This window comes from Podarcis muralis, chromosome 9 (assembly GCF_964188315.1).
Source record: "Podarcis muralis chromosome 9, rPodMur119.hap1.1, whole genome shotgun sequence".
Classification (NCBI taxonomy): domain Eukaryota; kingdom Metazoa; phylum Chordata; class Lepidosauria; order Squamata; family Lacertidae; genus Podarcis; species Podarcis muralis.
This window is the reverse complement of record NC_135663.1, coordinates 54,552,996-54,696,565: the sequence shown is the minus strand read 5'-3', so window position 1 is coordinate 54,696,565 and position 143,570 is coordinate 54,552,996. Positions and strand designations below refer to the sequence as shown.

General features: G+C 41.5%; 5 protein-coding genes and 1 long non-coding RNA gene across 16 annotated transcripts; 3 read left to right on the top strand and 3 right to left on the bottom strand.

The window, feature by feature from the left end:
* Positions 1-24,211: 24,211 nt before the first annotated feature.
* On the top strand, positions 24,212-40,178 carry NMU (neuromedin U). 2 transcript variants are annotated; one of them, XM_028745147.2, is made up of 10 exons: positions 24,221-24,616; positions 28,552-28,610; positions 29,383-29,430; positions 29,603-29,662; positions 31,040-31,069; positions 31,185-31,235; positions 34,153-34,227; positions 37,715-37,768; positions 38,287-38,326; positions 39,725-40,178. In XM_028745147.2, the coding sequence occupies exons 1-9, from the start codon at positions 24,403-24,405 to the stop codon at positions 38,320-38,322; spliced, it is 627 nt and encodes a 208-aa protein (XP_028600980.2). In that variant the 5' UTR covers positions 24,221-24,402; the 3' UTR covers positions 38,323-38,326; positions 39,725-40,178. The 2 variants fall into 2 exon arrangements, with proteins under 2 accessions (XP_028600981.2, XP_028600980.2); XM_028745148.2 differs by lacking the exon at positions 31,185-31,235 and having other exon boundaries at positions 24,212-24,616.
* LOC114604719 (uncharacterized) lies at positions 32,106-59,661 on the bottom strand. Of its 3 annotated transcripts, none has more exons than XR_013394265.1 (2): positions 59,554-59,661; positions 32,106-34,206 (listed from the first exon to the last, which is right to left on the bottom strand). It is a non-coding gene; the product is annotated as an uncharacterized LOC114604719 (long non-coding RNA). The 3 variants fall into 3 exon arrangements; XR_013394264.1 differs by lacking the exon at positions 59,554-59,661 and adding an exon at positions 58,290-59,183; XR_013394263.1 differs by lacking the exon at positions 59,554-59,661 and adding an exon at positions 41,590-41,759.
* On the top strand, positions 41,769-50,975 carry PDCL2 (phosducin like 2). Its single transcript, XM_028745146.2, has 6 exons — positions 41,769-41,801; positions 46,620-46,740; positions 47,427-47,517; positions 48,143-48,277; positions 49,358-49,566; positions 50,611-50,975. Exons 1-6 carry the CDS (start codon positions 41,796-41,798, stop codon positions 50,730-50,732), a joined length of 684 nt encoding a protein of 227 aa, XP_028600979.2. The 5' UTR covers positions 41,769-41,795; the 3' UTR covers positions 50,733-50,975.
* Positions 59,327-100,876, top strand: CLOCK (clock circadian regulator). 6 transcript variants are annotated; one of them, XM_028745140.2, is made up of 23 exons: positions 59,328-59,482; positions 69,426-69,571; positions 76,066-76,187; positions 76,545-76,636; positions 77,531-77,590; positions 79,270-79,418; positions 80,041-80,132; positions 81,034-81,123; positions 82,402-82,522; positions 83,327-83,440; positions 84,673-84,791; positions 85,599-85,681; positions 85,895-86,001; positions 86,841-86,988; positions 87,244-87,319; positions 87,791-87,932; positions 88,244-88,344; positions 89,435-89,524; positions 89,937-90,095; positions 91,255-91,461; positions 93,288-93,493; positions 93,803-94,154; positions 95,387-100,876. In XM_028745140.2, exons 4-23 carry the CDS (start codon positions 76,590-76,592, stop codon positions 95,585-95,587), a joined length of 2,664 nt encoding a protein of 887 aa, XP_028600973.2. In that variant the 5' UTR covers positions 59,328-59,482; positions 69,426-69,571; positions 76,066-76,187; positions 76,545-76,589; the 3' UTR covers positions 95,588-100,876. The 6 variants fall into 6 exon arrangements, with proteins under 6 accessions (XP_028600977.2, XP_028600973.2, XP_028600978.2 ...); XM_028745142.2 differs by lacking the exon at positions 59,328-59,482 and adding an exon at positions 59,524-59,645; XM_028745138.2 differs by lacking the exon at positions 59,328-59,482 and adding an exon at positions 59,602-59,723.
* Positions 100,877-102,550: 1,674 nt separating this feature from the next.
* TMEM165 (transmembrane protein 165) lies at positions 102,551-119,138 on the bottom strand. The gene is made up of 6 exons (XM_028743154.2): positions 118,875-119,138; positions 109,208-109,433; positions 108,117-108,292; positions 106,906-107,088; positions 105,080-105,185; positions 102,551-103,938 (listed from the first exon to the last, which is right to left on the bottom strand). Exons 1-6 carry the CDS (start codon positions 119,049-119,051, stop codon positions 103,862-103,864), a joined length of 945 nt encoding a protein of 314 aa, XP_028598987.2. The 5' UTR covers positions 119,052-119,138; the 3' UTR covers positions 102,551-103,861.
* Positions 119,139-123,993: 4,855 nt separating this feature from the next.
* SRD5A3 (steroid 5 alpha-reductase 3) lies at positions 123,994-131,915 on the bottom strand. Of its 3 annotated transcripts, none has more exons than XM_077934289.1 (5): positions 131,679-131,915; positions 130,085-130,236; positions 127,764-127,958; positions 126,307-126,429; positions 123,994-124,526 (listed from the first exon to the last, which is right to left on the bottom strand). In XM_077934289.1, the coding sequence occupies exons 1-5, from the start codon at positions 131,876-131,878 to the stop codon at positions 124,345-124,347; spliced, it is 852 nt and encodes a 283-aa protein (XP_077790415.1). In that variant the 5' UTR covers positions 131,879-131,915; the 3' UTR covers positions 123,994-124,344. The 3 variants fall into 3 exon arrangements, with proteins under 3 accessions (XP_077790415.1, XP_028598989.2, XP_028598990.2); XM_028743156.2 differs by having other exon boundaries at positions 124,412-126,092; XM_028743157.2 differs by lacking the exon at positions 127,764-127,958 and having other exon boundaries at positions 124,412-126,092.
* Between the last annotated feature and the right edge of the window lie 11,655 nt (positions 131,916-143,570).

Genomic DNA, 143,570 nt, shown 5'->3' with positions numbered 1-143,570 from the left:
GTTGCAACTTGTTAAACAACACCTGGAAAGGTGTGCTAGGCTACCTTCAACAAATAATAGTGGCTAATTGGCATATTTAGTGGGCAGCCCTAAGTTTTCTGGATTGCTAAGAAAATTTGTTATTATATTTCAGCTCTGCTTAAATTAATGATCAAAGCATTTCACACAGCGTCTGAATCTAAATCATGAAATCTAATAAAAATCAGCATTTAGACAAAATGTCACAGCTATAACTAACAGATTTGCCAATACTCTATTCCCAGTACAATGGCCTGGCTATGGCACAGATCTGCTGATCATGAAAGACAACAGAGCCTAGCATGGGAATTCTTGCTTCTCTTGCCATAGCTTTACCAGTTTAGAGACAACAATTGGTGGATGCAGGATCACAAGTGTATATTTACAGTACAAATGTTGGTTTTATATTGATTTAACTGCCATGGCACCCCTGAAAGTATCCTGTAACTAAACCTTGGTCAGGGTTTTGAGAATAATTTTTGGGGATAATTTCTTCATTATGCATAATGTCATGCATGGGTACTAGCTAATAGGGAAGCGGGTGGCACTATGGTCTAAACCACCAAGCCTCTTGGGCTTGCCAGTCGGAAGGTGGTGCACTCCCATTGCTCTGCCCCAGCTATTGCCAACCTAGGAGTTCGAAAGCATACCAGCGTGAGTAGATAAATAGGTGCTGCAGCAGCAGGAAGGTAAACAGTGTTTCTGTGCTCTCTGGCTTCTGTCACGGTGTCCTATTGCACCAGAAGCGGTTTGGTCATGCTGGCCACATGACCTGGAAAGCTGTCTGTGGCCTAAAAACAGAGATGAGCATGGCACCCCATAGTCAAATTTGACTGGACTTAACCATCCAGGGGTCTTTTACCTTTACCTTTTACTAGCCAATCAGATTCACATGAACACCACTGAACAGCAAAAGAGATTTCTACTGGAAAATCTACTGAAACTCGGGTTCAAATCCATATATAGTAGACTGGGGAAGCACATGGGAAAATAGATAAAATATTGAATTTGCAAAGACATTTTATTGTTCGCATATTGCTGATGTTTTTATTACTGTAAAGAGCGGCTGGTGTGTTATTTTTGTTTTCTCAATATGGCCTATTGAATATTATTGTATTATATGACCTCCCCCTTTTCTATAGTATAATATAGGTAAAGGTAAAGGGACCCCTGACCGTTAGGTCCAGTCATGGACAACTCTGGGTTTGCGGTGCTTATCTCGCTTTACTGGCTGAGGAAGCCAGCGTACAGCTTCCAGGTCATGTGGCCAGCATGACTAAGCCGCTTCTGGCGAACCAGAGCAGTGCAAGGAAACGCCATTTACTTTCCCGCTGGAAAGTAAAATGCTTTCGAACTGCTAGGTTGGCAGGAGCAGGGACCATGCAATGGGAGCTCACCCCGTCGCGGGGATTCAAACCGCTGACCTTCTGATCGGCAAGCCCTAGGCTGTGTGGTTTAACCCACAGCGCCACCCGCGTCCCCTATAGTATAATATACCGTACTTGTGCATAAATACAGTGCAAGTCACTTTGAGATCCTTCGGTGACAAGCAACTAACAAGTTTAATTAATAATGAAACTGTAATGTATACTGTAGCCTTTCTTTTGCAGAAACTCTTTAATTTGTTGATTACTTGAGTGACATTTTGCTGGCCTTTCCCATGTAATGTGAAGGTTTTAGTGCCTGTTTCCCTTGTGCAGGGTTATTGAATTTCCTCCAGAAAGAAAGCCCAGAAGTCCTGGGTCTGGGATTATTATTATTATTCCAAGGCTCCCCAACTCAGACCTGGAGTTTGTTGTTCTTTGACTCATAGTGTTGTGGCCCATACTAAATGGTTGTGAATCTGTTTCCGTAATGTATAATGCTTCCGGGAGGCATCCTCCAGTGCCCAATTATCTCCCATCTGGAGAGGCAGTATTCATGATTTCCCTTCCATTTCTATGTCTCCTAAAATAGCAATTGGATAAAAAATATAAATATAATAATTTTAAAGGCCCCTAATAATCCCCTTTAGATATTGTCACTTCAGCTAATAGATAATCTGTCGTATGTTAAAAACAGATGCTTCATTTCCGCTGAGGTTATCAAGTATGCTTCATAATTTCTGACAAAATGAGGAAGGGATCAGTTGCCAAATGTGGCACAAATGACTTTAGGGGGGAAACTACTGCAATCAATTAAAACTTTTGTGTGCAGTTATTGCTTAAAAATTGGAGAAAATCAGGATCTGCTCTAGAAATGTATCTGCTTAAACTACATGCAAAGTAACAGAAGGGAAGAGCAAGCTTGTATACTGTAGTGCTGGAATTTTATCTTTTATCAAGTATGTTGCTGAACTGGAATGGATCTAGAGAAAAGATGCTAGTCAGGAGACAGAAATGCTGAAGAACTTGGGTTGTGTTTCCACTCACCTTGAATTTACTTTGGTTCTTCTTTTATCAGCATGATTTGGGTGGGTGGAGGATGGTCCTCTCTAGACTCCTCCAATGATTTCAGAACTGAAGGGAAGGGGTGACTTACACCCAGAGCTCTTCACCTCAACCTCTTCACCTTGAAGGGGCATCAGGTAAACCTCCTCAATGGCTAGTTCCTCTCACCTTTTAAAGAGTGCGTCAAGGCATGCAAAAGCTGTCCAGTCTTTTGCAGGACGTATTGGACTGCAGGAACTTTGAACGGCAGTCCCACCACCAAGGCAGCATTGCCAACATCACCAGCTTCTCCCACTCCACTGACCTCCGCTGACTCTATTAGAAACAGCTTCCTTGGGTTTTGGTACAGGATACTGAGGGCATCCTTTATTCCATGGGTAGGCAAACTAAGGCCCAGGGGCTGGATCTGGCCCAATCGCCTTCTAAATCTGGCCTGCCGACAGTCTGGGAATCAGCGTGTTTTTACATGAGTAGAATGTGTCCTTTTATTTAAAATGCATCTCTGGGGTATTTGTGGGGAATAGGAATTCGTTCATTATTCCCCCCTCCAAAAATACAGTCTGGCCCCCACAAGGTCTGAGGGACAGTGGACCGGCCCCCTACTGAAAAAGTTTACTGACCTCTGCTTTATTCCCTCCTGTTCATTTACAGTTGTTGTGCAATTAAACTGTGTGTTTGAACCGTTCAGGAAAGATGTGGGCTGTACCCAGCTTGTAAGAACATAGTGAGAGTCCTGCTGGGTTGGCTCAAAAATCCATCATTTTGTTTCCAACAGTGGCCAGTCAGATGCCTCTGGGAAGGAAAAAAACCCCAATGTTTCCTATCAATTATCCCCCACCATCTGCTATTAAGAGATTCCATTTGGTAATTGTGACTAATAGTGACTGATAAATCTGCCCCTGTGAAGTTTCTTAGACTTTTTAAAACAAGAATTTGACTAAGAGAAACTAATACTGGGCTCCACAAAGTTCCTCTAAACATCATAAAGTAATTCAAGTATAGAACTAATCTGAATTTTGAAATAAGAAAAAACTCACAATGAGGAGAAAATCTACCTAAAATGTACCTTTACAATAGACAAAACGGGAATCAATAGAAAGTGAGGATGCTACTAAACTGCAGGCTATCTTGTCTTTAAAAAATAAGAAAATTAAAAGCCCAGTGGGAGAATAGTTCTTGAAATGACCTGGAGATGAATCTGAAATTCATATTACTGTTTTGACTGGAGGGCTGTTTTCCTTCATCTGTCCCCCACAGAGAGTAACTCCAACTAAATAACAAAATGAAGAATTGATTTGCTTGGTCCAAAATGCAGACATGGCGGAGTATTTAGACAGAAATCGATTTTAATCCCAGGACTTAAAGCTGATCAATATAGGAGGGTAGCTTATTAATATAGGAGAACACAGGAGGCTCTCCTGTTTGCTAACAGTTCTTTAGATCCTGTCAAGCTGCCATCTTGGCTGTGAGTTCTGGAGGACCTGCTCCCTGCCTTGCAGGCCTTTTCCCACCTGGCCAGGGAGGGTGGGGCCCTGACTGACTCCAGCTACAAAAGCCGAGGCTTCTGAAGAAGCCAGATGCCATTTTGGGCTGTCTCTTAGTGCAAACCCAGGTTAATGAGCCTGAACTTCCACAGTCACCACCCACCATGAACCACCATTGGCAGGAGTGGCAACAACTGCAGCAGATATGTTCTGGGCTTCGTGATTTATTTATTTTTTGTCTTATTAAATATGCTGTTTTAAATGTGAATTTTATAGTTGACTGCAAGGTTTTCTCCTGAAATATTTGAGATATTTTTTGACAACTTTGCTGCATTAAATGTGCATTTTTGTTAACTTTGCTGCATTAGATGTGCATTCTGTAACTGACCTCTTTTGTCATGTTTTGTTTTGAAATAACTGAGATAATATTTTAGTTTCCTGTTAGTTATGTTGCTTTGAATGTATGCTTTATATTTGACTTTCTTCAGTAATGTTTCATTCTGGATTGTTTTATTTGATATTTTAATGTGTTGTAAACTGCTCTGAGATCTTTTTTCTTAAAACTATAAACCAGTATAAAAATAAAATGAATAATAATAATAATATACCTAATTTGTAACCCACCAGGCCAAATGCAATCTTCAAGCCATGTGTACTAGTCCTCTAAAGTCTTGACAATTTCCTTCCCTGAGCCTCTGCTTTCCATCTCAGACAGGTACCAGACAGGTACCAAAAGCAGGAAGTTTACCTAAGTCCCTTGTAAATGTGGGGCTATGAGCTATGGAGCATCACAAGTTGTGCAGATCTAGATCCTACCAATACTTCATCCAAGGTTCCTGTCTGGAAAGGTTATTACCCCCTAATCTCTCTGCATTTAATTCTCACTTGAAAAACAACAATTCAATGTGCAACATTTCCCTAGCAGGAAAAGAAAGGTAGCCTGGACCCAGAAGATGTCAGCATAGTAAAGGTTTTTTGTTGGTTGTATTGTACTTTATCCTTACAACAACCCTGTGAGATATGGTTGGCTAAGACAGTGATGAGCCCAAGGTAACCCAGTGAACCTTATAGCTGAGGTAGGTTTTAAATTCTGGTTTCCCTATTCGAAGTCTAATGCTGTACTAAACTACATCAGGCTGGCAGAGAATGGGAGAAAAAGTTGCATCAGTATGTGCAAGGATGGGAAAACAAAAACCAAGAAAGGCATGAAATCAGATAAGGAACATCCAAGATCCACAAAATGCACAGGAATGTTGCTTTCCAGTTGAATCAGGACTCTGCTTTCACTGCAGAAATGATGGCAATGTTCATGCCTAATTTCAGTACCTTATTTTTTGTAAACAAACAAAGAAACAAACAAAATCACCACCAGACACAAATCATGTAGATTTCTCTAGCTCATAGCTCATCCCCACACACCTGGGATTCTGAATGTCTACCTAGCAGGTTAAAGCCCTGCACATATGCTTAAAAATTAAGCATGGAGCTCCTCAATAAAGGAGATTTCACCAGCCTTAGCAATTCTCTTAGCCTTCCCCCAGGAAGCTTGGATCTTTGAGACCTGCGGTCCCCAAGTAAGTGAACAATAAGCGTGAAATTACTCTGTGAAGTCCACATTCTCTCTTCTGATTAATTATGATTAGGTCAACTTGCAAAAAAAGGCAAGTAGTAGCCAAAAGTAATAAGCAAAGGCACTAACAATTTGAATGTGCCACCTTACTGTCATGTAGTCCGCAAAACGCTCCATAATTGGTAACGATAAGAAAAACAGCATACCAAACACCAAGCTTCTGACACACAGAGAATGTACTTTCCTACAGACTCATTACAAGAATTTGACAGGAACTTCACAGCTTTTTGGAACAAAGTGCAGTTGAGCATTTTTGGTTAACCCACAAAGTGCCCATCAAGAGGTAGTGATTGTATATAACACACCTCAGTGGGAGCTGTGTTGAGGAAAGATAGTAATGTAGATGTAGCAGGCAAATTTTACTGTCACCACAAGCTGTAATGACCGCTCCCCGCTTAAAACGGGGGGCGCCCTTTGCGTGGACGCATGCAGCCCCTAGATCTGGAGCGGCTCCAACAGCATAGGCTTGGCCTTGCCTTCCCTCAGGTGGGATACCTGGAGGTCTCCGCCTACCTCAGTCATTTGCCCAATCCCACCTGGGGGAAGCGTTGCCAAGGAGACCAGGCCAGGTAGGGGAGGGACTACCTGCCCACACAATAGAGGGAGGATCTTACCTGGGAATCCTCACTTGTCACCACAAGCTGTAAACACAGCCAAGCTTTCTCCCATCCCTTATTTTAAAACTACAGTGGTCTGTGATCGATTGGGTGGAGAGAAATTGGGAGCTGGAGGGTTGTTCTTCATCCATCCTCTCCCATTATCAAGGGCAGAATTAGAAGTGGAGTCTATTTATTTATTTATTAATTACATTTATATACCATCATTAACTTCCAAGGAGCTCAAGGTGGTTTGTATGGTTCTCCTCTTCCTCATTTCATGCTCACAACCCTCTGAGGTAGGTTAGGCTAGGAGATGGTGGTTGGTCCAAGGTCACCCAGCGAGCTTCATTGCTGAGTGGGGATTCAAACCCTGGTCTCCCAGATCATAGGCCAACACTCTAACCATTGCACCACGCTGGCTCTAGAACCTGAGAGGGCTGGTCCAAGACATTTGGTTGCCTGAAGCAGAACAGCAAAAGCACAGCCCTGATCTAGTCAAGATGTTTAGCACCAATAGCTACCCAGGTTATTCTGGTACCTGAGGGGCAAAATAAGTGTGCCCCTCTCCCTCACAGTACAAATAAACAAATAAAATAAAAATGAAGTAGCTAACAGTTTGCTGCCCACAACCAGTGGCCAGTCATCACATGGTGATAGGACAAGTCATGAGTCTGAGAAGAAAGGAAGGAACTTGCTTCCACCTGCAAGCTTATAATGCTTTCGGAAGCTACCTTCTGGTGAGTGGGAATTACGTGAGCTTTTCAAAGTGTGTAGCCCCCTTTCCCTATAATTCTGGAGCTACTTCTAAGAAGAAGGTGAAAAGACACTCCTCCACCTCTCATCTCCCAAGTTATCTTTGTCTGTGGTGGCAGTTTTAGGCGTAGGGGGCAAGCTTTGCCTCCACAACAACTTTTTCTCTAGGTTCTATGCTTTTCACTATAGTAATGAATGGCAAGTCACTCTATTCTATGTAAAAGAAACATATTCACATTGAAGCCAACCTTACCCCCTGTCCCTGGTGATCTCAGTCATCTAAAAAATCTAAGCTTGCTCCTATTTTTGTAGCTCCATCCTGGGATTGATTTCTTGGTCATGCTATAAAGTGGGATCAGTTGTCAGCAAGTGTATATAAACCAAAGCAGCTCTATGGCTAAAGCAAGCGTAAGCCAATGTGTTGCCCTCCAGATGTTGGATTCAAAAGCCTCAGCAGCTGCAGCCAACATGGCCAGTCACAGATGATGAGAGTTGTATCCATTAAAGTCTGGAATGTACCAATATGGACTAAAGCATAATGTTGTTAAATTCTACTTTCTATTTTGTACTGTCCCTTGTCTTCTTCATAAAGAGTCAGCAAATGGAAATGGTCAGCAAAACCATCACACATGGCAGCTTTGTGCAGAGTCATCTACAAGTTTTACCATACAGGGCAAAGCTTTACAGACTGTAGACGTGGTCTGTAAAACCACCTCATACAACAGTTCTGTAAAGACTGATTTCTTAAGCATCTGGTGATTGAGCATTTCCACCCCCAACAGGGTAAGTAGGGAAATAAATCTCTTGCAACTACTGTGGCTGTTTTCTTGTACACTTAGCCCTCTTTAACCATGCCTAAATTAGCAACTCCCCTTCCACATTTGGGGGAAAGACATGCTGCTAAGGTAAGCAAAGTCATTTCCCCCTAGTTTTCCCTGCATGAACAACATTCTTTAGCAACCATGCAATCCCTAACTGGCCTAGAATCTGTCAACAGGACAACACTAACAAACACGTTACACAGCGAAGCCATGCTTCATTTTTTATTTCATGGAACCATTGTTTTGAATGCAACAGTCTCTGGGACACGAATGACTGCAGAATTGTAGTAACTTGGGTCACTGTATAGCTGGAGTCTGTATTTATGGATGAGCAGAGAAAACTTTGCACATAGCTGTATCCTCAGTGAGTTGGTTGTATTTAGAACTAGTTGAAAACAAAGTGAAAAGTTAGTTATGGGTCACTTTAATCCCATTGATATCTTCGGGACTAAGTGAGACCAAGTTAGTCTGAATCCAACTCACCATTATTAATTCCTGCTTTTATTTTCGTCTCTTTTTATTTTACCTTAGTAATGGCCCTTAAAGGCAGAAGTTTGCTTTCCCCGAGTGACACAGCTACATGGTAATGCAGCAGAAATAACAAGCTGACATTTCCTAAGTTTTCATATAGTGGATCTCCTAGAAAGTTACAAGTCCCACTTAACTGGACTGGCTCGAGGGCACAGTAGTGCTTACATTCACTTACACAGGAGAGCTTTTTAGTGGATTGTGCCCAGAGAAAATAAAGAGCCAAGGTATAGACCACAAAAGTTGCTCAAGTTCAAATTTTCTTTGCAATGAATCAGTAATGTGTCCTTACTCATGGATAATTTTGTCTTTTAAAAAAGCAAAAAAGTTACTACCAAAAGCTATTTCTGCAGCCACATTTTAACATAATGAAAAATGCATGATGACTAGAGTGGGCAAAATCAGACACACACACACCCCGTATTCTCTAGATCTGAAAAAGAGATTCAGTTTTTATTCATAGCTCTTGAGAACTAGGACAGTAAGAAAAGTCACACTGAAACTACAGTAATGTTACTCTCAAGATAAAAAAATGCCATGGAAGATTTTATAATAACGTAGAACAAAATTATTATTTTTCCACTGAGCCTTACAAACAGCTTCTTGCAGAGCAAACTTAATTCCTTTTTTTACTGTGTTTCTCCAAATGGTAAAAAAACAACTCTCGAGATTTGCAATAATTTTAAAATCAGTAAATAGATACATGGTCCAGAAGAAAAACTATTGAAGGAGGAACATTCATCCTTCGACTATGTGATAACAAGATTATCTCACTGGTGGTGTTGGATTTGTCTATCTATCTATCTATCTATCTATCGATCGATCGATCGATCGTCTATCTATCTATCATCTATCTATCATCTATCTATCTATCATCTATCTATCTATCTATCTATCTATCTATCTATCTATCTATCTATCTATCATCTATCTATCTATCATCTATCATCTATCATCTATCTATCTATCTATCTATCTATCTATCTATCTATCTATCTATCTATCTATATCTATCTATCTATCATCTATCTATCATCTATCTATCTATCTATCTATCTATCTATCTATCTATCTATCTATCTATCATCTATGCCTTGGGCTGAAAGCTCCAGCTGATGCAGAATGTGGCAGCTATATTGCTGATGGGAGAACAAGGCTGACAACATGTGACACCTTTCTGAAAAAATCTGCACTGTTGACCATCTGTTACCAAGCCAGGTTTAAAGTCCTTGTAGCAATTTACAGAGCTCTGAACAATTTAGGACCAGGGTACCACAGAGGCTACCTAAACCCTTATATCCCAGCTCGATCACTGACATCATAAGCGGCATTGTTAGTTGCACCCCAGTTGGTGAGACTCGTTTGACAGCAGTAAGAAACCAACCCTTTATTTAGTGTTATTGGCATAGTCCCAGGCCAGGCATCCCACACAAAGTGAGAAAGGCTCAGTTCAGTAGACCTCTAAAGGATCTCTGCATTTGCTCAAACTTGACAACCTGTAATGCTGCTGAGGTTCCATTGTGCACATGCTGTTTTTTTGTCTGTCTGTCTTTCTGTCTGTCTGTCTGTCTGTCAATCTATCTATCGATCTATCATTGAGACGTAACGGAGGCATTTCCTGAAAATTCAGGTGAAGAAATACTGGTAATAAACTTTGATCTAATGTTGTTGCTTGTTTTGGTATCTTTTGCCTACATAAAGTGGAGAGGGAGGTAGGTGGCAAAGAGTGTACATGAATGAGAATAATTTAGTTTCAATATGCCTTTTTTTTTTGCCGAACAAGTCAAGTATCAAAAAGCAGAGGCTGCTTATCTCTGGAGGCTGGACTAGAGTTCCAAGTTATCTTTTTACCATCGTATTGTGATTGCAATAACAGCATAATGTCTAAAATTGGAAGTACATTAGCAGAAGGAAAGTTACCAAAACCATTCTGAAATATAAAACAAAATTATTATTGTTTCTTTTAACATTCCAGAACTCATTCTTAAAGCTTATAAAGGGTCATGGTGTGACAATTATCCATGCTTTCAAAAATCGTTTTCTGCAAGCAAAATTGCAGTGTAAATCTATATGGAATTGTGTATAATTTGTAAATGAGTGTTGTGGGCATAGTTTGTGGGCTTTACGATGAGAGATAATAACATCTTCCCACTTTTTCTTTTACAAAACTCGCATTGGCATCCACATTTCTTCTCATTGTTTCAAGTAACATAATTCCTTTTATTTCAAATGTACCAGCCAGAAAGCTCAGTTGCCAAACTCTTTTCAGTGGTCTGATCACAATGAAACACAGCACATTTTAATCCCATGAGTGTCAGTTTTTAATGCACTTTTTTTTTTGACACAGCTAAGTTAGAATATTGAAGATGTGTGTGATACATACTGCAATACATAAAAATTCACTACTCTAAGGTAAACAACTGAGGTTTTATAACATGCCATTCAATAGCCTGAAAGCATGAGAAAGCATATGGCAACTTAACCTTTGACTTTTGAGATCAGGAAAATCATTTTTTTATAATATCATTTTTGTAACATAGGCGATAAATGAATAATTAGGTCATTCTTTGTGCCCAGATAAACAGAACACGAAAGCTTTAGAATGTGCATCTATTCAGCAGGCACAGAGCCCAAACCTCCATATGACCGAAGCAGGGGACTTTACATCTCCTGTAGCCTTTAGCTCAGTACTATGAAAATTGCAGACATTGGCAGCCCATAAACTACCCCCTTTTCAGAAGTGATATGTTCAACATTTTTAAAATGACAAATCTGGGAAAGCCACTTCCGCGATAAACAAGGAGGTGGCGTTGCGGGCGGCAGGCGGTTAGGCATTGGTAGGGTTACTGTCCTATTGTTATGCAAATGAAGGGGGAAGGAGCACCATCACCTTCCCCCAAGCAAGGGTAGTCCGATAAAGGATTCTGGGGGGCGTGGCCTTGTCCTAAGCCTAAGGAGGTGTGGGCCCACGGCACACCCCCACGCGGTGACGCCCGGGGGAGGTCCTAGTTGACGTGCCTCAGCAGGACTCCTCCCTCTGGTGATTAACCCTTCCGGCCTGTAGCCGGTTAGTAGTTAGGACCAATGCCTAAGCCAATACTGCTCAATTCCTGTAATCGATAAAGTTGTGGCCAAATTTGACCCATTAACCTGAATTCTTGTGTCCTGTGTCTTTATTTCATCGGGGGGGAGGCGGGAACTCGCCACGCAATTAACACTGATAGCTTTGCAGAATACAAATATTAAGGTGAAGTCTTCAGTTCCTTTGTTATCACAACAGGGCTCTAATCTTTCCAAGCCATTACATGTGTCTGAAATGCATTACATGTGTCTGTAAAGTGTAGAAACATTTTGGGATTGGTTCATGACGGTGAGATGGCGTGATATAGAAGTCAGCATGCTAGATCTGGACTGAAGTTCAAATCCTCATTCTGCCATAATGATCTATGCTGCGCATTGGTAAAATCACTCTGTCTTTCTAACCTACTTCACAGAGTTGCTTCAAGGGCAATGAATGATATTCTAACTTCAGCCCTTTGGGTTTCTTCTGATTCTGTGTCTTGCCCCAAATAGAATTTTAGCGACTTCTTCATATTGGGAGATATGCTGGGTGGGGTCAAAGTGAATGGCAGATGAAGAGGAGTTGCGGTATAGAGAATGAAGACAAATGAAATGAGAGAGAGAGAGAAAGAGAATGATGGCATAGATAAAGAAGATAGCTGTGAAAAAAAGCTTGTCAGATATGTCTAGTTATGGTCATAAAACTTATTCTTTATTTTGTTCTAGTATCCTTTTCTATAAATAAATCTGTTTAATGCTCCTAAATTAAAGTGGTCTGGGAGGATTCAGAAAAAGCAGGTCTCATCTCAAGTATCTTGTACTGTTATACAAAATTAAACATATTCAGGGAGAGTCCTATTGCTCTCAGCAAATGTTGGTAGCTAGTTGTTGAAAGGACTGTTAAGGGGAGTCTTAACTCAATGGACCAAGTGACCTAGCAATATTCAGCAGTAAGGGCCTTGTTAGGGTGCTCCTAGGATGTTGCAATACCATTTGATACATTTTGCATCTCCCTGCACCCTGCATTTTGAAAATCAGAAAATCCATTTTATTTTTTCCAATATCACTAAGGGGATTAAGTTAAATTATTCTGGTTTGGGGTTTTTTTCGTATTTAATGCACTGGTTCTAAATACATTTTAATTGGGAAATCAGTTCAGGACTCGTTTTTGGGTAAATATGAGAAATGAGAGGTTAAACCTTTCCTGTCAATTCCAATAAGTGCCCCTCCCCTGTCTTCTGATTATGGGTAAAGGGTAAACAATTTTTGCTTCTAGTAATACTAGGGTACATTCCGCTATACTTTCTTAATGGGCTGCACAACAGCAATTTATGAAACTACATTGCTGTCAGTGAAGAATGCACACGCACACTATGGTACATCAAGCTTACAAATAATGAACTAGGTCTGGGCAGATTCTGATATAACCAGACAGAGCATAATTGTTTGTTTTTCCTCTTCAGAGCACAGTTCACTGCTCCTCTGGATGCATCATGCATAAGGAAGGAAACAATGGCCTTAGAAGAAGGCCCATTAGCTATATTTGTTTTATTTGTCTTACACTCCAGTCCTAAACACACAGACATTTATACCTTCACAATTTTGTTTCTGTCTGGCGGACCTGATGCACGCATTGAGGGTACACATTCCTAGCCTGTGGGCAGTCTCCATTGATTTTCTAATGGTCCACACAGAGATGCTACGAATGGAACAGAAAACGGCAAGTTCAACACAAGTGGTATATTCTACCACCTGAACTTTTCTGCAGCTCCAGCGATTCCACTGGTGTTTTCACAGAACTTCCTAGTGAAATCCGATGCCCTTAATCTGCTTTCAGCTTGGATTTAGAGGCAAAGACCACTTATAGAAAATTTCTAAGATTCTATCATCAAGAGGATAATATCCTCTTCCTACTTAACAGAGATGACTCATTACTTTATGTTGCAATTTCGATCTTTTGAAAGGGTACTTTTATTCTAGTCCTTCTTTTTTAGGCCTAGCTCTGGGTTGAAGTGCACTTTTCAAAAACCTTCTAAATTAGCCCTCTGCACCAAGGACTGTCCGCCCCACTTATGAATCTTGCACAAGAAAAACTGACAACACTCTTGAAAATTTGAACTGATTTACTGTGCGTGCACAGGCTTGTTAATATTTCTGCTAGAAGTACACAGAATACCTCTGCTAAAAATCTGCTGAAATGATTGAGGGGACGGTGAGTAAGGAGTGATATACTAGAAGTTAATAAAATTATGTGTGACATATAGAAAGTATATGAAGCTTTTCTCCCTCTCTCTTTCACAGACATGTGATGGGGGTGAATGTTGGAAGATTCAGAACAGTGCATAGTTAACTATGGAGGCAACAATGGCCACCAGCTTGTTGTTGTTGTTGTTTAGTCGTTTAGTCATGTCCGACTCTTCATGACCCCATGGACCAGAGCACGCCAGGCACTCCTGTCTTCCACTGCCTCCCGCAGTTTGGTCCAACTCATGCTGGTAGCTTCGAGAACACTGTCCAACCATCTCATCCTCTGTCATCCCCTTCTCTTTGTGCCCTCCATCTATCCCAACACCACGGTCTTTTCCAGGGAGTCTTCTCTTCTCATGAGGTGGCCAAAGTATTGGAGCCTCAGCTTCAGGATCTGTTCTTTCAGTGAGCACTCAGGGCTGATTTCCTTCAGAATGGAGAGGTTTGATCTTCTTGCAGTCCCTGGGACTCTCAAGAGTCTCCTCCAGCACCATAATTCAAAAGCATCAATTCTTCGGCGATCAGCCTTCTTTATGGTCCAGCTCTCACTACTGGGAAAACCATGGCTTTATCTTTATGGACCACCAACTTAGATGGCTTTAAAAAGAAATTAGACAAATTCAAGGAAGAAAAGGCTCTGTTGGAGGTGGCATTGCTTCTGAATAACAGTTGCCAGAAACCACAGGAGGTGATAATGCATTTATGCACAGGTCCTACTTACAGGCATCTGTGAAAAGGGTGCTGGACTAAATGGGTCATTGGGCTGGTCCAACAGGTTCTTCTTATATTCTTATGAGTTTTGATAAACAGAAACCACCCATATCTTTCCAGCTGAAAGGCAGTATAGTAACTACTTTGATTTCTATGCTGATGTTCCTAAAAATCTTATTAGCATGGTGGCATTAATAGGTTGGCCTTCTAGTTCCTCCACTCAGACCCTATGTGGCTTACTGGACATTTTGTTGTTTGCCAGTGCCAATGTTTGCAATCTAATATATATAGACACAAACACACACACACATATATATACACATATATACATACACACACACTTCCTCGCCAGTGTTAATTTGTGGGTGAACATATCAAACGACACAGTGATTCTTCAAACAGCTCTTGTTTATTCACAGGCCAGAACTGAACTGAAGGGTTCAGCCAGCCTGCTTATATGTTCCACTACAGCGCAACAGTAACCACTTTCTGTAACTATCCAATCACTGAACGTCACTTTCAACCCCCTATTTGCATATGTGGACCTGAGTGAAAACTATCTACAGTATCCCCCTGCTGGCCCAGGGTGAGAACTTCAGTATATAACTCACTCTCTCTCTCTCTCTCTCTCTCTCTCTCTCTCTCTCTCTCTCTAGTTATGGACTGAAGTTACTGGGTTGTAGCGGACAAAACTGCCCCATTTGCGCAAGAATTTCTGTTTATGCAGTGGAACTTCCTCTCCCCACAAATTTGCTCCAGAGCTTTTTGGGAAAACCCCAGAAGATATCCCTGCCCTCTCTCTGGTGTGTAAAACAATGTAACAATGCAACTAGAAAAGTGGCAGGGGGAACGATCTCACTGCATTGCAATCCGCTAATGTGTGCATAGCCTTTTTTTCTAAAGGTCTCACCGCAGTCCAGACCACACAAAAACTGCAGTTGAAACATAAAGCAACGAACATCTTTATTCCTTACAACAATGCATGATGCCATTCCAACGCATTTTGAGCGTGACAAGCTCCCTGTCTGTAAAAACAATTTAATGTGCTCACTGGTGTTCTGACAACTCAAAGGTCACTTGATACATTGCCACAAGGAATAGACTTTGCACCTTTTGTGAACTTCTACTATTTTTTGTTTTCTGTTTGTACAAGGTCAGATCATACAGAATAACCCCAGCTACTTCAGATATGGAAGTGTAAACATTTCCTTCCTGGGGGAGACCAAGCTTCAGCTATTCTACTATAGTATAGTGAATGTACTAACAGCAGCCAGCCAGATCCTTCTGGAAGACCTGGAAGATGGTGAGCTCCCCAAGTTTGTTATAGTGCTTATGATTATGGGCATTCATTATTATTATTTTTTACTGATAACATTTATAAGCCACTTTTCACCACAACGTGGCTTTTGTGGCTAATAGTTCAGCTAGGCCCACTGGCAGAATCCTGGCTCTTAACAACAGCAGCAGATAGCCAAGAGATGGGGAGCAGGCTGTGGGGAGACCACAGGAAAGAAGGGTCTCTCATCTGATACAATTATCCTTCAGGCTAGCAGTTCTTAAGCTTTCTTTTCCATGCACTGCTTGACAATTACTGGGAATGGACAACTTATTAAGCTTCTGTTTGTTCTTCAGGCCAGAGCATAGATATATATCTCAAGTTGCAATAACCATAGACTTGCCTTTCTAATGTAATGAATGTGCCTTTCTTCAAAAGCAAAGGTTTTGTAAAGTCAAGTGCAATGTTTGTCAGTTTTAGGCTCAGGTCATGTTCAGCAAAGTTACCTTTTATTTGGTAATTTTTTAAAAGGGAAAAAGTGACATACTACACCAATGCTGTATGATGAAAACAATAGGCTCTAGAACAGAGACTTGTTAGCCTATTTGACAATCTGGCCCTGGTCAAAAACAGCCTCAGTCTCAATAGTAAGAAAAAGTAAATCAAGTGCAAGGCCCAGTTCACAGGTCTTCTATTCTTCCACAGTGTTTAGTGGGCCACCTGGATGGAGCTCACGGATCGCAGGGTGAGCATCTCTGCCATAGTCTTTGAGAAGCACACAACTAGCTCAGAGCCCATTTAAAGCCGTATATCTGAGAGCAGTTAATGTAAGCACACTATTCGCCCCCCCCAAGGCACACCCCAAATTGCTCTAAGGACAACAAGTATCAAAAACAGGGTTGATCCTGGTAAACAGGGACCACGGTAGCATCTGCTGACATCTACACAGAGAAGCTGCTTAGGCAGTTTACATCTATGTCACTACTTTCATTGTTGCATCAGATGACCCGGTATATTTCACTGCAGCCCTCATGATAATCAGATACTGTCTCTGTATTTTCCATCTGTTTGCAGTTCTTTCAAGGCTACTAGAAAGGGCCTAGCCTCTTCAGCAGTGAAAAAAAAGATTTTTATTAAATTATAAAACAAGCAAAAAAAGGCACAGCAAATACAATTAGGGGATACACATTAAAGAACAATTGTTTTCACTGTCACATTACAGAGCCACGCATCTAATATTAACAGTTACACAAGATCAGAAGAGGAGCACAAATTTTATAAATCACAGTTATGAGGTCCACATTTCATGCATTGGAACAGGCAGATTACTTTGCAGATCTTTTGCAGTAGCCTAAGTGATAAATCCCCAGCAACAGGCATAGAAATATCCCAGGTCTTCAGATCCTTTTAAGACTTTTATATTGTGTCAGGGAACTGCCATTGGCTCAGGGGCGAGAGGGGAAAAGCCGGATGGATTACAGAGAGCCCCCAAAGATCATGGGAAGCAGCACCTCCTCAGTGGATGAAAGTAACCACGCCTCCAGCGGAGAGCAGCTGCAGGGCTCGGGGGAGGCGAGGCGGTGCCAGGGCACCTTGCCTAAGCAAACCGGGGAGGAGAGAGGTCCTCCGTTACCCACGCCCTCCTTGTGCAGTAGGCTTCCGCACAGAGAGGGGAAGCGCAGACTGGGTGTCAAGAAACTACTCTGCTGGGGAAGGTTTAAGGACCACCCACTCTCAGATTCTGCCAGTGAATGAGCGAGCCATGGAAGAGTGGCGCTCTGCATGGTGAAGGTTTTTTTGGCACCAATAACAAGGCTTTACAGCCGACCAGGGAGGCATTTGCCTGATTGCTCTCGAGCAACCCCCTGATACCATTACATATTGTGTGTTATTTTCTCAGATATTGCCAAATTCCAGACCTTTTTATACCACAAAGACAACTGTAGATCATGCCATGTTTTCCATTTTTCAGCAATGGAAATTCGAGCAGCTGTCAATACCAACATTACTATTTCCTTTGAATGAATATTTGCTGCCTGATCATTCGGAATGTTTACCAGTGGTAACTGCAAGGTCATTTGAACAGTGGTCCTAGTACTTTTAGGAATATATGTCACTGAATTCTTTTGACAGTTTTGGCTCTATAGAATTACCACTCTAAGATGATGGGATTTATATTATTGCCACATGTGGTCCCACATTCAGCTGGAAGACAAAACTGCTGTGATAAACCAATAGCTTATTTACATCTCTTGCAAATGAAAGCCCAGACACCTGTCCGTAACTTCACTCATTTCCCTAGAAGTAAAATGTTTTTCTTAAACTCTCTGCCAGTTCTCTGAACATTAAGATGTTACTAAGCAGTGTGGATCTGCCTATGCAATGAAGATTGTATGTATACCAAAGAATATATTTTTTAAAATCAAATTATTGCAACAATTCTATTTAGCCAACGCAACAGCAGAAGCAGTATTAATAGCAACAGCTTAATGCTAAAATAAACTAACTACTAGGGAAGACAGAAATGTGCAATGGTAACATATCCTTTATGAAGCATCGAGTGGGCAATCATTACTACCAGTTGATGGAAGTCCTTTGATGTGAGTGATGAAGAGAAATGTGCAGAGATAAAGCTAGAGGGGAAAACACAAGAGGGAAATTTTCTGATTTCAACTATTTGATTAGGGAGGACAAAAAAGTGCCTGACTTACATGCGTTGTCTGATGAGGAGATCTTACAGCCCTGCTTTTTACATTGAGCTTGGTTTCTAGGATAAAGAAATGTACGTCAAACTTTGTCTTCTTTTATAAGAGTGTTAGTTCTATTATAAATTCCCCTCAATTTATGATGCAATTCATATGCCAGAACAGTCACATTAACTGCAGTAGAATTATTCTGGGTAAACTCACAGACTTCATTTTTTGGGGCTTGCACAACAATACTCTGAAATAAGTGGCTTGAAGTTCATGACATATCACTTTATTAATATTCCATAAATGTCTTCAGGTGAAATCCTGACCCCCCATTATAGTCAATCAGATTTTTTATGACTGCAGACAGACTCCCCCCCCATCTTTTTAACATGCTGCAGTGAATACTATCCAAATTCTTAGCAACATTTTGTTAAAAATGAAGTGCTAAGTGGTTTTCCCCTGGCCCAACAATTTGTAGAGCATTTTTTCCTTGACATATTCAGTGGCACCCACATAAAAGCATAATGATGTGCTGAAAATATGCAATCTTTCAAAAACTTTTTGAGTACTCTCTCCTGTTCTCATTCCCTCCTTGTGCCCCCATCATTGTGCCCCCCTTTTAGTGCCATTTCCCCCCTCTGCTAGAAAAGGTCATGACATTTCAAGGTGTGCACTTCCTCAAGAACTATGCCGAAGCCTGAACCCTTGAAGTAATGAGTTGTGTCTGCTCTGTCAATGAAATTCTGCCACAGGCAGAAACAAATACAGCAGAACTAAGACCAGGACGCATCTGCCCACTGCCTATGACAGTTTGTGGTTACTAGAATTCTGAAAATTATTGCAAAGCATTTTGCAAAGGGCAGAAAAACATGATTAGCCACCTGCTCTTGTCATTCTTGAAACCTCTGTGTGGTTTTCAACCTCCACATACGTGAAACAAAATAATTCAGGCTTTATAAAGCTTTATTCTTTATTTGTCTATCTAGAAAACATCACATGCATTGTTCTTTGTCATAATAACAGCATGTGTTGGTTCTTTATACCTTTTAGGACATCTTTAACAACACAGCTTTTTCTGCAAGGAAGGCTAGGGTTTATTTATGTACATAATTTGGTGTAGGGCATGTGTCTGGCAGAACAATCCAAAACCTCTTTGCACTGGGCTGGGGCAGAGGTGGGCTGTGCAGAGGTGTCCCCTTCCAGCCCCCTGCTGAAGAACTCCTGGCTGGTGGCAGGCAGTGAAAAGCCACAAAGAAGAAGAAGAAGAGTTTCGATTTAATATCCCACTTTATCACTACCCGAAGGAGTCTCAAAGTGGCTAACATTCTCCTTTCCCTTCCTCCCCCACAACAAACACTCTGTGAAGTGAGTGGAGCTGAGAGACTTCAAAGAAGTGTGACTGGCCCAAGGTCACCCAGCAGCTGCATGTGGAGGAGCGGGGAAGCGAACCCGGTTCACCAAATTATGAGTCCACTGCTCTTAACCACTACACCACACTAACCAACATGGGTGCGTGTGGACAGGTGCACTAATTAAGGTATTTCTAGGGTAGTAACTTTGGGGGACAGTTGTTAGCTTGAGACAGGCACATAAAAAGGTCATGCTATAGAGTACTAACAGGCTTGGGAAAGTATCAGTGGCTACATTGTGCTTTTATTAGAGGACAGTGTAAAAGGTTTGTATCTGCCCCTTGTATGGTTTTTCAAAAAGTTACCTAATGTGGTTAATTGTGAAACTGAGAGTACATTCTCATAGTTCTAATAACTGCATGCCAAAACATGGTAGACCTCTACAGATTTAGCGTTCTGACGATGTGGGACCTTGTGGATTAAATTCTCAGTGACAGGAACGTAGCTGATGCTTGTGTTTGTGGGCTGTGCAATGGAATGAGACCAAACCTAAAGTCATTGCATTGAGTTTAGGATGGCAAAATTCAAAGGATACCCAGGTTTGGCTGGGCAATAGTTGGACAGGTATAATGAAGTGACTTGGCTCCCCCATCAGTGCCTTTCAGAAGAATAAAATGAGAATTTGTTATGAGTTCCCCTCTTTCCAATACTGTGACCCCAGAGGAACTGCAGAGCTGAGTGTAGGTTTATCCTTGTTGAGAATCCCAATTTATTATTGTATCTCCCACTAAATTTAAATATGCAACATCATTTGCTATTATTGTCACTTTTCAAAGCAAATAAATCATTTTGTTCCACAATCTGCCTGTAAATTGAATTAATAAAGAGCATTGCAGGAATAGGAAATGCAGCATTCCATGATATAAATAGGGTGGAAAAGGCTGATTGTTCAGGCTGCCCATTTTTGAATGCTTCAGTATTTCCATTTAAAATAAAAATAATTTTTTAAAAAAATATTTTCATGAATTACAAGAGAATGTGCAATGTCTCTTTTTGTTGTTGTTTAGATTATATTTTTGTTACGTTCACTGTAAGAAAATATGGTATTCAGAGGTAGGGGGAGAGAGTAGGGGGGAGAAGGTATTTCTGTTTTTAAAAAGCAAAATGGAGGCATATGGAAGTGCGGGTGGGGGACATGGGGTCAGCTTGGGTAGAGACAAGCAGTAGAGCAGGAAACCCCTTTTTCGTTTTTAAAATAAAAACCATTAAGACTTCCTCTATTAAGTCCTGGTACAGCACAGCACTTAGAACCAAGAACTATGATCTGCAAATTACTGGGAGGCAAGACAGCTCAGCAGAAAAGCACATGTAGAAGCTCCCTACCAAGTTCAATCCCTGGCATATCTTGTTAAAAGTATCAGGTAGCAAACGATGTGAAGGAACTTTGGTGGTGCTCCCAAAGAGCTGCTGCCAGTCAGGCTATATAGGACAAAGTGAGATGGGCAGGAGTCTGATCTGGAAGAAGAAGAAGAAAGAAGAAGAAGAAGAAGAAGAAGAAGAAGAAGAAGAAGAAGAAGAAGGGTAGTTTGGACTTGATATCCCGCCTTTCACTCCCCTTAAGGAGTCTCAAAGCGGCTAACATTCTCCTTTCCCTTCCTCCCCCACAACAAACGCTCTGTGAGGTGAGTGAGGCTGAGAGACTTCAGAGAAGTGTGACTAGCCCAAGGTTACCCAGTAGTTGCATGTGGAGGAGCAGGGAAGTGAACCTGGTTCACCAGATGACGAGTCCACCGTTCTTAACCACTACGCCACGCTGGCATCCAAAGGTGGATGTCCTTTGTTCCTGCTAGAGCTGCAGGTGACCACAGCACACTGAGTTCTTAAGGGTATGAGTCTGGCAGTTCCTGATTGAAACTGGATCTGAGAATTGACCAGAGATATTCTGAGTTGGCTAAAAAGAAAAGGAAGAAGCTAAACTGCAACAAGAAAGACAACTGCAGAGAAGACCTTTAGAAACATTTACTGGGAAGAAGTATTAGATGTGTGCCGAGAAGAAAGGTGCAAATGCTGGTGTGATTCCAATGCTGGTTTCAGTAGGATGAACACATGGGGCAATTTGTTCAGCAAGTGTCAGGCCAGAGCATGATATTTACATTGACTCCTGCCCATGCTATGACTTTCACACATAGGTAAGTGTAGCAAAATAAACTTTACACATGGTTTTACTTTTACCTTTGTTGGTAAATTGCCTCGAGAGTTGAGTAAACAAGTAATGATGAATTGTGATACATATGCCTGAACAAAACAGCCCTAGTGAATTATGTGTTTGCTGCATAGCATTTTAATAAGTCTCTAATTTTCTCGTGATCCACTTTTTCTTCCTGTGGGTTATTAAAGTGCTTTTCGTTTCAGTTATTCTATAATGATTCCTAATGTATTAAGACATTTCACTGTTATATGGAAAGTGATCAAGGTCAAGAAAAAAAAGGACTATTAAATCTGTTCTTACTCAGTTTTGTATAAAAATATGTAAATGTATGAAAAGGGTATTAATTAACATACTGGTGGATGTAAAAGAAAATGTGTATATCCTCATCATATTCACAGGGGACTTCAGCTGAGAAACTAGTTAACTTTTCACCAAACATTAGACTAGCAGGTAAACATTAATATTGTTGAAAGCTTTATGATGTTGCTGTGATGTTGCAAAATCTTTGTCAAGGTGGCATTATGTTGACAGCTGATCTTCGTCTATTATAGCAGTATTTGGCACATATCCTGTTATGGTAAACCAGAGACCGTGGAGAGTGCAAGTCGGGCAAGTGGTGTGAGGCAGGAGAGGGCAGCCAGGAAACAGGCAGGGTTTGTTCAATATTAGATCTTCTGAAAACAAGGAAATAGGTCTTCAGGACCCTGGACAGAGCCCAGGAAACAAATAATTTGTTCCAACCAGGTCAGCCTCAACTGAGTCTTTTTGTGCTCTCTGAACTTGACATCACCTCTTAGGTTTTGTCTCCCTGATGAGGAATACAAAGACTTAAGAAGGCAGCCCTCCGACCTGGAGCTTAGCACTCAAGCACTCTGCAAGCTCATGCTGCCGGCACTCATGCCCTAAATCAGTGGTTTGCAGGGCTGTTGGAGACAAGTTTTCTGGCCCTGCAAAGGAACCAGGTTGTGGAGCTGCAGCCTTGGGAGATCCAGGTGCAAGGAACTTTGGCATTTTAGTCTTGGTGCTGCCGGTGTGGGAGATGGTCTTCAGCATTTCAGGCTTGGGGAGTCTCTGGTTCAGCAGTCAAAGAAAACCACGTTTTAAAAGTACATAGATGACCCTTGGGGTCCCTTTCCAACTCTACTATTCTATGACCTGAAGGCAGCCCTATATAGGGAATTTTTTAAATGTTGGATGTCTTACTGTGATGTTTCCATTTGCTGGAAGCTGCCTAGATTGGCTGGGGCAACCCAGCCAGACGGGCTGCATATGAATAAACTAATACAGTGGTACCTCGGGTTAAGTACTTAATTCGTTGTGGAGGTCTGTTCTTAACCTGAAACTGTTCTTAACCTGAAGCACCACTTTAGCTAATGGGGCCTCCTGCTGCCGCCGCGCCGACGGAGCACGATTTCTGTTCTCATCCTGAAGCAAAGTTCTTAACTTGAGGTACTATTTCTGGGTTAGTGGAGTCTGTAACCTGAAGCGTATGTAACCCAGGGTACCACTGTACTATTTTTATATGCCTGTTGTCTTATTTGCCTGGTCCCATCACCTCCTGGCAAATAGAAGGGGAAGAAATGGAGGCAGTGAGAGATTTTACTTTCTTGGGCTCCATGATCACTGCAGATGGTGACAGCAGTCACGAAATTAACGCCTGCTCCTTGGGAGAAAGGTGATGGCAAACCTAGACAGCATCTTAAAAAACAGGGACATCACCTTGCCAACAAAGGTCCGTCTAGTTAAAGCTATGGTTTTGTCAGTAGTGATGTATGGAAGTGAGAGCTGGACCATAAAGAAGGCTAATCGCCGAAGAATTGATGCTTTTGAATTATGGTGCTGGAGGAGACTCTTGAGAGTCCCACGGACTGCAAGAAGATCAAACCTCTCCATTCTTAAGGAAATCAGCCCTGAGTGCTCACTGGAAGGACAGATCCTGAAGCTGAGGCTCCAATACTTTGGCCCCCTCATGAGAAGAGAAGACTCCCTGGAAAAGACCCTGATGTTGGGAAAGATGGAGGGCACAAGGAGAAGGGGACGACAGAGGACGAGATGGTTGGACAGTGTTCTCAAAGCTACCAGCATGAGTTTGACCAAACTGCGGGAGGCAGTGGAAGACAGGGGTGCCTGGCGTGCTCTGGTCCATGGGGTCACGAAGAGTCGGACACGACTAAACAACGAACAAATTATTACTATTCCTTGTAATAGTCGTGGACTCCCCTCTGCTCCCTGAGGCGTCTGAGGTCGAAGTGGCTCCCACGCCCTGGGGGTGAGAACCTCCGCCCTCCCCCGGGGTTTCCAACGCCCCTCACGAGCCACCTCTTGCCACGGGCTGGAAGTCACTTACTCCCCGCCGTCGCCTCCCGCGCGCGGCAGATTATCCCAACTGCTCGGAGTCTCGCGCGGAAAGGGCGGGAAGGAGAGGCTGAGGAGGGCGGGGTCACGTGGTCGCCGTGAGTCAGGCTCCTGCCTGCCTGGCTTCCTCATGTCCGGGAGATTTAAAAGCCCAGGCTCCTCTGACTGGGAGCAGAGCGGCGGGGAAAGCGCGCGCGCGCCAACTCGAGGGGAAGAACGCCGCGCGCGCCAAAAGCGGGGATGGAAGCCATGCAAAGGGGAAGCTTCGCCTGCTGGCGGCGGCAAGAGCAGCCTGCGCCGCCTGCGGCCGACGGCGGTAGCAGCAGCAGCAGCAGCAGCAGCAGCAGCAGCAGCACCTGCCGCCGCTCCAACCCCAGGAAGCTGCGGTCTGGCCCGGGAACCGCCTGGGCTTTGCTCCTCTTCCTCCTCGCCTTTGGGGCGAGCGCGTGCCAAGGTAAGGGCTCCGTTTCAGAGCAACGTCTCTGCATTCATCAGCACAGTATTTCTTTCTGTTGGTTGAACTTCCCTGTAGAATGACAGATTCAGCTCTTACTGGGTTTAATGTTGATATTAAATGCCTTTACCTTTATTACTAAAGTCGTCAATTAATGCAATTTCAGCCAGTTATTTCCTTTTAATTACACGGTGAACATATTTCGAGCTAGTTACAGATAGGTAGCCGTGTTGGTCTCCCATAGTCAAAACAAAAAAAATTCCTTCCAGTAGCACCTTAAAGACCAACTAAGTTAGTTCTTGGTATGAGCTTTCGTGTGCATGCACACTTCTTCAGTTACCTCCAAAACAAAGATCCATAAAAAGAGAGACGAACCTCTGTTTTAAAAGGGCCACCATGCACGCACACGACGGTTTGCAGCTTTAGAAATCCCGCGCTGTTAAAGAAGGCAAAGCTTTTCAGCCCTTTGCAAAGAAGCAAAGCGACCCGGGCTTCTTTATGGATTCTGCATTTCGTTGGTGCAGCCTAGGCAGGCGGACACCAACAGGTGGCAACTCTTCCCTGGTCCACTGAGATGCTGGCAGACAGCTGCAGATCTTTGGTCAGGGAGAAGGATGGAGGGTTATGGTCCAGTTTGCTCTATGTATGCTGTGCCCGAAAATGTCTTGCCTTTGTGCCTGATGAGGAATTATGTGAAACTCAAAAGCTGATGTCGTCTCACGGCAGCCTAATACCATCCTATCCACCACAACAGTTTTATCAGTTTTGTCATTTCTTGGCATGGTATATAGGTCTGTTTGTAATTTATTGCATTTGGGCTTATACGAGACTCCAAGGCACGTTGTATGGAATTGTCCCATAAGGTGGTAGGTCAGATTTCCGCTGTCAATTTATTATAAAAATGATGTAGAGCAGATTTTAAAATCCTGTCCTGTAGTAGAAGTAAACCAGCAATAGCATTTTAGTACAGGTCGTTGTTCCCACTTTCAGAGTAAATTATGCGGCACATAACAGAAAGTCACCTACGTCTACTGTAGATTAGTTAAGATCACAGTAAATGATATGTCTAGCATTTTTCTGTTCAGCGCCTGCCTGAGCATCAGCACTTTACTGGATTTTAAACTAATGTGGGAGATAAATTTTGTAGGGAAAGTAGGATAAAAAACAAGTGTCCTTCTTTTCTATTCACAATCCGTTCTGTGGTTTAGACTCTCCCCTCCCTTGTTAAGCATGGATGGAAAATGTCTACTCTTTAATCATCCTGATTGCATGTAGGATGGGCATGTTAAAGGGTGATATAAACGACAGTGAATGAACATCTTAATAATAAAGTAGCTGTCAGTTTAATTTCAACTTGAAAGTTCAGAGGAATTTGTGCAGAGTATAGTTAGCAATCGTTTCTTCTATTCTAGTCCATTAGATTTACCAAAAGAAAAAGAAAAGGTATGGGGAAATGAACAAGAAGTTAATCCTGAACAAAGCTATTTATTTTATTCCCTTGACTTGAATGTAATACACAGATGTAGTTTGCATCTGTAAAATGAAAGCGTGAAATGCAGAACAGAATAACCTTCATTACTTGCTGTGTATTTCCATAGTCACCTTACTTATAATTTTGAAATCTTCATAAATATGGCAAAGAAGAAAAACATAGTAATCTAATAGTAATTTACACACTGCTATGCATAGTATAATTGTGGGCAAATAAAAATGTAAAGGAATGTTTTATTTCTGTCCTTTGTTTTCACATTACACACTGCAAAGACCGAAAGCAGCTAAAAAGTCAGAATAGACAATCTCTTTCCAAATATTAAATATGATTCTGCCCCCTCCAGTTCTTATTATCTGCCAGTGAAGATCGCTTGCCACATGAATTGGTAGTAGATATATTTCTGTAATAGCAATAAAAGTGCAGGCCACTGAAGGCAACAATTACAATTTTCATATGCTCTGAAATTTTCACTAAAAAGCTTTCCTTGTGGACAAACATTTAATTGTGGGGGTGCTCACCTGTTTTTACATCGTCTCAGAAAATGGAGGTATGGAACATGCCTTTGTAGGGACAATGTCTTGTTCTAACAGGAGTTTTGTATAGGAGCTTATTCATTTCTAACCAATTTGCGTAAGGAAGTATTTTTTTTTCTGACCAAGCTTAACGTTCCATTTTTTTTTAACTGAACAAAAAGAAAAACCCCTTGTTCAATAAAAAGTCTCCCTGTCATTTTATGTGGAATTTAACAGGGTGCTAAATAGTAAATAGAATTAGTGACAACTTTAAATAATACTTTTACAGTTTCAGAAAACTTGCTTGCTTTTTAAAAAAACAACAACTCTTTTCTGTGTGAAGCCCTCCTTGTATCTGAGATACATCATTAATATCTTTCATTTTTGTTCTTTCCGTAGCTTGAAATATTTAATTCTGAAAATGTACATGTTTAACTTACTTGCAAATTGTCTTGGTTTTGTGAGTTACATTGAAATGGCCATTGGCTACAAATAAACAAAAACCAGACCAATTGATACACTACAGAACTTTATATTCAGTGCCTAAATTGTTTGTGGTGCTATTAAGTGTTGAATCATAACATCATTCTCTTGTTTGTGACATTCATTAGTTTTCACTCAAATGCTCACACATAAAAGCTAGAGAACCCCATATTGATGTTGGCAATAGAGTGTGCCTCCAGGGGTGAAGTCAAACCACATTGCTTTTGCTCTGTTAGCAGCTCTGAAGCGACCTCTCCAGGGCACAAGCCTGGGCAGTGTGCATGGAGGTCCTGGGCTGCCCACACAACAAGACCCCCTTCTCAGCCTCACTGATGTGGTCCAAAGGAAAGCAAAACAATATGTTTGGCACCAGGAGTTGCTGGAAGGAGGTGTTACAAGTCACCATCCTTAGGGACTCCATTCTGGATTTGTTTAGGGTTTAGTCCTTAGCCTCTTCTTCTACTGAAGACATCCAGCAAGGCAGCAGAGGTTTAGGATCAGAGTTTTCCTTCTCCTAAATGGGCTACCTTCCCAGGTTGACAAGCCCCACCTGCCCCTTTACAGCATGTGCAGAAACCATCTTCTGGAATGTTGGACCCACCATTGGTCTCTCTCTTGTTTTTTTTTTTGGGGGGGGGGTTATTTACAACATAACACAAACCCCCCACCCCCCCAACACAGAAATCCACCCCCATCAGACACAAACATAACAAACAACAAACATAATTTACAGCAATACAAACAACCAAATAAAAGACTTCCTTTATCCTGTTTCTGGCATCCTTATTTACTTCATATAAGCTGTTTCCTTTATGAATAATTATTAAGATTTTTCTAATTATAACTTAAATATCCACAAAGTCTCCTGCAGACATTAATCGAAACAAGTCCAGGTATGAATTTTAGGGCACTGTTTTGTGAAGTATTCTTTGCATTTTCCCCATGCTTTTTGAAATTCTTGTCTAGTATGATCTCTAATTGCCTCTGTTAATCTAGCTAGTTCAATATACTCTAACAGTTTGTCTTGCCATTCCACTTCTGTTGGCAAAATTTCTTTTAACCAGTTTTTAGCAATTAGAATCCTTGCCGCTCCTGTAGCATAGAGGAATAATATTCCACCATTGGTCTCATTCACTCAATCCACTGGAACTTGTCTTCACATGCAGGGGAAATCCCTAACTCACCAAGGGTTTGAGAGCCATTGGCTTGCCCTCACCTGGTTTAGATGGCCACTCAAAGTTGTTCCTGGGGTGTGGCCGTTGTTGCATGCTGACAGCTTCAAGGAGCCACAGGTGAGAGCTGAATGCAGGTTGGGGACCAAAGGTGGACAAACTACCCCAGAAGGAGCATGGTGTGTCCCCCACCAGAGGTACTACCCCTCCCCTAACACCCCAGAGAACCCGTATTATAAATAATATTATGAACAGGCAATTAATTCTAATTTCCAGGTGCACCGATGGCACCCCATGTTCTACAAGGAGAACCAGATTTGCAGTTATCAAATGAGGTACAGTGAAATATCTTCTGTACTGTTTGTTTATTTTATTTTAGAAAAGGCATTTATCGTTATCATTATTATTATTAGCACACCTGCTATAGTTCCTTAAGAACAATATATGTTATCTTTATTTGAAAGGAGCAATCTGCTTTCCAATACAAGAATGGCATGGTAAGGGGCTGTCGGCAATGTGAGATAGTGTGTGCAACACACTTCCACGGTGCAGATTGAAGGAGCACAAGTGACGCTTTAGAACAGCTGTGGCTGAATATTGCCAGTAAAAGAGCTTGTATCCTGACAAGGTTTAACAAGACTAATGTCCATGCTTTCAGGAATTAGGCTCTTAGCTCTTTTCAGGCTTAAACCTTTACTCTGGTTAGATTTTGTTGTTGTTAAGATGGGTCTTAATATTAGCGTTAAAAGTTCTGTTCTCTGATCCGTCAGATAAGATCTGGCTAGTGTCTCTCATGGACAGACTTCTCATGTGTATTACACAGGACTTGGTGTTGCCAAATGCTCCTAATCTTATGCTAAAATGCTTGAGTGAGCTCTGAGTTGCTGTTTCGTGAAGCCTTGTCACAACGTTGGGTGCAAACTCCTCTTTAGGAAGGGGTGTCCAGTTGTCCGGCTTTCTGAGGGGTGGTGGTGGTGGTAAGCCTTCGTTCTCTGTCAACTTAATATTAAAAATGATGGGACCTCACATAAAACTCAACCTCTTATTTTACTATTTTGCTTCTTTTTCAATCCTATGCTATGTTTGCTCTCTTGTCTATATTTACAGATAGATGATGTGTGCTCTACTTACCTGGTCAGGGATACTCCATCTCAGGTCAGTCCAGTATAATAATAATAATAATAATAATAATAATAATAATAATAATAATAATAAATATAAATAAATAAATAAATAAATACAAATATGCTAAATTTGTCAAAGTAGGTGCTATTGCTTCATTTATCACGTCCCTCAGATTCTTCTTCTCTCTCCCCCCCCCCTTTAGTCCTCTAATACATTGGAAGAACTTTGCTATATGATTCTGGAACTTCTACACAAAGCTCAGGTAAATTCACTTAACGTTTTATTTCCGAAACATGGCTGCCAGCATATTTTGTACAGTGTAGGGCATTGCAATTGTGCAGTTCAGTGTATAATAAATACTGATACAATTCTCAGCTTTGTGGCTCTCTGGCAGCAAGTGCTTCAGGGCTCTTTGCAGAAAACTAGGTTTACTTACACGGTAGCAAAACTGCTCTTTGATGTCTGAGAAGTAGTACAGATGCAAAGCTATGTGTTGCTGTTTCTCTAGAAAGTCTAATAGAACAGAATGTGTGCCAGCTGGCGGTTTGGAGTCCGCTATTACTAATCAATACTGTTAACATTTTGCAGTTGGGAATTTGTGTGTACTTTCAGCTCAATAATTCCTTGGTTGCTTAAAAACAGAACAAACCCTTAGTGGAAAGATGGGCCACTTAACCTTCATATGACTCATAGACTAATCTTGTGTCTCCCCTCTCTTTCAATGTTTTTTTGAGATGCTGGTGCCCTTGGTGTGCAATTTAGAATCTTATCTCAGTTACCACGTTCAATAAACAAGGTTTCTGGTGCTAGTGGGCTCTATAGGGCAGCCACAAAGATAAGCTAGTGTGTGTGGACGTATCAAGAGAGAGATATCAGAATCCAGAGGGTGTTAGCTGGATAAGATAAGATTTCTAGGGACAAGTCTTTAGTGCCCTGTATAGCTTGTTCTCCCCAGGACAAAATATTACCCTGAGGTAAGATGTATTCTACAATTATCCTTGGAATACTTTCATGATATAATTCTACTTCACATTGTAGTTTTTGTTATTATAATGGTAGAACTTTCTGAGAAAGTGTGCCATTCCCCGCAACTATTGCATTCTGTAAGAAACTGAAACCAAAACCAATAAGGAGAGTATGACATGCACAGAAATATTGGCAATGTATTAGGTGGAGTATTGTGTTTCAGTAATTATTCATTCTTGATTGTGGTTTCACGGCCCAAATTATCTTGCAGAATTATCTAATGCCATTGCCTGTCTCTGTAAAGCAGTTGTCGCATTCCATGTAGACTCAGACTTCTGAACCAATTGCAGTGAACAGCCAGATGACAGTTCTGGAGAAAAATATTGATTCCGTATGGTTTCTGTGGACTATAGCTACTGTGGAGAAGAAATGAATATAAAATACTTAAAATCTTAAACAGTTAATGGTGCAATCCTATGCATGTTAACTCAGAGGCAAATCCCAGAAGTAAATTTAATGGAGCTGAGTAATCTCAAATAAAAGTGCCTAGGATTGCAGACCCAATCAACAATTCCAAAGATACCAAAAACGATAAGTACTGTACCATGCTATTTTGTTTTCCCCAAAAGTCCACTCCTTGGTTGTTGAAAGTCTTTGCCAATTATTTCCACAGGAGTCAGATGAAAAGGACAACACCAAAAGAGTAAGCTCCTTGTTTTTTTTTTTTTAAAAAATTTTTATTGTGTGTTAACTGTCTCAAAAATCATTACATAGTAATCTGTTTCAAAGTAAAATCCACTTTTAATTTCTTTGAACAGTTCTTATTCCATTATTCTAAGACCCATGACACAGGCAACTCAGACATTCTGGTAAGTTGAACTGCCCATTCCCCTGTGAGTAAAGACAACATGATATTATCATTATCACTGGGGCTTCAGTTGATTCCACCTGATATTGATATCCTAATCTGTAAAAAGTTTTTAAAACCAAGAACCAATCTTGCTTATAGCCTAGTTACAACATATGAAAGCTAAATGTGAATGCCAGAGGTTCTAAATTTAGTAAAACTTGTATAATTAAAAAAAGGAAAGAAATGGATGCCGAGTGACAGACATATATGGAACTGACTAAAGACATATCTGAGGTAATCATAATCCAAACATTTTAAAGTTAAAGCCGAGTTAAAGCTAAATAGTCTTCTAATACAAATTAATGTTTTTATTCTAAAACGCAATAAAGCTAATACTAGTTCCTTTATTAAGGATTCCAGCTACAAAAAAAGATAGTGTGAATTCTAAAATAAATTTTTCTTCAGAAAGAACAGTTTATAATATTTCTTTTTGGGGGTTTTATCATAAACAAACAAACAAGAAATATCCTATATGCAAACATAATGGAATAAAATTTTACATAAGGTCTTTCTTTTAAAGTTCCACCAAAACACCAGTCACATACACACACAATCTGTCCTGTGTTTTACATTAAAGTTTGTATCTGTTTACTTACTGTTCATTTTGTAACATAATCAGTGTTCTATGTTTATTGCCACTGTTGTCTGATTCCTTCATACCAATAGACAATAGAATGGGTTTTTTGTTCCAGCATATTACTAAAATGTTATAAATATAGAAATATTTTGTAGCAAAAAGTGACAAAGCTGTCACGAATTTGCAATTTCTTTGGGGTTTATATCTTGGCAGCTACTTTGTGTCTTAATAATTCAATGTTGCAGTCCCATAGAAGTTGTACATTTTATTATGTTAAGCTTATCACCAAGTTTATACACCAATGGAAATTCGCATACATTTTAAAACATACATTAAATAAGCTGGGCTTTTGATTTCTCACAGTATTTGAGTAAATAACCCCACACAAATCTTTTGATAAAAGTAATTATATTAGAACCACACCTAACTCATTACAAAATCACAGAATAAGAAGATGCATTTTATCTTTAGCTTTGAGCCTCATGGGCGCAGAATAGACCATTATGCAATTAATATATTTTGCGAACAATGGTTATATATCTGCTGCATGAAATGTTTTGCATTTTTTAAACAAGAATATAAATGTAATATTTTTGAGAAACATTATGTGCAGTGCTGTTCAGTTATGCCCTGACCACTAACAGATGCTGCACGTATATTGGGAGCACTTGCGGAGCGGCTTATTCTGATTTGGGATTCAGGTTTGATGGGCAACAAAAATTTAGGCTTGAGGTTTCCTGGGGGAAGCGAGGAAAGCAGTACAGCAGAATGCACATAGACTGAGGTTGAAATCCTATACACCTTTACCTGGGAGTGTCCCATTTAACTCAGTGTGGCTTACAGACTTGTTTAGGAATGCACTGTAAGGAATGAAGAAGAGCAGGAGGTAAGGAAGCCCAGAATTGTTTCAACTGTGGCCAGCAACTGCTGCTTTTTAGCAGTATTATTATAATAATTATTTATTGAATTTATATACCTCCCTATACATGCAGGTCTCAGGGCGGTTCACAGAATAAAATCAAAATATAAAACCGCAAAATGCATAATCAAAATAAAAACAACAACAATCCCATAAATATCTACCTTGGCTGTGTGCCTTCAGACTAACTTAGCATATTGAAATTGAGTTGCCATTCAAGTATTTTGGCCTCACTGAAGCTTCAGCTTCAACTTTTCTCCTAAATATTGTACCTTGTATTGTGGAGGGCTTCTGGAAGGCGGCATATAGATCGTGGGGTTCTGTGTAGGATAAAGGGACACTACTCCTTGATTAATGAGGCAAGTTCTTCTTTGTGACCAAGACGAAGAATTATGTATGAAATGCTATTAAACAGATATGTTAGTGCAATGATTTCTGCATGCATAATATAAATTCCCCTCTCCTCTCTTCTCCCTATGTGCTCCCTGTGCCCTCCCCAAAGCCTTGGGGTTACATGCAGAACATATTTAGGGAGTATGTGTACATGCAGGTGAGAGAAGAGGGTGGGAAAGTTCCTTTGCAGAGCCAAATGTTCATGCACTACAAGATCTGTTCAGTTGGATGCTGCTTGGATTTATGAATTCTTCCTGGGTTTGCAAACTTTTCCTGTCTGGATATCTAGGAACTTGGCATTATCCTGAGATTGTTCACCTAGCAAGAAACCATAGGGAGCTTTATCTAATGTCTGTGGTGTTAGATGGCTCATGGCAACAAGCAGAGGCAGCTCATCCCATTTCACTGCCTGAGGTGAAACAGGAAAGTGCACACACTGCACACCACCCTCTTTGCTGCCCTTGCCAAAGCCTCGCTTACTGGGGTCACAGAGCTTCTGGTGAGATCTCATGAGAGCCCCACAAGAAGTCACGGAAGCCTCTGGAGGTACCTGTGTGATCTTGTAGGGTTCTTGTGAGATCTTGCCAGAATGGAGAATCCATTGTAGCCGCTTCTCCGGAGGCAAGGTGTGTGTCAATGGATTCTGCTACCTGAGGCCCTGACAACAAACACTCAGCTATCATTTGCTTTTGCAAGCAGTGCATCTTGCATACCCACGTCAAGCTTGCAACAAACACAGGAATGGTACTTGTTGATGCTAGTTATTTCCTCATCAAAGAAGCTTAACAGTGTGCATTTATGCAGGAAATTGCAACATCAGAAACAGCTATGGAAATGTCTAAAAGTATTGTCCCATCAAACGTCTTCCATCTTTTGCTTTGTGTGCTCTGTTTTTGAGTCAGTGCTGCAGTGAAGGGTTTTGTTTGTTTGTGTTTATACACCCTGGATTTCATTGTCTTTCATGTGTCTGTATTCATATCCTCTCAGTCGTCTGTCCTGCATCCTTTGCTGCAACTTGTTCCACAACTGCATGAGAGGAGACTGAAGAGATACAAAGCGGACGTATGTAACGATCCATTTTTCTTTCTAAAACATGCTGTTTCTTATTCTGTATCATTATACCGTCTTTCAAGATTGACTGATACAGACTTTGTGCTTTCTTTAAAGCACGGCATTATTCTGCATGTTTCCTCTTCAGAAAAGTTACGTGTATGCTGCTATATGTCATTTTAGAAAGATACATAAACTGAAAAAAATCTAATAATTGACCATTTTATACATCTAAACAACTGTATTATCTTTCCTTTTGAATGGCTGGATTTGAGGTTGTGCTATGCTGGTTGAAATTAAGGATTGTAATAATGTCGTTCAAAGGGCTAGTCCTATGTGGGGACAGCATCTTATAGGATCAGGCTTAATATCCTGGTACCAAGCCTGCACGGAACAATATTAGTGCTCTTCGGCCTGATCTTTGACCCTGGTAATAGCAGCAAAAGTGGCACTGTTGAACCTTGATTTATCCCTGCTAGTATTTTATTAAAGCCACGGGCAGTGGGGGAGGCAAGGGCTAGTAGAAGTGAAGTAACAGTGATCAGTCAGAACAGTGATCATCTTACTTGTCTGAATATGTGATTTCAGGCCACTCTGCCTATCATAGCCACCTGTAGGAGGCACAGACCTTGGTACAAATTTTAGTTTTGTCAGTATCCATTTTAATTTCTTGCACTAATTAGATGTCTCTGCCACAGCTTTGAATAGGTACTAGATTTCCTCGGAGCAAAATGCAAATTTGTTAGATGACTCACAGTCTCATAAGGTCCACTGGGAACAATCAATTCCACGCTATAGGGCATTGGACTGGGTAGATTCTTTTCTTTTCAAGGCCACTGGTTTCATCTAGCATATGTTTTTTTACTTGGAAAAGCAACTAAAGAATAGATCTGCCAGTAAGTTGTGAAATATCCTTTCTGAGATACTCAGCTCTATTACTTTGGACAGAAAAGTCCAGTAATTGAAAATCCAAATTTATTTCATTCTTAAAAGCAGAGCTGCCAGGATAAGTAAAGGTAAAGGGACCCCTGACCATTAGGTCCAGTCGTGGCCGACTCTGGGGTTGCGGTGCTCATCTCACTTTATTGGCCGAGGGAGCCAACGTACAGTTTCCGGGTCATGTGGCCAGCATGACTAAGCCGCTTCTGGCGAACCAGAGCAGCGCACAGAAACACCGTTTACCTTCCCGCCGGAGTGGTACCTATTTATCTACTTGCACTTTGACGTGCTTTCAAACTGCTAGGTTGGAAGGAGCAGGGACCGAGCAACGGGAGCTCACCCTGTGGCGGGGATTCGAACCGCCAACCTTCTGATCAGCAAGTCCTAGGCTCTGTGGTTTAACCCACAGCGCCACCCACGTCCCGCAGGATAGCTGCTTTTAAATCAAGAGAATTTAAAATATGAATCACGTCACCAGGAAAAAAAGAGAGATTAAAATTTGTTTTTGTAATGCATGCATTTTTGGAATAAGAGTGCCTTCTAGTTGCTGGCTAAAACAGCCTCACCAAATCACCAAGTTTGAATCTTCAAGAGCCAGCTAGTTTTCTGAGGTGTGATACCATAAAAAACACTGGGTGGAATATTGCCACATTCTATCCGTTTTTAAGATGCTACTCATTTAATTAAACTTCAGATGTATATGAATAGCTACTCCCTTCTTCCTCTCCTTTCAGAGCTTCAAATTCAGTCAGTTCTAATCCCATGAGGTACTGAAAAAACAACTAAAATAAGAACTATCCAACTCTACAATTCAATGATTCTATTTTGTCGCTTGCCTTTAAGAGGAGAAATCAGAACAAATGATTTTGTATGTGACCTACTAATAAATATTTCAGAACTCCTTTTACCATGTTATAAAGGAAAATGATGCAAACAGCCAATACATATTTAACACAATCACGGCCTGAGGTTATCAGATTTTGATTGGAAGCAGTTAACTAGAAGGCAAAGAGGAAAGCAATCTGCTTAGCACAAATGCTGAAACTCTGAAGAGAACACTGTGTCCAGCTGATAAATATTTGCATAATGGAATCAAGGCAGGCTGCTAGCATGCATTAACAATTTAATAGAAAATACCTGCAGTGCCCTTTGAGGAAACAGAAGACATACAAGATGTATTTGAAATTATTTTATTAATTAAAAGAGCGAGCCATTTTATAAGGAATGACTTACAAGACTGAAAAGGAGTCCTGCTTGTGCCCTTTAGATAATCATATTTGCAATTTATGTGTTGAATTCAATATTTGTAGAAGAGTCTTTAATCTAACAGGGGCCTCTGCTCATAGAACATAAAATTTTTGCCAATTCTCTTTCCCCCTGCTGCCCCCCCGTACCTTCAACACGCTTCTGGAGAGCCCACCAATCTTTAAGAGCAGATTTTGGGTGGGGGAGCACAGAATGTTGCAGGGGGAGAGGGAGTTGGCAAAAATCACTTTCTTTGTTCTTCATGTAGAGCAGTGGTTGCCAATTGGTGCTCCGTGGACCCTAGGGGTCCACGTAACCCACCCAGGGGGTCCTTGGCACCATTCACATAATAAAAACTACTAGGGGTCTACACTACGTAGCTAATTGGGAAACCAGAGAATCAAAAACCCTTCCAGAAATGGAATGGCACAGTTCAGTTCAACCCACTGCAAATCTGAATTTCACATTTTATTTGGCATATGCTCCTAACTTTTTAAAAGTCATTCAGTTTCCTTGCTACAGCTTTTGCAGGCATACTGATTAACTGCACTGCCTAGCTTCTGAGAATATTGTACCTAATATAACAGAGTGCTGGTGTGGGTGCTTTGCTATACAGATCACTTGCCTCTTATGCAAGGGTTGTCTTCTGGGAATAGCACATAAAGCCGGAATGACACTTAGTAAAACGAAAACCTTGGAATAGCCCCCACACGCAAAAAATCTTACCTTCCAGAGCTGGCAACCAAACATGTCTTACCTGCTCCCCTAAGCAAGGCAAAGAGCTTTTAATATCAATATTAATAGCTATTCTTATTGGGTTGTCTTCCTGCATAACTCTTTTTCGGGAATTATTTTCCTCCTTATAGATTGAGAAAAAGCTAAATTGTGTGTGAATATTTATTTGTTGCTCATTCATTAAATAATTAAAAAGATTTATGTATATTTTTTTATTATACCAAGGCACAATAATAAAGAAGCTTGTCACTGTTTCTCATTCCAATTTCAGACAAACAAAATGTAGTTTTCCACAAATCTATGTATTCGTTGAAGTAACTGACAGCTTTTGTTTGCCTATTTTTATTCCTCTTTCTAAACTGTCACCAAAAGTAGGCTGGACTCTCCACCCAACCCTGCCACCAGCCATAGCACAAAACCTAGAGATATGCAATCATTATAAATTAATATTACATTATTTTTTAATTTTTAAATAAGAAAATTCCCAATATTTCATGCTGTTTATGACCCCTTGTGTTGCAGCATAAATTGTTGTTACATTGCGACTCATGTGTTGTTTTGAAATCTATTCTCTTTTCAGGAAGAACTTCGAATACCTGGAGGAATTCAAAGTAGGGGCTACTTTATCTTCCGGGTGTGTATTTTTTGTTTGTAATATGCAGCTGATTTTGAAACAAACAAATTCAAGCATTTTAGAATCCACTTTAAATTTGTTTAAATTTTTGTTCACCTTTACATCTGTTCTTCAGGTGAACTAGAAACTAAGAGACGTGTGGTGAATGCGGTGGAAGTCTTTTAGAATATTTTAATTAGGATTTATATATTGTAATGTTTGAAGTATAAATTTGGTATTATTATAAAAAGTATTTTTTTCCCTTTTCCTTTTTTCCTTTCCTTTTATCTTTTGTCTCTTCTTTTCTAGTCTGCATGTTGGAAAATACGTAGACAAATGTGTTTACAGTGTTATGTATTGATTTTTGTTTCTATTTCTTTTTTCTTTTTATTTTCTTGTAATATTTAATAAAAACTAATAAAAATTAATAAATTAAAAAATGTTTAAATTTTTGAATCCATTTTAGTGGGCTACTCAGTTAAAATTCTTTTTAAAGCATTCAACAAGATACTACTTATCTGACATTATTTCTTTTCCAGCCACGCAATGGAAGGAGATCTGCTACATTTCGTTAAAATGGTATAAACCTTAATTTTTCATTCAGAACAGACTTTGAGCATTCCTTCTATCTGTACAAAAAAATGTCTAAAATCCACATTTTAAAAAGCAAGCAATAGAGTTGTAGTGCCAGGAAAAGTTGTAAATGAAAATTATACTATTCTGCTGGATGAAAGGGCCAATAAATGAGTAGATAAGGGTCAATCAATCAATATATACACCAAATGTTTTAGAATTTTTGCCATGCAACAAAAATGAAACCCCTCGCCAAATATTAAATCCAATGTATCTCTGTGACCCACCTCCTTACCCTTCTGAGAAGGTGACAAATTATGGTGGGAAAGTTTGATAACTTTGCTGATCTAAAATCATTGTATTAAATGGATCGCAAACAGCCAACAACATAACGCAGGTACAACAGGATCAGTGTTATTGTGTTAGAAATGGTCAACACTGAAAAAAGCATTGTTGTGTCATCAAAAATGGAATCTATAGCATGGGCTAAGTCACAGGCATGGCCAGACTTGGCCTTCCATTTTGGGACTACAGTTCCCATCCTCCCTGACCACTGGTCCTGTTAGCGAGGGAGGGTGAGAGTTGTAGTCCCAAAACATCTGGAGGGCCAAGTTTGGCCATGCCTGGGCTAAGATCTAGAACTGGCCCTACAAATCTCACATGGCCTAGGCAGAATTCATATGGCCAGGTCGGTATGCAGTTTGGTTATTTGTTTGTTTGTTTTATTAGTCACCTTATAACTTGAGATCCAACAGCATGTTATATTACCGTTTCCAACATAGCATTATGCTAGCAATAATACCTGCATTATTGCTGTGATGACTTCTTAGAATCAGGCTACCAAAATTTAAATTTAATAGTGACTTGCCCCCTTTTTAAAAAAATTACAGAGCAGATTGTTTTAAGTCCAGCCCCTGCCCACCTGAGTGCAACGTTGAATGCATTTAATGTATTCTGGGGACTGAGATCACATGGATCAAAATGCCACGAAGTCTCTGTAGGCTCAGGACTCTTGGGTCTCACAGGTCCACCTGGCTTCAACAGCTTGTTTCACATTGGTCATACGGTGCTGGAGGGAAGGGGGATTTTGCTGCCTTCATCTCCACTTGATTGCAAAGCTGGAGCCCCCATGCTCTACCCACAGATAGAACCAGCCAATGGGAGAGAGACAAGTGACGCACCTGGCCATAGTTCTCCTGGGCTGTTCTGGGCAAGACATGATTATTGGGTGGGATGTGTCTGTGATGGCAAGGGATCTCTTAAGACATTTCAGGAGTTTAAACAAGTTCAAAAATGGAACTTCCATCCCCTGACACTGCCAGTCTATATATGTCCTTTGCCAGGATTGTAACAATTTTTAAAGTCACTACCCATTATATAATTGAACATTTTTATCTTTTCCAGGATTCTTCAGCCTCGCACCTAAAATCATCACAGAATTGAAGACAAGATGGGCATTCTTTATATGTAAAATGCTCTCTCTCTCTTTCTTTTTAGATACTTCATCCACTATGTACATTTCTTATAATTAAAAAAATGCAGTGTAACCCTATGCATGTTGACTAACAAGTAAGTTTCGGTGTGTTTAATGGAGCTTACTCTCAAATAAGTCAGCATAGGATTGCAGCCTAAGGTGCAGTTGTTTCTTTCCGAAGTATCTTAAAATAATTCTGTTTCCTCATCTCATGTTCTTTGCAACTATGTGTGTAATAAAATTGAAAACAAAATACTGTTGGTGTTAAGATTGTTGCATGCAAAATACCTCGACCATAGCAGTATTGCTACACGTGGTGTGTTCCCTCTCACCACCTTTTGTTGTAAATAAAGACACTCTGTAGAGAGTTGTTTTTAATGAGAATTTTTCAGTTTTTAATGTCATACTTTCAAGGTTTGGGTCTTATGGTTTGCAATTATGGTTAAGTGCTTTCGTTATATAAACCAGCATGCTAATATCTAACATGAAACCAAATGGGCCCTTCTTGCATACTGTGATATTTCTGCTAGTGGAGCAACAGAGCAGTGGAACTATAGTCAATGAAATTTAGCAGTGGGTAAAACTTTCAAAGAGGAGAACGGGTGCCATGAATTAGAATCACATTTAGAAAGCACATCTAACAATAGCCAGTTATTCAGCTAACTGGATCCATTATTTCCAGAGGGATTTACCATAGTTTACTGTAGCAAAAACAAGAGCCCTGTGGCCCCTTAAAGATATATTAAGTAAGCCCTTTGTCATTGTGCAGAGCTTATTTTGTGTTAGGAGTCACCTGAGGGTTAGGCTTGGGGGCTGGGATTAGTGTTAATGACATAGCTGTTGAATAAGGTAAAGGTAAAGGTACCCCTGCCCGTACGGGCCAGTCTTGCCAGACTCTAGGGTTGTGCGCTCATCTCACTCTATAGGCCGGGAGCCAGTGCTGTCCGCAGACACTTCCGGGTCACGTGGCCAGCATGACAAGCTGCATCTGGCGAGCCAGCACAGCACACGGAACGCCGTTTACCTTCCCGCTGGTAAGCGGTCCCTATTTATCTACTTGCACCCAGAGGTGCTTTCGAACTGCTAGGTTGGCAGGCGCTGGGACCGAACGACGGGAGCTCACCCCGCCGTGGGGATTCGAACTGCCGACCATGCGATCGGCAAGTCCTAGGCGCTGAGGTTTTACCCACAGCGCCACCCGCGTCCCCTAGCTGTTGAATAAATGAAGTTAAAATAAGTGCCTTTGTTCATGTGTTCTGGGTATCTCTCCTACCACCAAGTAACCACAATATACCACCATACATCAGGGCATTGGGAAATAGTTTTGCCAGCTGACAAGCCAATCCAAGCATGGCTGGATTATATCATTAAAAATCAAGCAGAATCTTCGCTTCAAATTGTGCCCACCATGTATATGAAAAAAGCTGGCAATACCAGTTTGCAGAATGAACGCACCTTTAACAATTACGGATTTTTACATTTTTTGTATGTATATATATTTTTATATCTACACCTACCTATGTCCTTTTTCTCTTCTCTTCTTTCTAATGTTAAGCCTACAGTGCCAAGGTTGACTGATTTATTGGCCAAAATGTTGATGACTGTTGTAAATAGCAAAGGCGAAAGAGCAGGCATCCTTGTTTTGTAGCGCCAAACAATTGTGTCCCATGACAGTCTTATGTCATTAACCTGAACTTGATCAATGGATGGGGAATAAATAGTCGAGAGCGCACTGATAAATTTAGGGCTGTCCTACCTACCACCTCTTTTGTGTAAACTTATCACTGAGACTCACCGCTACAAAAGAAGATGGAGCTCTCACAATGGCAGTTGGCATCTCATAGCTGGCTCCTCCCACATGTTCTCCACAGTAAGTTGTGTTCTGAAGCAGTTGCCTGGTCATTCTATCTACCCGGCTTGCCAACTAGGCGCAGGCCTGGCCTCATATTTCACCGGCACTCCAGGGCCGGGATCACTTTTGCTGCACACAAGCAAGACAACATGCAGGTCAGAAAGATAGAATGTAATCCACTGTCATAGCAGTTCACTATAGGCGGTTCCATAGTTTAACTATGCATACTATATATGAAGAACTTTCTTTTCTGTGTCTTGAATCTTCCAACATGCAGCTTCATTGCATTCTAGTGTTGCAAGAGAGGGAGAAAACTTTTTCTCTAGCTACTTGCACCATGCTGTGAAAATTTTTAATATACTTGTATCGGGTCACCTCTTACCTTTTCTCTAAACTAAAAAGTCCAAAATGTTGCAACCTCATAGGGGAGTTGCTTCATCCCCTTCATCATTTTGGTTGCCCTTTCTGAAACCTTTTCCAACGCCAATTTATTCCATGTGCCGTCTCACCACAAACTTGTGTAATGCCGTTTGTGATATTGGCAGCCTATCAGTTTAAAAAGTATGTCTAAACTGTATAGCACTTTGCCCCTTTAAATGTTTAAATGGTGTTTCAGCTTTTGTGCATCCCTTTAATACAAATAAGGGATGCAGGTGGTGCTGTAGTCTAAACCACAGAGCCTAGGGCTTGCTGATTAGAAGGTTGGCGGTTTGAATCCCCGTGACAGAGTGAGCTCCCGTTGCTCGATTCTTGCTCCTGCCAACCTAGCAGTTCAAAAGCACGTCAAGTGCAAGTAGATAAATAGGTACTGCTCCGGTGGGAAGGTAAAACGGCATTTCTGTGTGCTGCTCTGGTTCGCCAGAAGCGGCTTAGTCATGCTGGCCACATGACCCAGAAGCTGTCTGTGATCAAATGCCAGCTCCCTTGGCCAATAAAGCAAGATGAGCGCCGCAACCCCAAGGCCATCCGCAACTGAACTTAACGGTCAGGGGTCCCTTTACCTTTAAGACAAATGTGTGATAGTATTTATGTACATATGCAGCATAATTGCCAGGGATTTGGTGAATTTATAATTGAAGATTGCAGACAGGAATAAAAGTATGTGTGTATTTCAGATTCCTTAACACTTTTGGGTGCAGCTCTGTGTGCATGGGAAAGAAATCAGTGAAGGCTCTTCACTCTCCCCACCAGGTCCTTGGTTTGGATTTGGATTTGATATCCCGCCTTTCACTCCCCTTCAGGAGTCTCAAAGCGGCTAACAATCTCCTTTCCCTTCCTCCCCCACAACAAACAGTCTGTGAGGTGACTGGGGCTGAGAGACTTCAGAGAAGTGTGACTGGCCCAAGGTCACCCAGCAGCTGCATGTGGAGGAGCGGAGACGCGAACCCGGTTACCCAGATTACGTGACTACCGCTCTTAACCACTACACCACACTGGCTCTCCTTGGTGTCTATAACATCAGCTGGCATGAATACAAAACAGGTTTAAAAAGGGGTTGCATACCTCCATGTATGCTTTAATCTTAGGAGAGCGAACGTATACCAGCCCCACTCCAGCAAATTCCCGTTGAAGGAGATTTATGCCACTGGTTTCAATGGGATGTTCCCACAATTAACATCAGCTAGATTGGGGCTATCAAACTGATACAGGATTCAATATCATATGGATTTTTCAGATTTAGGTCTTAACAATTTAACAACTGACCTTGTGTCCTGGATTTTCCAGGCTCTCTCTTAAGGTATTAGGTGTTTCATGGAGTCAAATATACAGTGGTACCTTGGTTCTCAAATGTAATCCATTCTGGAAGTCCGTTTGACTTCTGAAACGTTCGAAAACCAGAACACTTACTTCTGGGTTTTTGGTGTTTGGGAGCCGAAATGTTCAAGTACCAAGGCGTTTGAGAACCAATGTTGCGCTGTAGTTTGGTTTATCTTCTTCCTATAGTTTTTCATAATATGTCTTTCACCCAACTAATCAAAGCCCCAGAATGTTCCACCTTGGTCCTGAGCATTGGCTTTCCAGAACCTTGCTGCAATTTCAGCTCAGCCCAATTATAGAATTATAGCCATTTAACCTATTCCTACCCAGCTCTACAAGCAGGACACAGAATGCCGATTGCTATAGGTGGGAGTAGAAAAACGGAGATGGAATGGAGTATCCTGGAAGAGGATATGGTTCACTGACTGGAACCCTGAACAGGAGCCCTCCATATGCAACCTTTTGTTGTATTTATAATTATCCAGTCCACACTATTTCATTTTATAACACTGCCATTGTGTCACCTAGTTGCTCTTCCACATACTTTACATGTACTACATGTTTAATTGAAGATTCTGTGATAGTTTCTAAATCCTTTGGGATGTAAGTATTTCATCTTTAAAGCCTGTCTCAGCTTGAGTAATAGGAAACCATATCTCATCTCAACGTAATCCAATTTCAGCATTCATGAGAAGATTCATAAATCCTTATTAGAAGAGACAAAAGACAGGCTATTGCCTTTGCCTCTGATTTAATTTATCTTCTGTCTCAACAACATATTTTGAAACCCAACTAGAGGAATAATCTGCAATCTGCCAGGGATTCCGAATAAGTGTGAGACACACTGCATAAAGCACTGCTGCTAATAGTAACACTTTTCAATCTCTTGCTACGCAAATAATATTTCTCCAAAGGGATAACTTGACTGAAAGTGAGAGTACTACAAAATGAGAGGTTTGTGGATTACAGCTAGTATCCAAAGTCGTTTTTTGTGAAACTATGGAAAATAAACTTTAAGGCCCTGGTCTTCTATTCCAGAGATGGGGAGCCTCAGGCCTAGGAATGCAGTGGTCTATTCAGGAATAAGGAAGCAGATAACTGAATTCCAAGTCTCCCACCTGATGGGTCCCAGGCACTTACTTTGAGTTGGGTTTCTTTGGAATGAGGGAAGAAGGGACTGTGGTGTCTTTAGGATATATGGTTTAGTTACACATATATACAACCCGAGTCGAAGATGGAGGGACTCACAGCATTAACACTCCAAAAGGGTCTTGTTTCTCCCATAGTCACAGCCTTGGAGTCAAGCATAAAATCAGGCAGAGCTCTCACACTCTGACTTCTGCCTACACCCTGCTTCCAGCTTTCTCACACAACACTGGCCCTAGCTTTTGTCTACTAACTACCAGCCAGGTGAGAGAGGGGCCCCACCCATTTGCCCTCTGGCACAGAACTTCTTTTGTTGTAAGGGTCTTTAACTCACAAAGAAACTTTTCCATTAGAAGAAGAAGAGTTTGGATTTGATATCCCGCTTTATCACTACCCGAAGGAGTCTCGAAGCAGCTAACATTCTCCTTTCCCTTCCTCCCCCACAACAAACACTCTGTGAGGTGAGTGGGGCTGAGAGACTTCAGAGAAGTGTGACTAGCCCAAGGTCACCCAGCAGCTGCATGTGGAGGAGTAGGGAAGCGAACCCAGTTCCCCAGATTACGAGTCCACTGCTCTTAACCACTACACCACACTGGCTCTTGCTGGAACCAGAACCCCAGGGATTAGAAGGCACTCGAGACTCTTAATCTCAGGGTCGTGAGTTCAAGCCCCACATTGGGCAAAAGATTCCTGCATTGAGGGGTTGGAATGCATGACCCTCATAGTCCCTTCGAACTCTAGGATTTCTGTGATCACGTGGTCATACGGATTAACTCCCCAAACTCACAACACTGTAACAATAAGCACTGGTGCCAGTCAAACCTGTTTGGAGACTGTTCGGAGTCAAACCTCTTCGAGAGGATATATTTTTCCCACTTGCTGCCCTGGAATGAGTTCTTGGCCCAGCCCACCTCATCCCTTTCCCCCCTACATGTACTACAAATCAAATTTCTGCCCCAAGCCTTTATATGGGGGCATCCTCTTCAAGACTAGCTGACCTAATCCATTAAGGTTGGCAGCAAACAAAAAAACAAAAACAAACCCCATCCAAGGTTGGCAGCAAAAATCCCACACCTCTCTGTTCATTCTCACAATCTCCTGAGTATATCATGCACCCACACAGAGGCAGGGAGCTATCCTGGCCCTCAAAACTCACAAGACCATGGGCAACCCCATGTACATACACACATGCCTGCAACTTCTCCTCCTGCAATTTTTCTTTCACAGATGGAATATGAAGTGAGGGGAAAAAACTACAGTGGTACCTCAGGTTACAGATGCTTCAGGTTACAGACACTTCAGGTTACAGACTTCGCTAACCCAGAAATAGTACCTCGGATTAAGAACTTTGCTTCAGGATGAGAACAGAAATCGTGTGGCGGCAGCGGGAGGCCCCATTAGCTAAAGTGGCACCTCAGGTTAAGAACAGTTTTAGGTTAAGAACAGACCTCTGGAACAAATTAAGTTCTTAACCAGAGGTACCACTGTATCATCATCCACTCCTCACCTCCAGCCTGCAGTTTACTCTTCTCTGGGACACTTTCTTCCTTCTCTGGCCTGACTCCCCCTAATTTTGGGGGCTTCAGCTTTCGGTGTCTTCCACACTGGCAGGCTCCCGGACAATCAACCTCTCCTTCTGGTACTGACTCCAACTCTTTACAGTCCAAGTTTTTCAGCTGATCATTCTGTCCGTGGATCTCTTCAGCTACAACTGCAGCCTCAGTATACTGCAGCTGGTCTTCAGGGTCAATCTTAACCCCTTGTAGTGGCTGATCAGGCAGGGCCCTCGGCTCCTCGCATGGAGTCTCCCTTTTCTCTTCGAAGGAGCTTTTTAGCTGCCCCATTTGCTCCTGGGTGTTCCTGGTACATAGCTTTTGTCTCCTCTTCCAGACTCTTAAATTGCTGTTTCTGCTGCTCCATTTGCTGCTGGAGTATCAACCTAAGCTGTTCCTAGCCCATCCTCCAAGGTGGCTGTGATGAGGAAGAAGGGGCAGAATTCTGATAGTACTTCTTTAGATTCTAGCCAGATTGCTGTATATTGGTGATATTTTGCATTCCTTTTGCAAAAGGATCCAAACGAAGATACAGAATGGAATGACATACTAAGAGATTTTGGTATACTGCCTCCAAAAGAAGAGGTTAAGGATGAAGTTGAAGAAATGGTTTTACGTTTACAGAAAGAAGCAGAAGGTAAGTGTAGTTGTGAAAAGTATTGTCATTTATTAAAATTAAGACCCATCATTTCAGCATTGTACCAGGTGGCATAGTACAACAGAGAAGTAAAGTTGTCCCTGCCTTGCAGAATATAAAGGTTGATCTACACATTAAGAAAAGGCATATAGTTCAGCCTTCCTGGGATTGTGTTACTTGAGAGGACAGATAGCAGATCTATTGTTCACCAAGGCATTGTTCAAGTAATGAAAAGCTAATATGCAGTGAGAAAGATTCTATTCTAACCTAGACGTTTCCTGATTGTCCAACTTTCTACAAGCAGTGAGTTTTAAACAAACAGCCTTTATTACAATTCAGACTCGCTGCTTTGTGTCCTACCCACTGGAAGGAAAATAAATTTGCTCCTTCATCTATATGATCCTGAACCTGCATTTTAAATCAGCTGTGGTGCAGAAGAATAAGAAGATACACTTTTTCTGAATGTATATATAAACAGCCATCATTAGCATATATCTGGAAATTGCCTCTATTTAAAGCTCCTTGCACAATAGCCATAAACTAGAATATTGTAAACATGGAAGTTTCCCATTCAGGTTCCTCTGTCAGATACTCCTTTTGGAAGTAGATTCAAAATTTGTTTAATCCCAGAAATTTAATCCCAGAAATATGCGTGTTCTTCATCCCCCCCCCAATTCTTCTTTTAGTGAAGCCATATGAAAAAATGAACCTGAAACAACTCAATGAAGCTGAAGATGAGTTTGACGAGGAAGATAGAAAAGCAGTTGAAATGTATAGGTATGCCAAGCTACTAATAACCACTCTCAAAGCCAATACTGAGTAAGAATATTCTAAACTGGAGATTAAGTATAGAAAAAGGACACACTTCTTATCCATATAACCCCCCAGTCCCCTTTCTAAAACACTACTGCATAATTTAACTTATTTAGTTTCCCAGGAGGACTGTAATCCATGAAAGCTTCTGCTACAATAAATTTCTTAGTCTTTAAGATATCACAAGTGTCTTTGTTGCTTTAACTATCTGAAATCCATTTACTACAGGATAAATAAATTTTATTTCTAACGTTGATAGAATTTCTTTTTCATGAGCCAGTAGTGCCACCTAGTGATTACCATATCCAAAGTTCCTGCATACTGTATTCACTACTCAAAGTTGGCATATTGCTCAAATTATTTTTCTGCCCTCTTGTTATTCCTATTTCGTAACCTTGTCCACACTTATGTGGACAGGCTGCATGTGTATTTGAATAAACTGTTCAACACATCTAACAATGCTCCTTTCTCCAAACCTGTAAGGAACAGGAGTGATCATAGCCCGCCCACCCACTGCCAAACTTTCTCCCTGGTGTCTATTAATAATCATATGAAAAGTTATTACTTCACACGACTTTTGTTAAATTAGGAAACGACGTTTAGAAGAACTGCAAAAAGGACAAAGATTTGGAGAACTCAGAGAAATTTCTGGAGAACAGTATGTGAAAGAAGTTACAAATGCACAAAAAGGTGTCTGTGTTGTCATCCATTTATACAGATCAAGGTAACAGTGAGGATTTCAAAAGGGGTGCTTTAAAATTTGGCAGAATAAAACTATATACATATAAAGTTAACTCTGGGTTATGGCTTGAATAGGCACCCGTTCTTACTAATTTCTGACTGGTTTTCTTGAGGCAAATATCTGTACCAGATTTCTTCTAGATCTGCAGTTTAGGAACATCAATGAAAACTCCCTATGTTCATATGCTACCAGCAATTGCAATGTCCTGTCATACTAGCAAATGGGGGTTCCCTTGATAGGTAAGTCTAGCGCAGAAAGGACTGTGGGCTAGTTCACACATGGCCTAAGCCAATGTTCCTCAGCCTTGGGTCTCTAGATGATCTTGGACTACAACTCCTACCATCCCCCAGGCAGCTTCACTAGCGGTCAGAGATGATGTGAGTTGTAATCCATCAATTTACGGGGATCCAGGGTTGAAGAACTCAGGCCTAGGCTATACACATGAAAGGAGGTAGAGCCATATTGTCCAAACTTCCCCACTCTGCTGCCTTCCAGATGCTTGGGACAACCTCAATAAGCCACAGCCAGCACATGGGTCACAGGTTGCCATCCTCAGCAATAGACTCTTTGTGCATTTTGCAGGGCTACAGTCTGGGATATACCGTATATATATGTACCTATTGTGGGGTGCTAGGAACCTCTACATAGTATGGGGATGCATCCTAGAATGAGCGTGAATACAAATGGCATATTGGCTTTTGTTCTGGGGCAAGAAAATGCAGCATAGCTTTATATGCATAGGATGATAGCTATGGGAACATGTCATGGGTATCAGTCTCATGCTAATGGGCTAGTGCAATGGGCTTAGAAATGTACTCAGTAAAGGGCTCAGAAATATTGGGTGCAACATGCTGAACTGAGCAGGGCAACATCTGGAGTGAAATTCAGCCATACAGTTGAACCCAAAGTAGCATACTGCCCTTCTGATGTGAAAATGTGAGTGTGAATTTAGTGGAATGGTTGATAGCGGATTGGTGTATGTTTGTTTTTTTTAATCTAGCATTTTCTTATTTGTGCCAGAGCTTAACCATAAAACACATTTGCTCTTTTGGATTTTTAAAGCATTCCGTTGTGTGTGTTAATTAATCGACACCTCAGTCTACTGGCCACAAAGTTTCCAGAAACCAAGTTTGTGAAAGCCATTGCAAACAGCTGTATTGAAAATTACCACGACAGTTGCTTACCTACGTTATTTGTGTATGAAAATGGAGAGATAAAGGGCAAGTTCATTGGAATCAGAGAATGTGGAGGAACAAATCTTACAGTAGAAGGTAATGCTCAAAACACTTCAGCAAACTAGAGGCAAGTAGACAAAGATTTGGCTGGTTATTGCAAATTTATGTGAACTGCAGCCTTCTTTATCTTTGCAGTTCTTAGCCATATTAATGACTCCTTTCCACCCATTCTTTATCCAAGTTTTACCTCTCTCAAGCTCTTCCTTCCCATCCTTAGCCCTTATCTCATATTGTTCTGTACCATTGCTTGTTTCAATCCCTATTTCCAAATCCTCTTCCTTTCCTGTTTATCTAGACCTCCTGATCTGCCTGGTCCTCCTTAAGATCTATGAGCTCAACCAAACACCAGTGGCAACTCTTTGGATTACAGCTACTGAGCCAATGGCCACTAGAGGCTCTTCTGGCTGCTCTGTCTCCCAGTGATGGGCATAATAGAGATCGCCCCCAATGCTGCCACTGAATTGCTTAATGTATTGCAATATAAATTTTACAGTAAAATGTTGCAGCAGTTCATAAAAGAACATGTGAAGTGTGAAATGCTTCAATGTGGAATAGCCAAGATAACTATTCACTGAATACTGTAACTCTACCGAAAAGCTTTGGCCTAAGTTCGCAACTAAAGGCAATAATTGTTTACTTAAAGACATGTATTAAATAGCTTGTTAGAAAAGACCTAGAATGGGCTGCCTTGCTATTTTTTTAGTGAAGATAACTTTAAGGTATGTGTAGGCAATTCAGGGCTGGTAATTTCTGTATACTTATTTACAAGGCTGGTTTTTAAATTACTCTAATAGTGTTGTGCTATCCAGTGTAAAATAATAACTCCCTCCCACTATATTTTAGCTAGCCATTGAGTTCTATCTGTGAATACTATGTACATGAGTTGTATCATGAAAGTAAAAATTTAATGTACCAGCCCCTGGATTGGATGTAAGTGAAAAGGTAAGCAGGTGCAGATTGAGGTTGGTGGGGCAGTGCCCCATTGGCCCAAACATACTGGATCATAATACTGGGATAGAAACGATTTACTGCTAAATATATTGCTACTTCAGTTTGTCTCAACAGTCTTTGTTATTTCAGAACTTGAGTGGAAACTGGCAGAGGTTGGTGCTCTGAAAACCGATTTGGAAGAAAACCCCAAGAAGGAAGTCGTGGATATGATGACATCTTCACTTAGAAATGCCTCCATAAATGATGTTTAGACAAACATTAACAGGACATGTAAAGACACAAACACCGCTTGAGCAGAAGAACACTTGAAGAAGCACCTGGCATTTCCGCGTTTACGTTTGGCTGGATTACTGCTTAAATCAACACTGCTTAGGAATAAGAATAAGTAAATAAAAACAGCACAAATGCAACCCACTTGCTGTATTCACACTCAGAACTTATTTTCTGCTCCATTCCAGAGCTCTGTGTGTACTCAGACATTAGCCCAACTATCTGCCAAGGGGGCTTATTTCCTAAAAAGTGTGTTCAATATTGCAGCCGTCACTCATTTGTTCATAAGTCATCTTTCCAGTGAGAGATTTGTGGCTCTCACTGTCACACAAAGGACAAATGAATCAAGGTACTGTAAAAGTATTGTAAAAATCAGATACTGGCCTTTAAAAGCTCTGATATCCACCTGAAAACAGAATTTGGTTTCTAATTATAATACTGGTATTCATGAAATAAACTTGGATACTATGGTTCTTCCAACCTCCTTATCAAGCAAAAATGTGCTTTTACTCTCTGAGATGCTGGCTCCTAATCAAATCATTCTTTAGCTTGTGGGTCAAGCCAGAAAATGAGAGAATATGAGAAGCTAGTACTCAGAACCTCTACTATGGGTCTGGAAAGTCCCAACCCTGAAAGCATGTACAGAACACATGTAGGAGCACCAGGTCACTAGTGTTGGGAATTATTGTTTATGGGTTTGTAAAAAGCGGAACTGGACTCAACAGAGGGAAATAGCTTCAAAAGATCACTGCCTGTATCCTTGGCCATGCCATAGTGAGCACCCAAAACCATGTGGGAAAGTATTGTGCAGACACACAGTTTGGTTAGAGTTGACCCATTGAAATCAATGGGTATTAAATCCACTGATTTAAATGGATCTACTCTTATGAGGTAGCTGGATATCAGCCAGTATTTTTAGTGCTGGGCATTGTACAAAGAAATAGAAATAGCACAGGCCTGCCTGCTGGCTTACATTCTAAGTCATATCTTGTTAATACATGCAGGGCTGCGAGACTCATTCAGATTAAATCAAGCTTAAGAAGCAACAGAACATATTGTCTGAGAAAATAGTCTCAAGGTATTGAAAAAAAGATTGGCCGAGTATTTATAGTGCCTTTGTTCTTTGTTAATTTTTGAAATTTGCTAATACTTGAGAAGGGTGAAGTGAGTTTCACAACCACACCAACAGCAGTTATACCAGTAGTTGTTCAAAAACACTCATACCGTATTTTTCGCCCCATAGGATACACCTAGTTTTTTTGGGGGGAAATAAAGGGGGGAAAATTTTATTTCCCCCCCCAGGTGCGCTGTGCTAAACCCGAAGCTTGGGGCGTGCGGAGCTCAGCGCCCCCAAGCTTCTGGGTGCTGGCAAGGTCTCCGCTAGCCGTGGGAGAGCCGCGCGGCTCTCCCAGGGCTAGCGGAGCACTGCGCTAATCCCGAAGCTTGGGGCGTGCGGAGCTCAGCGCGCCCCAAGCTTCTGGGTGCCGGCAAGGTCTCCGCTAGCCGTGGGAGAGCCCCGCGACGTCGCACGGCTCTCCCACGGCTAGCGGACCACTGCGCTAATCCCGAAGCTTGGGGCATGCGGAGCTCAGCACGCCCCAAGCTTCTGGGTGCTGGCAAGGTGTCTGCTAGCCGTGGGAGAGCCCCGCGACTTCGCACGGCTCTCCCAGGGCTACTGGACTGCTGCGCTAATCCCGAAGCTTGGGGCGTGCGGAGCTCAGCGCGCCCCAAGCTTCTGGGTGCTGGCAAGGTCTCTGCTAGCCAGTGGAAAGCCCCACGACTTCGTGCGGCTCTCCCACGGCTAGCGGACCGCTGCGCTAATCCCGAAGCTTGGGGCGTGCGGAGCTCAGCGCGCCCCAAGCTTCTGGGTGCAGGCAAGGTCTCCACTAGCCCTGGGAGAGCTGGGTCTCCCACGGCTAGCGGATAGCTTCCTGAAGCCTGGAGAGCGAGAGGGGTCAGTGCGCACCGACCCCCTTCACTCTCCAGGCTTCAGCGAAAGCCTGCATTCGCCCCATAGGACACACACACATTTCCCCTTCATTTTTGGAGGGGAAAAAGTGTGTCTTATAGGGCGAAAAATACGGTAGTTATTTCTCCTGAGAACTAGATTATTAAAAATATTAATAAAAAATATTAGCTGATCCAGAGATCAGTAATTAACCCCAAATTCCGAAAGCCTGTGTTGTACATGCACTGTTCTGTTAGGACCTTAGAGGTTTGTGTATACCCTATTCATTCCTAGCTAGATAAAACACATGCAGGAGAATGATGAAGCAGTATACTTCGTGGTGTGTGTGTTTAATAGGGATCATTTGGCAAAGAGAGATTGTGGGGCACCTTCTCTGCACAACAATTGTGAGCTTTGCATTCCTTAGCAGCAGCTTACTGATTCCTACTATAACTGATGTCCCCAGAGCAGACAAACACCAACTCAAAAATCTGAATTTATTAAAAACGATAATTTCTTGCTTAATGAACATTTACACATCTATTTATTTATGCATTAAAATATATCTCTGCTGTATATTCTCAAGTAAGAGAATTTGCCTGCATCAGCTTCAGTCAAGTAGTTTGCTACAGCACAGCACATAATTAACCTTTAAATAGAATGGTTTCATAGTGTAGGTGATGAATGAAATAAAAGGCGAAGTCATTTGTGAGTTGCACACTCACAAAAACTGCAGAAAACTGAGCACAGTTTCAAGCTTTTATTCAGGAGTAACCTCATTTTAAGAATGAAGCAGTGACGACTAAAAATATTGATGGAGGTGTGTGAAGACTGCAGAAAGAGCTGAGAAGAATCTTAATAGCTGTTACTCATAGTCACAGGAAGGCACTTCATACTGAACCATTACCTAAGTATATAGGTCTACATTTGCACTTGTTCATCTGCTGTTACCCTTACTCTTCCCCCTTTTACTTGCAAACCACTTGGGGAAAGCAATCCTGCCTCACTCACTACAAACACAGGTATGAGTATTGTCAGGGAACTGCCATCGGCTCAGAGGCGAGAAATAGAAGGGCAGTTGTGTTACAGGGAGCCTCCGAAAATCTTGCGAAGCAGTTCCTCCTCCGGAGAGGAGGAAAACCCCACCTCCAGTGGAGAAGAGCTGCAAGGACCAGCGGATGCTTTTGTTGTTGTTTAGTCGTTTAGTCGTGTCCGACTCTTCGTGACCCCATGGACCAGAGCACGCCAGGCACCTCTGTCCTCCACTACCTCCTGCAGTTTGGTCAAACTCATGCTGGTAACCTCGAAAACAGTATCCAGCCATCTCGTCCTCTGTCTCCCCCTTCTCCTTGTGCCCTCCATCTTTCCCAGCATCAGTGTCTTCTCCAGGGAGTCTTCTCTTCTCATGAGGTGGCCAAAGTACTGGAGCCTCAGCTTCACGATCTGTCCAGTGAGAGCCTAAACACCACTCCTGAGCAAGCCGGAGAGGAGGGAAGCACGCCCTTGCCATCGCTCATCCTGCGCAGTAGTCTGGGGCACAGGGAGGGGCGGAAACGGTTGGGGGTAACAAAACTTTTATGTTGGGGGAGGTACAGAAAAAGACCACCCCCAAATAAAGCCTGTAAAACACAGGTCGGAGTCCTGCCTGCTTGCTCTCGAGCAACCGCAACAGCACCTGACAAGTATTCTGAAAGGAATATGACAATAAAGATTACTACAAGATAATTTTTAAATGAATGAATAGTTTGAGGAGCATTGGTGGGGCAGTGTGCCTCGCTTTGGAAAAACAGGCAGGCATGGCCCCGATCAGTTTCTGGGATGGATTATAGCTCAATGAACTCCATGTAAACGTGCCACCCATCTTTCTTTTTAAAGAGGAAGTGGATGTCATGAGCATCCTTCTGTTTCATTTCTTAATGTGGCATGTTCTGCTGTGAATGAAGCTCTACACACTATGGCAAGATGTGATTGAAACAAGCCTAAATGAAGAATGTCACATGAAACAAAAAGATTCGATGACTGGGTGGTTCATTGAGTGGTAAGACATGCAGGCAAGGGCACTAAGAGACCAATTTAACTGAACGTTTACATTGCTGAGTAGCAATTTGCACCTACAGGAACTCTGTTTGAGGGGCCATGTCCCACTCTATTTGTCCAAAACCCTGCATCTTCTTGGCAAAGTAATATTGCATGAAGAATGCACTCATTTCCACAAGAGCTAAAGCCCTACAGACCCTCTCAGGTGTGAAGAGCTGTAGGGTTAGATAGTTCTGCTGCCCTCGGGAATTCAAGGTGACTGCATGATGGCCTGGGAGATGCCATTCTCTGTGGCAGCCCCTAAGTTGTAGGATTCCCTCCCACAGCATTAAGCACACTGATAGCACAGTGTGATAGCACACTGCTTTACCCTGGCCTTTGACACCTGAGATCTGTGTTATCAGGAAACACTCTATTCCTGAGACTGTAGCTCATTTTCAGAATTTTTAATATTGAATTTAAAATGGTTGTAACCTGCCCTGGGACCTGCTGGTGAAGAGCAGATAATAAATATAATAATATTAATAAATGGCAACTTTTTCTGGAAAACATCTTGGAGCATACCAACAGTTTATTTAATTCAATGTATTTGTGCTACTCTATACAATAATGAAAGTAGCAAAACAATCTTGTACACGCCTATCCAAAAGTAAGTCCTATTTAATTCAACAGAGCCTATTCCCAGCAGGAGTATGATTACACTGTGAAGGAGAAAAGTTTGTCATTAAAAAGCATGATTTTTTTCTTTTCTGAGTCAGTTCGTTGAGAATATTATGGTATTCTATCTTCTTCTGTGTGCTCTTGGCTTCCAGTCATATGTGTCCTTTGCATCTGGCCTTTCTATTGCACAACACGTGGAGTTATTAGTATATTTAAAATATGAGGGTTTGTCAAGATTAAATGGCCTTGATATGGCTTTCTTCCCCTGGATAAGTTTGAAAATGTGTCCCTAGATCAAGTACAACCACCAGTTCTTTTCCCTTTGTGCAAATTGTATTTACACATATTAAGGCTTTGTCTCAGCAGGTGATAAGAACTAACAATACTATTATTCAATACTTTGCTTCCCTCGTGAAATCAAAATGAAATGTTTTCTCAAGCAGCTCCCAGAACAGTGAACACACCCCCTAATTGCAACTGCAGAATAACCCAGTTAATATTGCCTTTTGAAATTCCATATTTCCCTTTGTCCATATTGTTCCCTTTGTTTATAAAATTATTCCTATTCCACCATTTTGGATATAGCCTACACAAGGAGGCTCACCATATCATAAAAAGGAACTAATAGAACCAAAAATAATAAAGGCAACAATAAATAAACAGGCCAGTTAAAACAATTATTAAGTTACATATGGAATTCTCACTGTACCTGTCTGCTGCAGCTTTGGGTCTATAAAGGAATCTGTGGGTATCCTTATGTGGGATAAAGTCACTTCCCATAGATGAGCAAAGTACTTAACATGGTGTTTTAATTCTATGCATATTTTAGCCCATTGCTACCCTACATCTTTGAGGGACGCAGGTGGCGCTGTGGGTTAAACCACTGAGCCTAGGGCTTGCCGATCAGAAGGTCGGCGGTTCGAATCCCCGCGACGGGGTGAGCACATCAAAGTGCAAGTAGATAAATAGGTACCACTACAGCGGGAAGGTAAATGGTGTTTCCGTGCCCTGCTCTGGTTCACCAGAAGCAGCTTAGTCATGTTGGCTTACATGACCCGGAAGGTGTATGCTGGCTCCCTTGGCCAATAAAGCAAGATGAGCGCCACAACCCCAGAGTCGGCCACGACTGGACCTAATGGTCAGGGGTCCCTTTACCTTACTGAATTCTTACTTGAGTTGAAATCAATTTCTTCCCATCCCAGATTAAACCTTCTGGTTTAATTAAAAAGCTGCAGTAGTTATGTATATGTTGGTCTTTACACTACTTTTTGTAAACCTTTAACGGCAAAGCTTTTCTACAAAAGGACATGCTCTTTCTTGGCGTTTGTTTATACAGCTTACATATCCAACCAATTCTATGTGAAACTAAAACTGTTTTAAGGCTCACCTCGTAAGTTGCTTGGCAACCTCCATTACAAAACTTATATAGATAAGATAAATGGCATACCCTGGGCATTAATTACCTCAAGTCATGTGTACAGTAGTATTAACACATTCTACAAGGGCTAAATTGTTACCAGTGATATATTTACAAGACCTAATGCTTGAACAAGGTATGTCAACTGTGCTTTATTTCTCTGCTGATCTTTCACATAAAGGGAAGGAAATTTCAATTAAAAAACAAAATTCTAGAGCAGTGCCATCTGTTGTGTGTAGAGTCAAAGGAACAGCATTTCAATCTTCATTCATAATAAAAATATAGAGGGGATCTAAAGCTGTTTCATAATTACTTTAAAGAACTTACTGTGAATACATGGCGTTCAAGTTCAGTAGTGAACCATGGCAACCACAGTAATAGACATGAATTGCATTAGATTTCAATATTAACCATGCTTGTAGCTTAACCATAAGCTCTAAACCAGGGATAGCCAATGTGTTGCCCTCCAGATGTTGGGTATTTCAACTTTCATCAGCCCCAGCCACCACAGCCAATAGCTAGGGATGATGGGAATTGTAATCCAAAACAATTGGATAACACTACATTGCCTCCGCCTCCCCTTACGCACTGCGAGGGTGTTGTGACTGCACCATTCCTGCTCTTCCAGGAAACTCAGTGGTAGATGTTGGATGTTACATTTGCAGAGGAGAATAACGTATACCTGTAGATCTAATGCATCCACACCAGGGTGGTCCAACATGCGGCCCACAAGGCCTTTTTGGTGGCCCTCAGCAACATTTGATGTCCCCACCCCCCCTGCCCTGTATTCCCAAAGCTGGGTAAATGAGGTGCTGGGCTTAGGGAAGGAGGCTTCGAGTCTTCCCTCCTCCTTCCCAAAGCCTAGGTAGCCGTTTTCAAACTTTGGGAAGACAGCGTGAGAGCTGGGACATCAAATTTTGGCCTCGCTTCCCCTGCATGACAAGGCAGTGTGTGGCTTGCGGGTTATGTGTCAAAGTATTATTGCAGCCCACTTGGTATGAAAAGTTGGGCTGCCCCGATGTACACTCTGAAGATCCCAACTTTGCAGTGTACAGATTGCAGGATAGTCAAACTTGCATGTACTGGCCTCTATACAAATGCTGTATCTAATAAGGGGATGGTGGGTATGGAGGAAGAGTGGTATGCTAGCATAGTTTCTGTTTGTTACAGCATGTAAAATACTGGCACATGTAATGTAGCTGTATAGTGTTATGCATATTAGTATACTTTTAGAATTCAGCATGCCTGCATGTATTTTTGCTGCTACATTTCCTTAGCAAGGCTCTTTCACCCCAAATGGTTGGACCAGGAAGAAGTGCAACAAGAAAAGTTTTCAGTCATGCTCACTGCATTTCTGCCAGATTACTCTGCCTACCAAATTTCTGACAGCTATTACAGCTCCTGTCATCCCTGCTGCTCCCAGATGTTGATGAGAGTTGGAAGTCTAATGTTCAGAGGGACAGATAGTCCCCTTACCGTCTGTAATGGAACCTTTCAGAACCAGGCTTCACATCTGAGCAGTGGATTGTATCGAGACATCTCCAAGAATCATAGAATTGTAGAGCTGGAAGGGACTCCAAGGATCATCTAGTCCAGCCCCCGGCAAATGCAGGAATCTCAACTAAAGCATCCATGACAGGTGGCCATCCAACCTCTGCTTAAAAACCTCCAAGGAAGGAGAGTCCACCACCTCCCTTGGGAGTCAGTTCCACGGTGGAACAGATTACTGTCTGAAAGTCCTTCCAGATGTTTAGCTGGAATCTCCTTTTTTGTAACTTGAATCCATTGAAATGCCATCTTCCTCTTTGTCCAAAAACTCAAGGCAGTCTTGTATTGATTGACCTTTTTGCCTCACCTGAATTTTTTATTTTGAAAAACCCTCATTCTTTGCGTCAGCTTCTGAAACACTGAACTTTTAAATCTGCTTGGGTCCTCGGCGGAGCTGTGGTGCTTGCTTTTGTTTTTTGTTTTTAAAATAACGACACTGGGCAACATATACGTAGTTCAAAGAGCTTCTGACTGCTGTAAACATGGAACTTGCAGAAGAGCAGGAGTTTACTCAGGAGGAGGCCGGACTGACTTGCAAAGGGACTTGCGCCCATGCTGCTTCCACACTGCAGGTTAAGGGGGAGCTTTTACGTGGCCCCTTCAGTAAAATAAGGTGACGGAAGCCCCCAAGTCCCCATCCCTCAGCGCCGTCTCTGCGGCAGCAACGACGTAAGAAGCTTCCACTTTGGGAGGAGGCAGAGGACCCTCCTCCAATCCCGCCCACAGTCCCAAATCCTCCCTCGCTGCTCCCCTCCTACAAGGTAATCTGAGGTCACGGAAGCACAGCGAGAACTCCCTGTCCTCTTCAGACGCATGCGCAACACATCCCTTTCCTCTCCCCCCCTCCACCTCCCGAAGGTTTCCGTGGCGCATGCGCGGCGAAGCCGCGGCCCGCTCCCTGACGAAGAAGGGGAATCACCGTCGACTCCCCATCTATGCGCGCGGTAGTAATGCGCATGCTTAGTACTGACCAGGGAAGCACAGGGGCCCTGGGCCGGCTCAGGCTCTTGGCAAGCCGATATACCGCTGCAGCTTGCTTGGTGTCCCTTACCACCGGCGCACGCGCAGTACGGGGAAGGCTCCTCCGGGCTCGGCGGCTGATTCCGCGGCTTGTTTTGCCGGTAAGCGCGAGGGCGGCGCATGCGCGGTGGCGGAGGGAGACCTTAGGGCCTGGCGGGTTGCGGCTGCTTACTTGAGAAGCGGGGGCGAGCGATCCGTGTCGCGGCGGTGGGCTGAAGAAGAAGAGGAGCGCGAAGGGAGGCGGCAGGCTGGCGGGGAAGCTCGGTAAGGAGGATACGCCAGCGAGCCGCAGCCGCCGGCCTTGAGGGGGCCTCGCGGAGTCCTGCTGGCGAGTGGGCTGAGGTAAACTTTGACAGGCGGCGGGCGCGACGGCGGGTTGGGTCGCTGGCGCAGGTCTATGATCTCAGTGTCTCTGCCCCCCCCCCCCCGTCTCCCGACCCCGCCGACAGTTGAGGGCTTCGCGTGACCCGCTGCCGGGGACAATTCAGGCCCTCAGGGGCTGGCCGGGAATTGGGGAACAGCTTGAGGGGCCGCTGCCTCTATCTTCCTCCGACCCCCACCCCCGAACTCGGGCACCGTGGCGAGGCGGAGACGGGGCAGCTCCGGTGTTTCATAACCGAGGCGGGAGGGGGCTGTGAGGGGCCCATCCCGCTCTCCGGGTTGCGCCCGGCGTCTCCGGTTTATGAAGGGCGCTCCAGGAGGGGCACCGGTTTGGGGTATCCCTAATACAAGCGGCGCCGTTTTGGTCCTGTCAGAAAGCTGCCCTTCCCCGCCCTGCGAACCCGGAGCGCGAAGAGGCATTTTCCTTTTTCTCTTTTCCTCCTACAGCGGCCCTGAACCTTATTTGAATACTGATGATGCAGGCGGGGAGGGGTTTCCTCGCCTCTCTGGAGCCGCTTGCTTATGAACGAATCTAGGGCATTAGATCAAGCTGGAGCGCCCACGTACTTTCGTTTATTTTGCCGAGATCAGGACCCTGCCCCTTTCTTTAGAGCAAAGGGGAGAATGTTGATGTGTCAAGCCCGCTTCAAAGGTGTCAGCTGGTTTCATTTGGTAGTCAGGAATGCAATCTGACTTTTTGGTGTCGTTGGTTTCTTAGCTCAGTTTCTACTAAAATATTATACTTCAAAAAGATCTAATGTAGCAGAAAGTGGAAAGTCAGCACGTAATGATTTCTTAATGCGCTTCTTTTTGTTAAGTAATATGAAAGAAAGGCTGCAAGCCTAAGCATACCGCTGGTAAATCTTGTTTAACTCTGCAAGATTTCCAAGTAACCATGCTGATGATGGTGCCGATGTATTGTGCGCTTGCTTGCAGACAAGGTTTTGTTCTGGTTGGTAGCACTTGTAGCACTCCTTGAGTGAAGGACACCATAAGTGACAGGACACATTGTTAGATTGTAGCAATGTGCGTAACTCCATACATGGCATTGTATAAGTAATCCTACTTGCTTTCTGTGCGCACATAATGGGTTATTTATTTATTTTTTTGTAACCTTGATTCTTTGAGTGGAGTAGATGTGCTGGAATAAATAGTTCTCTAGTATCTACTTAGGAAGAATAGATTGCAGCTTAAATAAACCTTCAAGTTGACCATTCAATCTAGAGTGAGTGAAAGTTGCTTGTCACACTCTCAACTCAAATGGCCTTTGCTGCACAGTTTCTTGGGTTGGCAACACTTTTTATAGACCATAAATTGCCCACATTGCTGCTTTATAGAACACAGTGCTTGTGTTTATTATACCTATGCCCCATTTTTATATCAGAAAGCTCATGTACTTCCCATAAGCCTTCTGTATAGGTACAGATCATGTCTACACACTAGTTTCAGCAATGTTAAACCAGTGTTCCATTACCTGCCAAGAGCTGTTTCAGTATCCTATCATTTAAGACAAGAATAGTTTAGCTATCTTCATAAAAAAGAAGGGATTCACACAAGTAAAAAATTGCATGGTCTGTTTCCTTGCCACCATGTTCTTCTGGAATGTTGTTGTTAAACAGAATTGAAACACCAGAAAGATGTCTTACTTTGTGGTATGATGCTGAAGTGGCATGCCAACTTTGTAACCACTCCCAAATAAATAAATAATAATACAGTAACAGTTATTTATTTATTTATTTATTTATTTATTTATTTATTTAATGTGTATACCACCCTATACTTGGAGATTTTAGGGCGGTTCACAACGTTATGTTACTAGCTAAAAAGTTATAGTTGTACAATCCTTCCTTACACATTAAATCAGACTTGCAATGATAACTGCAAAATTGCAAATAGACTTAGATTGTTACCTCTAGGTGAATGGGATAGAGTTGTCCATGCACCTATTTATACAGCTCTGTACTGTATATATACTACAGTATATGCAGGTTGCTCATCTGACTTTCTTATAGACTTAAAGAGTTACAGAGAAACCTTTAAAATATAGACATGTTGCATATAGGACTGCAGTTATCTCTTTTACCTTTTCATACTTGGTCTGGAAGGAATACCTTCCTGTTCAGCATTGCCTTCAGTGGAGGAAGCCAGAAGGGCTGGTGCCTAGGCTGTGTTGTGATAAGAAGCACAACCTGCTTTCTCTTCTTCCCTGTTTGGTGCATGCCCACATCAGAGCTTGATAAAATGATAGTGCAGTGCAGGTTGACAAAGTAGGCAGGAGGATTGCAGGCATAGCAGAACCTCAGTGAACACTTGGATCATTTATGCACAAAATGCATTATCACTGGCCTGTGACAGCTTTGTATTTAAATAAAAGCCACAGGGATGCATGTACTTTATTCTGGACTGCTGTTAACAGAGGGTTTTTCTGTTTTCTGATTTTTTTTAATCAGCTGTCCAAAAAAACACAGATCTATATAACCAAAATACGTTTATATGACTGCAGTCCTAAACTAGGTAAAGGTAAAGGGACCCCTGACCATTAGGTCCAGAGTGGCTGACTGTGGGGTTGCGGCACTCATCTCGCTTTATTGGCCGAGGGAGCCGGTGTACAGCTTCCGGGTTATGTGGCCAGCATAACTAAGCTGCTTCTGGTGAACCAGAGCAGCACACGGAAACACCGTTTACCTTCCCGCCGGAGCGGTACCTATTTATCTACTTGCACTTTGATGTGCTTTCAAACTGCTAGGTTGGCAGTTAGGCAATCCTAAACTACCTAGCAGTAAATCCTATTGGATTCAGTGAGGCTTACATCTAAATCATCGGGGTTAGGATTGCCTCAATTATGAAACATAAAATCTTCTGTAATGGAAATAAGCATTCTTTTGATACTACTTATGCCTGAAATAGAATAGTTTGATGGAGGCAAATCAGTCAATACCACTGACGGTATATCCTACCTATCTCAATCTTGAATGAATGGGTTAGACGTTTGTAGGGCTTTTCCAGGAAATAGTTTGAATTTTTTTAAGAAAGATCTAACGAAATGAAGGTGAGTAGGACAGAACTTGTAATATCTTGATGATTTCTGAACTGAGGTGGTTAGTTTCAGGACACCCCCCCCCCCCAGATCTTTAAAGATTGGTATTAAATGCATGCTGGTGAGATGAGGATTAGTGATGTGGCCTCACTTTTCATGTTTTGAAATGTAAGGAACAAAATATGGATTTGTGTTGTTATTTCTGTGGGTCTAGAAGTAGTTTCAGTTCTTCATTTGTTATCCATTGTGCTTATGTCATTTCCCTTTCGTATAGTACATACAGTCCTTTTAGTCTCTGATCAAATCTACTTAATTATAGGAAATTTGCCACTTCCTGTTTCTATTATTATTATTATTATTATTATTATTATTATTATTATTATTAACAAAATGTAACAGTGGGATTCCCCATTTCTAAAGGACAGAAATGTTTGATATAGCCCATTTCATATGGAAATATAACATACGCATGAGAAACATAGGTTTGCAATTGGGTAAAGACATATGCAGGGTCCTAAAACATAATTGATTTATTATATTGCCATTTGATTGCAATTTAAAAAAATCAGTTGAAAACTAATAATAATAATAATAATAATAATAATAATAATAATAATTTATTATTTATACCCCGTCCATCTGGCTGGGCCTCCCCAGCCACTCGGGGCGGCTTCCAAAAAAAATATTAAAATACTGTAATACATCAAACATTAAAAGCTTCCCTAAACAGAACAAGTCGTTCTGGGAGAGCCTATTAAAACTGTTTGAATTATGAAAGTAGATTTTAAGAATTATTTCCTCCAATTTCATCAATTTGGATAATTAGGCCTGGTCCTAGTTTATCTCAAATATTACTGTATGTGCAAATAATTGTCATACTAGTGACATCTCTGTGGTTAACATTGCAGTTAGATCCCTTATTGTAAACTGTGTTTCAGACAATTAGCCTCAGTTAAATATTTTCTTAAAAGGTCATTCTTAGTACGACTTTGAAGGTGTTTTAAGTTTTTTTATCTTTAAAGCACAATAAAAACATACTGAGTGCCAGACCTTTCAGTATTATAAAGACCTAACGCTTTATTTAGAATATAAGGGCTATCAATATTTTTATACTGTTAGCCTTAGAGGTCCAATAGTGCAGAAGTATTATATGTGTATCATTGCTAACTAGGGTTCCTTGCTTACAAGGTTTTGCAAAACCATTTCAAGTTCTGATCAAGATGGACTCCAATTAGTATTCATCATGTCTAATGCTGTTAACTGCCCTGGGATATAGGCTTTGAAAGGCAGCATATAAATGCTCTGAATAAATAACTATAGGTAAGCAAGAAAGGATTCACAACAGACCAAAAAAGAGGGGGAAAGAGCTGGAGTCTTTGACTTTTTGAACTTTTTACATGTTTAAGAGATTAGTGTTATACTTGCGCTGGGCAAGTGTGTAAGTTTCTTTGCCTAATTTTGCCTACATTTCCCTGCTATGAGGAACATTAAAGCAACTGAACAAATCATTATTAACTTGTTAAGTGTTTAAAAGTTTGAAATGAACAGTAGTAAAGTAGTAAGTCTCAACTTTCAGGAGGGATGTGAAGGAGAGTAAAGATGTTAAAAGTGACACAGAAATTCTGACTTGGAAAACAACAAGGTGAAATTGCAAAACAATTACAATGTTAAAAACAAGTAAAACAATAAAGCTGTTTCAATCAAAGCAGAATTGTGTGAAGTTCCTGTTTTCTTAAGCCACACTTTCATACGATGTCCAATTTGGGAAAATTTCCAGATGTCCCTCCAAACCAAGTTATCAAACCAAGATCATCTCTCCTATTTTGTTTTATAGATTTCTTTTAAGAGATTTTTGATCTGTTCGAAGGCAGCCAAATAGCACTATTAACAAAAATAATACAAACACCAATTGTGTGATTATATTGTTGGAATCTGTTCTGAGACCTTATGATGAAGTTTGGATAAGAAATCTTATGAATGAATGAATAAATACATAAATAAGATAAATAGTTGTTAGATAACTGGCAGATTGCCAGTTTGCTCTTCCAGTTTGCTCTTCACTGTGACATGTGTCTTAGAAGTTAGGTCCAAGGATCAAATGCTGCCATCCATCACTATCACGTTCTCAGGACTCTTCCAAGGCCACACCACCTCAGTCCTGCTTTATGCCCCTGTTGCATGTTTCTGCCCTGTTACAGTGTGTTATTACACTGTGATAATGCCTCCCACTTGCCTGTATCGAGGATGAAGAGATGTGTGCGTACAAATCTCCGACTCGTACATGGTTGAAATGCAGCCTTTGGTACGAATGTAAGAGTCATAGCTATTGCTCTGTCTGCTTTTGCCACAAACTCCACTTATTATTATTATTATTATTATTATTATTATTACCTCTTTTCCTGCCCAACACTGACATGAGGTTGAACATGAGGGAATGTGGCCTTGGGCTGAAAAAGGTTCCTCATTCCTGACTATTATAGTTGTCACAGCATGACATTTTTGGACTCTAAAGAATATTCTAGAAACTTGCTGGTCTTGTACTCAGCACTGAACAGTTCCAGATCACATTTAGCCACCACAGATTCCCTGCTGAGGTGAGAGAGACATCACTTCTGCCTTGATGGAAGCCTTTCATGAATATCTGTGGGTGAGACAGGAATGTTGCTGAGTTCCATGGAATTCCTTTCTCTCTGCACAGTGGTGGACCAAATGCTTGGGAGCTGTGATGTTTCACATAAAGCCTTATAGGCACTTTTTCTTATACAAGTGATTAATAGAATGCTGTATTTCTAAAAATGCTTATTAATGCAGCATTTGTCAAAAATGTGTGAGAGAATAAGATTGTGACTCTGTTGTTAAAAGTTGAATTGTAAATGAGTAGGGTTTTTTTTTAGTGAACATTTCAGGTCCTTGTTGTAGTGAAAGATGTTTGATATTCCAATTTTGAGTGGTGTACTTTTTATAGTTTGATTTGGTGATGTCTTTTGGCTAAGCAATAAAAGACATGACAGACCAAGACCCAGAACTAGATATCAACAATTTCATTTCATGATGATTAAGCCAGTATTGCAATATGAGGAGCTCTAATGATTTCTAACTTTGATGATCAAGAACCATTGTTTATTTTCAGTCTAGTTCAGTTAATAATACCACTAGGTTTTGCGTTTCTCACCTTAGAGGGCTAGCTTCTGAATATATTTGCTGTTTCATTAGCAACTATATAGAAATAAAGTTTAGCTCCTGCAGGACTGTAGCACTTGGAAAAGCTGTAAATTCTTCATCCGTAAGCTGTTAAAGCTGTGGAAGTTGAGAGTATATCCCACTGAAGTGTCATAAGTTTGAGTAGATTGTATCCAACCAAGTCCTATTCAGAGTAGACCTATAAAAATTACTGGGGCTATGTTAGTCATGTTCATTCATTTCTGTGGACGTATTCTGAGTAGGGCTAACACTAGATATAACCCTATGTAAAGGAGCTGTAGTGCAAAGCACATGCAAAAGACTCCAGTCAAATAACTGGCAATCTTTAGCACTGCATATTCAGACCTGCATCATGTTCTGTAGAATTGTGGGAATGAAGTTTTGATACCAGTTATTTCGGTATATTTGATACCAGTTATTTCAGTATATTTGATACCAGGGATGCGGGTGGCGCTGTGGGTTAAACCACAGAGCCTAGGACTTGCTGATCAGAAGGTTGGCGGTTTGAATCCCCGCGATGGGATGAGCTCCCATTGCTCGGTCCCTGCTCCTGCCAACCTAGCAGTTCGAAAGCACGTCAAAGTGCAAGTAGATAAATAGGTACTGCTTCGGTGGGAAGGTAAACGGCGTTTCCATGTGCTGCTCTGGTTCACCAGAAGTGGCCTAGTCATGCTGGCCACATGACCCGGAAGCTATACGGTGGCTCCCTTGGCCAATAAAGCGAGATGAGCACCGCAACCCCAGAGTCGGTCACGACTGGACCTAATGGTCAGGGGTCCCTTTACCTTTACCTATTGCTGGTGCAAATAAGCCTTTTCAGGGACTGTTTGAAACAAGAGGGGGGGGGGCCTGGTTTTTCCACTAACTTTGTTACTGTTGTCAGATATAGTAAAAGTAATCTTTCAGGTTACCATAGTTCATTAATTTATAATTAGTTTTATCGTCTGCATTTTCTCCAAGGAGCATGAAATTTTAAAGTTTGTCACATTGCTTATTTGTTAGTACAGTAGTGCCCCACAAGACGAATGCCTCGCAAGACGGAAAACCCGCTAGATGAAAGGGTTTTCCGTTTTTGAGTTGCTTCGCAAGACAATTTTCCCTATGGGCTTGCTTCGCAAGACGAAACGTCTTTTTTAGCAGCTAAGCCGCTAAGCCTTTAATAGCCGCTAAGCTGCTAAACTGCTAATAGCGCTAATCCGCTAAGCCACTAATAGGGTTGCTTCGCAAGATGAAAAAACCGCTAGACGAAGAGACTCGCGGAACGGATTCTTTTCGTCTTGCAAGGCACCACTGTATTCAAATGTTTAATAAATGCTATCTTTAAAAATTAACTACTAGTAAGTAGTAAGGAAAAATTAACAAGATGCAAACATTCATTAGAGAGCATTTGAAGCTTAGGGCAACAAAATAAGATATTTCTAAACATGAATGTGGTGTATTACATCTATGCCAATCCCACTAATGCTGTTATTTTGCTTACTTTAGAATGGTGGGTAGTGGGAACATGTAGAAGATCATTGTAGCATTCCTGTAGCATTCTGCCTACCAGCTTGTCCCATTCTACATTTTTCTGTAGCGGGTTGTTGAATAATATAATAAATCTAAAGTGCTCACAAAACAAATTACAAATTCAATTTGAAATTAAAGTAAAAGTTTTTAAACATTGCTAGTTTTGAAGAACCGGAGTACTACTTTATTCATATTCTTGGCAAGGTATCAGTTACATTATAAGGATATTTGTTATATTATGTTATAGAAAATAATTTTGTTGTAGATTGTAAGAAATATATATTTAGTTTAAAAAGTTATACATTGTTTCATTACATCTCCAATAATTCTGTAGATCAGACATTGGCCTGGTTCACATGGGTGACATGGCAACTGGTTCACATCTAGCTTTCTCACCAACCAGAGGGTAATGAGGTAACCTCCTGTATTGTGTTGTTATGATAGGTCTGGTGCAAGGCAAGGCATAAACTGTGCTATAGAGCAGAGCTGTATTGCTTCAGCAAATGTCAATCTGAAATTTGACCCTATGTAGAAATAGCAGCTGCATCCCTGTTGCTAGTCCCACCCTCACTTTTCATGTTAAAGACTCTAGCCTGCTCCATCAGTAAGCAGTAAGCCCACAACTTACGTAGGGGTTATGTTCTGGGGATTGCACCTAAATCCAAAATCATGTACAATCAAAACACATTGGGTTCAGTGGTGGATGGGATTCCCAAAGTCATTTCCTCTGAAACTTCACCCTCTTTTAATTTTTTGCTGTGCATGTAAAGCTGAATGCACACAAGTTGAATGCATGTATGTTCAGCTCACTGCAGTACATCTTCCAGCTGGAATGACACTGGTACTGCATGCTTATCTGATGGAAGTGCTTTCTGGGGCTGCTCTTGTGTGTTCAGTCTCAAACAAGTAGGGGAATCCAACTGATGTCTTGTGCCTCTAAAAATGGACCTGTGTTAAGAGCATAGTTGTAAGGCTTTCAGGATTCCCACATCTGGGGAAGCATTTTATTAACAATCTGTTTTATGGTTGCGTAGGATATCCTGTTTAATTTGGCTTTCATTTAGCATGAGGCTCAGAGCCAAAGAACTTCGCAACATTTTTGGGCAGTTTGGGACACTGTGGCCTGGTATATGTGTTATGCAGTAGTTCCCCAAGCTGCATGGCAAATAGAGTTTTGACACTGAGGAATACTTTTCAAAAATAATTCATAACATGGCATAAGGGTTTGCAGTTCAAAACAAAATAAAAAATCAGAATCCCACTGAGCCCAAAGGAGCTCTTTGTAATCTGGCCATTGTTTGTTATTAACTGAGAGACTGGCAACACAGTATATTCACTTAGAAGTTCAGTAAGGGTTATTCCCAGGTGAGGGTGCATAGGAGTTCCACTATATGAAAGACAGTTTTTAACTCAGTTTTTGTGTGTGTGTGTGTGTGTGTGATCATTGTTTTAAAAAAATGAGTATGCTTCTTAATAAAGATCTGTTTTGCAATTTGCAAAATCTAGAGTGTCTTCGCTAGAAGTCTTACTATAAAGGAAACCCCAAGAGAGGATACTATTCGAAAATGTTAGAGGGGGAATTTGACTACAAAGAAAGAATGGTTGTATATTGCAGTCTGTTTGAACTTCTTTGTACTTCTTGAACTTGAGAGACACATTGTGTGCTTTATGGATTTCACATAAATGTAACAGAATTTTATGTTCTTGTTAGAGGTGTTGATGCTAGATGCCAACTTTGTTCATAGGGGTCAGGAATGTCACCTTATGCATGACCTTGGAAGAAAGCATGGTTTGTTTCATCATTAGGTTATTAGGCATAAACGGAAACGTAATCCATATATGATATTACTATGATATTTAAAGTAGTACATACTGGCAAAACTCAAGGTGCTACCTGAAAAATCTGTTATTTGCAGCAAAAGTTATTACCATATACTGAAAAATCTAAGGGGTCTTTCTTGGTATCAGAATGGACGAAGACGCTGAGGGTAGCTGTTATAACCAAGCTGACTGGTCTAATACATAAGCAAGAAGGAATAACAACTTGGTGCTTTATGATTATGTAAGTTGTCATCTGGTATTTACAATGAACTATATTTGAGTATTTTATATTTTTACATTTAAAAAATACTAAGTTCTCTTCAGTGGGTATCTTTGAATGGTCGCTGTTCTTATGTCAGCTTTTATTACAGCCATTCAGCTTGGCTAAATCAACTTTGTCAGGTCTATTAGAATGCTATTCAGTTGCTCATTTTATGTAGACTATCAGACTGAAATTATTGGCTACTATTGTTTGTTTTGTTTACTCTAGTCATTCTAGCTTAAGTTGTCAGTGTATTCATAAGCATCAAAAAATACTCTAATGACTCCTTGTATTTTATTTCTATGACTTAAAAATTGTTTTAAAAATAAATATCTAAACTGTTTAATGTGTGACCTCAATACAAGCTATGCCAACAAACCAGATTTGCAAACAAGTGCTCTAAAGTTACTAGCACTCACAAACAAAAATACTGGTTTTACTCCCTATGCATTCTTGTATCAGTTTTTGAGGTCAACAGAAAAAAATAAGTCAATGGTTGTAAAACTCCCCCTTTTGGTTGTCTAGAAGTGGTTCTTATGTGTCACAGGTGGCTATAAGCATAGTATAAATGCATAAAGTAAAAGTATTGGGCAAAATTTAACATTAGATGAGTAGCGATGGATGGAACAGTCATAATCCAGTTCATGTCCCTTGAACACGAGTAGTCTAGTAAGTCTGTTCCTTTGAATGGCCATGCAGATTTATTTGGCTCTTTTTTTTCTTTAAAAAAACCAGTTACAGCTGTTTAGAGCAGCTAGAAAGTGTGGTGCTTGCTACACTCATTGATAAGATATGAGTAAAAAGCTCCTGGAAGAGGCAGCGCATTATGATGTGCCACCATTTCCTGGGTGATTCTACAGCACAAAGATGGTTACCTGCCTTGCAGTAATAATAATAATAATAATAATAATAATAATAATAATAAATTTTATTTATATCCTGCCCTCCCCAGCCGAAGCCGGGCTCAGGGCGGCTAACAACAATAAAACAGTACAAAAGTACAACATAAACAACATTCTAAAATCATTCATTATAAAAATTAATTAATTCAAGCCACTAGCAACCATTGGGCCAGAGCTCCGCGAAGATTGCCGAGGGAGGGAGTCAGGCTGTGCCCTAGCCAAAGGCCTGGTGGAACAGCTCTGTCTTGCAGGCCCTGCGGAAAGATGTCAAGTCCCGCAGGGCCCTGGTCTCTTGTGACAGAGTTCCACCAGATCAGAGCCACAACCGAAAAAGCCCTGGCTCTAGTTGAGGCCAGCCTAACTTCTCTGTGGCCTGGGACCTTCAAGATGTTTTTATTTGAAGACCGTAAGTTTCTCTGTGGGGCATACCAGGAGAGGCGGTCCCGTAGGTACGAGGGTCCTAGGCCATATAGGGCTTTAAAGGTTAAAACCAGCACCTTAAACCTGATCCTGTACTCCACCGGGAGCCAGTGCAGCTGGTATAGCACCGGGTGAATGTGATCTCGCAGCGAAGACCTCGTAAGGAGTCTCGCTGCAGCATTCTGCACCCGCTGGAGTTTCTGGGTCAGTCTCAAGGGCAGCCCCATGTAGAGCGAGTTACAATAATCCAGTCTGGAGGTGACCGTCGCGTGGATCACAGTGGCTAGGTCAGGGCGAGAGAGGTAAGGAGCCAACTGCTTAGCTTGGCGGAGATGGAAAAATGCCGCCTTTGTTATAGCTGCAATCTGCGCCTCCATGGAAAGGGAGGTGTCGAAGATTACACCCAAACTCTTAACGGACGGTGCTGGCACTAATTGCGCCCCCGCAAGAGATGGGAGTTGCCCCCCCAATCCCATATCGCCCCGTCCCAGCCACAGGACCTCTGTCTTCGAAGGATTTAGCTTCAACCGGCTCCCACGTAACCATCCAGCCACAGCTTCCAAACATCTGGTCAGTGTGTCTGGGGCCGAGTCAGGATGGCCATCCATCAACAGATAGAGTTGGGTGTCATTGGCATACTGATGACAACCCAGCCCAAAACTCCGAACAAGCTGGGCGAGGGGGCGCATAAAGATGTTGAAAAGCATCGGGGAGAGTATCGCACCCTGAGGTACTCCACACACCAAGGAGTGGCGCGATGACAATTCCCCCCCCAAGCGCCACCCTTTGTCCCCGACCAGAGAGAAACGAGCGCAGCCATTGAAGGACTGTGCCCTGGATCCCCACGTCGGCAAGGCGGTGGTCCAGAAGTTCGTGATCGACCATGTCGAAGGCTGCTGATAGATCTAGAAGAATCAGCAGCCCCGACCCGCCTCGATCCAGCTGTCTACGAAGATCATCTGTTAGGGCAACCAGAGCCGTCTCGGTCCCATGACCAGCGCGGAAGCTGGACTGGAATGGATCCAGGGCCGATGTTTCATCCAGAAACCCACCAAGCTGTTCAGCAACCGCTCTCTCAATCACCTTACCCAGGAACGGAAGATTCGAAACCGGGCGGTAATTGGATAGATCTAAAGGATCTAATGATGTTTTCTTTAAGAGCGGGCGCACCACTGCCTCCTTCAGTTCCCCTGGGAATGTCCCCGTGCCAAGGGACAAATTGATGATATCCCCCAGGAGGGCCCGCACCTCGTCTGGACACGCTCTAATCAGCCAAGACGGGCACGGGTCAAGAGGACAGGTAGTGGGCTTTCCAGCTCGGAGGAGTCTGTCCACATCGGCTGGGGATATCCGGTCGAAGTGGTCCAATACTGGACCCGAGGACAGTCGAGGGGCCTCCAGTTCCTTTATTGTATCCAAATTGGCAGGGAGGTCATGGCGGAGCGACAGTAATGAGTGCATAAAACATAATTTATTTCTGAAGACTCAAGCACCAAAAAAAATGTTCTGAAACCCACAAGTATAAAGAGGTAAACTGTATAGTGCATGATGGCCAACCAAATTATGGTTTTTACTCTTATCATTTGCTTGATAACTAAAACTTGCTCTAATTTTTTGTGTCTTGCCTGGTGTTGTGCAGTGGCCATATCTCCTTAAAAGTATTACCCTACGCACATGGCGTTTACAGGTGCACATGTACCTGCAGAGAATTTCCCTGGCAAGCACAGGGCCCCTCCCCAGGATATATGCCATCCTTTAAAGTTCCCTCATTATTAAAATTTGGTTGCACTAGAGATCATTTCATTTCATTCTTTATTTCATCTATTATACAGTGGTGCCTCGCAAGACGAAAATAATCCGTTCTGCGAGTCTCTTCGTCTAGCGGTTTTTTTGTCTTGCGAAGCAACCCTATTAGCGGATTAGTGCTATTAGCGGTTTAGCGGATATTAAAGGCTTAGCGGCTAAAAGGCTATTAGCGGCTTAGAAAAAGGGGGGGGGGAGCGGAAAAAAATCGCAAGACTCGCAAGACGTTTTCGTCTTGCGAAGCAAGCCCATAGGGAAAATCGTTTTGCGAAGCAACTCAAAAATGGAAAACCCTTTCATCTAGCGGGTTTTTCGTCTTGCGAGGCATTCGTCTTGCGGGGCACCACTGTACTGAGAAATGGAAAGAACCATCTGTATTATATGTGTACCTGTTCAAGGAGGGGGTGTTGGGGGGAAGTTGGATATGAATTTGTGAAAAAGTGAGGAGGAACAGGTTTGCAATGGAATCCCAGAAGGTTAGTGAAACATTTTAGTATCATAATACTTTTATTAACTGAATATCACCAAGCAATGAGCTATCTTATAAGTTTCACATAAATCTTCCTTGGATTGAAGTTCAGTAGAGGCGAGCGAGGGAAGAGAGAAAGATATTCCTAATAAGAAACATGGCATAAGCCTCTTCTGTAATGTATGTATCTGTAATGTGACTTTCTTAAGAAAACTCAGGAAGCTGCTTGAAGATGGTTAGTTTGTGCAGTGCAGAATATCTGACTTGCATACCTGTATTTTGTCCTATACCAGCAACATAATTTTCCTCTGCTCACTTTGCTCTGCATAAGTCATATGGTCTCTATTCTTTAACATCTAGTCTATTCATGTTTTCTTTTAATTTCAGAAGTCTTTCTAAGCGGTTTTTAAAGGTTCTCTTCCCCCCTGTCCCTGGTTATAAACATAGGTCGGGATTCAAAGAACTGTGAAAATAGCTTCATGTGCCCAGAATGGTTTTGGATTTGTTTCCCAAACAGCAGCCATGTCTCCCCCTTAAAGCCTAATGGTAAACCACATTTGAAACTGGGGAGAATTAAAAGGGAGCTTTCTGCTCAAAATGGGGAGGGAAACTTAAAATTCCCACTAGGTTAGCACAACCCCTAGAATAGCTGTTTGGGTGTCTGGCATAATAATAAAAAGTCTAGGCATTGTGAGAGTGAAACACAGTTTTAAAGACTACCAGTACTGGATGCAATACTTGCGTCATTTATTATCCCCCACCCCGGACTTGTGTAATGTTTGGCAGAATATTCATATTCTCAAAAGTTTAAAAACACAAGCTTCATGTTACAACGTCCGCAGTCTAGATTTCAAAAGACTTCTTTGCGCATTTTGGTGGATACTCTGCCCAAAAGGAGGGGGGGAAAACTATTCAAATGGGAGATAAGGGTTTAACCACCTTAACAGGAAAAGTAGGTCAATAGGACACTAGGCTATTAGGCCAGAAAGACACAAGCAGGTTCTCTGAGTCATGCTTCACTTTGCTTTTCCTCCCCACTCCTTCTGGCAGATTGCTTTTCTTTGTATTTAGTTCTTGCTCTTTTTAGTTACTTTTAAAAACAAGTAATAATTGTTTGTGTAGCTCTACTGGCAAGAGGATATATTAATCTTCTAAAAGAAAGTTCCATGTTCTCTCAGTATGATTTGCTTCTTGGAAATGATCTAAAAATATCAGTTAGGAGGGAGGGAGTTCTACAACTGAAGAAGCTTTTCCAGAACTCCTTGCGGCTGATAGGGGAAGAGAATGGAATGGCCAGAACAAGGGCAGTATTTCCTGCTTGGAAATAGACAGTGAGTGGGATGGAGGAGGAGAATTGAATGTAGAGATATTTTCCCCAGTTCCCAAGATCTTGGACTGTTTTGCATTTTGAGAGCAGCAAAACATTGAAACCTCTGGAGTAATGTATTAGTCTGTATGTCTGAGGGATTTTCTTTTGCATCCTGCCCATTCTGGAGAACCAATGTGTTAACGTAATGTTGGGGTTTAGAACAGAAGATGCATATGGCATGTCTACATTCTTTCAGGCAACAGGAACAAAATAAGCCTTTGCTAGCTGACCTGTGCTGTGTAGATACCAATATTGCGGTTGCGGTCATTGACAGTGTGAAGTTAACAAATGTTGGTTAAGCACTGTACCGATTCCATGAGTACACCAGCAGGCACCCAATAGTTTATTTCTTTATTTAAATATTTATAAACTGCAATTTCATAGATAATATAAAGCAACATACAAAATAAAGACAATGCTACAGTAAGAACAGTTAAATCATGGATAGCATATCAGCAAGAACTGACTGGTAAAGAAAATCACATTGCAATTATTTATTTGAACACACTTTTTGAAATTTATTTATTTAAATATTATTAAACTGCACTTTCATAGAAAGTATAACATATATAATATTAATGATACATTACAATATTAAAAAACTGCATGCTGAATTTGTGCTGCTGCAGACATAGTCTAACACAGGCTTCCTCAAACTCGGCCCTCCAGATGTTTTGAGACTACAGTTCCCATCATCCCTGACCACTGGTCCTGCTAGCTAGGGATCATGGGAGTTGTAGGCCAAAAACATCTGGAGGCCGAGTTTGAGGAAGCCTAACATGTGCAAATGTTCCACCACTGTAGTTGATCATTTTTGTAGGGAAAATCTTGGCAGAGATCTGTGCTTTGTAAATAGATGTAGCAATATAAAACTATCCAGCAGCTGGAGGCAGTTTTGGTATGAAGAAACAAAGAAACAGATTTGGGAACATTGGTGGAATAAAGAAGTAAGAATTCAGATAAAAGTAAAATAATAGTAAGAATTATGATACAACACCTCCAGAGCTATGGGTGGAATCCAAAGATTGTAAGATTGGACAATGTTCTTGCACAACCAATCATTAGATTTACAGTACATTGTCCCTGCTGTGTCTCTGAATAGCTTCTCTGGGTGGGGAGGGGAAATTGCCTCAAACCTGCTCAGCATATTTGGAATTAAGGAAGCAATACTTTACATGGTTGTCTGGGAGTAAATCCCTTTGAATTTAATAGGGTTTGCTTCAGAATAGACATATAGAATTACTTTGTAACTCACATAGAATCATAGAACTGTATATGGCTAGTAATGGAATTAATGTAGTTGACAGCTCTGGTCAGAGAAGATTAAAGTGTAGCTGCTCAATGACGTTTCTCTTATCACAGATGTTTGTTTTCTTACATCAAGCTATTACAGTGTACATATGTATTTTTCTGTTCCTGTACTTAAAATAAAAAGTGGCTACTTATTACATGAAAAAAATAATTAGGTGCAGAATCCTAATACTGTTATCTTTCTTTTTCTCTTTAACAGTACTGAATTAAGATATTAATGATCTTCTGCGGAGAATACATTTTGAAGGCTCTTCCCAAGTTGCTCCTTCTGGAACCTGTCATTTAGAACATTGCCATTTATCATCCAGAAAAGTATAAACGGTAAAAACCCACTGGATTATATTCAGATAATTAGGCCACAGAACCAAAAAGCACAGGCATATATATTGGTAGCAATCCAAAGAACTATGCTCGTCATTTGAAGGGCTTTGATATTGCCAGACAACATGACAATTTGCTTTTGACAGTGCTCTCAGTTTCAAATATGGTTTGCCAGGTGGAGTTGGGGCAGGGAGCTGATGTTCAAGAGACACAATCCCAAAGCTTTTTGGGCACATGGAACTAGTTGCATGGTTCTTTGGATTCTGCCTATTGTTCCTTTTCGTGGCAGTAGGGAATTTTATTCAGGAAACATAAGAGAGTGACGTTACATTTCTTTCTTTTTCTATTCTCTTACAGTGCAGACGTACAAATGTCTACCACAAGACTAAAGTGTGATATGTTATGTTCTTTACCATAAGCACCCATAAAATGAGCTCCATTGCAGACAGGTATGCTATATTTGAGTTTTGCAAATTATTTTTTATTTGTGCATTAGTAATGGTTTCACATGGTTTAAAAGAGAATTTCAAAGAAGGCCGTTGAAGTTACAGTATCTCTTTATAACAGGAGAGGTGAACCTGCAGCTGTCAAGCTGCTTTAGGTGGACTGCCAATCGCCAGGTGTCTCCTCTCCCTCTTGTGCAACCCCATTGCTAGCAAGTCATTGCATGAAAATGCTCAGCAAGCAGGAAGGAGCACTAAGACCTCCTAGCAATGTCACTGCACCAGTGGATAAACAGGTGCCTTTGAAAAGTAAGGAGATGAGGCAGTGAGGCTTTCCTTTCCTCCTCGCCCAGCACCACCACAATAGAGAGGAGTTACATCTCTACTGGTTGTTGAAAAAGTGTGTGGGGGGGGGGAGAGAGAGAGATTGAGAGCACCTACCTGTATGTGCCTGACTGTGTGGCTGCCTGCTTGTCTGGATGTATGCAGTACGTGTGTGCATGCATGTAAATGTACATTGATCTCAGCCTCTGTTGGAATGCAGCCCTTGGAGTGGTGGTTATGAGTGTGATCCTTAGACCAAAAAGGTTATCTACCCCTCCTTTAGAACATAACAGACTTCATTAGCTGTTTGCTATGAATGACTTGATTTAATGGTAATGCGGAATTGCAAAGATCCAATAAGGGCGTTTCAATATTTCTTCCTAAATTGTATCTGTGGGTACAGTAGAAAAGGTAATGTTCACAAAATTTATTTTACTTCACATCGAAACCAATCTTATAAATACCCATTTTTTAAAGATCGATATAATTAGTAATGTTGCAGACTGAAAATACTTATCAATATAAGGCTGTTCTTAACATTGTGGCTGCCCCCTGAGACTTGTTTTTTTCTTGTAGAGATGATGGTAGCATTTTTGATGGTCTCGTGGAAGAAGATGACAAGGATAAAGCGAAGAGGTATGTTTTTTGAGGTAGCTAGCACCAACCATTTTTCCTCTGGTTAGGATGTATATAAACTGTGCATTGAAATGGGACTTTACGTATAGGGCAGTTTGCACACAATGCTAAACCATGGTTCAGTGTTATAAAGATGAGCCTCAGCAAGCCTAGGTAAAGCCAACATCAAACCATGGAGTTTCCCCTCGTTGTGAGTCAGGAGCCCTGATTTGCATAGAATGCAAAGGTTCTTTGAAACTGAATGTAAAATTCTCCTGGCTGCACAGGAGAGAGTATTGGGGAGTGAATTGGAGACTAATGTGAGACTAATGCTTTGTTTGGACTTGCTGAGGCTTGACTAAGTAAATAGTTTAGAACAGGGAAAGAGAACCTGTGACCTTCCAGCTGTCATTGAACTTAATCTCTCATCAGCCTCAGCCAGCATTGCTCATGATGACTGGTGATGAGAACTGTAGTTCAATGACATCTGGAGGGCCACTTCTGGTTTCGTATTACATCTGGACCAGCACCTAGATTGCACATAGGAAGCCTGTGAAAAGCCCTATATCCAGTGGTCTAAAGTATGCACAGTGCCCTTAGTCCTTGCATACATTGCCTGGCATGTGGTCAGCTGTCTTATCTGACAATGCTGATAACATACTTGGGGAAGGGGGAAGAGAAGGGAGGAAGGATTCAAAGCATCTCTTTACTCCCCACCCACCCTCTTAACAAGTGACCAAGTGGATTAATTAAAGTTTGTTCAAGGGAAGACACCAACACGTAGTAGTCCCTTGCTGAGTGCAAGGATCACTGCATGGGGATCTTGATTTTTTTTTTGGCTTGGAGACAGTATTAAAATATTGCAATAAAATATTAACATATTTATGTACTGCAAAGATATAAGACTCTTCAATTTTGAATTTTTAGTTTTTCTTTTAATTTTATCAGGCATCCAAATAAGTCCAAGTGTCTTGACTGGCAACTGACCTCTTGAAAAGCCACTGCTTAAGACAAAAGCTTAGATTCAAACAACAGTAAAACTTGTTTCACAGGACTTGGGGCTTCCCCCCCCCCCCGCCTTTTCTTTTAGCAGTAGCCTATCAAGGCCGCATAACTAATGAAAGTGGAGGAAGAGTGGTGGAGTTTTAAAAAATTCCACTGGGCATGCTCAAGCACTTGTTTTTGCCAAAAGTAGTTATTTGGATTCCACCCAAAAGATGTTTAAAGATATTTAAACACATCGCTAATGTTTCCATGTATAGGGCTCCAAAATGGAATACTAATCTTGCAGTCCTACCCTTGCTTACTTGGGAGTAAGTTCCATTGAATTTAATAGAACGTCTGAGTTGGCATGATTAGAATTGTGCTGAAAGTATTTCTATGACTAGTTTTGCCAATGTTTCCTCGTCCTTACATTTGAAATGAGCATATTTTATTGACCATTGTAACTTACAGTACATTCTGTTGTATCCACTGCTTCCAGGGCTTCCATTCCCTCTTCTCCCCTTGCCTGCCCCCAACCTTCCAGGTATTCAGGAGCTGGAGGGGATGGGAGAGGAAAGGGAAATTCTGTTATGCAGATGGAAGCCCCTTGTGCTGACAGAACTGTAGCATTGGACACAGCCTCTTAACCCCTAAGAAACTGCATAAAACTTTCCCCCTGGAATTTTCATAATTGTGTGTGTATGCTTTTTTTTAAGGGTGTCAAGAAACAAGTCTGAAAAGAAACGCAGAGATCAGTTTAATGTACTCATCAAAGAACTGGGATCCATGCTTCCGGGCAATGCTCGGAAGATGGACAAATCTACTGTACTGCAGAAGAGCATTGATTTCTTACAGAAGCACAAAGGTAATTTGGGAATGTCACAAGAAATTTTTGAAACAAATTTTGTTGAATTCTTGATACTTAAGTATATATGAGTTGGAATGGTCCCTAATTCACAGCTAGTTTTAGTCTGTCTGCCCGGTGGTGTTGGTGCTATATTTGCCGGGACAGGGTGGTGGCAAGGTTGAAGGGAGCCCTGGATTGGTGGTGCCAGCAACCCGGTAAGGGTGTGTGTGCACATGTGAGCCGCTGCGAACCCAGAATTTTCCTAGCTTTCCCCTGACCTATCTCTGTCCAGTTGAATGCAGCACCACGACTAGTAGTGTACTGCTGCTCTTCTCTCCCCATCATGCAGTTCTGGTGAGGAGTAAATGCTTCTTTTATCAACCTTTTTACCTACCTATCTGCATGTACATTAAGGTAGAATGTTGCAATGAATACAATTCTCTCACTTGCTCTCTATCTTCTTTGTTTTTGTAACAGGCATGTTTAATGACTGGGCTGGTGCGGTTAATGAATGATAGTTTCCAATGGGATGGGGAAAATAACCTGTGGCGCTATTCCCCTCCCCCTTTTGTTCAAGTTGGCATCCAAAGTTGGGTGTGTGCATTACAAGTGTGCGCACAATTTTCCTTTCCTTTTGCAGAGATCACTGCCCAATCAGATGCCAGTGAAATCCGACAGGACTGGAAACCCACATTCCTTAGTAATGAAGAATTCACTCAGTTAATGTTAGAGGTAACTTAATTATTTTCATTGTAAAATGTGTGAGTATTCTGTCATTGTAAGTATTGCTTTGTGATGTCGTGCGGTATATTTTCAGCTTTGTATTGTAATTAAAATGCACTTTCCCTAATATTCAGTTAAAATATGTGCAAAACAGATTCAAAAGATGCATGTGGAGAATGCTGCTGCCAGGGGGTTATTGGGGGACCAGTTACTTAAAATATTCTGTACCTTTGAAACTTAATTTACGCTCTGTTTTGAAACCCAGTTTGAGGATGCCTTTGACCTTTAATTCCTCAATGGTTTGGGTCCAAAGTAAATTGAGGACTACCTACCTCCATGTAATACTGCTTGTCTGTTTAGAAACTTAGAAGGCTCTTTGCTCTCCATCCCACCATTATCTGTAGCTGTAGTCATGTTGGGTGGTATGTGGAGCCAGGCCTTCTCTACAGTGGCACTTAAACTTTGACGCCACACTGGGAGACATGCTTAGCCTGTTCTCTTCCCACCTTCTGAAAGACGGTGAAGACCATTGTTGTCCATTGGGCATTTTATAGCAATGAGTTTAGTGCCTTGGTTTTGTGCTCCTACTGTTTTGTGTTGAATTGATTTGAAACAATTTGTATCAAATTTGCAATTGGTATTTTAATGTTTTCTTTTGTATTTTAAGTTTTGTGAGCCTTTTGGCTGAGGAGCAACATCACAATGTACTTAGCATAATGTGCATTTCCCCAGGTTTGAGAGCGCGACCCATGAATTGATTGTCAGATAGTGTTCTGTTCCACTGTTCAGGGTGCTGGTGCAGGGAGGTTTAAGATTTTAAGATCAATTAAGAAGTTAGTCCTGGCTCTTTTTGGTATGTTAATCAAATTGTCTCTTCTGTCTCTTAACTGTCTCTTCTGTTTAATTTCAGGCTCTTGATGGTTTTTTCTTAGCAATCATGACAGATGGAAGTATAATATATGTATCAGAAAGTGTAACCCCCTTACTTGAACACTTGCCAGTAAGTATGAGCTGCTTACAGGAAGATATCAGATTTATTTGGTCACTGGATGGACACTTTACCATCTGCCATTCTAGGTTCTGGAGCTCAAATAGTATAATATCTTTTTAAAGACTTCATATTTTCTTCCATTAAAGCAGCCTTAGCCCTGTTTCATGTATAAGGCACTTCAGTGGGTGAATCAGGAGCATCAGACATTTTTCTCTGCTCATATACACACAGCCATCACAGTGTACCACAGTGTGCACATTCAGTGACCCCTGATGTAAGTGGTATATGAAAATAACCCACATATGCCTGTGCACTATCTTCCTTCCATATAGCCTATTTCTCGCTTATCAAAGGGTATAAGCATTTTGTTTTTATCTTGCCCTAAAAAATTATTTTTATTTTTGCACTAAGAAATGGAGACAATTACAGTTGAGTCTACCCTTGTGTAGATTTGATTTATAATAGTTGCAGACTTCGTTTCCTCTAAGGAGGAAAGGGATTTGAACAATCCTGCACATTGAGGTTTTTACCCACAATTGCTGTGCATATGGTAAAACTTTTCCTTTTAGTCCAAACTGCTGGAATGCAACAGATAATTTTGCTGATTTCACTATTGCTGGTATTCTGCTTGAATTTGATGAGAGGTTTGTATATATATTGTAAAAGCATTCATTTAAAGTGGGATCCGTAACTGATCTCTGCTCATGTCTTGTGCAAACAGACAGAACTGCTTTTCTGCGCACACAAGACATCTCTGGATTGCACACAGAATCGAGTAGAATCAGCACCAGAATATTGCAGGGTGTCCTCACTTTCTAACAGGATTGCTTCTCTTCAGGGTTTCTGCCAGCTAATTACACCCCTTTCCCAGATACTGTAAGTTGTAGTAAGCTTAAGTAGGGTATCCCCCCCCCCCCAGTTTTCCACCTTTTGCAATCGATTCTCAATATCCCGTGGCTGCTTAGAATGCTGAGTCCTCATTCTAAGGTTGCTTCCTTAGGTTAAAACATATACTTCATTACTGCAATGTACCTCGAGTCTCAAAGGACAGGGGAGTGTCTTTTATACTTTGGATAGGATTATAGCAACGTTTGTTCACTGCATCTGAAATTAGGGCAATCCAGCTTTTTATTGTTGTAAAAATATTTGGAAATGATGTACTTAATCAGGATTATGTGTTACAAGCAGCATAATATTTTTCTCCCTGACAGCTGTGTTAGTTACTTTGTATTCAAAAGTGACATTTCACAAGATTACATTTTCATTTCATTTCTCTCTCTCTTTTAGTCTGACCTTGTGGATCAGAGTATATTTAATTTTGTCCCGGAGGGGGAGCATTCAGAGGTTTATAAAATACTGTCTACTCATCTGTTGGAAAGTGATTCGTTGACCCCAGAATATTTAAAATGTAAGTTGCACTGTTGAATTATCTCTCGGAAGAAACTCCTGAACACTTCAACATGTTAAAATACAGTGAAAATATAATCACTGATTTATTCTGTTAAACTAAGAGTTTCCTGAAATCTTTTTCACATACCAGGTATATGAAAAGGCTAACATTATTATTATTATTATATTTATATTTATATTTATATTTATATTTATATTTATATTTATATTTGCAGGAGGTAAGGAACCAAGAATTGTTTCAACTGTGGCCAACAACTGCTGCACTTTAGCAGTATTATTATTATAATTATTTATTGAATTTATGTACCGCCCTATACTCAGAGGTCTCAGGGCGGTTCACCGAATAAAATAAAAATATAAAACTACAAAATACATAATAAAAACAACAACCCAATAACCTCCCCCACCCCCCCAAAAAAGCCACATTTTAAAAGGGCATAGGATCCTGACAACATTTAAAGTGAGACAATTAACAAACCTGGACGAGAACCACTTGCTGGAAAACCATGGTCACAGAAATGTCTGCAGAAATTTCTGTCGATATATAAAATGTAAAAGATTATATTCTAAATGTGTAGGATCTTAGATTCAAACCTATTTGAAAAATATTGTGGTAGCAGGGCAAGAAAAGACTGGATGCACTGAAGAACTACTCCCATTTAAGGAATGTAAGATGGCACATTGTTAAGGCTATGTTTAAGGTAGCTTCTTCCATTGTTTTGCACATTTTACTCAAGAATATCAGCTTGCACTGTTTTGATGTTCATTTTGACATTCCATTATGTGTGTTTTGTTCTTCTAGCAAAAAACCAACTAGAGTTCTGTTGCCATATGCTCCGAGGGACAATAGACCCCAAAGAGCCACCTACATATGAATATGTAAAATTTATAGGAAACTTCAAGTCTTTGAGTAACAGTAAGTATTTTTAAAGTAGATTACAACTAACTTGTGAAACGTTACAAGAAATAGGAAAAATAATGCACCTCTTTTTTTTAAGGAAACAGGCGCTGGATTATATTTAAATGAGGATAGTGTAAATTTACAGCATGTCTATTGACAGAAACTAGGGAAGTGTAGCAACTTGTAGTGCAGGCACCCCCAAACTCGGCCCAGCTGTTTTGGGACTACAATTCCCATCATCCCTGACCACTGGTCCCGTTAGCTAGGGATGATGGGAATTGTAGTCCCAAAATAGCTGGAGGACCGAGTTTGGGGATGCCTGTTCTAGTGAGTTTTGAATCCCAAGCCTTGGAGAGATTCTTGGCTGCTTTGGGCAAAGTGTGATCTGCATGTGACACCCAAGTCAAAGCAGAATTCCCCAAGTGCCTAATGGCACCTCAGTGATTCAGATGCTTTTAAAAGCTGCAAACAAGTGTCTGCAGAAAGTGAAACTATTGTCTCTAAGCTCACCATATAAGGAAGACAGCAGGGGGGAGGAGAGGGGCTAATTGATGTCTGTATTTTAAGGAAAACTCTCGGACCAGGATGGAGGGAAAGCTTGTTCAGAACTGTCAGTTTTTAATCAGAGGAATTATTTTGTTAGCACTCTTCAATCCCAGTGTTTGAGGGAAGGGATGTTGCTGAATAAAATAATATACACTTTCTCTGTGCGTTCTGTTAGACTTCGGAGGTGTCCTTCCCTTTCCTGCTTTTTTCCTATTGTCCAACTTATATCTTTAGCGTTTTCATTCTGTTTGATTACTCGTGCTTTTCAATTTATTTCCAGTTATTGTTAGTAGTCCCTCATTCTGTTTTGATTTTATTTGCTGCGATTTCAAGGGTTTTTGTTCTGTTTAGCAGAGTGCAGTGTTATGCCCCTTCCCCTTATAGTTCAGGGTCTGAGGACTTTGCTTCTGTGTGACTGTATGTAGTTTTTTTAAAAAAAAATCACTTTGATCTGAAGGAAGGGCAGGATATAAAAACTCTGAGATAAGTGAAACAGGTTGAGTGATTTTTACTTTCTTTTTACATCAGCTTAGGCAGTATTTATGTTATTAAATGAAATATTTTAAGAATGTAGTTCTAATTTTTTTCTCCCAGGTGATTTTTTTAAACACTTTGTTTCATAGGATCATTAATTGTATGTTTGATTTTATAAGTCATTCTTAGAAATAGTAGTAATTTTCTTCTCTTCCTCCTGTCCTTAGTGTCTAACTCTGCGCATAATGGTTATGAAGGAACCATTCAGCGATCACATAGGCCTTCCTATGAAGACAGAGTTTGTTTTGTAGCTACAGTCAGGTTAGCTACACCTCAGTTTATCAAGGTATGTTTAGATTGTCATCTCTTCAAAATCTATTATATTTGCTTTTCTTTTGTATTTTTCTTAATCAAAACATTTATTGTTTAATGAACAATCATTTAAGTAACCATACTCCAATCCAGGAAGGGCAATCTGCTCCAGGATGCAGGTGTTCTTGTATGAATTGCCTCCTAGATTGGGTCCTGTGCTGTTAAAAACAAGGTCTATAGCCAGCTTCTGTAACTGTACTGCACATATGTTGGATCAGGCTCAAGCATGCATCCCCAGAGGATGATTTGGGCTGTTAGTTAACAACCTACCTGCAGTACTAGGAAGACTCAATCAAGTTCTCCACATTGCCATAGCTGACGTTCAGTGCCTTTCCTACAGGAATTTTGAAACGTGTCCTTCTGTGGTGCAAATTTAGATTTGCTGAAGGCTTCATTGCAAAGAACTTCCTCTTTTAGGAAGGCTATATACCATGTGAATTGCTAGTAAAAAGAAATAGCACAACTGCCTTCCGTATCATTTCCCAGATGTCAAAAAGAAGTAGGGGAGTTCTGAGGGTGATGGTTCCTCTGGTGCTTCCTTGCACAGAATGCTGAACTTGCCATTCTCACACTGGTAAAATAAGCATAGTACGGGTTGGTCTGTAGTGGCAAGTTGCTTGAATTACTCCTCTTCCAAGCAGCAGTGAAACAGCAAAATAAGAAATATTTTGCATGTTACTTTCACGTTGAATTATATGTATGTTTGGAAGTCTGGATTTCATGAGAGTTTTTACATTAGAGTAGAGCAGTTCTGAGAGACTTACGTTTTTTTATTTTTTAGGAAATGAGCACTGTTGAAGAACCCAATGAAGAGTTCACCTCTAGACATAGCTTAGAATGGAAGTTCCTTTTCTTGGATCACAGGTGCCATTTCTTACAATGTAGTACTAAGCGGTAGCACTCTGTTACCGTTAGTGGTCACTAATCCTCATTGGCTGTTTATAGCAAGAAATGAATTTTACTTTTTACTGAATACATTTTTATGTAATTATAAGCACAATTTTCTGTTTAAAAACTGTGACTATTTTTTCCCCCTATTCTGAGAAATAAAATAACAACTCTTATGTCATTATCCAGGGCACCACCAATAATAGGTTATTTACCATTTGAAGTGTTGGGGACATCAGGCTATGATTATTATCATGTTGATGACCTAGAAAACCTGGCAAAATGTCATGAACACTGTAAGTAAATGTCATAATTTTATGTAAACCTTACTAATATAGAATTGGTAACTTTTGGTGATATATACAAACTAGTTACAGTGGTACCTCTGTTCCCGAACATCTCCGTTGACGAACGTTTCAGAACCCGAACGCCGAAACCCGGAAGTAAATGCTTCTGTTTTTGAACGTGCCTCAGAAGGTGAACAGCTTCCGCTGCGTGTTTTTCCATTTTCTTAGTGCAATTTGCAGACTGCACTTTGCGCCTCGGTTTTCGAACATTTCGAAAATCGAACGGTCTTCCGGAATGGATTACATTCAAGAACCGAGGCACCACTGTATCTATATTTGAAAATCTTTTAACTAGTGCTAAAATACTTGTAAATTTATGTTCTAAAAAAGTTTTTAATCACAAAATAGTGCTTAAACACAAATAGCACTTAAGCACAATTTAAATAATTGCTTAATAATAATAAATTGCACACTCAGAATTATAGCTTCCCTGTTTACTAGGCTAGGTTTTGCCCACTAGTGTGGATGGAACATTGCGCTATCTGAAGTGTCGAAAATCAATTTCAGTTGTGCGTGTAACTAATAGATAAGAATAATGATTGGTGACATCAGGAGCTACCATTCTGGAAGCAATCATAGTAGTTCTCGGGTTTCTTTCCATTTTCTTGTATAATATTTTCCACAGCTTTAAAAAATATTTTTCTTTTTCTTTCTTTTTTGTATTTGGGATATTAGAATCAAATGAAGAAAGTTTTGTGTTGGTTTAAAGAAATGATGCAAACTGTTTAAATGCACATTCTGGAAGTGGCATTTTCTGAAGCAGAACCTTATTTTTACATTGTTTTTAGTAATGCAATATGGAAAAGGGAAATCCTGCTATTACAGATTCCTCACAAAGGGTCAACAGTGGATTTGGTTGCAGACTCACTACTATATCACTTACCATCAGTGGAATTCTAGACCAGAGTTCATCGTATGTACACACACAGTAGTAAGGTAATAGAATTCTGCATAATTTTTATTACGGTTTTTTGCAACAGATTTTTCAGCTATATTTTAGTACCTCTCCCAGCTGACTAAGAAGTCATCAGAGTCTTCTGAGTTAGTCACACGTAAAAGCATATTAATGCATTAATGCATCCATGTTATTTTTCAAACGCATTTAAATAATGTATATAAAATGTTTGCTACCATTCTGTTAAGATGAACGGACATGCTAATCACCTGAAATGTTGGGTTATTTATCGGTAGTTATGCAGAGGTTCGAGCAGAAAGGCGGCGTGAACTTGGCATTGAAGAGTCTCTACCAGAAATAGCTGCAGATAAAGTAAGTTTTCCACCATCATCTTATATTGGTTCTGTTCATTGCTATAGCTTTTAAAAAATAATACTTAAAAAATTGGCTTGTAGGGTTTGCAGTGCCTGCACTTCAGCAGGTGTTAATGATCCACCCACCCAGAGTTATTCATTCTTTCATGTAAATTACCTAGTGATAAGGTGTTCAAAACTGCTCTTGCACAGTTTGGTTTGGATTTTTTGTTTTGCTTTTGGGTTGTCAGAGTGGTGAAAGAGAAGCAAACACTGATCATAGGGAGAAGTAAGATGGAAAGACGGACTGTTAAGATGGCAAACAGAGCAGGGATAAGTTAAGGGAAGGTGAAGCACATGTATAAGAAATTTGCTTTCATTGTGAAAGCCCCATGTTTGAATATTTGGTGAGATACAGTTAGTTTCTGCTAATTATATTGCTAATTATTTTGTGTGTGATGCACCAGCCAAAACATTTTTATTGTTTTAGAGTCAAGACTCTGGTTCTGAGAATCATATAAGCACAGTAAGCCTCAAAGAAGCTTTGGAGAGATTTGATCACAGCCCTACACCTTCTTCTGCCTCCAGGAGTTCAAGGAAATCTTCTCACACTGCAGTTTCAGACCCTTCTTGTGAGTGCACAAAATCAAAACTATTCTATAGAAGGTTATTGACTTTGGGGCCTTGTGACTTTAAAATGAATGCTATACATGATAATTGTAGCCTGATGATATTATTAGTACTACAGAGAGAGTTGTTAATCTGGTGTGGAATAAATCTCAATTTTTACCTAACCAATTGGAATAAAGGCTGTTTTGAATATGCAGTGCTATCATTTTATTGTGATGAACTATTCACTTGCCTAAGTATATCTGGGCAAACTCAGAATGGTGATGATGAATAAAAGTATCCCTCTTCAATTTTATATTTGCTGGGACATCAGCAACGCCAACGAAGATGACAATGGATACTAGCACTCCTCCAAGGCAAAATTTATCCACTCTTGAAAAGTCTGCACAAAGGAGGGCATCGCTTGGTAATCAGGTAATTCTTTAGAAAATAGCAACTCATATTTATCTGTTAAGGCTTGTGAACATTAGATTTTTTCCGCTTAAAATACAAACAATACAATAAATAAATAAATGCTTTCAGTTAGTCACCTAGTTTGGAAACATCCTTTTTAAAGCTTTGAGTTGACTGCTTGAGAATGTCACTATCCTGAATGTGTCCACCATGTGCGCAGTTCTACGCTCAAGCAGTCAACTGAGAGCTTTTCATTAAGTGTCATCTGGCTTTTTAAAAATAATGGAGAGTTTTGCTATGAATCTGAATAGAAATCAGCTTTCAAATAGTGTGGGATCCAGTAATGCTCCTGCATGAGTAGAACAGTCTTCCCCTTCATCTACAGTTTACCCCAAAATCTGCTCCAGAGGTTAGGTATTATGGATTGCATTCAGTAATGCACCAGTGTCATTCCACTGTATCAACAGAACACCCATTTCCTCTCATTCTTGTGTGCACCACAAATATGCTTCAGAAGGTCCTCCATCCCTCTGGAACTGATTTTAAGGGTACAAGAGGGTTCTAAAGGGGAAGAGTAAACTCTGCTGCATACACAGAACTCTCTTGTGTCATCAGAGCTGCAGCTTTGGATACGTCCTTAGTCTATGTGTTTGTAAAATTTGTGTCCTTTTAAAGTACTGCTGTGTTTCGTGCCTTTTGTATAAAACGTAAGCATTAGCTCAGTGAATGCTTTTGGAAATGCTTATGAAGGCTGCTTGTTCCACAAAAACAGAAGAGGAAGGTACACTGGGACAGAGAATAACTCTCTGAGGCTTCTGCTGCAGATTGTTAATCTTCGTCTACCTGTTTGGGGTGTATAACACTTGCATTTGGCTTTTTATATGTGTGCATGTTCATGTGGGCAAATCAAAGTTAAAAAATGGAAATCAGCAAGTGATGTAAGGTGGTCCAAACTCTTTCTAGCTATCCCGTTTCTTCTCAGGTAGTTAGGGAAGAAAGGAAGATTACATTTGGGCTTGTCATTTTAAAACCTCCTCCGCCACTCTATCTGCCTCCAAAATACATATTTGATTTGATAATTATGGTATGTATATTTCTTTTTAAATCCTAGTCTTTAAATTCACAATCTATTGGACAACCTTTAGCGCAGCCAATGATGTCCCAGCCTGCATCTTTACAGATTCAGCAAGGCATGTCTCAGGTACTAATTAAATCTGAATGTGTATTAAAGCAAGTAATTTGTATTAAAGCAAGTAATTACATTTTGATCCTTTAATGGACCATTGTTTGATCTAGAATTCAGTTCTTGAATTTGGGTGTGTTGGAAGTAATGTCCCCTGCTATTAACAGGTCCCATTGCCGGACTTTTGGTTCAGCAGGTCCTGTTTTCTCTTTGTCTAAGATTTCTCTAAATTGGTCAGCATCCTCAGTACTTTTTTAAAAAAGTCTTCTTTGTCAGAAATGTCAATTTATGACTTTAAGCTAAATACAGATAATTACTTCCATACTCACAGGGTTGATAGAATTTTTTGTAGTGGTTAATTACTTTTCCTATGGTATGTTTGCCACTGATTCAAATCTTTCTTGTGTTTTTCTTCAATGTTGCTTTGTAGCCTATGCTTCAGTTTTCTGCTCAGTTAGGAGCTATGCAGCACTTAAAGGACCAGTTGGAGCAAAGAACACGAATGATAGAAGCAAACATTCATCGGCAACAAGAAGAACTGCGTAAGATTCAGGAACAACTCCAAATGGTTCATGGGCAAGGACTTCAGGTTGGTTAAAGCTGATCAGATACTGACATAGCTAGTGATTCTACACTTAAAATCTCTCTCTCTCTCTCTCTCTCTCTCTCTCTCTCTCTCTCTCTCTCTGTGTGTGTGTGTGTGTGTATTTGTATTTGTGATGTACAGATTAAAACTGATGTTTTGCATGCTGGAATAAAAAATTCTTGATAAAAGACACCTTCATTATAATAAAAAGTTGTCTAGTAGCACCTTGTAGACCAACTACGGTATTTTTCGCTCTATAAGACGCACCAGACCACAGGACGCACCTAGTTTTTGGAGGAGGAAACAAGAAAAAAAATATTCTGAATCTCAGAAGCCAGAACAGCAAGAGGGATCGCTGCGCAGTGAAAGCAGCAATCCCTCTTGCTGTTCTGGCTTCTGGGATAGCTGCACAGCCTGCATTCACTCCATAAGACACACATTCCCCCTTACTATTTAGGAGGGGACACACATTCCCCCTTACTATTTAGGAGGGGAAAAGTGAGTCTTATAGAGCAAAAAATACGGTAAGTTTGTTCTGGTATAAGCTTTTGTGTGTGTGCACTCTTCTTCCGATACCATTATCATTTCATTATTAAGTTATTGATTCAGGAGATTTGTACTTTGCATTTCGTCTGAAGTTCTTAAAGGAGCTTAAAACATTAAGAAAATACAATGAGTATATTTTGATTAGTTGGTTCTATAGATAAAATATTTCCTGAAAAAGCATATCTTTAATGTTATAAAACTTAATTTGATCAACCATTTCACTGGAATCCTAGATGTTCATATCAGTTACTAATAAGGGCCATGTGATATAACTGCAAGTTCTGTCACTAGTAAAATAAAATACAAATACAGGTTACAGTAGTTTAGTTGTAGGTAGGGTTTCCCCCTTTACCAGATTAACAGTATAATCTTATGCATGCTTACTCAGAAATAAGACTTGCTGAATTCAATTTTATTACTCCCAGGTAAGTGAGTATAGAGTTCAGTCTAAGCCTCATATGCCCATTAGAACACTATTATTAGACAAAATGATAGTGTATATAATTGTCACCTCTCAGATAGGGAATTCATTGACCTTTAAACAAACAATGATTTATGTGTTCTGAATGCTCACTAGTATTTTAAACAGTGGCATGTATTATTTTTCTTCTGAAAGATGTTCTTGCAGCAGTCAACTCCTGGATTAAACTTTGGTTCTGTTCAGCTGACTCCTGGAAACCCATCAAATATTCAGCAGATTACACCAATAAATATGCAAGGTCAAGTTGTTCAAACTAATCAAATCCAAGGTGGCATGAACACTGGGCATATTGGTGCTCAACACATGATACAGCAACAGCCTTTGCAAAGTACTACCCAACAGGTAATGCCACACTTGAAGATAATATTTAGTTATGTGCCATTGTTTCTTAAATGCAGCCTTTGTATCTTTATGTTGCTATGAGAGAGTGCTCCTTTAGTAGATGTTATTTATTCTTCAAGCACTCACTTCTACTAGCCTAGCCTTTGAGGGTAGGGAAGGGCTTAGAGTCAGGAAAGTGTGACTCATATGTCAAAGCCAACTTTAGGAAGTATATTGATGGATTGAGTGGGTTGTTGCAAAAAAAAAAAAATACCTGTCCCACACTTTGCTTAATATAGGAAAAAAGCAAGACGTGACTGGACTAGGAAGCTAGACTGTGACAATCCAGGAAGCTAGAGAATTCAGATTATTGGTGGATCAATTTTTTGACCATTCAGAAGTGAACAATTTGTCATTGCACAAAGGAGGATAGGAAGGAAATGAATGTTCAAGGGCATACAGAATTTGCGGAGCTGTTGCCATGGTGCAAGGGTTAATAGACAAGTCAACATTTCCTTTTGTTGCACATAGTGCCATCTAGTGGGTGTAAAAATAAGTTGCATCAGGAGGAAGAGGTGTCGCTCCCCAGACCCTATTTTTTTCTCTTTTTGGGAGGCTGTTTCTACCTCTATAGACAGCAATTCAGGAAGATATTTCAGCTGTAACAATAGCCACAACCAAAATATCGGTAGACCTGATTTTTCAGAAATGGCTGAAGCATTAATTGTTTTAACCACCCACTCTATTAATCATGGCCTTTAAACAATTCTAATTGGAACTGTTCCTTGTCTAAAGTTTGTTCAGTTGTAAATTCCATATCAGCTTTGTCAATGGTAAGCTTCCCTAGCATAATAATTAGGCCGAAACAAAGCAAACCACGTAACTGACAGCTCGCATCCTGATTTTGATAATTGTGGGCTATATTTTTCACTTCAAACCATGCATTTAAGATTCCTTTGTCTTGTCTGTGCATGCACATCTGTGTGAGTGTATGTCTACCCATTTGACTTCCTGTGTGTGTACGCACACCTGATTGGCTGCCTGCCTTTGTTTAAGAGACCGTGGGTGTTGGGTGGCACGGGCACACACTTCGACTACACCCACCACTGGCATCTACTTGCACGACCAGTGCCGCCCTTGGGCTGAAAAGGGTTTGGCATGCCTGCTTTAAAAAAAAGACAAGCGGGATGATTTCAAAATACCCCATGCATTGCAATTACTGCATTGAAAGGAAGGCCATTCAGTCATTACATACCGTAAGAAGTATCTTTTGTGAAATTTCAAACTACCTAGAATATCATTAAATTATTTTTAAAAACATATTCTCCATTTAAAAAAAGGAAAACGTCTTCCACTTTAACATTGGCACCTTTAGTTTCCAGTCAGGATGGTGAATCATTACAGCCGGAGGGGAGAGAGTGGATGATTTCTAGTTCTCTCATTGCATCCTTTGAACAAACTCAAACCCTCTTTCCCAGAAAGAATTTCTTATGGTGACCCCTTACTCCTTAATAAAATCTTCTTTTGGTTGTCTCAATTGAAGGTAAGGAGATATCTGAGCAGGGTGTGATTTCACCTTTTTCTGACCCCTCCACCTTCACAGGCCACAGCTCATTTATGGTCAGTGATTTCAAATAAAAGGCTTGTGTTTTCTAGAGAGCTAATATAATATAGATAACGCACCACTACAAAATGCCCCCCAAAATAGATGACATACAATTAGCAGAACCATAAAAAAACAAACAACAGGCTGCTCAATCTGTAGTTTCTTGCAGTTTGGTGGGGTTGCCTTAATTCTGTTCCGTCATGCTAAATAATCACATTGACAACCTATTTTCTTTGTGCAGCATAATCAACAAAATATTCTCAGTGGGCACAGTCAGCAGACTTCTCTTTCTACGCCAACTCAGAGCACACTGTCAGCCCCCTTGTATAACACTATGGTGATTTCCCAGCCGGCTACAGGGAACATGGTCCAGATCCCTTCTAATTTGCCACCAAGTAATAACCAGAATGCTGCTATTACCACATTTACCCAAGACAGACAAATCAGGTAAGTGTTAAGAGAGACAAGTGAGGCTTGCTACAAAATGCTGCTGTGTAGAATGCTCCTCTTCAGTGTTCCAGCCAGCCATGCCTGCCTTCAGGCTACTCCACACTTGATGTGTTGCCCATAAAGCTGTTAAGCAAATAAAATTAGTCTGGGCACTAATGGAGAGAGGATGCTGGACTAGAGGGACTCTTGGGTTGCTGTTAGGTCTTAAATGAGATTGAAAGTACAGAAAGCACCCATCAAGCTAATTTGTGGGGTGTTGGTTAAGACTACCTGAGACAGACAACAGATCTTTCTTTTCTTTCACAGATTTCCGCAGGGACAGCAGCTTGTAACAAAGTTAGTCACTGCCCCTGTAGCTTGCGGAGCAGTTATGGTACCAAGTACTATGTTTATGGGACAGGTGGTGACTGCTTATCCCACTTTTGCTGCACAACAGCAGCAGCCACAGACGTTGTCAATAACACAGCAGCAGCAGGAACAGCAGCAGCAACAGCAGCAGCAGCAGCAACAACAGCAGCAACAGCAACAGCAACAGCAACAGCAGCAGCAGCAGCAACAACAACAACAGCAACAGCAACAGCAACAGCAGCAGCAGCTCAGTGCAGTTCAGCAACCTGCTCAAACTCCGCTGACCCAGCACCCACAACAGTTCTTGCAGGTAAAGCCACATGTTCATTCATACGTTCGACGAGCTGGCCGTATAGGACAATGCAACTTAATGAACCTATACTGAAAGGTGTTCTTCTGTAGATAGTTGATGCTATACATGTTTGGCTTTTGGTAAACACATAATTCCCTGCAGCAATGCAGGGAAGGTAAAATATTAATTGTAAAAAATGCCAGCCTCTGTTCTAGAAAATGTGGGTTTTTAAGTCAGACCTGGAGAGGGGGCATCCTGAATTCAGGTAAGGGTAGGGGAGAAGAGGAAATAGGTGCTTTGTGCTCAAAACAGTTTCCCCACATGGCTTGCTTCAAAAAAGGGAATTAAATGGAAATGCCTCCTTTGAAAGTCCTTCTTCAAACTTCCTATGCATCATTTATGGTAAGAGCTGTTTGTTTGGAAGGCTATATTTACTTCATAGCTTGTGCCAGGTATACAAGAGAACTTTATGTCTGCATACCAGATGGTCTTGGTTGGCAAGAGCCAAGGAGAAGTTTGTCTGTCTGTCTGTCTGTCTGTCTGTCTGTCTGTCTGTCTGTCTGTCTGTCTGTCTGTCTATGGGATAGGAATCCAAAAGAAAAGGCACAAATAATGTTTTAGTGAAAAAACTATAGTATTGTTTTTCAGCTGAGGGAGGGGAGATTTTAAAACCAGTTTACGACATGGTCTGGAGTGGGGAGCCAATGACCACATTTGCACAAAACAATAAACCAGATTATTTTTCTGTCTCCCTGTCTTTAAATTTGTGTGTGCGCGTTTATGTGTGTTAAAAGCAGTCTGTATTGAGCGATGGAAATCAAGGACGTTGAGAGGGAATAAGTGGGAAATAGGACCAAACTGCTTATATGTTCACCGTTCTTTTTCTCTGTGGACAGAGGAATGCCATCATAAAAACAGTAAAGACCCCTGTCAGATAACACAGTACTGTCGTACCTTGGTTTTTGAACAGCTTAGTTCTCGAACGTTTTGGCTCCCGAATGCCGCAAACCCGGAAGTGAGTGTTCCGGTTTGCAAATGTTCTTTTGGAACCCGAACATCCAACGCGGTTCAGCAACTTCTGATTGGCTGCAGGAGCTTCCTGCAGCCAATTGGAAGCCGCGCCTTGGTTTCTGAACATTTTGGATGTCGAACGGACTTCTGGAACAGATTCCGTTTGACTTCCGAAGTACGACTGTATACCAGTTACTCTCATGAAAGAGGTGCCTTAACTCTCTTATTTGTGTATTTAGACCTCCAGGTTGCTTCATGGAAATCAGTCAACTCAGCTTATTCTCTCTGCTGCTTTTCCACTACAACAAAGCACTTTTACCCAGTCACACCACCAGCAGCATCAGTCGCAACAGCAGCAGCAGCAGCAGCACCAACAGCAACAAATTTCACGACACAGAACTGACAGCATGACAGAGGTTTCCAAAATTCAGCCGCGGTAGCATGGAGGCTCTTGCTTCCAGGAGCAATGCCCTGGTGTTAGAGAAAGAAGCCTACAGACTTTGTGAAGTGCAGTATTGAATATTCTTCTAACCGCTTGGAATGTGTGTGCTGAGGAAAACAAAGCAAACTGCTGTTGGAGGTATATTAGGTATAAATCTGCAAAAAAGATGACTGGGACAGGGACATGGCTACCTTTGAGAGGAACCTAGTTACTCTGGTTTCTGTGTTTTGTTTTTCCTTCAAAGGCATGCACTGCCATCAGTTAACTTGTCCAGATCAAGTCTCAAAATGTTCAGTGGACTAAATAGGGCACTTAAATATCTTGATGTTTTTAGCAATTTTCTCAGATTAAGTGTTACAATGGACATGCTGTCATGACAGCAGTTGGGTTTTGTTTTTTTTTAAAATTGTTTGCCTGCAATTATGCTCCAAAAGGAAGTTAATTTTTTCACATTTTGGGACAGTAAATATTTTCAAAATATTGTGTGGAATCAGTCTTCATTGTACAGATACTGTAAAATACTATGTATATGTCTGGATAAAAGGTGAGAGAGCAGAATATTTTATATGATGCATGAAAGTGTTTTGAATATGTTTCCCCCCTACATTTTCACACAATGCTCAGATTACTATTTTCATCCGTTTATACTTGTTTGTCTTCTACATCATGCTCCATCATTTATTCTCACCTGTATTGTGGGCACAAGTCTTCTGTTTGTGCTTTATGTGTGATTGTCGGGGTTAGTTCAATGAGGTAATATAGTGTGCTGGTTTGTGGAAGTTTTGCAGTTAAATTATTGATGAAACTCTTTGAACTTGTGGGGGGTTCAAGGCATTAAGATTCATATATATCATTTGTCATTTCATAAATACTCAAATTTTTTTCTTTGGGAAAAAAATAGGAATTTGCACTGCTCTATTGTGGATGGTTTGGAATTTTACTCCCCCAAAGCTATCTTTTGATATAATACATAGTTGGAAATATTTATGTAAAAAAAATAAGGTTTAAAAATATGAAAGTAATTTTCAAGAATGTCTCAAATATAGGAGTAATTTGCACAGAAAAATATATTTGAATTTAATAATTGTAGGCACTTTTTAACCTCTGTGGTGAGAAATACAACTTCTCAGAATTTGTTGGAATCTTTTTATTCTTCTTTGAACATTTTGACCTTCATTTAATCAGAAATGATTCAGGGTCATTTGAAAAAACAAAAACAAAAAAACCCCATAGTGCCTTGATTTTGATTCAGGTGATAGTGTTAAACATCTCTAATTACATTACATGGAATTTGTGACCATTTTTGAAGTCTTAGTACATTGTTAACAAAGCATCCTTCATAGCTGTTTCTCCACTGTATTTGTATATATATAGAGAGAGAATAATACAAATTGGGGTATGAAGTTCTGAATTTTTGGCACACCCCTTTTTAACCATACATCATGTAATGACTTACTTTTGAAGTATTCATTTACCAAGAAATTAAGTTCTTTTAAATGATAGCAAAAGAGAATTGCATAGTAATCAAGTATAATCACTTTGTAAGGTGGCTCAAATTTAAATTTACTGAAATTTAATGGGAAAATAGATTAAAGATCATGAGGGCCACAGCTTCCAAAAGGGATATTGATGCACTAAGACTTCAGATGGCAAGTTCACTTAATAAAGTTAATAAAAAGATTCAACTGAAATTCTGTACAGTTTTAAAAGTAAACACTGAGTAGATTTTATGGTACTAGATTTAAAATCCACATCTGCAGAGCAAAATATGTTTTAATACAAAGATAGATTGGTTAGTTCAAAGAAGAAGAATCTGATTGTAATGAAGGAATATCAGAGTCAAGAAAGATGGAGTATTATAGAGGAGCTTTATTAATGTAACCAAAGTATGGCGAGATGCTAAGAATGTAATGCTGGGTTAGCAAAGCCAACACCATAGTAGCAAATGATAGCAGAATTTTATCTTTGAGACTAACTCTTAAAGAGTCGTTTTCATTGCCATAGTCTTGCATGATCCTCCCGTGACACACCACAATCAATAGTCTAACAGTAGAACCATAATAACAGGAGTCAAAGTTTTAAGAAATAAAGAACCAAAGAATTGGACTAGTTTCTGTTCCCTCTTGGCAGCAACTGGAAACCAGTAGGTCACTTGTCTAGGAAATCTCCTAGCTATATTCTTTAAAGGGACTTTATGGCATTCCCTAAACTAGTCTCAAAGAAATGCACATTGTGGGAAAGTAGTCGCATTAACTTAATTGCAGATAGCTTTTGTCTTGCCATACCAATGCTGCTTGTAATTCCAAATTAGGCTGTGTTGATCAAAGGTCCATGCTTTAATGGCATTGTTTTAGTGAATAGGCATCCTCTTGGGCTTTAAGCTATTTACAACAGAAACAACAATAATAGCACTGAATGAGAAAATCAGGGGAGCTTTCATTGTGCTCACAGGACAGGACAGCAAGGCTTTTGTATATGGAGTTACTGGGAGTGCAGAGCATAATCACTGGACTTTTTTATTTGATACCAACCTCCTTTTGACTGTTCCTTGGGGGGAATTGCCGCTCGTGGTAGACGTGAGGTTTCTGTAATGAGACTTCCGGGAGGTTGCTGTGAAAGTTAGATAGCGGAGAAACGGCGAGAAACTAGAAAACGATGGCTAAAGTTTTAAGAAACAGGACTTAACGACCACACCTTGGACAGTCTTAACTGAAAGAGGCCAGAAACAAAAACCTTGAGGGGAAGGATTTCTTTCAGCCGTGATGCTTTTTCTCTGGTGTTGCTGGTTACTCAGAAATGTTCGATATCATTTCCCACTTACCGTATTTTTTGCTCTATAAGATTAACTTTTTCCCTCCTATAAAGTAAGGGGAAATGTGTGTGTGTCTTATGGAGTGAATGCAGGCTGTGTAGCTGTCCCAGAAGCCAGAACAGCAAGAGGGATTGCTGCTTTCACTGCACGGCGATCCCTCTTGCTGTTCTGGCTTCTGAGATTCAGAATATTTTTTTTCTTGTTTTCCTCCTCCAAAAACTAGGTGCGTCTTATGGTCTGGTGCGTCTTATAGAGCGAAAAATACGGTGAATAACGGGGAGATGGCTTGTGCTAATGCTGCTTTCTCATGGCTGGTCTTAGCCCAGTAGTTGCTGTCGGACTGAGTGCTTCGCCATCTTGAATTCAATGTGGCCAAATGTCTCTGTTTGGGAAGAAAGGGTGGGTGGGCATGGGGACTGGTAAGTGAATGTTCTAATGAAATAGCGCTAACACAACCACACCGTAACCGGCACTTAAGTATGACAGAGTGCTGCTGAAAAAGAGAAAATGCAGTTTAGGGTTGCTTACATTGGGGGAGGGGGCGAGGGAAGACGATTTAAAAATGGGTCTCTAGTCTAGAGGGAATTGTATAAATATTTTTATATTATATTTAATATATATACTATATTTGTACACATATTAAAAGATTATAGTCAGAGCTCTCCATATGCCTTCCATTACTTTTACCTAGAAGTTTACTGGCTGGGGCTGGGGCTCCACTGTATCACAAAAGTTCTGCAGGCTGCTTGCCTGCTGCCAACTGACAACAAAAATGACCCAACAACCGGATTAACAAGTGCAAAGCTGTTGGTCATCCTAATTCAGTTAGATGCTTAAGGCCATATATGATCAGGAAGCCCCTGGGGTTCCCAGTAGGAAGGGTAACAACAGTTTTGAGCAAGGGGAGGAATGTTGTCACTGGCCTTTGCACTGTTCTGGCCAAGAGAGCATCCCCGAAGTGTTTATATGTTGTTGGACCTTGAAAGACCGGCAAGTCAAATCTGTTTGTTTGTTTCTCTGAAGTGCCATGCTCTTATCCTCTCCAAGGTGGGTCGCCCTTGTTTTCATACTTGAGTATCCTATTGAATTAGGGTAGAAAGATGTGTGCAGATGAAAGCACTTTATTGAGGGGGGTGGGGGGCCTCATTCGGAATACAGTTTATTATTTTTAGGCAATGGAACTGTTCACAATGGGGTGGGGGGTGTCCAAAGGAATCGGAATGTAGACTATTGTCAAAAAGAGGCATTGCTGGAAAATGTTTCTCAATATGGGGATCCTTTGAGACTCTGAACACAAGCTTATGCAGGCATCTGATACTGGATGGTTTTGTGGGAAACGGATAAATCTACACACTTAAGCTCTTTGAAGAGCTGTTTTTTTTAAAAAAAAAGAATAATGTTGCACAATTGTCGGAGAGATATCAACAGGAGGCTTGTTAGAGCTTTTAAAATGATTCTAAGTGGTCCTTAGGATTAAAATGTGTAGAGGGTTTACAGATGTGGCCTTCAGTAGACTGCTTCAGTCACAATTATAGAGTAGTTTGTATTTTTAGAGAGAACAGGTTTTTTTGTGTGTGGGTTTTATTTTTTTAACGTTATGGTGTCATGTGCTGTCTGCATGTGTGTCAAACGCATAAATCGTCTCCATTGGAAATTTCTTGCTGAAACATTGTATGTGGTGGGAAGAGCGGCTTGGCAGGAGCAGCTTGGATTTCAAAGGGAGGAAAAGTTTTTATTTTTCTTTCCTTTCTCCCCCTTACCAGTAAAAAGCGTTGGAGACATTTTTTAATGAACCGAAGTATATAGAGATGTCTGAAAATGAATGTTGATTGGCTCATAAATAAATGAGGCAAGTGTCGAAATAAGATTTTTTTAAAATTTAATTTGGTTGTTTATGAAACTGGGTAGTTTATTTGTCAATATATATTTTTTTAACACTACATTCCTCTGTCTTTTAATAAACAAGTACTTTACAGTCAGTGTTGCTATGCTTCATGCTTTTTCATCTGCATGGGTGTTGCCAGCAGCATGATAGGCTATATTGCTTAAAGATATTGTATCTACCAGTAACACACATAAGCAAAACAAAACACTGTGTATGAACAAAATACTGTGTTGCCTGATCTACAGATCCCAGCTCTGACCGAGAGGTGCTGCACTAGTAGACAATCAAAATCGAGGGAAGACTTTGGGAGGGGGGAGGGATGTTCTTAAAGATACAGCTGCTTTGAAAGTGTTTTTTATTCTTAAAAGGAGTATTTATTTTTAAAATTGTCTAATTGGATACTTTTCAGTGTTGATTTCACATTGTCTTGGTTTTGCATTAAAAAAAAAAATGGCATTAGATTTGTATATGTAGAACAACCTGTGCAATTTTCATGATCTAACTTCAGGAAAATGTAGATATGGTTCCCTAGTGTTCATGTGACCATTACCAAGTGTCAGTTTTTAACTGAATAAATATAACATTTGAAATTTCTGCTTCTTTTAGCCTTAAGGTCCTGGTTTGAATTCATTTTTATGTCTTGGCTGCTGCTTTGTTGGTATTGTTTCATCTGGCGCTACTTTCCCTCAGTAATGGTAGCTCCAAATAAGGGCCGATGTCAGGAGTGGGGTACAAGAGGCATCAAATACCATGGGTTTGGCGATTCTGTACCTTCAGTGAATCTACACTGGTCCTGCCAGCCTCTTTGAACTAGTACATGGTGGGGAATCTTTTACCCGCAAGATGTTGCAGAACTACAACTCCCATCAGCAACAGCAAGCACGGCCAATGACCAAGGATAGTGGGAGTTGTAGTCAAGCAATACATGGAGGGCCAAATATTCAACACCCCTTGGACTAGAACAGAGCAGCTCCAGTTCAGTCTGCCTAGCACTCAAGGTACTTCGAGGCAGCGTTTTCTAATTTAAGCCTCTTCCAATATATCCAGATATGCTCATGGAAGTGTTTTAGAATGCCCACAATCTTCTGTAGCTACCCTCGATCTTCATTTAGGAAGAAACAAAAATAGTTCCTAAAGAGGAAGTTGCTTCTCAATGTTCTGGGCATTTTAAAAATCCTGTGCAGGGGATGCATTTCAAACAAACTAAGTGAAGTATGTTTTGATAATACCGTGGTACCTTGGGTTACATACGCTTCAGGTTACAGACTCCGTTAACCCAGAAATAATACCTTGGGTTAAGAACTTTGCTTCAGGATGAGAACAGAAATCGCGCGGCGGCGCAGCAGCAGGAGGCCCCATTAGCTAAAGTGGTACCTCAGGTTAAGAACAGTTTCAGGTCAAGAACAGACCTCCGGAACAAATTAAGTACGTAACCAGAGGTACCAATGTATAAACAAATGGCTTTCAAACTTCCTTCTTTTGTGGAATCTTTTCCACAATCACACTGGCGTCCTTTTTGCACATGTCTCCCAACAACCCCCGTCCTCCCAAGTGTTTGAACTCCAGAGTTACATTCTAGGATGCCATTGTTTTAGTTCAGACCAAGAGGCATCTCATTGACACTCCATGAAAAGTTAAAATGCATGCCTCTGAATACATCAAATGTGCCACTGTGGCTGAACATTGCAGGTAAAAATCAGCAAAGCAAAGGATGCCTGTCTGCCATCACTCAAATAAATGGAATGCCAGGTTAAACCTTTGATCTAGCAGCCTCTCATGTTGAAAACTAGCAACGGTGGCTACATTGGAAATTGCAGCTAAGTCTTTGTCCTAGGTCAGGTGTAGGGAGACTGTGGTCCTCTGGGTGTTGCTGTCATCCCAGCTGGGACTTTTACGAGTTGGAATCCATCATCACCTGGAGGGTGCAGCAATTTCAAAGTTCACACAACTGAATAATTGTTTTAGACATCAATTCTGTCCTTGAAGTGTTTATTCAGGATCAGCAGCTGAACTTCTAGTCTGAGAGAGGTACTTCCCTCTTAAGACAGAGAGGTGCCCACACTAGCCGCTCCTTGAGAGCTGCCCGGAATGTGTCACTGAACTAGGACACACCTCAAGAGAATGCTGCCACTAGACTGAAAAAGGTCAACATCCATGGAATAGAGAGCAGACAGCTATTCTTAAAATTTAGGTGCTTTTGGCCCGTGGGCTAAATTTCTGTACTGCTTTGGAGAACCATAGGAATAGAAACAAGAATAATCAAGTCACCTTTATACAGTTTATTGTTTCAAGTAATCTTTCCATCCTGATAAAATATTACTTACAGTAATTCTTAAGTCTTTGGCTATTTCATCTGGTCTTCTAGCTAGCTGATGTAAAACGTGTGCTTGAACCTCTCTCATGTAAGGGCTAAGACTACCTCTGGATGATACTTTGTTTCCTAATTCTGCAATAATTTCCTCATACTTCATATGTAAGCACAAGCTTACTATTCCAGACATCATGCTTATATATGAAGTATGGAGAACTACTGCACTTACTCAGTACCCAGAGATAGTTATATTGTCTTCAGAGCAGTCTGTGAAAGACACAGTATTAGACGACTGAAACTCCTCAAACTGCTTAAGAATCATTACAGAAATGACTGATTTAAACACAGTAGCAACCACAAGGAATCACAGAAATATTTGTCCAGACTAGACACTGAATGTAGCCAAAATGCTTGCCTGTAGGATAAAAGTGCCCCCCAAACCAAGTAGAAATATTACACAATAACTTCCTCTGAATTAAGCTAAGCAGTCAAAGCAACTACATTTCTAAAACAGAAGACACCTAAATTTATTCATGTTCTCCCTGTTTACCTTTTTAATTTCTAAAAGAAAAACAATCAACACCTTAGTAAGTACTTTAATCTGAAAAAGCAGTGAATGTTTAGTATAAATACAAAAAAAAGACGAATTTTATTTGGTTACTATCTGGCTAGATTGTGTACTTGAATACATTTGAATTCTGAATCAGTATACTTGATACCAAAACATTCTGATTTTTCTACAATTCAGTTACAAACCGAATTCACAAATCCTTGAGGAAGCGAGTTAGTCCTAAGTGCAGATTTCAGATTTCCTGGTATTCATTATTGATTGTGGAATGGTGTACTTGGGCTGCAAGGTCGGAGGCAAAAGGTTCTCCGCAATACTTTGTACTAGACACTTGGTAAGGCATAACTGCAAGCCAAAGGCAGCAGCAATTCGTCCAGAATGGGGATCTTTCAGCAATGGCTAGTGGTGATCCGCAGATGAAGTAGCAAACCTCATAAAATTTCAGAAGGTGGATCTCAGTTTACCTGAGTCAGCTACAGTAAGCAAACATATTTGTGTCCCAAATATATAGACTATGCATGTACTCCAGCACAGATTGTGTCCACAAAGTATACCAAACTAAATGTTACTATAAAAGTTACCGCATCCCATCTTCAGTGCTTGTTTCACTAATAGCTGTACACTATATACAGGAATACAAGGGTAGGTTTGTTGTTCCTAATTCTTGCTCTTTCAAGGAACGGGGGAAATCTCTTGTTAAAAACCAGCATCTGGGCTTATAAATAGTGCAGAAAATGCAAATGCTAAGAAAACAATGCCTCCTATGATTGTCACTGTAAGAGAGAGAGAGAGAAAAGATGGTGATTAGATCAGGAGGACAAAGTTCACTCTGTATCTAAGGGCTCTCTTTCATCCCATAAACAACTTAGAGCACCCATTTGCCTTAAAGCACTGATGTACCCATTAAGCTGTTCCCAGCTCTTGCAGAATTGTGACAAGTCTTTCACTGCCCTCAGCCAAGAGACGCCACATGGCCCCTGTATTGCACACACAATTCAAGCATGTTCAGACTCAAGAAGTCACAAGCATGCTTGTACGCAGACCAGCACGCTTGCTCACAATTGGAAGTACCCATGATGTGGTTCACATGAAACATGCTCTTAAAGATAAGCCTTTGGGCTCACACCAGGGAGCAAAACCAGCAGACAGGAGAAATTGACTTTTGGCAGTGCAACTTTTCATTTTCTTGAAAAGCGAACATACTTTTTTCTAGCGGGCAGTAAACATGACAAAGAGGTAGGGCAGCTGATGTCCTAACATCAAGGTGGAACTGGTGGAAAGTGCCTCACACAGCCTGTGAGCTTCTTGAGAATGGGAAATTTGGCCCTACCCAACTCATTTTGGATTTTATAGCCTTGTTTTAGAGATTAATCCAATGGCAACTTAATAAAAGTATTATTGTATGGCTAATGTTATGTGGCTCTATCTCCCTGTAGCTGCCACTCTGTACTTGCATAGTGGAAACTGCCACTATTTTGTGAGGAGCCATTTAACACAAACTTCTTAAATGGGAGAGGGCCACCCATAATATATTTGAAGCGGCTGCTGGTGTAAACTTATTAAAATCTGTAACACCATTCAAGTAACAAGTTTTATTTTATATTTTTTAAAAAAAGAGAGGGTGCAGACACTAAAATTATAGTTATCAGCAGCATGCAGGTTGCATATTCTCCTCTGGTGCCTATGAGCACAAAGATGTCGATGGCTGTCTTGAGTGTACATGCAGGAAAAAACAGTTGTTTTGATGCAGCCCTCTAGCCCAAATGTAAGTTGAACATAGTAACTCATTACACGCATTCAACACATCCCTCTCACTACTTTCAGCCCCTAATTACTCCAAGTTTGAAATTCTATTTGCTTTGTCTCAGTTTGCAATTATTAGGCAAATCAGCTTCCAATCAAGGGCTTACTTACCAGTCCGAACAGATATTTTTTGTGCTATCATTCTTCCTCCAATCACCGCTAGGCCAGTACATAAGCTATGGCCAACTGTTCCACCTACTGCCACACCATAGGGATCCTGTACAAATACACATGGTCAACTTTCAATGCAGTTTATTGGAGGTATTTATGCATTCAAAGGGCTTGATCAGACAAAGCCACATTAAGAGAAGATTGTCAACCACTTCAAAAGTTGGGGTTAATGACCAGGGTGATTTTATTGGGCAGCTGTTTCCTGGGATAAAAGCAAAAAAGTGTGGCCATTTCCAGTTACTGCCGATACAACACTCACCCCCTCATGAAATGAGAATTGTTTTTCCCCAACTCATTTAAATACCCACTTCTGTTTAAAGGATAGAATCATGATAATGCTTAAGCAGTGGTGGCTCACCCCCACTTTAGGGGCCTGATACAGCACCTAGGCAATTTTTTTCTTTTCTGGTCCCATGAGCTCCTACCAATTTGGGTGGTGGAAGCAAAAAGAAAAAGAAAAAAGGTAGCCACAGTGTTAGCCTTCCTCCTAAGCTGATTTGCACAGATCAGCGGAGGAGGGGAGCTGTGTGCCTTTGTGTGTCCCACGAGAGAGAGGATGAACCTGTACAGGGTGTCCAGACCAACTTGAGCTACATCCATGACTGGAATGTGGCATATATAATGACTGTTTCAGAGGCTACTGTCTGAAATCAATCTTGGATTATTTAGCCTTTGGACAAACTTTCGACCCCATGCTACTTTATAATGCCTGAAAATATAAATACAGATACACTAATATGTGTGCCGGCACCTAAGGCAGCAATCCAATGCCTGCTTACCCAGGAGGAAGTCTCACCAACTCAAGGGGACTTGCTTCCAAATAAGACAGGAAGCAGCCCAAAGAGCTCATTTTGTCTAGCATTTACTATATGCCAAAGGACGTTGCCAAAAGTATACCTCTGGAGATGTGCATCCTGCTCTAAATCTAAATCCCCTGGCCCGATACTACAGGAGGAAAAGGGGTGTGTGTAGAAAGAGAGCAGGCAGACTCAAGTACACCAGCCATCTGCAGCAGCAAAGGAAGAAAGTCTATACGCACACACACAGCCTGCCCCTTGCATATAGAACACTTCTATCACATGTAGGCTCCCTGACTGGGCACATCCTCCTTTGATTCTAGAGGCCTCACCTGAGATGCAATAATGGCTACAGGATGCAATGGGTATTTGCCTAAGTACCCCTTCTCCTCTGGTTGAATGAAGAGAAGCAGCACAGAGAACAAATCCCACTGGCAAACCTTCATCATTGTGCTCCTTCTCTATAAGCCATGTGCTACTGCTACAACTCCTGAATGAGTTTACTGGGCAGCAGGTGTGGCAGTGCACATTTTGAACAGTTTAAGGGACGCTTTCTCTTGAGGAAATTCATGTAGCCACAATATGAAGCGAGACATTTTCACCTGTTCCGTCACTACCAGGTTCTGCTCCCCACTGCCCTTCTAAATGTATTTTATTTAATAAGCTTAGCAGTTTCCCCCTCCCACTAAAACAAGTTCTTGAAGACAGCCTCCCCCAACCTGGTGCCAAACCAATGGATTCAAGTTACAAGAAATGAGATTCCAACTAAACTTCAGGAAGAACTTTCTGGCAATAAGAGCTGTTGGGGGGCCCATCTGTCATGGATGCTTTTATTGAGTTTCCTGCATTGCAGAGGGTTGGACTAGATGACCCCCTCGGATCCCTTCCAACTCTACAATTCTATGGTTCTATTATTGGTTCTTGAGAATGTTGCTCTTTGATTAGATACATCTTATGCATTTCACTCACCTCTCTTGCTGCAAGAACTATTGTGGTTAACTGAGAGCGGTCGCCCCATTCGGCTAAGAACGTTAAAGTAAAAGCTTGCACAAAAATTGGAGAGATAAAGTGCAGCCATTTTCTTTGAGGTATAGCAGGGCCTGTTCCTGTTTCCACATCTCCAGGTCCATTTAATAGTTTTGTTCTCTGGAGCTAGAAGCAAAATGTGGCTATTAGAAAAGAATAGGAACCAACTCGCTCCTACGTATAAGTGCCACACATACATCAATTATCAGAACACTAATTTTTTTTACATATAACTCAGATGGCAGCATTTATCACAAAGACTTAGTCAATTCAGTTCACCCAGAATCTATTGGAAAGGCCTAGTGACTAATATATATTAGCAATTTGGGTGAATAAATATTAACACTTAAGTCAGAACCAGTATAGTTCTCCTATGACCATTCTGAAATGGTAATCTGAGTTTAAAATGAGAGCTAAAGCAGAATGCCAAATCTATTTCATACTAGCGATTTCAGAAATGATTAATAAAGCACAACAATTCTGATAATGTTTACTGTTTTAAGTTCTGCACTTATATACCAACAATACAAATAATAATGAAAATATCCTGAAATGGGGAGAGGTTATCTAAACCAGTGTTTCCCAACCTTGTGCCTCCAGCTGTTTTTGAACTACAACTCCCATCATCCCTGACTAGCAAGACCAGTGGCAAGGGATGATGGGAATTGTAGTCCAAAAACAGCTGGAGGCACAAGGTTGGGAAACACTGATCTAAACAACTTAACAAAACTTCTGGCTCTTAGAATACAAAAACTGTATTGAAACCAAGCCAGAAGTAACCATTGAAGGACTGTACAATATATAGCACAATAAGCTACTAATAGGTTCTCACCACCAAAACTAAGAACATACAACCTACAGAGGTTAGTAGAACAATCTCAGTTAAAATACTTCAATTTCTCTCTTACTGAAATTTGTATCCAGGAGTTTTTCTTCTCTTGCTCTTGTAGCACAACTCTGTTTTAGTCAGCTGTTAAACATACTGCAGGAGGCAGAGGATATATTTTGCTACATCATGCAAGAGCTATATATCTGGTGTATCAATTCCATTTGGGAACAGGTGTAGCTAAATATCTGGCTACTTTCCCCTAGACTTCCTGATTTCACAAAGATACTCTGCAGGGTATACACATGCTCTGTATACTTCAACTTACTTCTTCATCCTTCTTTTTGAGTTCTGCTTGAACTTCCTCCAGCTCTTCCTGACCCTCATCTGCGCCCATCTTCAAGCCTTCCCGGAGCATTCGGATGCCAAAAATTGCAAAGAGTGCTGTCGACACGTAGTAGGTGTATACTCTGGGGATTACTGTGGTGGCATAGCCAAATAAAACTAGGAGTGGAAAAACAAAAACATTTCAGGCTACCTGTGAAGTTGACTTTGCTCATTCCCTAAACCTAATTCAGGTTGCAAGCTGGTTAACAGAAAATTAGATTCTCTACTAATTCAGGGAGCTCTTAATTTATTTGGTCGGATGTATACCTCATTCCCAAAAAGGAGCCCAGGGCAGCTAACATCAAAAGATACAACATACTGAACCATTAAAACTACATTCCCATTCTAGGGCAATTCATGAAACTCGCCCAGAATACACCTTCCTTTAGGTCTAACTTGCCATCTTTCTGCCAGATTTGATGCAAAACATAAGGCATGAACCATTGTCTAGCAAGGCAGTATTTAAGAGTTGCTTTCTTCATGTTCACAATCTATTTTTCAACCCATTTATATAAGAAGTTGCCTTGGTGAATTTGATTAAATGTCTTATGTGAGTGGTTGTACAAGGTCTCTAATTCCTTGACCAGAAATATTTCCCATCCTTGCTACCCAAGACACTAACTCACACAATAGCTGACAGTAACGTTGGCATGATTTTAGTTAAGTAGAACACGTTAGCAAAAACACAATGGGTTGGATTCATGTCCCCCGTTCCACAAATGAAAGGATTCCTTCCATTCATGAGAGTCAGTCAGATCCAGGGGAAGCTCCCATTTTGCAAACTGGATACAGACAGAGGCCCCCCCCCCCCCCAGATCCCACCAGCCCCACTTCAGTTCCTATTGCCACATGTCATGCTGTTCTGGAGGTTCCTCCAATTCTCTGGAGCATATTTTCGCAGCAGAGGAAGGGGAAATTCTTTTGTAGGACAGAAGACACAAAAGCAAGGCCTGACTGTCTTCTCCACATATATGTGTCACTGTTTGCAGTTTTCCTACATATGTTCCAGGACAGAGAAGCTACAGCACCCACCTGATAAACATGTCATCAACCCCAGGGCAAGCATAGCCCCAGCAAGCACTGTTAAGCGGTTGTAACGCATTGCCATGATGGCTGCAATGAAGAAAGTTTTGTCGCCAAGTTCAGAGACAATGATGACCGATATAGCAGCCACGAATGCATGGATAAATCCCAGGTTCGTCTTATCCCCGGAGTCTTCACTAACAGAATGGATGGGAGCCACTGGAGTAGGTCCTTTCTGGGGAGGAAAGAAAAAAGTTTTATTTCTCTCACCCAAATCCATCTATTCTATAGATTTTCTTATTGCACTAGCTGCGGTCAGTAATTTAACTAAACTTGCATTGGGTTAAACCGGGGACAGAAACCTGCACGTAAGCCACAACCCAAATAACCTTGGGTGTGCTAACTGATTAAGAAATCAAATTATTTATTGATTTCTTAGCTGCACTTCACCATAAAGTCCCAGGGCACAATAAGTGCATCGGTTTGAAGGGTTGTTGTTGTTTTCAAAAAGCAGGTCAATATACTTAAAAAATTTGCAAAGACTGGGAAATCTGGTTTATCGGAATTTCTGATTACAAGGACAGTCTCTAAGAGCATTCACTCAATGTCATTTTAAAAACTCTTCAGAACTTTTCAGATATTTGCATGATTATCACAGAGAAGCCAGTTCACCTGAGGACAGTGGGGGAAGGGTTTGCCTGCATGCACTTGGCCTCAATTTAATCCATCACATGTTAGGGTGAATGCCCGTACATTTTACTTCAATACGTTTTCATATCTTGCTACTTGCTGCCAACTATGTCTTCTATTAACTAACTTATGCTATTCAGCTGCTTAATCATGATTTTTTGGGGGTAAATATTATACTAAGGAATGATTTTTCAGAAACAAACAAGGGAAAAAGAATTGAAGTTAATAATGATAACTCTGCAATTTTGCTATTCAAGTACAGTGCATGATTAGCCTGTCATATATGGATACAGATACAAGACTTCTCAAAGTGTATGCGCTTATCAGTAATTAAAATAATTCATTCTGCTGCACAACAAGGCATTTTGAAGCCTTCTCTATACAGAGGGGTAGGAGAGCTGGGGTATATAAAAAAAATCACACCTGGAAACCTAGGAGGCTTAGTTTGGTCAGAATCAAGTATACATTTCCAGAGTTAATGCTAAATACAGTGGTGCCCCGCAAGACGAACGCCTCGCAAGACGGAAAACCCGCTAGACGAAAGGGTTTTCCGTTTTGGAGGCGCTTCGCAAAACGAATTTCCCTATGGGCTTCCTTCACAAGACGAAAGCCCATAGGGAAATCTCCGGGACAGCGGGGAAGCGCAGCGCGTCTTCCCCACTGTCCTCGGACCTCCTCCGAATGCTGGCGGCGGGCGGAGAGACCTCCTCCCGCCGCCAGCCTTCGTTTCTCCGCTATCCCAGACGGCTTTTGAAGGCAGGCGGGGGGGGGGGGGGACAAAGACTTTCGCCCCCCGCCGGCCTTCAGAAGAGGTCCAGGAACTCTTCTGAAGGCTCGCGGGGGGCAAAAGTCTTTATCCCCCCTGCCTGCCTTCCCGGGAGAGCGGAGAAACGCAGCGTGTTTCTCCGCTGTCCCGGACGGCTTTTGAAGGCAGGCGGGGGGGGGGGAGCAAAGACTTTCGCCCCCCGCCCGCCTTCAGAAGAGGTCCTGGACCTCTTCTGAAGGCCGGTGGGGGGCGAAAGTCTTTGCTCCCCCCTGCCTGCCTTCCCGGGAGAGCGGAGAAACGCAGCATGTTTCTCCGCTGTCCCGGACGGCTTTTGAAGGCAGGCGGGGGGGAGCAAAGACTTTCGCACCCCGCCCGCCTTCAGAAGAGGTCCTGGACCTCTTCTGAAGGCCGGCGGGGGGCAAAAGTCTTTGTCCCCCCTGCCTGCCTTCCCGGGGGCTTTTAAATCGCCCCGGGACAGCGGAGAAGTCCCCCGCTGTCCCGGGGCTTTTTAAAATGCTGGCGGGCGGCAGCAGCGGAGGCTTCGCTCCTGCCCGCCAGCATTTTAAGATCGCCCCGGACAGCGGAGAAGTCCCCCGCTGTCCCGGGGTTTTTTAAAATGCTGGGGGTGGGAAGAAAAGCCCTTGGTCCCCCCCCCCAGCCTTCAGAAGAGGTCGGGGGACAGACTGTCCCCGGACCTGGTCTGAAGTCGGTTTCCATAGGAACGCATTAATTGATTTTCAATGCATTCCTATGGGAAACCGTGCTTCGCAAGACGGAAAAATCGCAAGACGACAAAACTTGCGGAACGAATTAATTTCGTCTTGCGAGGCACCATTGTACATTACTTCTGGTAAATGAGCCACCATAGCCACTAGAGAGCTACCCATGTACTATCTGAAACCCAAGGGGCACATTGGTTGCCAGATGTGAAATATACTGGCATTATTTTCAGCTCTCGTACCCCACTACTAAAATGCCTCTTCCTTAGGGTAGGACCACTTGAGACTGTCAACAAACTTGAACCTGAGAATGAAATGTTTCATGATTATATACTGATGTCAATTACACCAGCTGAGAGATGAGTTGCAGAGCTACCATTTTGTACCAGAAGAATAGCCATCCCACCCCCCCACCCCAAATGCAGTAATTTCTTCAGCGGAAAATTTGAAGGTTAGCAATGTGTTGGTCTTAACTTTTTATCAATTTGAATAGTTAACAGAATTGTAAAGAAAAACATTTTTATGTTCTTCTTGACAATAGACTGCAGTTGAAGAGATGCCCATAGGCAGATACTGTATTTGGTAAACTAGATTTTACATATATTAGAACACACTACTGTACTAATGTTTCACATCCCTGCTTACCAGTTTGCTGATTTGTCATATTTGCATGCCAACTTTCCTCCAGATAGCCTGGAATGGCAGATATGGGGCCACCTCATTTTAGCCTCTGGTGTAGTTCAGGCAAACACTTTAGTGCCCAAAGTTCCTCAGTGATCTTCAGGACTAAATGAAAACATAGCCAGGTCTTCCTAACTGAACTGCAACATTCTTAATTGCATCAGACTTGATGATCCCTTAAGTCAGGCATGGGCAAACTTGGCCCTCCAGCTTTTTTGGGACTACAACTCCCATCATCCCTAGCTAACAGGACCAGTGGTCAGGGGTGATGGGAACTGCAGTCCCAAAACAACTGCAGAGCCATGTTTGGCCATGCCTGACTTAAATGATGTCAAAACGTACTCCTGCTACAATTATCAACACATCGATACTACTGTGGCAACAATTACAGTTACTCAAGAGTTTTAAATGATGCCATTTAAATGGCTGTAATGTGACATCAAGTTAACACATATGTGAGAAAGAGAAGTAAAGACCATATGTAGCTAAATCTATTGTAGACACCAACAGATCAGAACAGTGTTGTCCAGTAGACGTTGTGTTGCATTACAAGACAACTGTTCATTTATGGACTAATTTTGGGTGAAAAACTTAAGAGCACTTCACACCACTTTTTGTATCCTGCTTCACATACGTAAGTACACAAAGATCACTTCAAAATTGACCTCAAGACTTCCAACCACTTCAGCATATTTTCTGTGCCCTGGCATTCCTGTTAATATTTAATGTTTTAATCACTCAGTTATAATTTATCATTGCAAGCTACCTGAAGTAGCTCTATATTTTGCACTTCAGACTTTGAGTCATCTACACTCAGCTGACCACATATTTGTGGTATTTTACCTTGAGCTGCCATCTCTCCCCCTTATTACAAAGCTTAGGTTCCAGTCACCCTGGAGAGATTTCTGTTTACATCTATGCCAAACTCATCCCACGTACAACTTTTCAAACACTTCAGCAACCCCAGATTTGCCGTACTTTATGAATTACTTCATGAATTACTATACCGCACTTCATTGTAACCTTCTGAATCACCCATATTACGTCTGATAAAGCGGGTACTTGGAGTGTACAGACAAGTGTGGAAAGTGCCATTCCTTTATGGTCAGGAGATTCTAAAACAACATCCCTTATCAGATATTACAAGGAAAAAATTTTAAATTCCATGAAGGTAAGATCAAGACAGTAACCCCATACACTCTGAATCTAACAGATCCATCAAGTCCAAATCCTATCCTATTGCTCAAACTCAGAAGCACTCAAAGAACTCAAGGTAAAATTTAAGTTGCCTAGATTTCACTCTTAATATGAATGAAGTTTTAAACTGTAAAGCTCTCTTTTCTTTAAAAAATAAAAATGAATATCAGGAAGTATGTAGAAAATGTTTCACCCTACCAGCCCTTTGTCACTGATGACACAACCGTCAAGGAAAGGTGAAAATCAGGAGTAACACGGAAAACTGGATTTGTAGATAAAGACTTATGGGTTGCTTGGACTCATTAGCCGTATTTTCCTTTTTTTTTTTTTTAAAGATATTTATTGAAATTTTGAACAGTAAAACAAACTTCACAATCAAAACAAAAAAAAAAGAAAGAGAAAACATTATCACAATCAAATAAAAACAGAAAAATGCAATACAAAACATAAAAAGTAGAAGAAAAAAGACATAAGACATAAAAATCCAGTTTCTTACTTATTATTTTCATAACCCTCCTTCCTGACATCTCCCTTTTCTGTGTTCCCTTTTACACAATCGTATTCAGCAGAGCCTTACCCTCTTTCAAATCTTATTCTATGTTATACATTTCAACTATTATGTCTCCAATTTTTCCCTTTATATCATTTTGTTTAAATTTGACATAATGTTATTCTAACTTTTTCACCCTTATTCTTATAAAACATTTTTTACATATTCCTTTCAACTATGTCACTAATGCCATATTGTCTTTATATCCTGCATCATTTTAGCATTCAAACATTTTGCAATGTTTTTGCAAGTAGTCTTTAAATTTCTTCCAATCCTCTTCCACTAACTCTTCTCCCAGGTCTCGGATTCTGCCAGTCATTTCTGCCAATTCCATGTAGTCTATCACTTGCATCTGCCATTCTTCCAGAGTGGGCAAATCTTGTGTCTTCCAGTGTTTTGCGATGAGTATTCTTGCTGCTGTTGTTGCATACATAAAGAAAGTTCTGTCCTTCTTTGGCACCAGCCGTATTTTCCAAAAAGAAAAATTAGCCGTATTTTCCAAAAAGATAAATTGCATCATGTTTAAGCTGTATTTCAGGGGCATGAAAGCTTTAAGTCACATACAGTGTGGAGCTATAGAATCTCAGCTTCTTTTTATGAGTCATTTTTGCATTGCTCCCGAGTCATTTTTGCATTGCTCAAGCAATTTTAACTTCTAAATTACTGGTTTCTCTTAAGCACACTATTCTCACCTTATTAAAGGGTTAATTTTAGCCTGAGGCAATTTACCCGTACTGTGCTTTACTAATTACTAATCCCTTGATTAAAGTGAACACAATAAATGACATTTTCTATTTTACAACAAGAAGTTTTAATTGTGCCACAAGAGCTATTGAATGGCTACAGCACTGTATGGGAATTGTGACAGGGTGCCTAACACAGTTCCAGTTAGAAACTGGGACAGAAAAGCTAGAAGCCAAATGGCTTCTGGGACCTGGGTTGTGGGTGTCGAAACAGAATGTCGAGTTGCCACTGGGGAGGCGGCGGTCAGCAACACTTTTTATTTATTATTTTGATAAGCATAAATTAATACACAATTCACATAATTGATACATTGTTACTATCACTTTTTTAGCAGAAATTGTTAATACAAAAGAAGTTAGTGTTTACAATAAAAATATTGGTACCATACTTCAGTTTTCAACACACTCTACTCTTTATTGTTAAACTCCTTAACATATTGTATCCTTAACATATCCTTTGAGGCTTTGAAGCACATGCATTTCAGTAATCCTTGAGTGTCAGCCAGGTGCAAAAAATGGCACCCACACTTTTTAAAGCGCTCGCAAATAGAGAATCTTTAGGCGCAAAATGCACCTTGCACCCTGCTAATTTCAAACCCTGCCCTCAACCTACCAATGAACTGATCGTTATGACATCCCCTGCAAGCAGAACCAACTAGACATGTTCAGGAATTTATTGTCGATAGAAAAAAATGGAGAAGGAATGTTTTATGTTAACAGAATTTGAACTGTTACCATTTACTCTGTGACAAAAAGTTCACCAAAACTTCTCCACCCCTCAAGGCTGCCAAGAAGTCACAGTGGTCTGAGACAATGAGGCAGGCTTGTCATCTTGATTGTGCAGCTTGGCAACACTTTAGTCTCCAGGATGCCAAACTGTGATAAACAAAAACAATGCATTTAGCTCACTCCTTCAACTGAACCTGCACCAATATTTGTACGGCTTGCTTCACACTTTAGACGGCAATTGTTTTTGCTGCGGCCTGTGATTTCAAATTATCAAGAACCACAGAAGTGGGAAGAGCACAGAAAAGTACCTGTTTGTGGCAGCTCATGCACAAAGTGTGAACAGAGACAGACTTGAAAATAGTCATGCTGGAAGAGCCATAGATGCACCTCTGGTATGAAACACTGTTTCTGATAGAATGCAAATAACATACCAGTGGCAAGCACACTCCAGTATAAAGTGCAAAGTGGCCCTAAGTACCCTGTGTATTATACATTATTTAAAATTAATAACTTAGGTAGTACTATATTCTGAAGGATCTCAATGGATAATCCAAGCAAGCATCCTGAAGACCAACCACAAATACAGTACACGTGGCAGATCTTTGAATTTTCCTCATTGATGCAAGGGAGAAGTTGCCTGAGGCTTCCTCCTTGACCTGGAGAACAAGACACCACATTTTAAGTCTCTGAGCTGAACAAGCCTCAAGGCAAGCAATACCCATTGTCTCAGCAGAACCTCTATTAAGTACAGATGCATGCTTTATCCCTGATCTATGCAAGAGATTCACTAGGAGGATCTGTGATTTAACCATAAATTAAAAGCATATGTTATCGGGAACAGCAAGGCCATCCATAGCATATTATGATTATATGGTTATAAGAACAGGATGATACCTACACCAGGCCATACCATACAGTACCTTACTACTTTAAACAGTCATGGCTTTCCCCAAATAATTCTGGGACCTGCAGTTTGTTAAGAGTGCTGACAGTTGCCTCACACAGCTACAGTTTGCAGAGTTCGCTGTGAAGAGGGATTGATTGTTAAACAATTCATGCAGCCTCCTTTGGGCAGTCAGCATTCTACACAGAGAAGATAGGCTCAGGAAGTAAGTGCCTGTGATTTCAAATTATCAAGAACCACAGAAGTGGGAAGAGCACAGAAAAGGACCTAAATTTGCTTCTATATGCCAGTGTGTGCTGCTGCTACTAAAAGACCAAGATTGCACAAAGTAGGGAATTCTGTTGCCCATAGTCAACAGCATTAAGTTGAACTTGCTGCAAGTACAACAGGGTGCAGAAACTCCAGTCCTCCAGGTGTTGCTGAATGACAATTGCCATTGTATCTGACCATTGCCCATTATGGGTGGGGCTGAAGGGAGTTGATGTTCAACAAAATTGGAAAGGTCACAGATTTTCCATCTTTGAAATACAGAACAGTTTTGTGCCCTTAAAGAATATTTATGTTAGAAATATCTGGCTGCCATGGTTTCCACTTCAAGCAGAAATACTGTGGAACCAGAACAGCAGCATTTTCTAGAAGTAGAGACATTCTCAAATTATAAGAAAAGAGCGAAACATGAGTGTTAACTACCTAAAAGCCAGAGGGAACAGAGAAAGGCAGTGTAGACCCTCTCCAACTTCTTATATGACAATGGAGATTTCCAGGAGAGGTTCAAAGTCAGCTCTCCTCACCCCCATGCCAAGGTAAAATGGAAAAACTGCCTGTCTCTTTGTGTGACTTCTTCAGGGCAGCAAGCCTCCTAGCAAACAAAGTGGCCAGGCAAGGCTCCTGTGTTGTAGATCATTGCATAATAAGCAGAAGTGCTGCAGGAGAAGATTTCCACCATCATCACAAAACCTGCCTCCTGGAGAAAAGTTTTAGCATTTTGAATTTCTACTTCCCACCCAGTTTTAAAAGTCACAGCAGCCTTTCCAGGGAGAGGGATAGCAAAGGGCTGAAATGGTAGGGCATTGAATGAGACAACCTCTTTGAAATTTCCTTACATAAAGTAGGGTGGAGTCACAGAAAACTTCCAGGCAAATTATCCCCCATCCCAATTCTAGTGCAGCACTTCACTATTAATCACTTGCTCCCTACTTAACCACCCTGTTAAGGTCAGAGTGGTAAAATGAAGTCTACAGTGCATAAATCCATTTGTGGGGAGGAAAAGTGGGCGGTTCTAATGCACATTAGTGACTGCCAAATAGCAAGTCTCACACTTCTAATACTTTTAACAGTCACACACTGCTAGTTTTCAGTAATGTAATCAGAAATAAAATCTGACCATTTAACACCTGCTGCTCCCATTTGTGGCCATGCTCCTTTTGTGAACAAAGATATGCAGGTTACATAATTGAGAAAATTCTATGGACAAATGCAACATATGTTCCATTCTCTGTTGAACCATTGCACCCCAACCATGATTTTATGGGTAGATATAGGACTCCTACGCAAGTCTAAGCCATAGCACCTTTTTCTTCAAGACTGATTCTTGCTCCCACCTCCCCTGACAACACTCTGGGAACACAGTCCACTTTTTCTTCTCGAAACTAAATTTCAAAATTATGGCTATAATCTGATACAACTATGAAATCTTATGCTGGTACTCTGTACCTGATTGTATCCCTATGGCTTTCAATAAAACTCATTTTAACCATCTCCCAGCCCCACGGATGCATTACCTAACTTTATGAACAATTCTCTCAGCACAGATGTGGTGGGGAACTTTGGCCTTCCAGATGTTGCCGAACTGCAATTCCCATCATCTGTAGCAAGATTGGCCAGGGGTGATGGGAGCTATAGTTCAACAACATCTGGAGGGCCAAAGGTTCCCCATGCTTGCCTTAGCAGGACCCCAAAGACAGCAAGCAATCTCTGCCACCACAGAGCTGATGAAAGGCAGTTTCCCTCAGAGGGCTACTTTTCAGTAAATAAGCAGGTAGCGTATTCCCAGTTTCAAGGAAAACCTTGCAGGTAGGTGCCCCCGAAGATTTATTGTGGCACAAACTTTCATGGACAGGCCCAAGTTCATCAAGTGCATGAAGTGCTACCCTTAGCTAGGGAAGGGGGCACTCAAAAGTTTATAAAACGTTTGGGTCGAAAGCTATTGTGGTTTTATACATGCACCTGCAGGCAGACACACAGGCCTGGGGAGGGAATAAGAGGAGCAAAACAGCCGGGTGGAAAGACCACGAAATCCTCGAGTAAACTCATGATGGGGAGGAATAACACTCCCTGCACCTGATGAAGTGAAGTCCACCAAGCCTTCCCCGCCCATCCCCCTTGCAGCTGCTGCAAGCACGCGTTCACTGAGAAACTCCCCAACAAACACGTGTCCGAAACTAAGGTTGGCTTCTCCCGTCAGGATCTCTTCCTCCTCCCCATTCCCTCCCCCACAGGCACGAGAGCCACGTCAGGGCTCCGCCAAGGAGCGGAGAGCGCCCTCCGTTTACCGCGCCCCGAAGAACGTCTCGTGTGAGTACGCGCACACGTGTATTTTTTTGGGGGGGGGGAGGGGGAGATGCGGCCGGGGGATGCTCTGAAGAGCCGGGGCCAGCCTCGCTCCAGGCCCCCGAGCCTACCCCCGGCGCCCCTCACCTCGGCCTTGGCCAGCTCCGGCCCTTGCACCGCCGGCTGCTGAGGCGGCGGCGGCTTCTGCTGCTCCTGGTGAGGCGGCGGCGGCGGCTCCCCCCGGTCCTGGCCATTTTCCGGCTCCGAGGCGGCGAAGGGCGCGGCGAGGAGCAGCAGCAGCAGGAGCCGCGCGGGGCCCGCCATTCCCGGCGCCGAGTCCTCTCCCGCTAACAGGAAGAAGCGCGGCGGCGGCAGCGAGAGCGGAGGCGGCGCTTCCCCGCCGCCATAGCCGCTTCCTTCTCCGCGACCCCTCAACCAAACAACGCCGAAGCTGTTCCCTCCGCCACGCCACCGAAGCCTCAGAGGCTGGGCCCGCCCCCTTGCTCCGCATCCGCCTCTCTGATTGGTGGCGCCGGAACCAGCACGTTCGAATCATCCCCGCTTTGCAAAGAGCGAGAGAGAGCTGCGCTCGAAGGGGGCGGGGCTGGGGAGAGCGAGAGAGCGAACCTACCTAACCCTAGCTGGGTCACGTGGCGCTTTCCCCTCCGACCCGCCCCTTCCTCTGGGGCCGCGCGGCTCCTCAAGAATACTGGTAGTTTAAGAAGAAGAGTTTGGATTTGATATCCCGCCTTTCACTCCCTTTAAGGAGTCTCAAAGCTGCTAACAATCTCCTTTCCCTTCCTCCCCCACAACAAACACTCTGTGAGGTGAGTGGGGCTGAGAGACTTCAAAGAAGTGTGACTGGCCCAAGGTCACCCAGCAGCTGCATGTGGAGGAGCGGGGAATCGAACCCGGTTCCCCAGATTACGAGTCTACCACTCTTATCCACTACACCACACTGGCTCATAAGTGGGTGGGAAATAAAGACCCAGGCGTGCAATGTAAATTGTGCACCTTATGATGCATGAGATCATGGCCACTGGTCCCATCACCTCCTGGCAAATAGAAGGGGAAGAAATGGAGGCAGTGAGAGATTTTACTTGGGCTCCATGATCACTGCAGATGGTGACAGCAGTCACGAAATTAAAAGACGCCTGCTTCTTGGGAGAAAGGCGATGACAAACCTAGACAGCATCTTGAAAAGCAGAGACATCACCTTGCCAACAAAGGTCTGTATGGTTAAAGCTATGGTTTTCCCAGTAGTGATGTATGGAAGTGAGAGCTGGACCGTAAAGAAGGCTGATCGCTGAAGAATTGATGCTTTTGAATTCTGGTGCTGGAGGAGACTCTTGAGAGTCCCATGGATTGCAAGAAGATTAAACCTATCCATTCTGAAGGAAATCAGCCCTGAGTGCTCACTGGAAGGACAGATTGTGAAACTGAGGCTCCAATACTTTGGCCACCTCATGAGAAGAGAAGACTCCCTGGAAAAGACCCTGATGTTGGGAAAGATGGAGGGCACAAGGAGAAGGGGACGACAGAGGACGAGATGGTTGGACAGTGTTCTCGAAGCTACCAGCATGAGTTTGACCAAACTGCAGGTGGCAGTTGAAGACAGGAGTCCCTGGCGTGCTCTGGTCCATGGGGTCATGAAGAGTTGGACACGACTAAATGACTAAAAAACAATAATAGGGGATGGTGGTGCGGACCGTGTAGCAGCACATTATCCCAGGTCACTGTTCCTACTGGCTTGGTCCTGGGGTTGGGGGACGTAACCCAGCAAGCAAGATGCTTTCTTTGCAGAAAGACAAGGCTTACTTACAATACAGATAAGGAACAGCAGGGAAGACAAAGCACCACATCTGCTTAGGATAGTTTCTGAAAAGTTGCTCGAAGCACTTCCCCGTCTCCGCCAGATGTTGTGGAGCAGCATCTCCCCCATCATGCCATCCTTGCTTGGGGCTGGTGGGAGTTCTAGGATGCTCAGCAATATCTGTATTCAGTTGCCCTGATCCTGTGAAGGACATCTGCATCTTGTATGGCAAATAAGAGAAACAGATATTTATAGCAAACTGTGGACATAAATGCACCTCTGAATAAGGACCCCGTCTGTCGGCACCACACTCTTTTGCATGGAATGCACATTTTGAGGTGCTTTCAAATATGCATGCAAAGAGATGCACGCTAACAGCTTATTTCGTCTTGCGTTGGGGCATTGTTGAGGGGTTTTTGTTGGAGGGGGTATTGTTGCTGTTGATACTAATTTTTTGTATATTTTGTATTTATGTGGAAATTGTTCAATTTGGTTGTGTACTTTTTGAAGTTTTGCTTATTATTTATAACTGCTTTTATGTTTGTAGTTATGAGTGGTTTTTTTATACATTGTAAGCCAACTTTAGCATAGTTTTAACTTTGGAAAGGCAGCATACAAATAAAATGATTGATTCATAACTATAATTGAATTATATTGCCAGTGAGACTTACCTCAAGGTGAACACAGGTAGGTTCTGCAAATTCTCCTTGGTTACTACTAGTGAGTAGCTACGCAATCCATCTGCAAATGTTACTGTTTTTAAACATTGTGCTTAAATTGTGTTCTTGTTCTTTTTAATTGACTTATTACCTAGTTGTTATTGCTTTATACTGCTTTAATTTTGTGTGTGTACAAGCCCATGTTATGGGGTGACAGTAAATCCATCAGTAATACTCTACCTACTCTAAAGTAGCCCCACTGACATCACTGTTCATTATTGTGATGAAGTATGCAGTTCAATGAGTGCAGTCTCAGCAGCTCTGACATTCTGGTTATGGAGCGCAAAGTGCTATGTTGACATAAGCTTGGTTACTTCAGCAACTTCCCTGACAGTTTATTTTGGAGACACAGAGTCTGTGTGACACTGGATTGTTCACTTACTGCTGCAATACATTTCTGACCAGAAAGGTGGGTGGAGGATCCTTAATTTGTCGATGTCTCGTCATACATCTTTGCCTGCCAACCTTAGCCAAACAACTTGACAGAATCAGTAATTTTTTTCTGTTTACAAGACTGTTGATTTACACCCAGAAACACTGCCAGGGATAAATAGCCTTGAAGCAAAGCCAGGTGTCCTTTTAGGAACGCAGCCCAGTTCTTGTTACTGGAAGTGCCAAATGTAAATGAGGATTAAATAAAAACAAAGCTGGATTATTTTTAAAAAGTTATTGCATAGCAGCAACAACAACAAAAACCCCAACTGTTACTGTTGTTCTATTATGAAGATTACACCACCTTAGACATTTGAGTTTGAAAAAGAAAGAACACTTGGAAGCCATCTTGTTTTACTGTGGTACTTACATAGAATTCAATAATTGGTTAACTAACCTGAAAATCTTTTGGCTCAATCCCGCGGCAGTGTCCACATCATAACTGGGTGATGAGCTCATTTGACTCAACTGCATGGTATCAGATGAGCCTATGAGATGGCATAGATTACAGCCTGCTAATCACTAAAATATTTAATATAACAAAATAAATGGCTTAACCAAACTGTACCACATGCATCAACTAAAAATTCCAGAGGAGCATTGGTCTTCAACTGGTCATTATCACCACTCTCCATTATTCTAGGAGAGGGAAAGGAAAGGAACAAAGTAGAGTTACTAGGTGTTTTGAGATGAGATTGGAGAACTTTTTTTGGACAAATTTAAGGTATCCACTTAAATAGGGACGCGGGTGGCGCTGTGGGTTAAAGCCTCAGCACCTAGGACTTGCCGATCGAAAGGTCGGCGGTTCGAATCCCCGTGGCGGGGTGCGCTCCCATCGCTCGGTCCCAGCGCCTGCCAACCTAGCAGTTCGAAAGCACCCTCGGGTGCAAGTAGATAAATAGGGACCGCTTACCAGCGGGAAGGTAAACGCCGCTTCCGTGTGCTGCGCTGGCTCGCCAGATGCAGCTTGTCACGCTGGCCACGTGACCCGGAAGTGTCTCCGGACAGCGCTGGCCCCCGGCCTATAGAGTGAGATGAGTGCGCAACCCTAGAGTCTGTCAAGACTGGCCCATACGGGCAGGGGTACCTTTACCTTTACCTTAAGGTATCCACTTGAAATAATAAAATACTGTATTTGAAATGGTTCTGGAATATGTGGAAAGGGCGTCAGTTATTCTAGAGGCCTCAAGGCTCTATCCCAGCATCATCATCAGGTGCTCAACCCTTTTAACAGCAAAATCCTTGGCATGTATACTCAGAAGTTCTGTTGAGTTCATTGGGAGTTACAACCTTAGGGCACAATCCTATGGACATTTATTCAAGCAGAAACAGAGAACCCATGGCCGCCTATGGTGGGTCAGGCTGATGGGAATGGTGCTTCAGCATCTGGAAGGCCACAACTTCTCCAGTCTTGTATCCAGTGCTTTTTGTGTGTGATAAAAAGGGTACCTGCACCTTTCTCTCCCCCTGCCCAGCTCATGGCAGCCATTTTGTTCTGGCACCCAACACACTTTATATAGAGTGTACAGTGGTACCTCGGGTTAAGAACTTAATTCGTTCTGGAGGTCTGTTCTTAATCTGAAACTGTTCTTAACCTGAAGCACCACTTTAGCTAATGGGGCCTCCTGCTGCTGCTGCGCGATTTCTGTTCTCATCCTGAGGTAAAGTTCTTAACCTGAGGTACTATTTCTGGGTTAGCGGCGTCTGTAACCTGAAGCGGAGAATGTAACCCGAAGTACCACTGTACTGGCACCTCGTTTGTTTTTTAAATCAAAAAAGTACTTGCTGTACTGTAGATTAAATATCTTTGTCCTGGGAGGAAGTTCCAAACACAGAATTTGCACACAAGACCGTAGTTCTCTCTTTCAACAAGATTCTCACGCTTCTGTCTGCAAGTGCAGTATATTATTATTAATATTAATTAAATTTATAGAAATTCTGTGGGCCTAATAAAATAGCAAGAATGGCAAGGAGTGGGGTAGAAGCCCACACCCATCAGGACTGCTAGCTTCAAAAGGCAGGGCTTCAGTGGCCTGTGTAACACTTTGCCCTTCCTCATATGTAACAAACCAAGATTGAATTGTGCAATTATATGCAAATTTTTATATAAGTAATGCTGCTACATGTTGCAGCATCCTGCTTTTCTTAACAGCACTTTCTTTTCCCCACCAGAATCGGCTCACAGCCTTCTGGGTACTCTCTGTATATATGTGGTGGTTTTTTTATTAAAAAAAATACTTCATTAAGTACTTTTCTCTGCCATGTTATTCTATTGTGGTTGAAGAAAATAAGCAGGACAGTATTAATTTGCTTCTTTCAAAGCAGACCAGTGGTTCAGGTTTTTATTAAATATGTAAATATTACATTGGGTATTCTACATACAACAGATGGATAAAATAGTATAAAATATACACCATCTATTTTAAATAGTTTTATAAAAACGTAAGTCATTGCTGTACCAGACAAAATTTGATCCTAAGTAAAGTCTGTGAGAACCAAATGTCTTTCCCTAGCTTTCTTGGGCTTGTTACATTATGAAGAAAATCTTTAAGCCTTTGCTCCCATGCACTCATATGAAAATAAATAATAAAATAGACGATACTACAGTAGTACTATATGTTCAACTACCCTGGTGTGAAAGACATTAACCGGGTTAACCAACATCACATCTTCCAACAGTGAGTGTGTGTGTGTGATGGCGGCGGTAGAGTACATGTTCAGAATAACAGTACTTAGGAGAGCATTGACGGGACACATGGATTTCCAAAAGCTTTTTTTCAAAACCATTACCAGGGTTTCCAGACCCTTGTGCAAGGAGACCCACTTCACTGTGAGCTGAAAAAGACAAACAGTGTAGCTGGAGTGAGGTAGAGCACATGAACTGAGCTACCCAGAACCATATTTTGTTTGGTTGGAGGAAATACGTATGTGAGGCTATTGGGAAGGCTTATTTTATGAAATGTCAATGCAGTTATGTAGCTTCTCAAGCATTAACAGGTTGCTGAAAGCATAAGATATTCTCCCTGACCGGCTTCCTTTTTTTAAAAAAAATTCAGAATTTCTAATCCTTACATGCTTAGGAAATAACTGTGCGTGGCCATGGGCCTGCAATGATCTTCCGGCGCTGTAACTTGCAAAGTTGCATTCCGGCAGGAAGCCTGACCCCGAAAACTGTTGCATCACATGGCTGTGGTCTCCTTTGTTTTGGATCGAAACCATGACGTACAACTACATTTTCTATATTTGCATTGTTCTGAACACCCATGCGCTTATCTAGAATGGTTCATACAATGAAAGTCTCCATTTAAACATAGGCGTTTGTGAGAAACACGACAATGTTATTCTCTGTACTACTTGGGAGCAGTTCTCGCATACAATTTTCTTATAAAGGAATGACAGCAACAGAGTTATTTAATTTTCCAGGTTGTGCCTTGCCTTCAAGCTTTATAGAATAAGAAGCTGCAGTTGAGATTTCTTCTAAATATTCAAACTCTGATTTCAAAATGAAAAGTAGTATAATTTTCAAGTGTAGAAATAAGAACAGCCAATTTACCCATGCATGGTAATTGTTCCAAGTAACTATTAGCAATGTGGTTCAAAAGAGTCCATTCACATACGCAACGGCTATTAAAATGATTTTTCATCATTTCGTTATTCAAATGATGTGCATGAATATGTGAATCGGACTGAAGGTGCAGCTGTTTCTTTCAGTTCTGAATGCTGCACAGAACGAGTGCAGAAAAATAAATACATGTTCAATAGTACCGTCTTCACTCTTACTATGTAAATAATTCCTTCTCATTAAGGCCATATGTAACAAATATGGCTTCAGGTTTGAGCATTTGGTGGGGGAGATGGACACACGCAGAATTTCTTTGTTCACAGTATGATCTTAGCATACTCAGAAGTTAAGTTCTGCTGTGTTCAATGGGCTTACCTGAAAGTAAGCCACTTTGAACTCAATGATACTTCCTTTTGAGTATTCATAAACTGGTTGTTTCCATATACCATTCTAAAAACTAAGTGGTAAAAGGATTTCAGACCGATCTGCGTCAATTCAGTTTTAGTCAAATCCTCTGCTTATAACAGCCTCTTGACACCTAGAAAAAGATTTCCATTCCCCCAAGTTAAGATGAACAGCCTAAAAAAGAAAGGGTACATAGGCTTTCCGACACTTTGGATACTGTTTGAAGTTGCTCAGGTAATATTCATGGCACAAAACGGCACTCACTGCCTGGCTGAAGAACACATAAGTCACAACAAGCCACCACGTTAAATTGTTAAACCCAAACATGACGGCCATCGACAGGTATATTAGAAGTTCGGCAAAGTAATGCGGACAGGACACAAACTCAAACCAGTCGCCGAAAGGAATACTGTGGTCCAAATTTAGTACTTTCCCTGAAATAGCAAAAAGTAAACAGGTGTTAGTCTTGTCTAGCTGAGGAATAATGTTGAAATACATCCCATTTTCACCAGCACTGATCTAATTTGTGGGTATTAGTGTTGTGGGGAAAGCAACAATACTTGCAAGATTATGGATGTGCAAGGTAGTGTAACGTTTTTTACCTGGAGGAGCAAAAGCTAGGCTATAACAAACAGCAAAATATCTTACCTGATTTATTTTTTCTAAGATTAGCTAGAATCACATGACATCTATGTTGATGAACAGAGGCCCAAATGAACATCAGGACTCCAAGGACATGGTACCAGCAGACAGTCAGTCGGTGATCTTTCCCTGAATTATGCAGAAAGAGGGCATGTTTAGATGCTAAAAGAATCAGAATCTATATTTCTTCTAGCAGCTAGTTCAGGCGGTTCTCCCATGTCTCGTCTTGGACGACACTCTTAACGCCACGTTCAAGATACAGAGGAGTATCAAATTCTTCTCTACAGTCCTTATTCTAAAGATCTGGCATACTGTCATGCTTATCGTTTCTCTGATATCCCCAACTAACAAAAAAGGCAAAAAATTAAGTAGTGTTTGAGCTAGGAGGGCTGGCAAATCAACACATAAAGCAGGAATGGGGAACCTGTGGCCCTCCAGATATTTCCACCAGGTTCAGTCATCATGGCCAATGGTCAGACATGATGGAAGCTATAGTCCAACTGGTTCCCAAACCCTGACTTAAAGGAACATTGCACAGAAGTGAAATAAATTCTTAAATTATGGCATATTTCTGTAGATCTGATAACTAATGGGGGAATTTTTCATAAAAGCAAATGAATTTAATAAAGCAACAACTTATAGACACTTACAGCAAATTTAATATGGTGTACTTCTGTGATTCATCAACAGGAAATAGTTTAAAATCCCAGCTCTGCAGTATGTACTAGGCCAGAACTCACATAGACAACAGAAATCTCTCTGTCCCTGCCTGCTCCCGATTCTTGTTTGATTTAATCCCCCCCCCCCCAAGAGCTAAAGGCATTTTACCTTGGTCTACAATAAGGGAAACAAATATTTATAAAAACACTTATGGCATAAATTCGCACAAAACTACATGCAAGTATGTGCCACAGAGTTCTACTTCAGTAACTATTTCAACCCAGTCTGCAAAAGAGTTCGGTGTAAACTAAAAGCTCACATACTGATTTGTGAACAGAAGCTGGCCCTAGTAAATGCATTCTTTATTATCCTTGTGATGATGTTTGACCTGTGGCTTCCTACATTGAACAAGTCTCTGCATTGCTACTGTTTGAGAACTAAAAGAAATGGACACCTCAAATTTTATGGTGAAAAAATACTTATCTCTAATCCAGACCTATATTAAAAAAAACCTGAATAAAAATATTTTTGGGGCAGTTTTTCAATGGCAAGCTACATCCCACTGTATCTCAGAGTAAGATGTCCCCAAACCAGATCAAGAATGTGATGTTAGCGGAGTAGTCTGCTACTCTGGATTGGTTTTCGTTTGAAAAAAAGGGGCTTTTTAAAACCCTTATAAGTTGATAGCTTTCTATACTCTTACGTTCCATTTTGCTGTGTGTTTACCAGGCTTCAGCCTAATCTACTCCCATGGAAAACAAAGAAGCATTATATAAGCTGCTGCTGCTAAATAAGATACTTACCTTCCCGGACATTGGTTGGCACTTGACATAACAAAGTTAAGCCCAGCAGAACATAGTAACAGAGTCCAAAGCAGTACTGTACAATATGGATGACACCTCCTGAGAACACACTGATGTGAAGACACTCTTTTAGCCGTCTACAGCTGTTTAACCAGACAAAGAGGCAAACCAGGAAAACAGACAAGGATTCATCACCTAGAAATCCAACACAGGTTACGGTGTAAAACAACTGCTCTTTTCACCAGACATGTCAGATTCTCATTAAAAGGCAGACGAACAGCAGGATCAAAAGTGAAAGTAAATGCTTGCAAAAACAAGAACTCAGACACATTGCATTATGTTTGCATGCAGAATTCCAAGAACTTAGCAATATCGGTAGAACCATTATTGCATCGGGCACTTTCAAAACTGTTCATTTGCTTTATGAATAATCTGAGTCATCTCATCAGGGCAGCAAATAATGTATTTCATCATAATTGCAAAACATCCACCTACTATGAGATTCAAGGCTGCTCATCTGAATGATGTAAGTGGTGAATTCCTTGTGTGTGAAAAGCTATTGTGTCTGATACAAGGTAGTAGTTTGGATTTGATATCCTGCTTTATCACTACCCTAAGGAGTCTCAAAGCTGCTAACAATCTCCTTTCCCTTCCTCCCCCACAACAAACACTCTGTGAGGTGAGTGAGGCTGAGAGACTTCAGAGAAGTGTGACCCAGCAGCTGTATGTGGAGGAGTGGGGAAGCGAACCCAGTTCACCAGATTATGACTCCACCACTCTTAACCACTACACCATGCTGGCTCTCAGGGTCCCACCCTAGCCATTTCTCAGACATGCAAGGAGTTTCTCTTTTACATGAAGGAGGATTCAAACAAAAAAATGCTCCACCTGCATTCTCAAGTGGTACACTTCCAGGAGAACCCAAACCTTGAAATGTGTGCTCAAGGGAAACTTGCATCTCTAAATGATAGGGGGAAGTAAAGGAAGTCGTTCTACTGCCAGTGGTGCAACTGTGAATATATGTTAAAAAATTGTAACGTGCATTGATATACACGGGACGTGGATGGCATTGTGCGTTTAAACCACAGAGCCTAGGACTTGCTGATCAGAAGGTCTGCGGTTCGAATCCCTGCAACGGGGTGGGCTCCCGTTGCTCGGTCCCTGCTCCTGCCAACCTAGCAGTTCGAAAGCACGTGAAAGTGCAAGTAGATAAATAGGTACCGCTCCGGCGGGAAGGTAAATGGTGTTTCCGTGCACTGCTCTGGTTCGCCAGAAGCGGCTTAGTCATGCTGGCCACATGACCTGGAAGCTGTATGCCGGCTCCCTCAGCTAATAAAGCGAGATGAGCGCCGCAACCCCAGAGTTGGCCATGAATGGACCTAATGGTCAGGGTTCCCTTTACCTTTTACTGATATACGTGTTATGGGGAAATAGTTTTGAGTTTTAAGACACTGTTTAAGTGGAGCAGATAGAGCCCTGAGGAAAGGATCCCACAAGGAGAACACAGGGGGTTTATTTTTCCATGACAAGCAACAGTTCATAGTATTGTCGGGTGTCTCAGGATGTTTTGAAACAGAAAGAGTTTTGGCCGCCCTATATGATGACCTCTGTTGGGAGGGAGCCTGGGGAACTGTGACCCTGTTAATTCTCCTCAACCTCTGGGTGGCTTTTGATACCACCGACTATGAAGCAACTGCCTCTCCCCATATGAACTGATCTGGACCCTGCAATCATCAACTGAGGCCCTTCTTCATGTGCCACCTGCCTTCACGAAGGTCTGGAGGGTGGCAATGCGAGAATGGGCCTGTTTTGCAATGGCTCCCTGCTTGTGGAATGTTCTCCCCAGGGAAGCTCGTCAGCACCTTCATTTCATATCTTTAGGAACCAGCCAAAAATGTTTCTCTATAACCAGGCCTTTGGCTGATTAAATATTCTATGGCCTTTGAAATATGTGTGTGTGTGCGTGTGCTACTGCTTTGTTTTTGTTTTATTTTAATGTAGCTTGCGTTCTCATTTTGTCTTTTTAGGTTGTGAACCGCCCTGCGATCTTTGGATACAGCGGTACCTCGGGTTACAGACGCTTCAGGTTACGGATTCCGCTAACCCAGAAATAGTACCTCGGGTTAAGAACTTTGCTTCAGGATGAGAACAGAAATCGTGTGGCATGGCAGCAACAGGTGGCCCCATTAGCTAAAGTGGTGTCTCAGGTTAAGAACAGCTTCAGGTTAAGAATGGACCTCCAGAACAAATTAAGTTCTTAACCCAAGGTACCACTGTATACAAATTTCATAAATAAATAAAATTCTCAGGAGACGGCACACCTCCATCTTGGTCCTGCGATACTCCGTCAAGAATGCTGAGGAAGTCCTGAAGCCAAATAGGAAAGGGCCTTGACAAAAGGTGGCTTTGGAGAAGCAACAGCAGCACGGAACCGTTCCAGATCACCGACACAACATAGAAGTGGTAGAACCACCTGTAGAAGGGAGCACTGACAGTTTACTGTTTTATTCCCTACAACCACATTCCCTATATTCTAACCTTCTGTTGCCTTTCCTTCATTTGCCATGGCAGACTCACAAAAATATTTTCCCCAACACTCTCTTCCTTCCTTCCTTCACTGAACTGCCAAGGTAATATGTTCATTACCATCTCAAGTTGCAACTTTCAAAACACCTTTTTTGTCATGTTTTTTGGCTTTGCCCATTTACCAATAGGAAGCCACGCACCCACCCACCCTAGAATTAGTGTCTTAGTTCATGGCTTAATTTCAGAGAGAACGAGATTGGCAAGACCATATACTAAATTGAACGACTATTTCTAGAACAACAGCAGATTCAAAACATAATTTTAAGTTTGTCCACATTGCTTGGAATGATGTCTTGGGTATTTCCCCCCCATTTATTTTGCCTGAAGAAGAAATTACAATTCCGATTTTGTTCAGCTTTTCTAAAACATACTGCATGGGCTGCGACCATATGCATCTTACTCAGGAACAGGGTGGATAAAAATAAATGATTTCAAAACTATTATTATTATTATTAAAATGGATTTTTTAAAAATTTAAATTGGATATTTAAAATAAAATGCTTTTGGAGGAAAAATCTTTCTAAAGATATTTTTCTATTTAAGTTACATTATAGTCCAAAAGCTATTCATCAGGAAATAAGGATTTGGTTAAAGTTTTTCATGCGTGCTAAAACTCAGACTAAGGTATTTTTTTAAAAAAATGTTTAAGCACATCAGTTAACAAACATGGATGCATATGCTATAATGTTATTGTTTTAGTTAAATAAATTGTTTAAATTGTTATTAAGTAAATGATTACTTTTCTCCTTCCAATAAAGTACAGCAGAAAAGTTGTCCAAATATAAACAGTTAACTCATTAAACCCCACCATCATTTAATAATTATCTGTCTATGTATCTCTAATAGTATAACCAAATCAGAAATTTTTGATATAACTGTAAAAACTACTCTGAAAATTTATTATTCCAAAAACGAAACCTTCATCTGGTTGTAAATATTAAGATTATACCGGGAAAAAATGAGTCTTTCGGTTAAAAAAAAAAAGATTTAAATCAAGTCTTACTAACTAGTGCTTTATTTTATATATATATATATTCAATTTTTTTATTGATTTTCCAAAAATTTTAAACAAACAAACAAACAAACAAACATACATACATACATCTTAACTGTACTTAATCCAATCTTAGTAACATTGTTAAGTGACTTCCTCACTGACTATTGGTTTAAATCGATTTGATGTAAATCAAATCCACCCTGCTCCGGCATTGCAAGGGGACCGGACCAGATGGCCCTCGGGTTCCCTTTCCAGCTCTACAATGCCATGAGTCTCACCAGGCACTCTGCACATGCCCAGGAACACTGCATTCATAGGGTCGCTTCGGTCACCTCTTGGGCACGTCGAAGACCTGCAGCTGCGGCGGGCGCGGCTGGCAGCCGCTCTTGGTCTTGCCGTAGCGGAGGAGATCCTGGAAGACCGCCGCCAGGCTGAGCGAGGGGCGCCCGGGAGGTGTCTTCAGCCGAGGCAGCCGCAGAGCCAGCAGCGCCGCGAGGAAACTGGCGGCCAGAAGCAGCCACAGCTCAGCCATCGCTCCAGCAACTGCGCAGCCGCAAAAGCCAACCAGCCCTCTTATTGTTTTAAAAAACCCTCACACTTCCTTATTGGTTCCCTCCCGTCACATGGTGCGAGTTTTTGTTTTTTTTAAAGGACGGACACCAATCAGCTATTGCCCCTCCGCCAGCCAATAGACATGAGGGGTGTTCGTCACCCCAAAGACTACACAACTGCCAAATCATCCATTGGGCCCGCCTCTAAAAGCTTTACATTCGCTATTTGTTTCGCCATTCGGTTTGTAATAGGCGTTTCTATTTGTCACTTACAGTGCGTAAGATTCCGGCCGCTCAGCTCATAGAGATAAGTAAAAGTGAAGAGCGACGTAAGCTGTTTCCCGTATTTTGAGGGTTTGTGCGCTCAGTGAGAGCAGGATGTTCTGTCTTCACTACTGTCTGCTTATTTTTTTACAAAATTTCAACCCGAGGAAGGAAAAAACAACCAACAACTTACAAAGAGAGCCGGGAAGGTGCCCTCTATCCTTATTTTATTTATTTAACCAGACCTCACCTCTTACCTGGTTTACAAGAAGTATCAACATTATAAATAAAATCAAAGTTTAAAATCAGCATCAACTAACAAGAGATTGAAATGTGTTGGGAGTTTCTGGATAGCCGCCCAGAGTAGCTGGGGAATCCCAGCCAGATGGGCGGGTATAAATATATTATTATTATTATTATTATTACTACTACTACTACTACTACTACTACTACTACTATTAGGCTTGCCCAGAGGAAAACGATTTCAGCAGCTGCCAGAAAGAATACAGGGAAGGCACCTGCTGGTGTTAATAGGCAGGGAGTTTGAAAGCGTAGGTGGTGCCACGCTAAAGCAAACAAAAAAAAAACTAACTTTTTTTTTAAGCGTGGAACAAGTATTGTGTGCCAGTTTCACAGACTGAAGTGGTCAAGCAGACTATTCTCCAATCCTACTTTCTGTACTCTGCCCTATAGGTATGACCTATGGGGTAAGGCATGTGATCCCACATGTTAAATGGATTCCAAGTCACTAAAAGATTTTATGCACCAATAGTAACCTTGAACCTGGCCCCATAACAAATTGACAGCCAGTGGCAGATCTCTTGAGTACAGGTGTCCTATGCTGAATGGTCTCAGCCACTGTGATTCTGCATCAGCTGCAGCTTCCAGATCCAGTGCAAGGGAAAGCTCCACATGAAGTGCATTGCAATAATCTACCCTTCAAAACCCCTACCCATGTTTCTTTACGTTTTGCCAGATTGCAACCTGCACTTTAAGTCTTTGTTTTGTAAGGGATGTGTTTGGAAAACTCAGTATTCCTGAGAAGATGGAATATTCTGATCTGCCAGCATTCAATAAGTGGTTCCTGTGCATCTCACATTGTTTTAAATGAGCCCACTTTCCTTCAGCCTCAAAAGGGAAGTGCTAATAAGTGATAACATTGCATGTGATATAGACACCTTTTCCTGGGACAGTCCTTGCGGTTGAGATGAATGGTGCTCGTATTGTTGTTGTTTAGTTGTTTAGTCGTGTCCGACTCTTCGTGACCCCATGGACCAGAGCACACCAGGCACTTCTGTCTTCCACTGCCTCCCGCAGTTTGGTCAAACTCATGTTGGTAGCTTCGCGAACACTATCCAACCATCTCGTCCTCTGTCGTCCTCTTCTCCTTGTGCCCTCCATCTTTCCCAACATCAGGGTGCTATAATGTACGCTAAAAACAAGCATTGTACTGTTGTATGGTGATGCATACACCTTATGCCTCACCACTAGATGGTACCAAATCCCTGTCTTTGAATTTTAAAAGGAAGCTAGTATCTCATAGACTTTGAGAAATAATTTATTGGTATCTGTTTTCTGGAGTCTAGTTGCTGTGGACTTTAATTTGATCAGATGATTGGTAAAAGCAGTCCTTTGATGGGGCTCATCCATACTTCCTTTTGTTTCTAGGCACAAGTCTGGGCTTTAAAGCTCCGTGTCTGAACGGTTTTATTTTTCGTCCCAGCGCTTTCCCCAGGAAAACCTGTGTTTCACTGTTGAATCAGAGCAAACAGCAGGTGGGTTTTCCATGGATTGCTGTCTGCTCCAATTTAGTGGTAAAACACATGTTTTCACAGGGAAAGCACTAGGACAAAAAGAAAAGAAAAACCTTGTGTGGACATGGAACTTGAAATGCAGGTGCAAAAGGAAGTTTAGGTGAACTTGTGCATTGATTCATCATTAAACACCATAAAATATACTGTTGGCTAAATATTGTTTTAAAACCTTTACTAGAAACTTTATACTAGCACAGTCTTCTGAAATACTCTGGCTGGGATCCAAAGAGCCAGTTTGAGCATGACCAATGCAATTTTTAAACTATTTCCCCTGTAAACAAGAGATGTCCAGGCATTTGACAAACTGCTTTTGAAACTCTTTTCAATGTCAAATGTGTTTTGCTGTATGTGGCATTGAAGGAGGGAGACTGCTGCTCAATATGAAAGCCCCCATAGCAACCTTTGCCAACCAGGTGCTCTTCAGATGTCTTGGACTACAATTCACATCTGCCTAACTACAACAACAACAACTACAACTACAACTACTACAACTACAACTACAACAACCATTTGTTTATTATATCATGCCCATATGACTGGGTTGCCCCAAGCACTCTGGGAGGCTTTCAGTAAACCACAGTAAAGCATCAAACATTAAAAACTTCCCTAAACAGGGCTGTTTTCAAATGTCTTCTAAAAGTCAGATAGTTGTTTATTTCCTTGACCTCTGATGGGAGGGCGTTCCACAGGGCAGGCGCCACTACCAAGAAGCCCCCCTCCCTGGTTTCCCTTTAACCTCACTTCTTGCAGTGAGGGAACCGCCAGAAGGCCCTCGGAGCTGGACCTCAGTGTCCAGGTGAATGATGGGGGTAGAGAGGCTCCTTCTCGTATACAGAACTGAAATTCTGTGAGGGAAGAAAAACTAAGTTGCTCTTCTCCCAATATTTAGTTTAATCATTTCTTAAATTTTTCTTGTAGTTGCTGTAGAAGGAAAACCTGTGTTGACTGAAACCTGTGTTGTTATCAGTAGGTCAGTGGATTGGGAATTTATTTTTTACAACAAGCTTTAAATTATGCAGATTACAGAGGGCAACTATCTCCCCTTCCCATTACTAATAGCAGTGGAGGTGGAAGGAAGTTAATTGCAGAAACCTCAAGGGGAGATAGCATTAGCCTCTTGCCCCCAAGCACCCCAGCCAATGCAATTCCTTCCCCCGCTGTTGCAATAAATCTTGACTGCTTTAAAGTTTATATCCAGAATAAAACATAGAGTGATCCAATCATGGGTCTCATTCCCACCATCAGTTCCAGCTTGGACCACAGTTTGAGTCCTTTGGTACTTTACAAATTAACATTGCATCCTAAATTTATGCAGAGAATCTTTAGTGGAAAAGGGAATTAAATTCTAGCCTGTGGCTTCTTTCCTTGCAGTGCTAGCAGAGACTAAGGATCAAATTAGACATGGTGTTAAAAACTTGCAGGTTTTAAAAAATGCAAATTGCATGGAGGTATAGGATGACAAATGGGATCAGAGCAGGCATGGAGTTAAATTCCCTCTCAGTGCCTTCTCTGATCTTATTAATTATAATCCCACCCACCTGATGCAATTCCTTTTTTTAAAAAAACTCCCTGCATGTTAGATCCTAATATGTATTCAGCAGCCTACGTCCTTGTTGTGGCAAGTAGCTAGTTTTGCCCTTACAGTGTCAGGTTGAGTTGTAGTGGGACAAATCCAGTCCTGTTTTTGCAGTGACCCTTTGGCAAGTCTATAAGTTACTTCTTCTCCCTACATACACACATTTTTACACATACACACCAGTGCATTTGGATTTCCCAAGCACAATTACAAAGGTGTTTAAAGATATATGTATATACACAAATTTGTGTGACCACACGTTTATGTATTTACTGTCAGAAACACTCCTTTAACTCTCATGTGAAAGTTGGAGCAGCCATAAGGAGGAGATGTTTAGCTTTGGGATTCAGAGCACAACTTGTTTTATACAGGGAGAGGTGCTGCTCCATTGTGCTGTTATTCTGCTATCAAAATCCACTGACAATACTGACAGAACATCTAGCGGCAACAATCTAACTCTTTGACCCCTCCTACTTTAAAATTCTGTCTAGAAAGGAGAAGTCTCTGATAAGGGCAGCAGTTCATATACAGAACTGTAAACCTTGTGAACTTATCAGCTAGATGCATATGATCCTGCTAATCTTTTTGTGAAATAAGGAGAGGCACCAAAAATGTCACTTTATCCACAAGATGTTGCAATCACTCTGCAAAGTCCTTAATTGCATAACCCCAATGAGATAAGCGCCGAAACCCCAGAGTCGGCCACGACTGGACCTAATGGTCAGGGGTCCCTTTACCTTTACCTTTTTACCTTTCCTTCCCCGAAACTGCATTTCCTAGAAGTGTGAATGAACAGCTTTTCCCAGTTTGTTTCTACTGTCAAACACTTAAGAGCCACATTAGATGTAACATGTGGAAGATCTATGATTATATTTCCTGGAAAATATCCCTTAGTTAAAAGCTGGTGAGAGGCAAGTAAGGGGGATAAATGATAGAGGTGTATGAGATTATGCAGAAACTGGATGAGGAGAATCTCCCTTCCTCTCTTCCTCTCTCATAATATTAGAACTCAGAGTCACCCAATCAAGCTGAATGTAGTACCTCTCTTTTTACTCATCTCCTTCAGCAACTAATAGCAACTCTGAGAGGTACTTCAAGACAGAGGAAAGTGTGTGTGAGCCGCCCAGAGTGGCTGGGAAAACCCAGCTAGATGGGCGGGATATAAATAATAAATGGGTGGGATATTAATAATAACAATAATAATAATTTGTGTGTGTAAGAATGATTTACCGTATTTTTCGCTCTATAAGACGCACCAGACCACAAGTCGCACCTAGTTTTTAGAGGAGGAAAACAAGAAAAAAAATATTCTGAATCTCAGAAGCCAGAACAGCAAGAGGGATCGCTGCGCAGTGAAAGCAGCAATCCCTCTTGCTGTTCTGGCTTCTGGGATAGCTGCGCAGCCTGCATTCGCTCCATAAGACGCACAGACATTTCCCCTTACTTTTTAGGAGGGAAAATGTGAGACTTATAGAGCAAAAAATACGGTAATCTTCATGCACACTAACTTGAAACCTATTCACACCTTCCCTTTATGCCCTGGGAAAAGGGAGAGGGGGTGGTGCTGTGGTCTGAACCTCCTGGGCTTGCTGATCAGAAGGTCAGCAGTTTTAATCCATGTGACAGGGTGAGCTCCCATTGCTCTGTCCCAGCTTCTGCCAACCTAGCAGTTTGAAAGCACACCAGTGCAAGTAGATAAATAGGTACCACGGCAGTGGGAAGGTAAATGGCATTTTGTACGCTCTGGCTTCAGTCTTGGTGTTCCATTGCACCAGAAGCAGTTTAGTCATGCTGGCCACATGACCCAGAAGGCTGTCTGTGGACAAACACCGGCTCCCTCGGCATGAAAGCGAGATGAGTGCCCCAACCCCATAGTCGCCTTTGTCTGGACTTAACCGTCTAGGGATCCTTTACCTTTACCCTTCAGTGGGGTGTGTGTGTGATGAGACTTGCCATGTGTAAACAGCTGTACGGATGCAAACTCTTCCATGCAGTTTTGAAGCCCAAGATGGGTCACTGACTTCTTCATTCAGTTTGGTTTTTGAGTTCATGAATGCCAAAAAATGAAAAAAGAGATAGCTTTCATTTTCATCATGGAGTGGCAGTACACCAGTGCTACGCAGAAGTTAGCTCTCAAAGTCATTTGCAGTAGATGAGCAAGAATTCCCTATTCCCAAAAATTGAACAATAGCAGCTGCAAGATTACTCCACCTTCCCCCCTAAACTCTACTACTGACGTGAAGAAATCTTGGTATGTAGCCAGGTATGGATTTTTGTGTTGCGGGCTTGGTTCAGTCCTGATGCTCAGAACAAATTCCTGGGCTCTGTCTTCTCTAATTCTAACTCTAATCTTAGGTTTTTGCACAAAGCCAAGGTAGATCTCACAAGCTTTGGTAGAAGGCCTGAACAGCTGCAGGACATCTGCTTTGGATGCAGGAGGTCCCAGGTTTAATCCTCAGCCTTTCCAGGTACAGCTGTGGAAGACCTCTAGAGAGCTGCTCCCAGTAGTGCAGACATTACTGAGTTAGATGGATCAGTTGGTGTGACTCAGTACGAAACAGCTTCCTGCATTTCTGTGTTCCCAAGCCTGAAGTCTCAACACCACCGCAGTATACCTCAGATCCTGGAGATATTAACAGCAGAAGATGGATACCGTCATTGTGCCCTAAGTTTGAACTTCCCTGTGACAGCGGTCTGGCCGACATTAGATGGTCAGTGGTCCAGTGGCCTGACTCAGCATGGCCACTCTTATGTTCTTCGTCCTTTGGCTATATGGGTGGGGTAAATGCTCCTCATCCACCTCTAGCATCTGTCCTGATCCCATGAACTTTTGTTCTCCCACCGCTTCCTTTGTGGCTGATCAGCAGATAGGAGGTTTGCACTGCAAGTAGTCCTTCCCTTCCTGGCATGTGCCGAATGTTTTCAACCTCTGTCTGCCAAGTACTTGCTTAGGAGTTTATTTTTGTAGTAGCAGGGTAGGTTCCCCCCCCCCCCGATCTTTCTTATTATTATGCTTTATATATATATATAAATCCCCATGTGTTTCCTCTCATGAAATGGCTTTGTAAATATTCATTGCAAATGTGTGTTGTTGTTGTTTTTGGATGGGGGTTAATATGATTTTCAATAAATATTTGCTAACAGTTGTCCTTACTAACCCTTGCAGATATCCATTCCAGGCAACAGGAAATAAACCAGCTAGACTGCAGCAGTTCTCAACCTGTGGGTCCCCAGATGTTGTTGAACTACAACTCCCATCATCCCTGAGTTCTGGCCTTGAGAATCGCTGAGCTAGAGGGGTTGCAACTGGCTTTGAGGGGTTGAGTAATATTCTTTTGTAATAAGACAGCTATTTTGAGATCTTGTACAGAATGTCCTGGAAGAAGAAGAAGAGTTTGGATTTGATATCCTGCTTTATCACTACCCCAAGGAGTCTCAAAGCAGCTAACAATCTCCTTTCCCTTCCTCCCCCACAACAAACACTCTGTGAGGTGAGTGGGGATGAGAGACTTCAGAGAAGTGTGACCCAGCAGCTGTATGTGGAGGAGCGGGGAAGCAAACCCAGTTCACCAGATTACGAGTCCACTGGTCTTAACCACTACACTACACTGGAAGATTGAAGTGTTCTCCTACTGGTTTCTCTGTCTTTCTTGTGATTCTGTCTTGTCACCTCAAAGTAGCTGTCTTAGAATCATAGAGTTGGAATAGACCACAAGGGCCATCAAGTCCAACCCCCTGCCAAGCAGGAAACACCATCAGAGCACTCCTGACATATGGTTGTCAAGCCTCTGCTTAAAGACCTCCAAAGAAGGAGACTCCACCACACTCCTTGGCAGCAAATTCCACTGTCGAACAGCTCTTACTGTCAGGAAGTTCTTCCTAATGTTTAGGTGGAATCTTCTTTCTTGTAGTTTGGATCCATTGCTCCGTGTCCGCTTCTCTGGAGCAGCAGAAAACAACCTTTCTCCCTCCTCTATATGACATCCTTTTATATATTTGAACATGGCTATCATATCACCCCTTAACCTCCTTTTCTCCAGGCTAAACATGCCCAGCTCCCTTAGCCGTTCCTCATAAGGCATCGTTTCCAGGCCTTTGACCATTTTGGTTGCCCTCCTCTGGACACGTTCCAGTTTGTCAGTGTCCTTCTTGAACTGTGGTGCCCAGAACTGGACACAGTACTCCAGGTGAGGTCTGACCAGAGCAGAATACAGTGGCACTATTACTTCCCTTGATCTAGATGCTATACTCCTATTGATGCAGCCCAGAATTGCATTGGCTTTTTTAGCTGCCGCGTCACACTGTTGGCTCATGTCAAGTTTGTGGTCAACCAAGACTCCTAGATCCTTTTCACATGTACTGCTCTCAAGCCAGGTGTCCCCCATCTTGTATTTGTGCCTCTCATTTTTTTTGCCCAAGTGCAATACTTTACATTTCTCCCTGTTAAAGTTCATCTTGTTTGTTTTGGCCCAGTTCTCTAATCTGTCAAGGTCGTTTTGAAGTGTGATCCTGTCCTCTGGGGTGTTAGCCACCCCTCCCAGTTTGGTGTCATCTGCAAATTTGATCAGGATGCCCTTGAGTCCATCATCCAAGTCGTTGATAAAGATGTTGAATAAGACCGGGCCCAAGACAGAACCCTGTGGCACCCCACTAGTCACTCTTCTCCAGGATGAAGAGGGACCATTGATGAGCACCCTTTGGGTTCGGTCAGTCAGCCAGTTACAAATCCACTGAGTGGTAGCATAGTCAAGACCGCATTTTACCAGCTTCTTTACAAGAATATCATGGGGCACCTTGTCGAATGCCTTGCTGAAATCAAGGTAGGCTACATCCACTGCGTTCCCTTCATCTACCAGGCTTGTAATTCTGTCAAAAAACGAGATCAGGTTAGTCTGACATGACTTATTTTTCAGAAATCCATGCTGACTATTGGTGATCACAGCATTCCTTTCTAGGTGCTCACAGACTGTTTGCTTAATGATCTGCTCCAGAATCTTCCCTGGTATTGATGTCAGACTGACTGGGCGATAATTATTTGGGGCCTCTCTTTTTCCCTTTTTGAAAATAGGGACAACATTTGCCCTCCTCCAGTCTGCCGGGACTTCGCCTGTTCTCCAGGAATTCTCAAAGATGACTGCCAGTGGTTCTGAGATCACATTTGCCAGTTCTTGTAATACTCTTGGATGCAGTTCATCTGGCCCTGGAGACTTGAATACATCTAAACTAACCAAGTATTCTTGTACTATCTCCTTAGTTATTCTGGGCTGTGTTTCCTCTGCTGAATTTTTACAAAATTGTCTTATTACAAAAGAATTTCAGAAATAGACTGGAAAGAGAAGGTATTGAATTGCAACTCATTACGAAACTTAAAACCATGGAGAGACCTGGTCTGAATAGAGACATTGGATTCTTATCTCATTATACATGATAAAGCTATTTTTAGCCATCTCACCCCTTGCTTTTTCCTGTAAGACCTATTGCAGCCGTCAACAGATTTACCACACCTATCAGCCAATCACCCATTCCCAGCTCCCATCTGAGTAATACCCCTCCCCACCCTCTCACTATATATGAGGGTCTGGTGACTTCTGTTTCAGTGTATCTAAAGAAGTGTGCATGCACACAAAAGCTCATACCAATAACAAAATTAGTTGGTCTCTAAGGTGCTACTGGAAGAATTTTTTTAACTGAAACCTGGAAGTTTCAATCCATGGCTTGAACTTCCTTGCATCCAAAGACATTTGTTACATCAGGACAGGGAAGGGCGTGATTTTCCCAAACATCCTGGTGGGCCAATCTCTGAATTCTAATGGAACTAATTACACTTATGGAGCAGAGTTTGCCTACCCCTGACTTAGCCAAAAGGGCTTTTCCTTGTGCAGATAGGGGCACTCAATTTTGGCTTGTCTCCTCTCCCTCCTGCTGTGACCCTCTGTGCTTTATCCCATTCTATTATCGAGGATCCTGCGAGCTTCAGGAGCATCTTGGGTGGGTAGGTGGGAGACAGGGGGCTTAAATGGGTTGAGGGAGAGCTGCAAAAACTGCATGTCCCAACTAACAGAAGTGGAAAGCACTTTCTACAAAGCCAAAAACACAGCGTGTCCTTTTGGTCACACTGTCGCAAAGATAAATTCAAAATCCTGCTGAAAGAAAAAGATAAATTTGGGGAATGGCCTCTTTTATACTTCATAGACACACAATGAAATACTATTCCCATTGTTTATTCCTGGCATCAGCACTGATTTAGCAATGATACGGATCAAATTGTGGCAAGTTTAGTGTTCATAGGAGCTTTGCTTGAGCCCTGTGTTTATTGTAAACCACATTTTTAGCCTTATGAATTTTAAAGCTAGAAAAATAAAACATTCTGGAAAGCAAGGCTGACTTGTGGTTGGACAGTGATCCTGGGAACACATGATCGCTAGACCGTATACCGGTAGTTTAGATGCTTCAAGGAACTCTAGCACTGCTGCCAATTTTGGTTGCGCACAGCTGGGATATTAAAGCGTCTTCTTAGATAGTATTTATTAATCGGTATGCACTCAAAACAAAGACTGGGTGTTTCCATAAAGACCTTTAATATGGGCTTGGTGCTGCTGGTGCATGTTGGGTTTTTCACAGCATACACTGCAGTCACTGGCATTCAATGCTAACCTATATCCTCCAGCCCCTTTAAGGGCTTGTCCACTGGGAAAAACCACTTTTTAGCACTCAGTTGGAGCAAACAACAATTCGGGTTTCCTCTGGATTGCTGTTTGCTTCGATTTAGCCCTAAAGAGCAGGTTTCCCTTGGGAAAAACGTGGGGCAAGGGGGAAACTACTCGGACCTGTGCCAACAAAGTGCAAGCCAAGCAGAAAACTGGCCAGTGACCCATTCTCAATGTACGAATGATCCGTTCGCAATATTAAGCCCCTGCCTGGAAGCACATTCCATCTATTTAAAATCTTCAGAGTAACACAAAAACTTAGACATTATTGTATTTAATCAGTGTGTATTTTGGATGAGCAAAAGACAGGTGCAGTGTAGTGTAGTGTAGTGTGTGTGTGTGTGTGTGTGTGTGTGTGTGTGTGTGTGTGTGATAATTTGATGTCTAGATTCAAAAGGGTATTGAGGGGCATGTAAGTAGTGGATCTCCTGCCAACCTAGGAGTTTGAAAGCACCTCAAAGTGCAAGTAGATAAATAGGTACCGCTCTGGTAGGAAGGTAAACGGCGTTTCTGTGCGCTGCTCTCGTTCGCCAGAAGTGGCTTAGCCCTGCTGGCCACATGACCCGGAAGCTGTATGCCGGCTCCCTCAGCCTATAGAGCAAGATGAGCACCGCAATCCCAGAGTCGGCCACGACTGGACCTAATGGTCAAGTGTCCATTTACCTTTACATTAAGTAGTGGATAGCTCCAGTTTGTAGCCTATGTGTGACTACATATAACTATACAATTTAAAGCATTTCCCCCTAAGAATCCTGGGAAATGTAGTTACAGAGCTATAATCCTCAGCACCCTTAACAAACTACAGTTCCCAAGAACCCCTGGGGGAAATAATCTGCTTTCAGTGTGCTTTCAACATATGCTGTGTGTGTGCAGCCTTAGGCATTAATACCCTTTTGCTTTACAAAATAACCTTCAAGCCCCAAGGGCTGCTTCCTTCTTCCTAGACCTAGCCCCTTCTCAAAACCTCTGTATCTACCATTCTGGCTAGCGTACCGCAAAGCTGGAACAGAATCCGTTAATAAATGGCAAAACAAACTATGACATAACCAGGCAGCTGGTTAAAGGCCACTGTTGCCCTTTTCTCTCCTCCTTTTCTCCTTACAACAAGATGTGCCATAACGTTTGAGTTTCCCCTGCCACGTAACTGCTTTTGTGAGGTGTCCTCGCAGTAGGAGGATGAAATGGCGCTGCTCCCTGATGCGTCAATTTGTTCAGTGGCACGAACAATTAGAGCTGACAGCTGTATGAAGTGAGGTGAGGCTCAGTAGCGGCCTTGATTTATCCTCAGCCACCATCGAGGTCAATTGTGCGT

Bases quoted from the DNA above. Each gene is read 5' to 3' on its own strand.
- NMU (XM_028745147.2), top strand. From the start codon at position 24,403: ATGGAAGCCATGCAAAGGGGAAGCTTCGCCTGCTGGCGGCGGCAAGAG. The intron at 29,663-31,039 runs GTAAATTCACTT...TTATTTCCACAG, and splicing joins AACTTCTACACAAAGCTCAG to GAGTCAGATGAAAAGGACAA. The intron at 31,070-31,184 runs GTAAGCTCCTTG...TTCTTTGAACAG, and splicing joins AAAAGGACAACACCAAAAGA to TTCTTATTCCATTATTCTAA.
- PDCL2 (XM_028745146.2), top strand. The intron at 47,518-48,142 runs GTATGCCAAGCT...TTGTTAAATTAG, and splicing joins AAAGCAGTTGAAATGTATAG to GAAACGACGTTTAGAAGAAC. The intron at 49,567-50,610 runs GTAATGCTCAAA...TTGTTATTTCAG, and splicing joins AACAAATCTTACAGTAGAAG to AACTTGAGTGGAAACTGGCA.
- CLOCK (XM_028745144.2), top strand. From the start codon at position 76,590: ATGTTCTTTACCATAAGCACCCATAAAATGAGCTCCATTGCAGACAG. The intron at 80,133-81,033 runs GTAACTTAATTA...GTTTAATTTCAG, and splicing joins TCACTCAGTTAATGTTAGAG to GCTCTTGATGGTTTTTTCTT. The intron at 90,096-91,254 runs GTTGGTTAAAGC...TTCTTCTGAAAG, and splicing joins TTCATGGGCAAGGACTTCAG to ATGTTCTTGCAGCAGTCAAC.
- TMEM165 (XM_028743154.2), bottom strand. From the start codon at position 119,051: ATGGCGGGCCCCGCGCGGCTCCTGCTGCTGCTGCTCCTCGCCGCGCCC. The intron at 109,434-118,874 runs GTGAGGGGCGCC...TTTCCTCCCCAG, and splicing joins CGGAGCTGGCCAAGGCCGAG to AAAGGACCTACTCCAGTGGC. The intron at 108,293-109,207 runs GTGGGTGCTGTA...TTCCACTCCTAG, and splicing joins GTTGATGACATGTTTATCAG to TTTTATTTGGCTATGCCACC.
- SRD5A3 (XM_028743156.2), bottom strand. From the start codon at position 131,878: ATGGCTGAGCTGTGGCTGCTTCTGGCCGCCAGTTTCCTCGCGGCGCTG. The intron at 126,430-127,763 runs GTAAGTATCTTA...TGCATAATTCAG, and splicing joins GCCAACCAATGTCCGGGAAG to GGAAAGATCACCGACTGACT. The intron at 126,093-126,306 runs GTAAGATATTTT...TTGCTATTTCAG, and splicing joins TCTTAGAAAAAATAAATCAG to GGAAAGTACTAAATTTGGAC.